Source organism: Hyla sarda, chromosome 1 (assembly GCF_029499605.1).
Source record: "Hyla sarda isolate aHylSar1 chromosome 1, aHylSar1.hap1, whole genome shotgun sequence".
NCBI classification, from domain to species: domain Eukaryota; kingdom Metazoa; phylum Chordata; class Amphibia; order Anura; family Hylidae; genus Hyla; species Hyla sarda.
Window position 1 is genome coordinate 293197215 of NC_079189.1, and position 144179 is coordinate 293341393.

General features: G+C 43.6%; 1 protein-coding gene across 3 annotated transcripts; it reads right to left on the minus strand.

Moving 5' to 3' along the window:
* Positions 1–18012: 18012 nt before the first annotated feature.
* Positions 18013–119666, minus strand: GRIN3B (glutamate ionotropic receptor NMDA type subunit 3B). Of its 3 annotated transcripts, XM_056517725.1 has the most exons (10): positions 75444–75510; positions 73085–73189; positions 64520–65118; positions 41225–42272; positions 38309–38454; positions 33436–33551; positions 32582–32733; positions 31314–31478; positions 22134–22201; positions 18014–19207 (listed from the first exon to the last, which is right to left on the minus strand). In XM_056517725.1, exons 2-10 carry the CDS (start codon positions 73112–73114, stop codon positions 18907–18909), a joined length of 2625 nt encoding a protein of 874 aa, XP_056373700.1. In that variant the 5' UTR covers positions 73115–73189; positions 75444–75510; the 3' UTR covers positions 18014–18906. The 3 variants fall into 3 exon arrangements, with proteins under 3 accessions (XP_056373691.1, XP_056373700.1, XP_056373710.1); XM_056517716.1 differs by lacking the exons at positions 73085–73189; positions 75444–75510 and adding an exon at positions 118878–119666 and having other exon boundaries at positions 18013–19207; XM_056517735.1 differs by lacking the exons at positions 73085–73189; positions 75444–75510 and adding an exon at positions 95807–95917.
* Positions 119667–144179: the final 24513 nt, after the last annotated feature.

Consider the following 144179-nt stretch of genomic DNA (forward strand, 5'->3'; position numbering starts at 1 on the left):
TCCCGAGCATCCCCTTCACCTCTCTCTGCTCCCGGCTGTCCTCCTCTCCTGCTTCGCCGGTGCGGGCGTCCCCTTCCCTTCACCGCGGCGGTCCCGAAAAGCCCGACTGAGCAGCCGGGTCACTTTCACTTTAGAAGCGGCGGTCAGCTTTGACCGCCGCTTCTAAAGGGTTAATACCGCACATCGCCGCGATCGGCAATGTGTGGTATTAGCCGTGGGTCCCGGCCGCTGATGAGCGCCGGGACCGACGCGATATGATGCGGGATCGCGGCGCGATCCCGCTTCATATCGCGGGAGCCGGCGCAGGACGTAAATATACGTCCTGCGTCGTTAAGGGGTTAATAAATACCTGTCTACCCGTAGTCCATTTTAAAATTATTTCTACGTAGTTAATTTCTGGAAAACTTGCTTTTCTCGCTTTCCAGTCAAAATGTTGCACGAAAAATCGCGTAGTCGCAGTTGCGACAATTTTGCGACAATTATAGTAAAGAAAACCTGACTAAACCCGTTGATAAATGTCCATAATAGTTCATAAAGTTGAAAAAAGAGGAGAGTCCATAAAGTTCAACCTTTAACCCTAATGATTCCCTACTGAGTTGATCCAGAGGAAGGCAAAAAACCCTCATACTCGAGGTAAAAATTCATTCCCGACTCCAAATATCAGAATAGATCCCTGGATCAACCTTCTGTCCCTATATATCTAGAATCCATAACCCGTAATGTTATTATTCTCCAAAAATGCATCCAGACCCCTTTTAAATTATTTTACCGAGTTAACCATGACCACCTCCTCAGGCAGAGAATTCCACATTCTCACTGCTCTTACAGCAAAGAATCCCCGTCTGTGCTGGTGTAGAAACCTTCTTTCCTCTAAACGTAGAGGATGCCCCCTTGTTATAGATACAGTCCTGGGTACAAATACATCATAGGAGAGATCTCTGTAAGGTCCCCTGATATATTTATACATAGTTATTAGGTCTCCCCTAAGCCTTCTTTTTCCTAAACTAAATAACCCTAATTCTGCTAATCTTTCTGGGTACTGTAGACCTCCCATTCCCCGTATTACCCTGGTTGCCCATCTTTGAACCCTCTCCTATTCCACTATATCTTTCTTGTACATTGGTGCCCAGTACTGTACACAGTATTCTATGTGTGGTCTGACAAACAATTTACTTACAACGGAGGTTAAACTAACAGGCCTATAATTCCCGGGGTGACCTTTGGACTCCTTTTCAAATACTGGCAGCACATTTGCAATGCGCCAGTCCTAAGGAACATTCCCTGTTACTATAGAGTCCCTGAATATTAAAAATAGGGGTCTGTCTATTACATTACATAATTCCTTTAGAACACGGGGGTGAATGCCATCTGGACCTGGCGATTCGTCTATTCTGATTTTTTGTAGGTGGCACTGTACTTCTTCCTGGGTCAGTGTTACGTTATGCGCTCTGACCGCACACGCTGTCCGTGAGCACATGTTCCCATTACCGTCTGCTGCCGGCGGGGCTGGGACTCGCATCACGGGACACACAGGCATGCGAGCCCTAGTCCGTTACTCACCTGGTGCTTCTCCTGCCCCAGCCTCTGCCTCTCTGTTCTGGCATGCGTGTCCCCATCCCCTAGGGCGCATGTGTGCCGGAGCTTTAGGATTTAAAGGGCCAGTGCACTCATTAATGTAATTCACCTGTGGCTCATTGATAAATTCCTCCACCCTCCTCACTTCCCTGCTGGATCTTTGTTGCCTTGTGCCTGAGAGAAAGGATTCCTGAGAGTTGCCTTACCGTGTATCTGATCCTTTGTTCTGTGTCTTGACAGGCCGCCTGCCTACTAACCTCCTGCTACATCCTGACTACGCTACTTTGTTGCCTGCCTTGACCTTCTGCTATCCTGACTATGAGCTACCTTATCCCTCCTGTGCCTGGCATCTCCTCAGCCGCCTGTGTGGTTGAGCCATGCCAGGGGTAGCACCCTGGGTGCTTCTTGCTGCAGCAAGTCCATCCTGCTGCGCGGCAGGCTCTGGTGAAAACCAGCGGCACCTCAGACTTTGCTCCCTGGTACGGTCCGAGTCATCTGCCACACTGGTCTAGCGGATCCACATCCACCGGAGTTCCTGTCTTCTGAAACGTGAGTGTTACAGTAAAATCCGGCCATGGATCCCGCTGAGGTACCCCTGCTTGAAGTCACGGATCTTCCCTCCGTTGTGGTACGTCAGTCACAGCAGTTGGCCCGACAGGCGCAGCAACGTTCTCAACTTTCAGCTATGATGCAACAGCTTTTGGCCTTGCAACGGCAGCAGGTATCGCAACCTTGGCCACTGCCACCACCAGCTTCTGCAGTATCTTCCGGCTCCCAGCTACGTCTGCCTTTACCTTCCAAGTAAGATGGGGATTCCAACACATGCCGAGGCTTCGTTCCACAGTGCTCCATGCACTTGGAGCTCATGTCTGAACTGTTTCTGACGGAACGTGCGAAGGTGGCCTTTGTCATTAGTCTACTGTCCGGATAAGTCCTGGCCTGTTCTACACCCCTTTCGGACTGTGGGGATCCAGTTGCTTCCAAGTTGACGGCTTTTCTGGCAGAATTTTGCTGTGTCTTTGAGGAACCCGCATGTGCCTCTTCTGCTGAGACGGCTTTGCTGAACCTATGTCAAGGGAATTCTTCTGTTGGTGACTACGCGGTTCAATTCCGCACTCTAGCCTCAGAACAAGCATGGAATGATGAGGCCTTGTGTGCTGTGTGCCACATAAAAAAAAGACTGTCTTGCAGGATTAAAGATGCCTTTGCTGCACGTGATCCTCCTTATTCTTTGACTGAACTTATCCACTTGACCACACGTATTGATGTGAGTTTTTCTGAAAGGCGGGAAGAACTGCGCTTAGAGATTGAACCTGCCCGAACACGGAGATATTCTCGCCTGGCACCTGTGCTTCAACGTCCACCTCTACAGTTTCCTGCTCCTCTTGCCGAAGAGTGGATGGTTCCCATCTTACGCAACAGGAGAGATAAGGACGACGCAGTGAGTGCCCTACTGGACTTAATATTAACCCTCAGACCTGACAGAGTAACTAATGTGCAAGCAGAAGGATACCTAGGAAATAGTGATCATAATACAGTATAATACATTATAACTTGTTCTTCAATAAGGGAATCTCTCGAGGGGCCACAAAAACAATGCACTTTAGGAAGGCAAAGTTTGATGAACTCAGAGAAGCCCTTAACAATATAAAATGGGATAATGTCCTCAAAAAGAACAATACTGACACTAAATGGGAGACTTTTAAAAATATCTTAAATTCTCACTGTAAAATGTATATACCTTATGGGAATAAAAGGGTCAGAAATAAAAGAAAACCAATATGGATGAACAAAAATGTTAAGGGGCAATAAATGACAAAAAGAAAGCATTTAAACTACTAAAACAGGACAGCAGTGAGGAAGCATTAAAAAGCTATAGAGAAAATTTTTAAATATGTAAAAAAACCTGATAAAAACCACAAAAATAGAGACAAAAAAACTCATTGCCAAAAGAGAGTAAAACTAACCCCAAAATGTTCTTTAACTATATAAATAGAAAAGGATCAAAAATGAAAGTGTGGGCCCTTTAAAAAATGATGAGGAAGAAATTATAAACGGGGATCAGGAAAAAGCAAATATATTAAACAAATTCTTCTCCATTGTATTCACTGAGGAAAATGAAATGCCAGGTGAAATACAGCGAGATAAGGTAAACTCCCCAGTACAGGTCACCTGTCTAACCCAGGAAGAAGTACAGTGCCGCCTACAAAAAATCAAAATAGACAAATCACCAGGTCCAGATGGCATTCACCCCTGTGTTCTAAATGAATTAAGTAATGTCATAGACAGACCCCTATTTTTAATATTCAGGGAATCTATAGTAACAGGGACTGTTCCTCAGGACTTGCGCATGGCAAATGTAGTACCAATATTTAAAAAGGGATCAAATGGTGACCCAGGGAATTATAGGTCTGTTAGTTTAACCTCAGTTTTATGTAAATTGTTTGAGGGTTTTCTAAGGGATGCAGTTCTGGAGTATATTAATAAAATAAATGTTTGACCCCATATCAGCATGGCTTTAAGAGGGATCAGTCCTGTCAAACTAACCTGATCAGCTTTTATGAGGAGGTGAGCTCCAGACTGGACCAGGGGCAATCGCTGGATGTCAAATATCTGGATTTTTCCAAAGCATTTTATACGGTGCCACATAAAAGGTTGGTGCATAAAATGAGAAGGATGGGGCTGGGGGAGAATGTGTGCAAGTGGGTAACTAGCTCAATCATAGGAATCAGAGGGTGGTTATTAATGGTACTTATTCTGATTGGGTGACTGTTACTAGTGGGGTACCACAGGGGTCCATCTTGGGTCCTGTTCTATTTAATATATTTATTAATGACCTTGTAGAGGGGTTGAATAGTAAAGTAGCAATCTTTGCAGATGATACTTAACTCTGTAAAGTGGTAAACACTGTAGAGGACAGTGCCCTGTTACAAATGGATCTGGATAGGTTGGAGGTTTGGGCTAGGAAGTGGCAGATGACGTTTAACACTGATAAATGTAAGGTAATGCACATGGGGAAGAAAAAGCCGGGCTGGGATTATGTATTAAATGGGAGCACACTTGGGACGACTGACGTGGAAAAGGATTTAGGATTCTTAGTTAGCGGGCGTTCCCACCTGGCATATACGCAGCCTATTTCCCTCTGCGCAAAATTTACGGCAGCAGCGGGAAATATGCTGCGTATACGCCAGGTGGGAACGTACCCTTAATAGTAAATTTAGCTGTGGTGACCAGTGTCGGGCAGCTGCTGCCAAGGCAAATAAAATCATGGGGTGAATCAATAGGGGCATAGATGCCCACGACAAGGAGATAATTCTACCGCTGTACAAATCATTAGTCAGAACACATAGAATACTGTGTACAGTACTGGGCATCAGTGTACAAGAAAGATATAGTGGAGCTGTAGAGGGTTCAAAGATGGGCAACCAGAGTAATACGGGGAATGGGAGGACTACAGTACCCAGAAAGATTAGCAGAATTGGGGTTATTTAGTTTAGAAAAAAGAAGGCTTAGAGGAGACCTAATAACTAAGTATAAATATATCAGGGGCAGTACAGAGATCTTTCCCATGATCTATTTAAACCCAGGACTGTATCTATAACAAGGGGGCATCCTCTACGTTTAGAGGAAAGAAGCTTTCTACACCAGCACAGATGGGGGTTCTTTACTGGAAGAGCAGTGAGACTGTTAAATTATCTGCCTGAGGAGGTGGTCATGGTGAAATCTGTAAAAGAGTTCAAAAGGGGTCTGGATGCATTTTTGGAGAATAACAACATTGCTGGTTATGGATTCTAAATCTATAGGGACAGAACGTTGATCCAGGGATTTATTCTGACTGCCATATTGAAGTCGGGAAGGAATTTTTACCTCTTGTATGAGCGTTTTTTGCCTTCCTCTGGATCAACTCAGTAGGGACTCATTAGGGTTATAGGTCGAACTTGATGGACTCTGGTCTTTTTTCAACCTTATGAACTATGTTACTATGACTGTTCTGTTCGTCCACAGTATCTGGGAAAACGCTTGCACCTAGGGTACATAGAAGAGGCGACCCTAGGTGTGAATACTACCTCTCCTCCTCTCTTAACTATTTCTGTACAAGTCTTCGCTTCTACCAAGTCTTTCTTCAGTGCTACAGCATTTTTGGATTCCGGATCAACAGGTGACTTTATTGATGCTTCTTTAGTCCACAAGCATCATCTTCCTGTCACTCGGCTTGCCAAGCCCTTGTTCATCTCCTCTGTTAATGGACAAAATCTGGACTATAAGGTTCCCTTCCGTACTGAATCTCTCAACATGCAAGTGGGAGTATCCCATAAAGAAAAGATTGAATTCTATGTTCTGCCACACTGTACTTCAGAGATTCTTCTTGACCTTCCTTGGCTGCAACACCTTTCTCCACACCTGGATTGGAGAACTGGAGAAATTATTCACTGGGGACAATCATGTCAAAATCTTTGCCTCCAATCAGTTCAGTCTAAAATTGTTTTTCGTCCTCCTCCTTTACCTGGTCTGCCACCACCTTACCAAGATTTCTCTGACGTTTTCTACAAGAAACAGGCTGAGTCTCTGCCTCCACATCATCCTTACGACTGTCCTATAAAACATCTTCCTGGTACCACTCCTCCTTGTGGAAGGATATAACCTCTATCGGTTCCTGAGACCAAAGCCATGGCTGAGTATATCCAGGAGAATCTCAAAAAGCGATTTATCCTTAAGTCCTCTTCTCCTGCTGGAGCTGGTTTCTTCTTTGTTGGAAAGAAAGATGGCTCACTCCGTCCATGCATTGACTGCAGGGGACTTAACAAAATCACGGTCAAGAACCGTTACCCTCTACCTCTTATCTCAGAACTTTTTGACCGTCTACATGGTGCCAAGGTCTTCTCCAAGTTGGACTTACGCGGTGCATATAACCTTATTCGTATCCGCAAGGGAGATGAATGGAAAACGGCCTTCAATACTCGTGACCGACATTTTGAGTATCTCATAATGCCATTTGGACTCTGCAATGCTCCAGCCGTTTTTCAAGAGTTTGTCAATTATATCTTCCATGATCTTCTCTACACCTGTGTTGTCGTATACTTAGATGACATCCTGACATCCAACTTAGAGGAGCATCATACTCATGTTCATCTGGTTCTTTAGCGATTACGGACGAATCATCTCTACGCCAAACTGGAGAAATGCCTGTTCGACAAATCTAGTCTTCTGTTTCTTGGCTACACTGTCTCTCATCAGGGCATGCAGATGGATCCAGATAAATTGTCTGCAGTATTGAATTGGCCTCGTCCTTCGGGACTACAAGCTATTCAACACTTCCTGGGATTTGCTAACTATTATCGTCAATTTATCCCACATTTTTTATCCTTGGTTGCTCCAATTGTGGCTCTCACTAAGAAGGCATCTAATCCTAAGTCTTGGCCTCAGGAGGCTGAAGAGGCCTTCTCCTGTTTAAAATCTGCAACTGCCTCTGCTCCCATGCTTACAAGACCTGATCCGCAGAGGCTCTTTGCTTTGGAGGTTGATGCCTCATCTATTGGAACGGGTGCCATTCTTACTCAGAAAAACGCCAAGGAAAAGACTGTTACTTGTGGGTTCTTCTCCAAGACCTTCTCTCCTGCTGAGAGGAATTACTCCATTGGAGGTCACGAACTCCTCGCTATCAAGCTAGCTTTGGAGGAATGGCAACATTTATTGGAAGGTTCTTTTCATCCGGTCAGCATCTACTCCGACCATCAGAATCTTCTATACCTTCAGTCTGCTGAGCGTTTGAACCCCCGCCAGGCAAGATGGTCACTGTTCTTTTCTAGGTTCAACTTCTTCATTCACTTCCATCCAGCAGACAAGAACATCAGGGCTGATGCTCTCTCCAGGTGCTCTGATGTCATTGGTTTGGACTCCACGCCTAGGCATATTTTTCCTCCTGACTGTTTGATTCCTGCAGCTCCTGCTGAGATTCAGCAAGTTCCTCCCGGAAAATCCTTTGTGCCCGCCAGTTTGAGATGCAAGGTCCTGAAATGGGGTCATACTTCCTTGACAGCAGGACATCCTGGAATACGCAAGACTCTACTTCTTATCTCCCGTTACTACTGGTGGCCCCATCTCGAACGTAATGTTTCTGATTTTGTTCGTTCCTGTGAAACTTGTGCCCATGACAAAACTCCTCGACAGAGAGCTGCAGGACTCTTACAGTCTTTACCCATTCCAGAGACTCCCTGGTTCCATATCGCCATGGATTTCATCACCGATTTGCCACCATCCCATAATAACACTGTCATCTGGGTCGTTGTAGATCCAAGATGGCTCATTTCATTCCTCTACCAGGTCTTCCTTCTGCCTGCAGCTGGCGAAGTACTTCTTGTTGCATGTCTTTCGTTTACATGGTCTTCAGCATATAGTTTCGGATCAAGGTGTGCAGTTTGTCTCTAAGTTCTGGCGAGCCCTTTGTAACCGTCTGGACATCAATCTGGACTTCTCCTCAGAATACCACTCAGTCCAACGGTCAGGTGGAGAGGGTTCATCAAATCCTAGAGACTTATCTTTGGCATTTTGTTTCAGCTCGCCAAAATGATTGGGTCAACCTTCTTCCCTGGGTTGAATTCTCATATAATCATAAGGATTCCGAGTCCACGAGGTCATCTCCCTTTTATATTGTCTACAGACTCCATCTCCATCCTCCTCTTCCTCTCCCAGTCTCCTCCGGTGTGCTTGCTGTTGATGAGCTGGTCTGAGACTTTTCTACCATCTGGCAACAGACCCGACAGTCATTATCTCAGGCTTCTTCACGCATGAAGGCGCAAGCGGATAAAAGTAGAAGACCTCCCCCGTCCTTCTCTCCTGGTGACATGGTGTGGCTTTCATCCAAGTACATCCGCTTCAAAATCCCCTGTTACAAGCTCGGTCCTCTGTACCTTGGTCCCTTCCAGATTCTAAAAAAATCAACCCTGTCTCCTACAAACTCTGTCTACCTGCTATGTTACGTATTCCCAATTCCTTCCACGTCTCTCTCCTCAAGCCTCTTGTCATAAACTGGTTTTCTCAGAAGAATCTTGTCCCCACACCTGTCTCCGGCTCCTCTGACATCTTCAAGGTTAAAGAGATTCTTGCTACAAAAACCGTAAAGGTAAACAATTCTTTTTTGGTCGAGTGAGAGGGTTACGGTCCTGAGGAGAGATCTTGGGAGCCTGAGGAGAATATCCTGGACCGTGACCTTCTCAGGAGTTTCCGCTCTCATAAAAGGAGGGGGAGACCAAAGGGGGAGGGTACTGTTACGTTATGCGCTCTGGCCGCACACATGGGTCGTGAGCGCATGGTCCCGTTACCTGCTGCTGCCGGCGGGGCAGGGACTCGCATCGCGGGAGGTGTCTGCATGCGAGCCCCAGTCACTCACCTGGTGCTTCTCCTGCTCCAGCCTCTGCCTCTCTGCTCCGGAGCGCGTGTCCCCAACCCCTAGGGCACGCGCACACTGGAGCTTTAATATTTAAAGGGCCAGTGGGCTCATTAGTGTAATTTACCTGTGGCTCATTGATAAATTCCTCCTCACTTCCCTGCCGGATCTTTGTTGCCTGAGAGAAAGCATTCCTGAGAGTTGCCTTACCATGTAACTGATCCTTTGCTCTGTGACTTGACCTTGCTCCTTTGCCACCTGCCTACTGACCTCCTGCTACGTCCTGACTACGCTACTTTGCCGCCTGCTTGACCTTCTGCTATCTTGACTACGAGCTGCCTTATCCCTCCTGTGTCTCGCTTCTCCTCAGCCGCCTGTGTGGCCGAGCTGTGCCAGGGGTAGCGACCTGGGTGCCGCCTGCTGCATCAAGTTCGTCCCGCTTTGTGGCGGGCTCTGGTGAAAACCAGTGGCACCGCTCCCTGGTACTGTCCGAGTCATCTGCCACACAGGTCCAGCGGGTCCACATCCACCGGAGTTCCTATCTTCTGAAATGTGAGCGTTACACTTGGACAAGGTGACCTGTACTGGGGAGCTTACCTTATTTCGCTGTATTTCACCTGGTATTTCATTTTCCTTGATGAATACAGTGGAAAAGAATTTGTGTAATATATTTGCTGTTTCCTGATCCCCGTTTATAATTTCTTCTTTATCATTTTTTAAAGGGCCAACACTTTCATTATTAACTTTTTTGCTATTTATATAGTTACAGAACATTTTGGGGATAGTTTTACTCTCTTTGGCAAAGAGTCTTTCTTTCTCTATTTTTGTGGCTTTTATCAGTTTTTTTTACACATTTGACATTTTTTCTGTAGCTTTTTAATGCTTCTTCACTGTCGTCCTGTTTTAGTAGTTTAAATGCTTTATTTTTTTCATTTATTGCATATTGGTTTTCTTTTATTTTTGACCCTTTTATTCCCATAAGGTATATACATCTTACAGTGAGAATTTAAGATATTTTCAAATATCTCCCATTTAGTGTCAGTATTCTTGTTTTTGAGGACATTATCCCATTTTATATTGTTAAGGGCTTCACTGAGTTCATCAAACTTTGCCTTCCTAAAGTTCATTGTTTTTGTGGCCCCTCGAGAGATTCCCTTATTGAAAAAAAAGTTATAATGTATTATATTATGATCACTAATAGGGCGCCCCCTCTGGTTGGGCTCTGCACCATTTGGGACAGATAATTGTCTTTAGCCATAGTCAGAAAACTGTTTCCTTTATGAGATTCACAGGTCTCTGCCTCCCAGTTTATATCAGGATAGTTAAAATCCCCCATTATTATCACCTCATTCTGATTTACGGCCTTGTTTATTTGCCTCAGTAATTGATCTTCTGCTCCTTCCATTATGTTTGGCGACTCATAGCAAATGTCAGAATTTTGTTTTATTTTTATCTCCATATATTTCTACCCATAATGAATCCATTATTGTTTCCCTCCCACATATCCTCCCGCAGTGCGGCCTTCAGACTCGATTTCACATAAAGACAAACTCCTCCCCCTTTCCGTTTTTGCCGATCCTTCCTGAATAGACTATAACCCTGTATGTTGACGGCCCAGTCACAGCTATCGTCCAACCAAGTCTATCTATTACCCACTATGTCCTAATTTTCCTCAGACAGCAACCACTCCAGTTCCTCTGTTTTATGGGACAAACTTCTGGCATTAGTCAACATGCAATTCAGAGGTGTATGTTTTTTCTTCCTATGAAGCCTATCCCTATTAACTATTCTAACCCCTCCCTCCTCTCCACCCCCAAGTACTTTAATAAGTCCCCCCTCTCTATCTACACCATCTTCTCCCTCTACATTGTAGGTTCCCTCCCCCCAATCCCTAGTTTAAACACTCCTCCCCCCCTTCTAGCCATCTTCTCCCCAAGCACAGTTGCACCCGTCCCTACGGTAGAGCTGGTATCGGACAGCGAAGTCAGCCCAGTTCTCCATGAACCCAAACCCCTCCTTCCTACACCAGCTTCTGAGCCACTTGTTTACCTCCCTAATCTCCCACTGCCTCTCTGGTGTGGCTCGTGGTACAGGTAATATTTCTGAAAATACTACCTTGGAGGTCTTTGCCTTAAGCTTGCGGCCTAAGTCCCTGAAATCATTTTTAAGGACACTCCACCTACCTCTTACTTTGTCATTGGTGCCAATATGTACCATGACTGCTGGGTCCTCTCTGGCCCCACCCAGCAACCTGTCAACCAAATCCGCGAAGTGCCGAACTCGAGCGCCAGGAAGACAACACACTGTTTGTTGATCCCGGTCTTTGTTACAGATCGCCCTGTCTGTCCCCCTAATAATTGAGTCCCCCACTACAAGTACCTGTCTGGCCTGCCCTGCACTCCACCCTCCCTCCTTACTGGAGCAGACACCACCCTGGTGGTCAGATGCAGAGTCCTGCTGCAGTACTGCTAGGTCTGAAATGGCATCCCCCTCATCTGCGAACTGGGCAAACTTGTTAGGGAGGCTAGTCCTGATCTTGCACACCCCAACACTTTTCCCTCTACCATGCTAACTGCCTGACTGTCCTGCACCTCTGGCCCACTATCCTCCCCCATCTCTACCCCAGAGAGTACTTGCTCACTGAGCAGGAGACTTCTCGTCAGGTTGTCAATGCGTCTCAGTGTTGCCAGTTGCTCCTCTAGATCCTCCCTGAATTTAAAGTCCCTCAATTTTAAGTCCGTCTCACTTTGATACCTACATTCACTTGTATACTTCACACTGTTGTATACAGACATACAATCACTAGCTCAGACAATCGCTCAGTATACTTTTTTTTTTTTTTATAGTTACCAGACACCACCTCTCTCTTTCACTGCCTGGAAGTGAATGCAAAAGGCAAATTTCTTGTTTTGCAAAAATTGGTGACTTTTGAACAATTTACACTGCCTTCACCAAGTTTAAGTGGGCAGGGCATAGAATAAAGGTTACATGGCCTCCCTTATGTGCCAACTTTACTACAACTTACACTAATGAACTATGTGAATCGCCAGTCTTTACTGAAGACATGTGAATCGCAATTCCTCCCATAATGGTAGTCATATTGTCGCATTAAAAATAAAATAAAACTAATATTGTCAGAACCAGACATTGATCACACTAATATATTGTAAGACAGTGACAGGAATGGTAGTCGCTGGAGTCCTGGCGGCTTTTGGTCCCCAGTCCTCTTGGCTTCTTTCTGGTTACTGTGATGTTGAGCATGCACCCTCATCCAATCAGGGGCTGTGGTAGTGTCCCAAATCAGTCAGTGATAGTGGTAGTTTCTGCATGGTCGTGACATCACAGGAACCAGGAAGCCCAGAGGACTGGAAGCTGCTGTGGCTGTCACAGCGGCAGAGGAGCTGAATAGGGGAGTATATCTTGGTTTTTCTTCTTTGACCTAATGGCAGCATCACAGGAAAGTTCAACTCCCTGTCTCCCCAATAGGACCGCCCACCTAGAATTATCACATAATCAATTAAGAACCAAGTATCCCATGCCCTAGGGCATAAAAGGAACTCAGACACTAATAGACACTGTGTTTTTATAGTTCTATACTCCTTCAGGTGTTTTTTCCTACATCTGCTGCCTGGGCCAAATAAGTTCTCCACAGTATAGTGGCAGTTCACATCAAGGGTATCAACAATGTGTCGACACATCGTCTCAGCCGGGAAACCGAGAAACCTTGTTACCAACCGAATTGGTACCCAAATCCCGGGTACTTCAAGATGATCATAGAAAGGTGGGGCTGTCCAACTTGGGATCTCATGGCAACAAAGGAAAAAAAAGCTTAGCAAGTTTTGCTCCATAAGAAGCTCCGACAATCCTCAAGTACTGCATGCCTTAACCCTGAGTTGAGGAGGGAAATTTGTGTATCTATTTCCCCTTGCTTTCCAAGTTGAGAGCAGAGAATCCAAGAACTATCCTGATAGGCCCCGCAGGACCTTGTTTCCTGCATTGTGTCATCTTTTGAGGAACAAATTCTGGAAACTCCCCCCTGTCTCGCGACCTCCTCCAAAAGGGATTTTGTCATCTGCAGATCCACAAACTGCATCTTAGTCATTCCCGAGAGGGAAAGACTAAGACGGAAAGGACATTGTGAGGAAGTAATCTCTACACTACTTTCCTCCAGAAAGGCATCTACCCACTTACTCTACAACAAACTGAAAATTATTTCTGGCTCCAACAGAAGAATTTACAAATATCAGTCAATGCTAATGGTATCAGTTAGGCTTAAAGGCAAATACATTAAAAGTTCACCAGACTGCAAATAATGCTATGTCAGATGGTCAGTTTGCTGGTGTTTCCCTTATTACAAGATTTTTTAAAGCATTGAAGAACCTGAGACCTAAAGTACGTTCACCTATTCCGGTTTGAGACTGTCTAGTCTTGAATAAGCTTACTCAACCTCACTTTCGACCTCTGGCTAAAGTGGATCTAAAATTGTTGTCTTGCAAAGTCCTGTTTCTCATCACTATTACCTGTGCTAAGAGACTGGGAGAGATACAGGCATTATCCTCTCATTAGCCATACTTTAAGGGGTACTCCGGTGGAAATTATTTTTTTAAAATTTACTGTTGGCAGAAAGTTAAAAAGATTTGTAAATTACTTCTATTAAAAAAATCTTAATCATTCCAGTACTTATTAACTGCTGAATACTACAGAGGAAATTCTTTTCTTTTTGGAACACAGAGCTCTCTGCTGAATCATGAGCACAGTGCTCTCTGTTGAATCACGAGCACAATGCTATCTGCTGACACCTCTGTTGCTTTTAAGATCTGTCCAGAGTAGGAGAAAATCCCCATAGCAAACATATGCTGCTCTGCACAGTTCCTAAAATGGACAGAGATGTCAGTAGAGAGCACTGTGCTCGTGATGTCAGCAGAGAGCACTGTGTTCCAAAAAGAAAAGAATTTCCTCTGTAGTATTCAGCAGCTAATAAGTACAGGAAGGATTAAGATTTTTTAATAGAAGTAATTTACAAATCTGTTTAACTTTCTGGCACCAGTTGATTTAAAAAAAAAAAAAAAAAAGTTTTCCAGGGGAGTATCCCTTTAACCCCTTAAGGACCCAGTCATTTTACACCTTAGGACCCAGCCATTTTTTGCACATCTGACCACTGTCACTTTAAACAGTAATAACTCTGGAATGCTTTTAGTTATCATTCTGATTCCGAGATTGTTTTTTCGTGACATTTTCTACTTTAACATAGTGGTAAAATTTTGTGGTAACTTGCATCCTTTCTTGGTGAAAAATCCCCAAATTTGATGAAAAATTTGAAAATTTTGCATTTTTCTAACTTTGAAGCTCTCTGCTTGTAAGGAAAATGGATATGCCAAATAATTTTTTTTTTATTCACATTTGCAATATGTCTACTTTATGTTTGCATCCTAAAATTGATGAGTTTTTACTTTTGGAAGACATCAGAGGGCTTCAAAGTTCAGCAGCAATTTTCAAATTTTTCACAAAATTTTCAAACTCACTATTTTTCAGGGACCAGTTCAAGTTTGAAGTGGATTTGAAGGGTCTTCAGATTAGAAATACCCCATAAACGACCCCATTATAAAAACTGCACCCCCGAAAGTATTCAAAATGACATTGTCAGCATTTTAACCCTTTAGTTGTTTTACAGGAATAGCAGCAAAGTGAAGGAGAAAATTCACAATCTTCATTTTTTACACTTGCATGTTCTTGTAGACCCAATATTTGAATTTTTACAAGGGGTAAAAGGAGAAAATGTATACTTATATCTGTAGCCCAATTTCTCTCGAGTAAGCACATACCTCATATGTCTATGTAAATTGTTCGGCGGGCGCAGTAGAGGGCTCAGAAGCGAAGGAGCGACAAGGGGATTTTGGAGAGTACGTTTTTCTGAAATGGTTTTTGGGGGGCATGTTGCATTTAGGAAGCCCCTATGGTGCCAGAACAGCAAAAAAAAAAAAACACATGCCATACCATTTTGGAAACTAGACCCCTTGAGGAACGTAACAAAGAATTAAGTGAGCCTTAATACCCCGCAGGTGTTTAACTACTTTTGCATATGTAAAAAAAAAAATAATTTCCACTAAAATGTGTGTTTCCCCCCCAAATTTCACATTTTTGCAAGGGTTAATAGCAGAAAATACCCACCCAAAACTTGTAACCCCATCTCTTCTGAGTATGGTGGTACCCCATAAGTTGACCTGAAGTGCACTACAGGCGAACTACAACGCTCAGAAGAGAAGGAGTACCATTTTGGAAACTAGACCCCTCGGGGAACGTATCAAGGGGTAAAGTGAGCCTTAATAACCCTCAGGGGTTTCACGACTTTTGCATATGTAAAAAAAAAAAATTTCACTAAAAAAGTATGTTTTCACCTACATTTTTACAAGGGTTAATAGCAGAAAAGACCCCCCACAATTTGTAAATACATTTCTTTGGAGTAAGGACATACCTTATATTTTGACGATTTTGGCTTGGTGGATGAACAGCGGATCTTCCTGGAGTGGGAGGGCAGTCAGGGGCCTTGAGCTTCATATGGAGCCAGGATGTGGGACCCCCCCTCAAGGACTGTTAATGGGGGGAGCACTGAGCCCTAAAATAGGGGAACACTATGGGGGACAACAGGCCGTAACTGGGGTAGACAGGTGGGGTACAGAGGCCCGTAATATGGGGTACAGTGGGCCAGAAAATAATAAAACATAATAAAACAGGATATGTTCCCAGAATGATGAACCAGAGCATAGCCAAAACTAAAAAAAATATGCCCGCCCCAAACCCTATGCTCTGAGTCAACCATTCTGGGAACGTGATGTGTGTGGCCGCCCCTAACCTTTGCCTCAAATGCGCACCCGCTCAGGTGGAGAGAGAGCGCTGCACATTTGAGGCAACATAAAAAAGTCCCCGATGATAGTGACTCAGTGACCTATGACCCATTTCTGAAAAAACACCCCCAGAGGTCTTATCAGGTTTTTTTCTTTTTTCAGTTTTTTTGGGCAATTTTGTGGTTTATGGGGGTTAAAATTTGGAATGTACTCTGGACTTTGTACATTGGTCAAATTATGGAAAATTAAAATGTAAAGGGAAAATTTAGTGCTCCATGGAAGTGTGATACTCCCTGAAGCAGCCTATGCAGAGGCCCGGATTATCTGGGCATGTGTCACACTGATACGTGGTGTCTTTCCGTCTCCCCTTCTTGTGACACACTCTGCATCTTTTCTGGGATCGTCCCGACTTTCCACTGTGGGGGACCTCACCTGGAAAGTGCTGGCCTGGGACGATCCTGACGCCTACAACTCCAGACCCTTGGGAAGTCCGGCCTGATCTTTCCCGGTCGCCAAAGATCAGGAACCTTAGGACTTCTTCTTGGTACTGGAGGAATGTCCCTGTGTTGCCAGCATACTGGGATAGTACAAAAGCGTTGTACATGGCAACCTGTACCATGTAGACCGCAACTTTTTTGTACCATGCCTGTGTTTTCCGCATAGCGTTGTATGGCTTGAGGACTTGATCTGAGAGATCAACTCCCCCCATATACCGATTGTAGTCCAGAATACAATCGGGCTTGAAGACCGGTCCCACGGTACCTTGCACAAGGACAGGGGTGCTGCCATTCCCATGAATAGTGGTGTGCATAAGGACATCCCTCTTATCCTTATACTTCACCAACAACAAGTTATCATGGGTGAGGGCACGGGACTCACCCTTGGGGATAGGCGTCTTGACCAAATTTAGAGGGAGGCCTCTCTGGTTCCTCCGCACGGTCCCACAAGCTGACGTGGATCTGGCGGAAAGGGATTTGAACAAAGGGATGCTGGTATAAAAGTTGTCCACGTACACGTGGTAACCCTTATCCAGCAATGGGTGCACAAGGTCCCAAACGATTTTCCCGCTAACACCCAGAGTGGGGGAACAATCTGGGGGTTCAATACGGGAATCTTGTCCCTCATACACTCTAAACTTGCAAGTGTACCCGGAGGTACTCTTGCAGAGTTTATAGATCTTCACGCCATACCGCGCCCGCTTCGAGGGAATATACTGGCGGAAGATGAGTCTCCCCTTAAAACTGATGAGAGACTTATCTACCGAGAGGTCCCTGAGCGGTACATAGGCCTCCAAAAATTTGGCCCCAAAGTGATCGATAACCGGCCTCACTTTGTAAAGCCGGTCATAGGTGGGATCACCACAGGGCAGACATGCTGCATTATCTGCATAATGCAGGCATTTCCGAATGGCCTCGAACCGCTTCCGTGTCATCAACATACTGTAAAGCGGGGTCTGGTAGAGGACTTCCCCGCTCCAGTAATGACGAGCACTTGGTTTTTTGTCCAGGCCCATATGCAGCGTGAGGCCCCAAAATGTCCTCATTTCCGCTGCATCAATGGCGCGCCATTCATTGGACCTCGCCAAAAACGAATCTCGGTGGTGGGCAATGAACTGCTGGGCATACAAGTTCGTTTGCTCCACCATTAGATTGACCAGGCTGTCACTGGGGGTGTGTGCGGGGATGGGCGGGGAAGTATGTAGTGTGGTGCTTGGTGTAATACTTTATATAACGGTGTGTGATTATCAATGGACCAGTAAACAAGATAGATAACAGGAAAGTACCCGCTTTATATCCAGGGAATGGTAACGAACTTCCTCTTCCGAAACAGGATCAGGGTAGAAGACTGGCAGTACAGATTCTCAGTAAAAATTTTGAGAAGAAGCCACCTTGGGAAGAAAGTATGGAACTGTTCTGATGCAGACTCCTTCTGGGAGGATCTTTAACCCCTTAAGGACCTATGACGTATGCATACGTCATCACACCCTGGGTCTTAAGGATCCATGACGTATGCATACGTCATGGTCTTTTCCTGGTCTCCGCCGCTCACCCGGCGGAGATCGGAAGCGGATCTCTGCTGAAATCCTACAGCAGGGATCCAGGGCAGATGCCGAGGGGAGTGCCGGGACCCCCACACATAATATGGATAATATGGAAAATGTATTATTGTATTTCTAATCTGTTTTATAGGGATGCCATAACATATGTACTGAGCACTTACACTTTGTTGTCCTTCCACACATGCTGTGAACAAGATTTAGAAGGGTAAAATACTGGCATGTTTAACTATGAATTAAATAGTATTTACTCATGACCAAATCTTTATGTTCTGCTTACAATGGGGCTCTACTAATGGAATCCTAATATTCATTTGTAATTGGAGAGCTGTGCTTTCTGATCCCAGAATTGTTTGGACTGCCTATGCCTATCCGCCGAGCACCCAAGATGTGTATAACCATTTATTACTAACTCTATGATAATGCCTCCTCTGTTACACAAGAATGTCCTTGTATATGTTTAACTACAGCAAAAATCTTCTATGGGACAATATCAATAGATTTTATTGCATTCATAAACTATGAATATGTATGCGGGGTTTGTATGCATTCAAAAATTCTTATATATCTGAGGTCTAAGAAAAGATCCTTAAATTACAAATAGGCAGGATATTCTTTTAGTACCTGGTGGATGGTTAGTGCTGTAAGATGCATTCCCAAGTTTGTGCCATTATACTGCTATGACCTTGTGTCTGCTGTTTAACAATTATAAAAGAGCCAGGAAACATTTTACAGAAAACTAAATAGAAAGAAAAGACACAAATATGGTGTAAGTTATACAGAAACAAGAAACATTTTTCATTCCAGAAACAGAAGATAATATGATTTTTGTAATATATTGCTTGCATGGTGTCCATCTGTTTGCTTGCACCTGTTTACACAATGGTAAGGTGTAAGTATCTTTGAGGATTTAGTTATTGTGCCTTATGCAACAATCCATCAGTAATGAACTGCCTGCAACTCCTCCCTGGAAGAACCGAGTAATAGAATGTAAGCTCTGTGACGGAGCATTCGACTAGACCAAGTACATGAGCCAAGCAGTCTCTGTATCATCTGTTTCCATCTGTCTTTGGCTGCATGTGGTTGCATGGAGGCTGCAGAATGACCATTAGCTCACTTTTTCTCACCAGTGCAGCTCTTAACTGATCCTTCATATCTTCTATTTTCAACTCCAGTTGTTTCAATTCCTGTTCCTTAGGGTTGCACGGTTGACCATTTTCACATGAACAATCCTTGATATTTATAGTCTCTAAATTAAAATGTACCCTTTTCTCTTGGTGTACTGGGGTGCGACGCAGGTTATTCCAGACAGACTGATGTTCTGCAGCTGGTTCCTTTTGGAGGTTGCAGCTAGAGATAAAAAAATATTTTCATTATGATTCGAGGACATGTAGCTAAACTCAAAGATGACATAGAATATAATAATTACAGCACAAGAAACTATATTACCATTTCTCCAGGAAGTGCTACATTTAGGTGCTGTGGTTGGACAGCTATTTTGCATTTTAATAAACCCATCTATATCCTGTAACTACCAGTGATAAATTAAAAGGGTTTTATGAACACCAGAAAAGTGCTCCCCAACATGTTTTGCCATATGCACTGCTTCGTCAGGGGACCAGGACATCATATGAATGGCTATTCTTATTGTTTCCTGTTCCCTGAAGTCATGCATAAGGTTGGGGCCAGGCACTGTTCTGGAACCTTTTTAATTTAATTACATTTTTTAATTACAAGCAGTTGTTATATTATATAGCTGGTTAGTAGTTGTATTACCAACACACTAACAATTATTAGCACCGCAGTCTACACAGATTATACAATCAAGAGATACTTATAAAGTTATAGCTGCAGCTATTCTGTTGGTTTTAAATCATCAGGGCTGGGTCTCTAGAGGGGCAATTGGGCTCCATAGGTTCAATACAATATAGTTTATTTAATTTCCCTTACCATGTGTTAAATTCTCCTGTAGCTATATAATCTGTTTTATGTTCTAGTACAATGTGTATTTATATGTAATGTAGGTTTATTCATTTTAATTTTGCATGCACTGTGCTGTGGGAAGGAGAAAGGACACCGAGGAGAGACAGGGAGGAGGCTACTGTTGTCAGAAGCATCACACTGTTCTGCTTTCTGCTGAGTCTAAACCAATAGCAAGAAATGTAAGGGAAAAAACCATACCATATAAATTCCAAACTGCTTGAGGGTACATGCTAGTGTCAATGCTTAGACCAGTGATTGTCTACAGCATTCACAGGCATGTATATAACATAATAGCTATAATAAAGCTGATAACACATGGTGCAGCAAAGGTAGAGAAGTATTTAACAGGTGAGAAACTTGTATTTCTTTCTTTTTTAAAGGAGATATCCAGTGGTGACTCAGTGGTGAGCAACTTATCCCCTATCCTAAGGATAGGGAATAAGTTGCAGATCGCGGGGGGTCCGACCGCTGGGGCCCCATGCGATCTCCTGTACAGAGCCCAGACAGCCCACGGGAAGGGGGCGTGTCGACCTCCGCACGAGGCGGTGGCCGACACGCCCCCTCAATACAACTCTATGGCAGAGCCGAAGCGCTGCCTTCGGCAATCTCCGGCTCTGCCATTGAGATGTATTGAGGGGGCGTGTCGGCCGCCGCCTCGTGCAGGGGGTCGACACCCGCTATCTCGGCGGAGAGCCGGGGCCCCGTACAGAGAGATCGCAGGGGGCCCCAGCGGTCGGACCCCCCGCGATCTCAAACTTATCCCCTATCCTTAGGATAGGGGATAAGTTTTTCACCACTGGACTACCCCTTTAAGTCCTAGACAAATAAAGCCATACATTCTGTTTCTTATAACACGTAGCACCCTCTGCAGCCTTGCCTTTGTCCCTCTTGGGTGTCCTGTTTCATTGAGCACAGTTAAGTACACTTTAATCAGATCTTATGGCATAGCAGTAAGGACAAGGTGTTGTGCTGTGATTGGCCAGATAAGTGTGGGAAAGAAAGTAAATGTGTGTGTGTGCACTACTGTCAAACTACCTAATTCTGGTTCTGCCCCCTGAAATGGGGGGGGGGGGGGGGAAAGCTGGGCACCGCAGAGGGGACTCTCAGGGGCTCAATAACAGCAGTGAGGGCACTAAAATTAAAGGGTTATTCCGGTGGTAAACTTTTTTTTTAAATGAACTGGTGCCAGAAAGTTAAACAGATTTGTAAATTACTACTATTAAAAAATCTTAATCCTTTCAGTACTTTTAATTTTTTTACTTTTTGAATTTCTTTTTTGTGTTGTTCACAGTGCTCTCTGCTGACACCTGATGCCTGTATCAGGAACTGTCCAGAGTAGGAGAAAATCCCCATAGCAAACCTATGCTGCTCTGGACAGTTCCTGACACGGACAGAGGTGTCAGCAGAGAGCACTGTGGACAACACAAAAAAGAAATTCAAAAGGTAAAGAATTTTCTCTGTAGCATACAGCTGCTATTTTAATAGAAGAAATTTACAAATCTGTTTAACTTTCTGGCACCAGTTCTTTTAAAAAAAATAAGTTTTCCACCGGAGTACCCTTTAATGTTGCCTCTCTGAAGAGTTAATCTAACAAAACCAGACAAGCTTTAAAGAGTACCTGTCATCAAACCATATTTTCTAAACTAACTCAGATTATATTCCCTAACTACTTCTAACATCCCTCCTGACCTTAAAAAAAAAAAAATTCCAAGCTTTACAAATCTCTATCATACCTTTCCCCTTGCTTACATAGTGTGAGCTCCCGGCAGGAGAAAATGGGCGTTCCCCAGCAGGCTTGACATCACTGAAGCCTGCAAGAGCTGTGCCTCTCCATTCCCTGAACGCACTTCCTGAGTTCAGTCTTCTGCCCTGGCTGGGAGGAGTCCAAACTAACTCTTTGACTTGCGCATTGAACAGAACAGAGCCACATAGCCACTATTTTTGGAATCACATTTAAAACATATAAAGGTTGAGAATTTTAATTACATAAGGAACAATGTATTAAAAGTTTATTTTGGTGACAGGTACTCTTTAAAAATGCTTTACAAGGTCAGGTACACTTTAAAATAAGACTAGCTAATGCCGTTTTTGCATCTTGTTTATTTATGCAGGGTTACCCATAGTATTGCTTGGATTTTTAGTCAATTGTAATGTGTCATACTGATCAGATTTGGTGACATTTTAGAAGTCTGTCCTATTGTAGCAGAACCAAGACTTAGAATTACTGTTCTAACACGTATTAGGTGACAGAGATCTGATGTTCTGATCTATCAATTCAATTAGCTATTCCTACCGTTTGTCAGGTTTTGGGAGCTTTACATCTTGATCTTCACTTGCCATGTTCAATGCCCGATGTATTTTCTGTAAATAGGAAAATGAACAGAGACATCACCAAACAGAATGATTCAAGTTAGCATTAAGGAATCTACATTTCTCGTCAAATGCCCATTGGAAGTAAAGTGACATGCCCCCTTTTCTCCCAAAATCTAATCGCCACGCCCATTTCTGGTATTGTGACATCCTCACCCACCTCTCTTTGCTCTCTGACTTCCCTGATTAAATGTCTGACTGACAATGGTCTGCTATGACAGCCTCAAACCCCTATGTCTCACATTAGAGACCCCTAAAAGTAACATAGCTGTGTGTATATGTAGGAAATATACCAATGAATATAGAGGGCACTATAGAAGTAGTCGGGGTATTATTTAAGTGTGGAATCTATTACAGGTCATTTATTTACAGAGTAAGAAAAGGTTACAGAAAGGTTTTCTTTTAAGGCGGAACAGCTGTATATACAAAACTATGGAACGTATGTAAAGCCCTGACATAGTATTGTACATAGCAAGCGTAAATCTCACATTGCCTCATTGTAATGAGTTAACAAAACAATTTTATTTTTGAAAATGAGTGAAACCCCAAAATATCAAGGTAACAGTGTTGGTTTACCATTCTTGCTGCGGTAGTTTTTAACTCCAGAAGTAGAGTTTTATTTCTGAAATGAACATTCACCCATGGCTACAATTGCCGTCATTTAGCAATGATTTTATCATTTTAGGCATTCTCGGTTTTGTTTGCTCTTCAAATGTTTGCTAAAACACTGATCAAAATACCAAGAACGTGCCATATGGGCCATTTTGGAGACTATCTCATAGGAAACAATAGGAGAACAAAATGGAATGAAGGAATTGAAAAATGCACTCAAGGGCCTCTATGGTATTGATGCCTTTATGGTATTTTCACACACTAAATACTTTATTTACTTACAGTTATAGAGAAGGTTCAAAATAACTTTGTTTTTCAGGTACTATATGCATGACGCAGATTCGAGAAAACATTGGGGGTCATTTACTAAGGTGATCCAGGTTTTTGCGTCCAAATTGTGTCCCATGCTGCGTGTGCCAGAATTTGCAACAAAAAAAAATCCAACCAACCCGACCAACTCTCTATTTTACTAAGAAAACCTGAAAAGTGGGCGTGACGGCTGTCAAAAAGGGGTGTTGGCACAAAAATCTGGCATCTTCAAAATAATCCTAGCATATTTACTCATTTTCCCACATAAAACGTGGTGAATTTGAGCTGTGGAAAACTCGACAGCTCAGAATAGTTGTAAACAAAGCAGAGTGTAGGGAAAAGTGCAAAAGTGTAAGAAAAAAATTAATAAACACTATGGAGAAATACCTGTTGGGAAAGAAAACCCACAAAAAACTACATTCCGCTCTTAGTAAATCAGGGCCATTGTGTTACCCAAATAATATACATTGCAAACAGACACTGTTCCTATTGTAATGCTATATGACATTATATAATTATAGCACATAAATAAGGCATTTAACCCCTTAAGGACTCAGCATTTTTCCGTTTTTGCATTTTCATTTTTTCCTCATCACCTTCTAAAAACCATAACGCTTTCAATTTTGCACATAAAATTCCATATGATGGCTTATTTTTTGCACCACCAATTCTACTTTGCAGTGACATTAGTCATTTTACCCAAAAATCCACGGCGAAACGGAAAAAAAATGAATTGTGCGACAAAATTGAAGAAAAAATGTCATTTTCTAACTTTTGGGGGCTTCCGTTTCTATGCAGTGCATTTTTTTGGTTAAAATGACACCTTATCTTTATTCTGTAGGTCCATATGGTGAAAACGATACCCTACTTATATAGGTTTGATTTTGTCGTACTTCTGAATAAAATCATAACTACATGCAGGAAAATTTATACATTAAAAATTCTCATCTTCTGACCCCATAACTTTTTTTTATTTTTCCGCATACGGGCTAGTATGAGGGCTCATGTTTTGCGCCATGTTCTGAAGTTTTTATTGGTACCATTTTTGTATTGATCAGACTTTTTGATCGCTTTTTATTAATTTTTTCATGATATAAAAAGTGACCACAAATTTTGGACACTATTTTGGACTTTGAAATTTTTTTGCCCGTACGCCATTGACCGTGCGGTTTAATTAACAATATATTTTTATAGTTCGGACATTTATGCACGCGGCGATACCACATATGTTTATTTTTATTTCCACAGTTTTTTTTTATGGGAAAAGGGGGGTGATTCAAACTTTTATTAGGGAAGGGGTTAAATGACCTTTATTAACTTTTTTTTCCCCCTTTTTTTTTGCAGTGTTATAGCTCCCATAGGGGGCTATAACACTGCACACACGGATCTTTTACCCTGATCCTTGCAAAGCCATAGCTTTGCATGAATCAGCATAATAGGGGGTTGATTGCTCAAGCCTGTAGCTCAGGCTTGGAGCAATCAAACACCGATCGGACGCGATGGAGCAAGGTTAAGGGGACCTCCGCTCGTGTCCTAGCTGATCGGGACATCGCGATATTATCGCGATAGTCCCGATCAGCCCCACTGAGCTGCCGGGAAGCTTTCACTTTCGTTTTAGATCTTTGATCACCGTGTCTGAAGGGTTAATAGCACGCGGCACAACGATCTGTGCCACATGTTATTAGCCCAGGGTCCCGGCTATCATAAGACGCCGAGACTGACCCGGTATGACGTAGGGTCACGGCGTGACCCCGTTTTAAATACCGGGACTGGGCGCAGGGCGTACAGGTATGCCCTGCGTCCTTAAGAGGTTAATCATTATCAGTGACAGTAGTAAGAATATGACATGTATAAACACATACATATAATATTCTTACTACTGTCACTGATAATGATTGAATAATAGATAAAAAAAGTTGCTGAGTTGCCAATAGCAACCAATTAGATCACTTCTTTTATTTTTGAAAGGCCTCTGAAAAATGAAAGAAGTGATCTGATTGGTTGCTATGGGCAACTCAGCAACTTTTCCTCTGGACAGGTTTTGATAAATCTCCCCCATAACAAATACTAGAGTAATACTTTACTACCTAGCAGTCTAATGGATGAGTTTGGCATTTGCCAAACCCAGACTACATTGTGCCAACTGTAAAATTTAGCGGGGAAGGCCCCATATTTCCAGTGAAATTAAATCTTAAATGGTCACTGTCATTTCAAACATATTTGCAATAAGTTATTTTTATTAAAAAAAAGACTCCTTATCCCAGAAAAGCCCTAAAGTTTAGGCCACTAGGTGTCTCACTTCCCTGTCGTCATCATCTTCAGTAGCACCTTAGTAGCATCTTAACTGCTTAGACCAGAGCTGCTTATATGATGCAACCATGATGCCATGTACTACTAGTACTATTTTTATCATTTTTGACTAAAGAAAGTGCTATTTTACGGAACTGCCAAGGAGGAAACTTCTGTGTTCCTATATGATGTAACACCTTCCTTGTTGTGATCCTCTCTGCTTCTGTTTAGTCATTATAATTAACAGCAGTTTGCTGCTTTGATCAGGGCTGCTTTTGTCATTTAACCCCTTCTTGCTCTGATGTTACTTCTCTTTTTTTCCTTTCTGTTCACACAACGGCTTCGGTCTAAGCAGCATTTTTTCTGGAGGAATGGGCAAAAATTCCCACAAGCACACTTCAAAATCTTGTAAAAGATTGAAAAGGAAGGGTCCATATTTATGCCTATTGATTTAAAATGTGATGTGCTGAAAGCTTGCAGGTCTAACGTAAAGGTGTCCCAATACTTTTGTCCATATATTATATATTTATACAGATAAGCAACAAAATAATTTCACAAACTGTAGGTCTGACAAAAAAATTTTATGCATACATTTTTTCTACTGCACAAAAAACTGATACGGCAACCATGTGTAAAAAAATGAGATGTGAATGTAGCCTAAGGCTGAGTTTCCACTTCCACTGCAGTATTTGAGCCAAAGCCAGAAGTCTATTCAAAAAGAATTGGACATATAAAGGAAGACCTTATACTTTTTTTCCCTTATGGATCCACTTCTGGCCTTGGCAGAACTTTATTCCAACTTAGAGCAAAACAACAGAAGGTGCAGACACGTGGGACGCCAACAGAAGGTTGAATGAATGAATCGAAAGCTTCAAACTACCCTCCATTCATGTCTGTGGGAGGGGGCATGACGGCATGAATGGAGTGGCATGGTGTGACATCACTAGGGGGAGTGGCCGTGACGTAACGTTCCTGGCTCGGAGGCAGCGCCCGGCACAGAATGCCGGAGGCTAAACAGAGATTGTGGAGGTCCCCAGCGGCGGTGAATGTTGCAACCATACATTTTATCCCCTATCCATTGAATAGGGCATAAGATGTATAAAGCCAGAATACCCCTTTAATGGGAGTTTTTGATTGCTTTTATTAATTTTTTATGGTATATGAAGTGACCAAAAATGCACAATTTTGTACTTTGGTATTTTTTTACGTGTACGCCATTGACCATGTGGTTTAGCTAATGTTGTATTTTAATAGTTCGGACATATACGCACGTAGCGATACCACATATGTTTAATATTTTTTATTTCATTATTTTATTTAAAAAATGGGAAATGGGGGTGATTCAAACTCTTATTAGGGGAGGGGCTTATTCAAATTTATAAACTTTTTACTTTCTTTTTTAGCATAGGGGGCTTCACCATGCAATCTTTTGATTGCATACACTGTTTAATGCTTCATAGCATAGAATTGATCAGTGTTATCGGTGCTCTGCTGCTCCTGCCTGTATGGCAGACTTAGAGCAATAGAAGATCGATTGGACGGTGAGGAGACAGGTAAGGGCCCTCCCGCTGTCCTATCAGCTGATCAAGACATCGCAATTTCGTTGCGATAGTTCCGATCAGCTCCGCTGAGCTGCAGGGATGCTTTCAGTTTAATTTTAGATGGCGAGAAACTTTGATTGCATTGTCTAAAGGGTTAATGTTGGGCATCGGCCCGATCTGTGAAGCCCGGCATTAACCCTGGGTCCTGGCTGCTGATAGTAGGCAGGACCCACCGGGTTTAACCCACGCTTAGCCTGTGAGCATGTGTTAAATGCCGGTAACAGGACCAGGGCGTACATGTACTCTTTTCCCTACTTCTTTGGGGGTGCAATGCAGGGTAGATGTTATAAAACAAGGGGCAGATGTTATTATGTTATTCACCCCTTCTTTTCGTGACGCCAGGGCATGGCTTAGCCTTAGCCACCCAAAGGTAATACCGCTGGTCCTGGGCTAGGCACGGGGGCAATGAAGACACCGACACCAAGTTACGGACAAACGGTAGCTTAACTGAGATTAGACAGATAACACAGTTTATGCAGTACAGCCAATATCCCAAGGAGGTGACCAGTGACACAGGGGGACCTCGCAGGCTTGCTGAGACCTGCAGTATGTAGAGACACTTTAGTGCAGGCCACGGTGACTCGACAATTGACTTTACTGTTGACTGACTTGTGACTGGCCATGGAGACATGGAGAGACTCTGCCTGACAGGGCAGGAGAAGTACGGGGACACACCATCCCATACTGGGCCACCACAGTATAATCATATTGACCCACATGTCAGATTTACCATAAAATGCACTACGTATAAGCAAAATCCTCAAAGTTGCAAAATTGCGTTTTTCTTTTCGATTTTTCCCTACTAATAATATTTTCATTGCTACGCAATACAATTTATGTTAAAATGAAATGAGTCATTACGAAGTACAATTGCTTCTGCAAATGACACAAATAAAGCCCTCATATGGGTGTGTGGGTGGAAAAATAAAAGAGTTATGTCTCTTAGAAGGTGAGGAGGAAAAACAAAAAAAACACAAAAATGAAAATTGACTGTGCCCTCAAGGGGTTAACCTTGGGATACAGACCCCAAGTCAATCACCCTGTTCACACACAGCCCCCTTATATACTGTTTCCCCTACCCCCTATATACTGCTTCTCATACCCCCTTATATACTGCTTCCTATACCCCTACCTATTGCCTTTACATACTGCTCCCTATCCCCACTATATACTGCTCCCTATGACCTCCCCCCCACATACAATGTTTTTTATACCTTACCCCCCTCCCTCTATACTTTCCTTATAATCTCCTTCTCCTCTGTGCACTTGTACAGGACTTTTCAGGACCTAATGATGTCATTGCAGGTTCTTAATGGTCCCAAAACAGTGTATGTGCTGCTCTTTGCTTTGTAGAGCCCAAACAGCTATATGACAAAATTCATATTATTGTAATCTGTCACATTTGCACAAAATTGCAGTATTTTTGGGCAAAATCACGGCAAAATGCAATAATATGTCTATCAATAGGGCAACAAAAGGAGGTATAGAAAAAGGGCAAGCGCTCAAGACCTCTTTATTTCTATCTGTGCACATTCCTGTCCCTCACTGTAGGACACTGCCTCCTCTACAGTCCTCTTACTGACTGTCTGATCTCCACAGACCCTTACTGGCTGCCTCCCACTTCTACAGTCCTCTTGTTGACTGCCTCCCTCCTTCACAGTCCTCCTTCTTACTGCCTCCCTCCTTCACAGTCCTTTTACTGCTTGCTTCCCTCCTCTTACTGTTTTTCTCCATCACAGTCCTCTAGCTGTGTGCCTCTCATTCTCACCGCCCTCTTGCTGACTGCTCCCTCTTCCACAGTCCTTCCTTCTGTGGAGTCTGGAATCGGAATAAAGGCAAAAGATATTTCTGCCACGGAAATTCCACCATGTGCACAGTACAGCAGGACTGTAAATGATGGAACTAAGACATTTTTCAGACAAATTCTGCTTGGAAATTCTACCATGTGTACATAGCCTAACTAGCCATTTTCCATTGAAATCTCTGATCTTTCCATGGAGTCCTATGTGTGATCCTAATATTAAGTTTCATAAATCTAAAGAAAACAATAAGCAGCGCTCCTCATAGGACAGTATGTTTTGAATAAGAAGGGATGTAAGTGAGTGAAGGATTCATAAACGTTTCAGTGGTCCTCTCACCTGGTACGGTTGTCTAACTGACACAACTACACAAGTGCATAAGATTAGTGGTGCAGCCTCCCGGTATCGGATCCAGCACTAAGCAAGCCGATTCAGAGCAGGATGTAGATATGGAGAAAAAATCCGGTTCCACGGCGCAGTCCACAGATTCAATCAGATGATGGTGTAAGTAATATAAATATTTATTAAGCCAAGGTGCAACGCGTTTCGGGGCTTAGGATCCCCTTCATCAGGCAAGTAGGCATCATAACATGTATAACAGACTGGTGCCTTTAAATAAGATCAATGGCCTCAATGGGCGGAAATGCCCATAGCAGCAAGGATGTAATGTATAACTTAAAATAACAACATATGAATTTAGTTTACATTAAAATATTTCACAAATAAAATATATATATATACCTTAGAATACATATACTTAGCATAAAACAATAATCAGACTCAAAAAGGCACACATCGCCAGACCTACGGCGCATGTGTCAACTCCCGATGATAATGATGATGACGGCCGGAGGTGACGAAAGCGCAAGCGCCCGCCCGCTCCGTGTGAAGGATACAGCGTCGGCGCGCGCGCACACCAGGGCAAGGAGGAAGCGCTGTGTGCAGACATAGTACGCGCGCGCCCCGAACGCCAAAGGTAAACAAACACACGTGCCGGCGAGGCACGCATGCGCCAGTCATCCGGCAGACCGGACTCAATGCAATATGCATAAAGGATCTGAATCTGTGGACTGCGCCGTGGAACTGGATTTTTTCTCCATATCTACACTCTATTATTAAGTGACACTATTCACAGGAAGTATAGAAAGAGCAAAGATTTTAATCAATAACTTAGATGTTAAACTGAATCTTTTTCTGCCTCTGTTTCTTCTTGATGCCAATAGATTGGATGACAGGTTCCTAGAGAAAGTGCCTCAAAATGAGCATGAAGGAGGCTTTAAAGGTACTCCAGTAATAGAAACATATGCCCTGTACACATGATGGGGAATAAGTGTCTAATTGTGGGGGATGGTGGTCCGCCCTCTAGAACTCCCTACGATCTTCAGAACAGGGCCTGACTTTCTTATCTCCAACCCTTGTGCGAACCTAACCTTAACCACTTAAGGACGCACGGCGTACCCGTATGCCCCCGTTCCTGAGTCCTTAAGGACTTAGGGCGTATAGGTACACCCTGCGGTTTTCTGGTCCCTGCAACAGCTGGAGGCACACGTGGGGAAGCACTGAGCTTGAATCTAACTGCCCAAATCACATAACATCATAATATTGCAAAAGATGAACTGTGCACTTGTAGGGAGATACATCACCGCCAGCCCCGAACGCACGTTTTCGCCCTTCGCCCGTGCGTTCGGGGCTGGATTTGGGCAGTTAGCTTCATACCTTACACCTGCATTATGCTGTTTGTCACTTCATTAGTTTTTCCTTGCATCCATACCTGTGACCTTTGATTGTCCTTAAGGGGTTAAAGTTACTTGTTTTGTTTTGTTTTTAATCTTGAAAGAAATACAAAGAGGGAAATGTATTAGTTGTGTCTATTGTTGGATTGTTTTTCTTTTAGGGTACGTTCCCACACGGCGTATTTGCTGCGTATTCTATTTTCCCTGTTGAAGTCAATGGGTAGGAAAATACGCAGCACCAAATACGCAGCAAATACGCAGCAAAATACGCTGTGTGGGAATGCACCCTTAAACTGTCCTTGTTTTACACATACTTGTTATTCTGGTGCAGGGCACATAAATCTGCCCTATTCTCTGATTAGACCACGTGTGCCAGAAACCTATCCGATTATATTAACTGTTTAGTCTATTTTCATTATGGTCTACTTTGGGACAAAAATATTAAGAATGGATGATTTATCTTATACTTCTTAAACGTGGATGCTAAAATTTAAAAACTAGAGGGGCGTTCTTCATGGCATTACAAAAACATAAATAAGTCTTAAACCTTTTGCATTATATTTTTGCCACCCTTGAATTTTATTTGGTTTTGTGATTGGTTATTCTAATCTGTTCTTGATTCATTGGATACATTAACCTAGGGTTGCGCTATTACCATATCATGTAAAAGTTAAATGTACTGCAACTGTGGTAAAACCACCAAACAGTCCACATTTTAATAAATCATTGTTACATTTTTGTACCAGAAATCTAAATTTACCTGACTAGTATGAAGCCAATATTTGAATCTACGCTTTCTCCTCATGCGAGGCAGAATCAGGTAGTAAACAATCCTTTCTCCTAATGATGTGAGAAGTGACCCACAAAACCCGATACAGAGGAGAACAAATAATCCTGAAAAATGGTAAATTCCCATCTGGAGCGTCTGTAGGACACAAGCACAATAACAATATCAACTCTAAATGGCCATTTATACAACCAATAACACATTATATATAGCTTTGCTTATTTACACACATTTTATTTGTATTTTTTTAAACTTTATTTGTATCAGTTTTGGAATCAAGGATGTATGCACAATATAGGCAGATCATGCTGCAGCTGCTGCAATGGGACCTTTGAAATGAAGAGGCCCAATCTCATCAACTCTACTTCAGGGTAGTAAGAAACTATGCATGGCTCACTACAGGTGGTGGGGTATGGGCCCATGGGTAATGGAAAGTAGGAGGAAACAAACACTAAGCCCTTCTGTCTTGGGTGGCAAAACTAGACATTAAAAGGGGGGTTACTTAATTTTATTTTTGCTATGCAGCCTCTGTTCTTTTATACTGTATACACAACTGGCTAGAGCTAAATGAAATGATGTTTCTTGTAATATGCTTTATATTACACGTATGTAATATTGTGTCTTAGTGGCTTGACTGCTAGGTAAAATGAGGATGTTACTGCAGAAATAGTACTTTTTAATCCAGTTCAAATAAATATTATGTTTGTGAAAAAGTTATATGTGTCAAAATATTATAATTCCAAAAACAGCTGTTTGCTTCTTGTCTTCTATTTTCTTATCATATAGTTAGAGTAACATATAGGTTATTTTTATATTGCACTGCTTCAAGGTTGTCTACTGTGTTAGAACTATCTGAACCCATATTCTGGAATAAAAGGGGTATTCCAGGATTTTTTTTTATTTCACTATGCTACAGGGGCTGTGAAGTTAGTGTAGTTCATAATATAGTGTCTGTACCTGTGTGTGACTGTATTCTCACAATTCTTATGTAATTTTCACTCCAATATTTATTTTTATCAGCATACAAAATGACTGTTGTCTCAGATTTTTCCCAGGTTGCAATGCGGCCGAGACCTGACTCACTAGTCAGCTGATGACAGGGAGCCTGTCTACTACAATATATTCTATTTAAATGTTTTACATTTTCATCAGTTTATCTTAAACTCTTTTAAAAAATAAATAATTGACCAACTGAGAGAAAATAGTGATATGCAAAATGGTGATAATATTATATGCATTACCTCAGTCACAGCAAACACTCGCTTTCCACAGGGCACCATTTTGTACCACTTGTCATGTAAAGTGTCCATGAATCCAGATGATTTATAACGGCTTATAAACTCTGATATATTAGAGGTTAGCGCAGAGTTTTGGGGAAGACCAATTCCATAACCTGAGTAGAAATGGAAACATATGTTCTCAGCCCTTTTCTTATACAATGTATATCTTACTTTAATGAGGACCTGTGGCACCTTCAGAAAACCTTAACTCTTATCATCAATGTGAAGATGACACTCCATATATTCCTATTTTTTTCCTGGATCACCAACAGCTGGATCACCAACAGTTTCTACCCCCCGATGAGTACAGACTGTAAAGTAGATTGTCACCATTGATGTTACCTCAGTGTAGAGACTGTTCAAGCACAGTGTAGAGACTGTTCAAGCACACAACCTGGTAAGAACTGAGCAGAGGTGACCTCCCCCTTGAAATTTTTTGGACATTGTTGTAGTTTATGGGCTGTCCATAGGAAGGTCACCTCTCCTCTGTTTTCAATGGTGCATGATTCTGAGTGCTCCCTTTGGGGGAGATTTATCAAAAATTGTGCAGAGGAAGAGTGGTGCAGTTGCCCATGGCAACCAATCAGATTGCTTCTTTCATTTTTAAAGAGTTTCATGAAAAATGAAAGAAGAAATCTGATTGGTTGCCATGGGCAACTGCACCGCTCTTCCTCTACACAGGTTTGGATAAATCTCCCCCTTCATTGAGAACTGAGAGGTGATGACTGCCACCTATATCAAGGTGATCTTGATATAGATAATAAAAGATACCTGAAGTTTTCTTTGAAGATGTCACACAACCAGAATAAACCTACCTTCAATGGCAAATGGTTTCCCCACGGTCAGCAACTTGCAGTCTGAGTCTATGGATACCTCATAATCTAGCAAAGCTTTATCCATAATAAAAGCATTTAAGGTTGGTGGGTCTGTCCTACGAACAACAGATATGCTTTAGTTGTTGTTTTATATAATCCCCAATATAAATTATTTCCTTTGAAAAAAACATATAGATTTAACAGACCTACAGAATGTGTTGAACTTTGGAATTTTACATGACTAGAAGCAGAAGATATAACATGACATAATATATTATGATAATCTTCTAAATAAAGAACAGTACAATATAAACAGATCGGAAATCAGAATTCATCAATTATGTCCCATACAGGTTTCTTAAATCCTGGATAAAAAGAACTAAATTAGATGGCAGTCCTTATATTAATCCAATGTTGTAATGTATGTTGTTTTAATCAATAAAGTGTGGAATTATACACACATTATTTATGGTTTTGTTATATAAATATATTATAATTAAGTGCTGAAAATATAGATGCCTGCAGCCACCAATAGAAATAGTTTGATTTTATTGCATACTATTTACAGTATACATTGACCATAACCACTTAAGGACGCAGGGCGTACCCATATGCCCCCGTTTCCGAGTCCTTAAGGACTCAGGGTGTACAGGGCGGGGACCGGACCGGGTTGCCTGCAGAAATTGTTCAGCAGGCACCCCGTGCAACCAAATGTAATTTTTAATTTGCACAGCCCACTGTTCCAAAGAGCTGTCAAACGCCAGTGGGGTGTAAATGCTCACTGCATCCCTAATTAAATTCTGTGAAGGGTATAGTTTCTTAAATGGGGTCACATGTGGGGTGTCCACTGTTCTGTCACCACGGGGGGCTTTGTAAACGCACATGGCCCCAGCCTTCTATTCTGACCAAATTCTCTCTCCAAAAGCTCAATGGCACTTCTTCTCATCTGAGCATTGTAGTTCGCCAGCAGAGCACTTGACGTCCACACATGGGGTATTTCCATACTCAGTAGAAAAGGGGTTACAAAATTTGGGGGCATTTTCTCCTATTACTCCTTGCAAAAATTAAAAATTTGGGGAAAAAACAGCATTTTAATGAAAAAAAAATGTTTTTCATTTACACATCCGACTTTTAAGAAAAGTCGTCAAACACCTGTAAGGTGTTAAGGCTTACTGTACCCCTTGTTACGTTCCTTGAGGGGTCTAGTTTCCAAAATAGTATGCCATGTGTTTTTTTTTTTTTTTTGCGGTTCTGGCACCATAGGTGCTTCCTAAATGCGACATGCCCCCCAACAACCATTTCAGCAAAATTTGCTTTCCAAAAGCCAAATGTGACTCCTTCTCTTCTGAGCATTGTAGTGCACCCACAGTGCACTTGACTTCTACAAATGGGGTATTTGCATACTCAGAAGAGATGGGGTTACAAATTTTGGGGGACATTTTCTTCTGCTACCCCTTGTAAAAATGTAAAGATTAGGGAAAAAAATGCATTTTAGTGAAAAAAAAAAATAATTTACACATCCATCTTTAATGAAAAGTCATCAAACACCTGTATGGTGTTAAGGCTCACTGTACCCCTTGTTACATTCCTTGAGGAGTGTCGTTTCCAAAATAGTATGCCATGTTGTTTCTTTTGTTGTTCTGGCACCATATGGGCTTCCTAAATGTGACATGCCCCCAAAAACCATTTCAGAAAAACTCACTCTTCAAAATCCCATTGTCGCTCCTTCCCTTCTGAGCCCTCTAGTGCACCCACAGAGCACTCAACACCCACATATTAGGTATTTCCTTACTCAAGAGAAATTGGGTTACAAATTTTAGGGTGATTTATCTCCTTTTATCCCTTGTAAAAATTCAAGAAATGGGTCTACAAGAACATGTGAGTGTAAAAAATTAAGAAGATTTTGAATTTTCCCCTTCACTTTGCTGCTATTCCTGTGAAACACCTAAAGGGTTAACAAACTTTCTGAATGTCATTATGAATACTTTGAAGAGTGCAGTTTTCATTATGGGGTCATTTGTGGGGTATTTCTAATATGAAGGCCCTTTAAATCCACTTCAAAACTGAACTGGTCCCTGAGAAATTCAGATTTTGAAAATGTTGTGAAAATTGGAAATTGCTGCTAAACTTTGAAGCCCTCTGATTTCTTCCAAAAGTAAAAACATGTCAACTTTATGATGCAAACATAAAGTAGACATATTGTATATGTGAATCAATATATCATTTATTTGGGATGTCCATTTTCCTTAGAAGCAGAGTTTCAAAGTAAAAAAAATGCTAAATTTTCACATTTTTCATTACATTTTGGAATTTTTTTTACCAAGAAAGGATGCAAGTATCGACAAAAATTGAACACTAACAAAAAGTAGAATATGTCACGAAAAACAATCTTGGAATCAGAATGAAAAGTAAAAGCATCCCAGAGTTATTAATGGATAAAGGGACAGTGGTCAGAATTGCAAAAAAAAGGGCTCAGTCCTTAAAGTGAAAAAGTCCTTAAGGGGGTAATAAATAATATGCAGCATGCTTCTAAACCCCCCATAGACAACTATAATTTTACAATTTTGGACTGTGTCTGAGTAGGTGAGTTGGAGCTTTAAAGGGGTTCTCCGCCCCTAGACATTTTATCCCCTATCCAAAGGATGGGGATAAGATGTCTGATCGCAGAGGTCCTGCCGCTGGTCCCGCAATCTCCGTGCAGCACCCTGCATTCTAAACTGTATGATTATAATGCTGGGTTCCCACGGTGGGAGACAAAATGTCACACCACGCCCCATTGTGACTTCACACCACACCCCCTCCATTCATGTCTGTAGGGGCATAGAGTAATGTCATGATGGGGCATTGCGTGATGTAACGTCTCCCACCACAGAACCACCGCAATCAGACATCTTATCTAGGGGCAGAGTACTCCTTTTAATTACTTTCTCTGACATAATTTTTTGGTTAGGTAGAACAACTGGAGAGAATAACTCTGTGCTAGCAATAGTAATTCTTTTTATTTCCTATAAGAAAGGCTTTATTCACACCATGTTTCAATGCTATGTCTGAGGTTTACGTATCAATACTGGCATAAAGCTATTCCAACGTGCACTGTGATAAAACTTTGGCAGACCCAACCAATATAATAGATCACTGAACATAGTCTACATGTGACTATGTTTGGTCCTGAATATATACTTTCTTTTGAAAGTAGGATCCAGGAATAAGCCGAACACAATCACTAGTAGACTCTATTTGATCTAGTAAAGGAAAATGGTATGCTGCGGTATACATCAGAATAATGTTTTGCCATTATCCCCAATCATTGGGGCATATTTCATGATGCAAAGTTCTTGTTTTCATTCTGAATTTCTATTTCATAATACTGATCAACCCCTTTACGACCCATGATGATACTAATTGATCATAGTGCCCCAAAGTGTCTATGGAGCTGGCATTTCAGTAGTTGGGCCCTGAGGCTAAAGCAGATATGTGGCGATCAGCGCGGGCAGCTATAAACACTTTAAATGTCACAGTCAAAGACAAGTTGACAGCAGCATTTAATTGCATGTTAAAGTAATCATTGGTGCAGTGGCTTGGAGCTTCTGGCCCCAGCATTATTGTAGCCAGGAGATGCATGGTGGAGTAAAACGTAAGAAATACCAAACACTAGAATCCTGAAGGGGATAAAAGTAAACATAGTAACTAATGTGCACACAAATCTCCGTTCCAGTTTTAGTGTAATTTTCTAATTTGTATGTAAGGTTTTGTTCCCGCTAGTTTTGTTCATTTCTGTTGCTCTGCTCCATTATAGGAGCAGGGCAATAAGAGTGATGCCAATAAAAGTGATCACATGATAGACATAAATAGTGCCCAATGAACCACATTAAAGGGGTTATCCAGGAATTGAAAAACAGATTTTAAGGGGTACTCCAGTGGAAAACACTTTTTTTTTTATATCAACTGGCTCCAAAAAGTTTAACAGATTTGTATTAAAATAGTGGTAAGACGGGAAAGGAGAGGGCACACAAAAAGGTTACTTCACCTTCATGATACAGCACGGTATCGGCGACCTAAGTAATCGTCTCCTGGGGGGTGCATATACAAAGAATGAAGTATCAAATATAATACACAGAAAAGGGTGCACATGCACTCACTGCTCAACGGAGACAGTTCAGTGTAGGAGTCCGGTGTACAGGTAGCTGGATAACAGCATCAGCGCAGGTGTAATGGTGCTCAGAGGCTACGCCGGCAGTTTCATACGCCAATGCATGCTTCTTCCAGCCTCAAAGGATGCTGTATGCTCTAAAGGAAGTTCTTTTCTTTTTGAATTTCCTTTGTGTCTGACCACAGTGCTCTCTGCTGATACTTCTGTCCATGTCAGGAACTGTCCAGAGCAGTAGCAAATCCTCATAGCAAACCTCTCCTGCTCTGGACAGTTCCCGACATGGACAGAGGCTTTAGCAGAGTGCACTGTGGTCAGACAGAAAAGAAATTAAAAAAGAAAAGAACTTCCTCTGGAGCATACAACAGCTGATAAGTACAGGGTTAAGATTTTTTTTATAGAAGTAATTTACAAATCTGTGAAAGTGTTTTCCACCTAAGTGCCCCTTTAATTTCTTCCAAAAACAGCTCTACACCGTCCTCAGCTGTTTTTCTAATACTGGATAACCCCTTTAAGTTATGGTATGCTCACTCCATGGATGGCCAAATCAGACTACTTGACTAGGTCATGCACAACTATACTATTTGCTTATTACAGGCCAATTCATAACATTTTCCAATGATGTGTATTATGTCTTTACTGTGGAATGTAAAAAACTGATGCCCCAAATGTCATGTTAAATTATCCAACAGTTGTGCCCACCCTGTCACTGAAATGCCTCCTCACTTTAACATGCGGACTCCATCTGATGTGGATGGGACGCTGAACCTTCGCATGTAGTTGTGTATTTCAGGGAAACTTTTTTTAATGTATTGCTCTGCACTGCTCTCCCAAACTGTGCCAAAGCGGAAACCCTGAGAAGGATGATGGAGCTGCAAAGAAAGACAGATTATTAAAATGTTGATAAAATACAACTTCTTCATCACTATACCTCCTTCCTACTTAACAGTAAGATTTACTGTGACTCCCTCTTGGACCAAAATTTAGTGGATTCCAAGTGGCTTGATTTTATCTATTGGAAACTTTTATTGTATAACTTTTGCGTAGATTATTCTTTGGTTTCTCTATATCTGTATCTTGTGGGTATTTAACAGGGTTATCAGGAGAGATTAAAAAAAACTCAAATGCACTTAAAAACTCAAATAAATAAACTCAAATGTACAGTCATACAAATTCAAAAAATACTTTATTTTACTACTCAAAGTGAATGTATCACCTAGATTTATTTTTATCTAAAAAGAAGCAGATACTTTAACCTGATATTTTTAATCTGTTTACATTTTTTTGTTTTAAAATGTGTTTTATTTCATTTTTTTCTACATTATTATGAGGTCAACCATCTTGCCTGACCTGTGTTTAAAAGTATTTAGAGGTAAGCTTTACAGCAAGCCACATGGACATAGGCAACAATAGATGGGAGCTGTTTAATTCACAAGAATGGGAAACATGTCTGGGCACGCTATGTGACCTTTGAAGCGGTCATTCCACAGGAGTAGGAGGCTGAGCTTCGAGCCTCAGCTATTGTAAAGATCTTGTATTAACTCTATACTGGTGTCACCTTTCACTGTAATGCTGTACTGGTCACTTTCCAACAGTCTCCTCCTTATCACAGAACAGGGGGTCTCAGCTTTCGTTTTAGGCCTATCCACCTATCTGTTTGGTGGGGCTTAGTCTACAATTCCCACCATCCTCTACTACTGTCTCCATCCTTCCTTAATCTTCCCTTCTCCTTTATTTACAATTAAATCACTGCAAGTAGCTGTCAGTCTTAGGCTATGTTCACATGGCAGAATTTTTTCTGCTATTCTGCTCAAATTCAGCACAAAAAAGCAGACTGTGGACTCTTTACTTGAATTTAGAAACCCATTAACGTCAATGGGGCTCTAAATGGAATCCCACAAAATTTAAAGACATGTCTTATAATTCTGCAGAATGCGGAATTTCCGTGGTAGAATGTCCGCCGTGGAAATTCTGCTGTGTGAATGGGACAGTGGAATTCCCATAGAAGTTAATGTGCAGTAAATTTTGCGGAATTTCCAAGCAGAATTTTCTGCCGGAATTGTGCACAGAAATCCCACCTTGTGAACATAGCCATGACTTGTGCAATAGCGATTGCTGGCTTATGAACATATATCAGTAAGAGCTTTTTTTTATTTATAATAATAATAATAATAATAATAATACAATATATATATATATATATATATATATATATATATATATAATAAAATGAAATTTTTAGATAACCCCTTTAAGGTCATGATGAAAATAATTGATGTATTCCTCCACCTCTCGTTAAATTTTTAACTCTGACATTTATCATGGAGAAGCGGTAAACTTGTATATGTCAATATTCAATCCAGGTAACCTATAACCTAAAGACTATACAAGTCTTTAATGACAACTTAAAAGAAATGAAAAGGGCCTCTCATACAAATGTCAGCATAGAAGACTTTTTTGAAGACTTTCACGTACAGTATTCTACGCATATCTGATGTGCAGGATTTGGTGCTGCAGATTTCAATGTAAAGTAAATCACTGAACACAGCTTCAAATCCTACACATCATATATGTGCAGAATACTGTACGTGTGAATACACCCTTAGGGTATGTTCAGACGAGCGGATTTACAGCGCGTATTTCACTGTGGATCAGCCACTGAAGGACCTCTGTATGCTGCCTTTACATGTGTCTGCTCAGAGCGGCAAACGCTGCAGACACACGCGCAGACACACTGCGATGTGCGAGTCACCGCACACATGCGCAGTATACTCGCACATCACGGCAGCTCTCGGCCTAGCTCATAGAGCAGGAAGAGCTGCTGCGATGTGTGCGAGTACACCGCGCATGCGCGGCGACTCGCACATCGCTTCAGTGTGTCTGCACGTAGTGGTGTATTTCTGCTCCGAGCAGGCACCTGTAAAGGCAGCATACACAGGTTCTTCATCGGCGGATCTGAAGCGTAAAATCCACTGTAAATCCGCTCATCTGAACATACCCTTAGGGCTCGTTCACACGAGCAAATTTTTTGTGCGGATTTTCCGCAGCTGATCTTCTGCTTTTTATTTTCTGCTATTAATTTATTGCTTCTTATTTTTAGCTACTCATTTTCTGCTGCTTATTTTTTCATTGACTTACCAGCACATATATAAGCAGCAGAAAAAAAACTGTATAAAATAAGCAGCTGAAACTTCGCAGCAAATTCTGCACCAAAATCTACAGCAAAATCCGCTCGTGTGAACGCACCCTTTGGATGTATTCACAGATACAGTATCCTGCACATACTTGATGTGTAGGATTTGAAGCTGCAGATTTTATGCTGCAGATTTCAGTTTGAACTAAATGACTTAACACAGCTTCATAATTGCAGCTTTAAATCCTGTGCATCAAATATGTGCAGGATACTGTACGTGTCAATAGACCCTTAAGGAGTTCAGTAAATTGCATATTTATAAGTTCTAGCAGGTTCACATTAAGCTTTAAATATCTAACTGGGAAAGTATCAATTTGTTCAAGTCTCCCAGAAGCTAGAAGAACTGTAGGTCCTGTAAGTGTTTATTCCTGTCCTGCAGAACTTTATCATTTATAAATAAATTAATCGTTTTGTGACACAAAAGACAAAGTAGTTATTGAGCTACTCACCTTGGGATCATGGATTCCTGACAAAACTTCGTATGTCTTATCTCCTACCATTACTGCAGCAAGGTTTGCAGTGTAGCTGGATAGTACTAGTAAACAGAAAATAGCCCACAGGTTCATGAGAACTCTTCCTGTGCAGCACTTTGGAGTTTTACTTGAAACTGTCCTTCCAAAAAGAATAGCGTAGCAAAGGTTGAGTGCTGAAGAGTATGAGAAGACTTTCATCCGGTTACGTCCATGTGGGGTCATACCAAAAGGACTCTTCCATTCATAGAATGTAAGAAATAATGCAGTGATGTGCAAGGCCACAAATATGCCAACCCACATGGACCAGTGTAGGGGCCACATGAAAGCGCCAAGAGGTGAGGCAGTGTCTCGCATGCGTACTAAAATGCCAAGGCTGGTAGAGTAAAATGGACTAGTAAAGTCTATAACAGTGCTTCGTGCAGAGTTTATGCTAAAGGAGGTAACAGCCATGTGAGCTGCTCCGCTCAACAAGTCTCCAACTAGCCCTGTCCAGCGGTTGCCTTTACGAGCGCCATATTTTCCATCTCCAACAATGTACAGTTCAAAGTCAAATCCAAGATCTTCTGCGAGCTTTTCCAATAAATCAATACAGTAGCCATAACAACAAGTTTTGTATTTAAGTGACACAGAACCATTAGGGGAATTTATCTCTTCAAACAGCATATCTAATAAGGCAGAGTTATTTGTGTGGGGGTCCAAGCACATTTGGCCAGCTGGACAACTGCCATCAGCATCCACCTCTCGAGTGAAAACAAAGGGATGTTCCACAAGGGTTACCACCCTGAGCTTTGTACGTTGGGTCACAACTGGAGCTGGTTCTCTTTTTTGTATGCGATTTTGCCACACGCCTTCTTCCACTTCCATTTTACCTTCATACCAACCACCCACAGTTACCCAAGTGGGGTCTCCTAAAGAGTCACGCACCAGGCTCCATATCTTGTAGTGGTGATCAGTGTGGACAACATTATTATTCATTAGGTATACTTGACCAGTTTGTCCTGAGAATGATGAGTTGGCTATATACCTATTATTGAGAAAGTAATGTTAACTTCTACACACAGACTTAGCACCAGTCCTCTACCATCACTATACAATTTCTAAATATATTTATCACCCAACCCCTTCTGGATGTTGTAAAACAACATTAAAGGGGTACTCCAGTGGAATAATTTTTTTTTCAAATCATCTGGTTCCAGAAATCCTTCCAGTACTCTTAAGTTGCTGTATACTACAGAGGAAGTTCTTTCCGAACTGACCACAGTGCTCTCTACCAGTGGCGTTGCTAGAGTTGGTGTCACCCGGTGCGGTAGAAAATGGTGTCACCCCCATACCTCCCCCCTCCCCCCAGTAAGTTTTTAGCCTGTTGTGACAGACACCACTGTTGTAGCGCATTGTGAGAAATTCCAGTATAATATTCAGATATACCAGTTGCCACAGAATGGGAAAGTGTTTAAGAAGTTTTCACCATTTAAATATACAGCTCCCAGAATTACTTAAAGGGGTACTCCACTGGAAAACATTTACTTTTATATCAACTGGTGCCAGAAAGTTAAACAGATTTTTAAATTACTTCTATTTAAAATCTTAATACTTACAGTACTTATAAGCTGGTGTATGCTCCACAGGAAGTTGCGTAGTTCTTTCCAATTTGACCACAGTGCTATTTGCTGACACCTCTGTCCATGTCAGGAACTGTCCAGAGCAGGATAGGTTTGCTATGGGGATTTGCTCCTACTATGGACAGTTCTTGACATGGACAGAGGTGTTAGCACAGAGCACTGTGGTCAGACAGAAAAGAAATTAAAAAAGAAAATAACTTCCCGTGAATCGCTTATAAAGCAGCTAATAAGTACTGGAAGGATTAAGATTTTTAAATAGAAGTAATTTACAAATCTGTTTAACTTTGTAGCACCAGTTGATTAAAAAAAATGTTTTCCAGTAGAGTACCCCTTTATGCAGTGGTGAGGTTATGCTGGGAGTTGTAGTTTCACTGACCATAACTGTAGAACTGACAAGCGACTACAGCTCTGATGGGACATAGAGAGGAGAATACACAATGATATCAGTGACTACTAGTGTTGCTCGCGAATATTCGCAATTCGAATATTATTCGCGAATATCGCATATTCGCGAATTCGCGAATTTCGCGAATATAGCGCTATATATTCGTAATTACGAATATTCGTTTTTTTTTTTTTTTTCTCTTCACAGTACACATCACAGTGATCACCCCTCTCTGCTTCCAGCTTGTGTGGTGTAAAGAAGGCTGTAATACTACTGTGTGAGACTGGCGCGCGAAAATTCGCATATGCGAAAAGTAGCATATGCAAATTTTCGCATATGCGAATTTTCGCGTATGTTAATTTTTTATATGCTAATATTCACATGTGTTAATTTTCGCATACGCGAATGTTCGCAAATGCGAAAATAAAACGAGAATATAACGAATATGCGAATATTCGCGAATATATGACGAATATTCGTCCATATATTCGCGAATATTCGCGAATTCGAATATGGCCTATGCCGCTCAACACTAGTGACTACAGGTGACGTCTTCTCTATAGTGAGAATACACAATGATATCAGTGACTACAGGTGACGTCTTCTCTATAGTGAGGAGAATACACAATGATATCAGTGACTACAGGTGATGTCTTCTCTATAGTGAGGAGAATACACAATGATATCAGTGACTACAGGTGACGTCTTCTCTATAGTGAGTAGAATACACAATGATATCAGTGACTACAGGTGACGTCTTCTCTATAGTCAGGAGAATGTACAATGATATCAGTGACTACAGGTGACGTCTTCTCTATAGTGAGGAGAATACACAATAATATCAGTGACTACAGGTGACGTCTTCTCTATAATGAGGAGAATCTACAATGATATCAGTGACTACAGGTGACGTCTTCTCTATAGTCTTTCCTTATCTAATTCAGATGGTACATACCGCCTGGTCCAGCTAAAACTTCTGTCTTAGAATGTGACGCCCAGACGTCTCCTCACTATGTCAGCGCATTCTCATCCTCTATATGAAAACAATTATTATTATAAACCTGCCAGACACTGTATCCTCTAAATATAATACTACTATACACTATACTCTTTGATTATAAACCTTCCATACACCATACCCACTGAATATAATACTACCACACACTGTAAATTCTGAATATAATACCATCACATACTGTACCCTCTGAATATAAATCTGCCACATACTGTACCCCTGAATATAATACTATCACATACTGTACCCTCTGAATATAATACTACCATATACTGTACCCTCTGAATATAAATCTGCCACATACTGTACCCCTGAATATAATACTATCACATACTGTACCCTCTGAATATAATACTACCATATACTGTACCCTCTGAATATAAATCTGCCACATACTGTACCCCTGAATATAATACTATCACATACTGTACCCCTGAATATAATACTATCACATACTGTACCCTCTGAATATAATACCAACACATACTGTACACTCTGAATATATTACTACCACCGACTGCGCCCTCTGAATATAATACTTAGAGATGAGCAAACTACAGCAAATTCAACTCGTCACAAACTTCTCGGCTCGGCAGTTGATGGCTTTTCCTGCATAAATTAGTTCAGTTTCAGGTGCTCCCGTGGGCTGGAAAAGGTGGATATTGTCCTAGGAGAATCTTTCCTATGAATGTATCCACCTTTTCCAGCCCACCGGAGCACCTGAAGGCTGAACTAATTTACGCAGTATAAGTCATCAACTGCTGAGCCGACAAGTTCGTGACGAATCGAATTTACTGTAAGTTCGCTCATCTCTAATAATACTACCACAAACTGCGCCCTCTGAATATAATACTACCACCCACTGTGCCCTCTGAATATAATACTACCACAAACTGCGCCCTCTGAATATAACGTTGCCATACAGTGCACCCTCTGAATATAATACCACAAGCGCAGTAACACCCCTCAACATCCGTTAGCTGATGCTATTACCACGGGAGGGGGGTATTGATGGTGTTGCTAGTAGATGATCGGGGTGCTACTACTGGGGGGGGGGGGTGTTGCTGAAGGATGATGAGGGTGCTACTGGCCATCCCCCCTGGCAGTATCACCCCCATCATCCATCGGCAGGATCATCCTCCTGGCAGGAGCACCGCCATCATCCACCATCAGGATCTGCTGATGGAGGTGCTGCTGGGGGGGGGGGGGTAGTTGCTGGCGGATGATGAGGGTGCTACTTCCAGGGGGGGGGAGCATTAGGTAGGCAGCAGTTCCCCCACATTAGGTAGGTAGCAGTTTCCCCACATTAGGTAGCATCTTTTCCCCACATTAGGCAGCATAGATTCCCCACATTTGGTACCAGTTTCCCCACATTAGGTAGGTACCAGTTACCCCACATTAGGTAGCAATTTCCCCATATTAGGTAGCACAGATTCCCCACATTAGGTAGCAGTTTCCCCACATTCGGTAGCACAGATTCCCCACATTAGCTAGCATAGACTCCCCACATTAGGTAGCATAGATTCCGCACATTAGGTATCATAGACTCCGCACATTAGGTAGCATATACTCCGCACATTAGGTAGCATAGACTCCCCACATTAGGTAGCATAGACTCCCCACATTAGGTAGCATAGACTCCCCACATTAGGCCGCAGGTTCCCTTGCAGGTTCCCCACAATGCGTCAAAGTCTCTCCACACACACACACACACATGCACACACACAAAAAAAAAACAACACATACAACACAGAGAGACACACACACACAAACACACACAGTCAGAGAGACACACACTCACAGACAGACACACAGAGTCACACAGTCACACACACACAGAGTCACACACAGAGTCACACACACACACACACAGAGTCACACAAACACACAGTCACACACAGAGTCACACAAATACACAGAGTCACACACACACTCAGAGAGTCACACAAACACACACAGTCACACACACACACAGTCACACACACACACACACACACACACAGTCACACACACAAACATAGATACAGACACACACACTCACCCATCCAGCGTAGCGATCCTTCTCACCGGGCGCAATGCGAGTGACGTAACTGACGTCCCCCTGCGCGGCCATGCGGTGTGACGTCAGGCCGGCGCAGACGTGGGAGCGGAGGCCGGGCACAGTACTGGTGAAGGTGAGGGGGCGTGATGACGGACGGGCGCACTGAAAGGGGGGGGGGGTTGCTAACGGACGGGCGCACCGCACACACAGCACAGGGGGGGTGTGCTGACGGATGGGAGGCCGGTCACATAGAGGGGTGTCAGTGTAGCTGGGGAGGGGGTGTGGGTGCTGCGGAGCGTCTTGGTGTCACCCCATTAGGTTGGTGTCACCCAGTGCGGGCCGCACCCCCCGCACCCGGGTCGCAACGCCACTGCTCTCTACTGCCTCCTCTGTCTGTGTCAGGAACTGTCCATAGAGAGAAGTTTGCTTTGGGGATTTGCTAATGGTCTGGACAGTTCCTGACACGGGCAGAGGCCAGAGCAGAGAGCACTGTGGTCAGACAGAAATTACACAACTTTCTCTGGAGCACACAGCAACTAAAAGAGTTAAGATTTTAAAATAGAAGTCATTTACAAATCTGTTTAACTTTCTGGCACCACCCTTTTAAGTCATTGTGCGTTCAACAAAAAAAAAAAAAAAATAACAATATTAATTTTAGAGTAAAATGTTTTGAATGACAAAATAAACAAATGTACTCATGTAAGTGGACGCAATATGATGGCAGGCTTTGTCCTCTGGGTTATGTGTGCATGTGTGCTATTGGGTTGGGTTGAGTTGAGTTGTGTTGGAGGTTTATGTTTGCTGTATGTTGTTTGCACTTCTGGTCTTGGGGGTTGTGGGCCACTGGTTTAGGAAGTGTTGTTGATTTTTTGTTGGGTGATGGATGCCAGAAGTAAGGCTCATATTTGCCATTTTGATTTTAATGTTATTTTTTTGTTATTGTGTGGGATACCTTTATAGTGGACATTTTGACACATCTTTAGCATAGCACCAAATGTTTACAGGATGGGGTTAGAGAGGCCCATATGTACATCATTGTGGGAATGCAGCTATCTCTGGCAGTCCTGTACACAATGAAATAGTGCACATTCATGAGGGCTGTACTATTCTGACAGGAGATCCCTGTTTTCAAGGTGGCGAGGGGTCCCAGCAATCGAACCCCGATACTATCCCCTATCCTGCATAAGAGATAAGTATTGATAGTAGGACCAGGGCTGGTTTGGGACATTGTGACGCCCTGGGCAAAATTAAAAGTGGGGCCCTAAATGCTAAAATATTGTACCAACAACATGTCACATTCAGTCAATTCAGAAGGCGAGCCTTTAGGCACGATCCCTTAGGTATATATCCCATTTCCTCACAGAAGGAATAAAATGGCTCTGATTTACTAAGAATGGAGTGGAGTTTTCTTTATTGGTTTTAATTCCCTACAGTTTTTTTTTAATGGTATTTACTGGGGTTTCCCATTTTGCACTTTTCCCTACACTTTTCTTTTTTTACATATGCTCTGATCTTTGGGGTTTTCCTCAGCTCAAATCCACCACATTTCTGTGGAAACCTTAGTAAATATGTTGGGTTTTTGTGAAAATGTCGAGGACACGCCACCTTTTCGGCATCCACACCCCTTTCCCCGACAACCATGCCCCTTTTTCGGGTTTTCTGAGTAAAATAGAGAGTTTTTCGGGTTTTTTAAATTCGAAAGCAAATTCGGGAGCAAATTCGGGCGCAGACAGAATTTCTGGCGCAATGCCCCATAATCTGGGGCAACAGTATGAATAGACTGTAACCACAATGGGCTGGTGAAAATGGGCCTAACAGGGGTGGTGCAGCAATTTGCTCTCTCACCCAATCTTATATCAGGCATGGAGGAATTTTAGGACACATGCACGATGGCCACAAGGAGTCAAACAGTTTTCTTCTCTGTTGTCTAATTTATACCTGATGTCAGATACCTCAACTATACTTGACAAAAATAAAAAAATACTAAATCCACAGGGGTGTAGAGGAGTCCCATCAGACCCAAGACAAATATATATATATATATATATATATATGTAATTTAATATGTGCACACTACTAGTTGTGTATGTTACACTCACAAGTGACGTTTTTGTCTGATCAGGGTCATTCACTTTTCCATTTTGTGATAGCCTGGGGGGTGTAGGGCATGGGGAGTGTAGCTTTGCAGTAATCAAAGGATGCTTGTTAACCCTTCCTGTTTGTGATGCCAGGGTGAGGGCTCTTCAATAAAGCTTTTTCTACCGCCGCCCTTCCCAGGAACGATAGGGAGGTAGATGATAATAGGTTTGAGGTAGAGAATAATAGATTGTCCACAACCGGAGAGCTCCTGTAAAGTGTTAACTTTTACTGAAGATTTACTGTACACTTCATTAACAGAACAGTCTCTTGGCATAACAACAGCTTTCCTTTGGAGATTGACAATGGTTGCGACTTTAGCATTCAGAGTCTTTTAGTCTATTGCACTGTTCCTCTGGATTTAGGGGAATTAGTTGCGGTTCAGTAGTCACGCTAGCATTAGCAGGAATTTAGATTTGAACTCACGATTTTGGTTCTGCTGAGGACAGGTGTGGTGGCAGATGCTTTCGGAACACAGCGATGCCTCTGTTAAGTGCCTGCGGCCCCGCGTTTACTTTAAAAACATGGGGTCCGCCGGGAGCTAGCGCACACAGGGACGTCACTCACGTCCCATGCGTGCGCCCATGGCAACGGAGCGCGGAGAAGAAGCAAGAAGGACACGCACTGGCAGTTGGTAAGTGTTTACCAGCAGCGCGTCAGCTTCGGTGTTCCGACCAGTGATCCTCCGGTCCTGCTATGGCCGGTCCCGAGGAGCGGTGGTCGGAACACTGAAGTGGGGCAGAACACAGGCATACAGCCTCCAGCCATACTGTATGGCTGGAGGCTGTATGTCTGTGGATGAACATACTGCACCTAATGTGGGGGGAACTATACTGCCAACGTAATGTGGGGGACTATACTGCCAGCTTAATGTGGGGGGACTATATTGCACCTTATCTGGGGGAACATACTGCCAGCCTAATGGTGCGGACTATATTGCACCTAATGTGGGGGAACATACTGCCAGCCTAATGTGGGGGACTATATTGCACCTAATGTGGGGGAACATACTGCTGGCCTAATGCGTGGGGACTATATTGCCCCTAATGTGGGGGGAACATACTGCCAGCTTAATGTGGGGGGACTATATTGCACCTTATGTGGGGGAACATACTGCCAGCCTAATGGTGCGGACTATATTGCACCTAATGTGGGGGAACATACTGCCAGCTTAATGTGGGGGACTATATTGCACCTAATGTGGGGGGACTATACTGCCGGCCTAATGTGGGCGAACACTGCCGGCCTAATGTGGGCGAACACTGCCATTGTTGCGAAAATGACATGAGAGTGGCACTTGCCAAGGTAAAGCCGCTTATTTCTGAACTGGTCTCTGAAAGACAACAGCAGAAGTCACACTGATTTGCAGTAAATATTCATTATGTTTTTGTGTGAAAATCATGTTTTCATGGTTTTGTTCTTTGTTCTTAATGGTTTTGTTCATTTTGTGCAACTATGTATAAATATATACTTATATATATACCTCCTATGTTTTGAATTTGAAAAAAATCATATTTTATTTTTCCAATTAAGAGGGGTTCTGTGAATGTGCATATGAAGCTGGTGGGGTTCAGTACCTCCAACAAGGTTAAGAACCACTGGTCTATAACATTAAGAAATTGTCCTCATTGAAACCAATAGACCTAGAATGGAAAAGCTGGAAGAAGAAGTAGACTTTTTAAAACTAAAACTAGCAGAAGTTGAGGATCGTTCGAGGAGAAATAATATGAGAGTGAGGGGGATTCCTGAATCGATTAAGCAGGGTGAACTACGAAATTTTCTTATAGAATTTTTTAGACAACTGTCACCCCAACTATCAGACTTGGAACTAACAATGGATAGAATTCATAGACTCCCTAAACCTAAAGATTTGTCTCCGGCCAAACCTAGAGACATAATCTTGAGAGTCCACTTTTATGAAACAAAAGAAAAAATATTGTCAGCATTAAGGAACCCCCCACCTCTGTCTGAAAAATTTTCAAAACTGTCCTTGTTTTCGGATCTTTCAGCGGCTACTTTGATGAGAAGAAGGCAATTCTCAGAGGGGACTCGTATTCTGAGAGACAACGGAGTTAATTATAAATGGGGATTCCCGGTTAAACTGGTGGTAACATTTAAGGGTGACTTTTTTGTGGTGAACTCCCCGGCTAAATTATTGGAACTATGTGCAAGATGGGGTTTTCACCCAACCCAACAGGAACCTCATGATAAAAATTCTTATCTACCTAGAGAATGGTCGGCAGCTAAGCAGAAAATGGGTTAAAACTGGAATTAAGAGAGTATAAACCGATAGATGAAGTATTAGTTAAAAATCTTTCCCCTCCCCCCCCCCCTTTTTTTTTTTTTTTTGGAGTAGATAGGGGAAAAGATTAATGGAATTAAAGCAGAGAGTTATTGCCTATAGATGTTATTTTCTTTTTTTTTTTTTTTTTGGCAGTTCTTTGATTTGCCGCTCGTTCTCTAAGGTGGAAAAACGATAGATAGGTGTAGCTGTTATTAGTTGTCTTTCCCTCCACCACTAAGCCGGTATAGCTGACACAGGAGTATGGCAGAAGGTGTAAGCCATACTCTCCACCAAGCGTTCTTCGGGACGCCATTTGTTAATTTAGTATGTTTTGTGAAATGTCCAGGGAATAAAATTATTTCAAGGGACATAAGGGTTGTTTTGATTTGTATGTTTGTTTATGACTGCCTCTCCTTCCCCCCACCCAGAGTCACCCATGGGGAGTCCACGCCAAAAAAGAAAGATAGAAAAGAAGTACATCAGGTATGGCATTGCGGGTGGTATCTTTGAACTGTAAAGGATTGAATTCCCCGATCAAGAGATCTAAGGTATGGAGCGAGGCGGTAGAACTTAAAGCAGACATAATGTGTTTACAAGAGACACACTTAGCAATAAAAGATACTTTTAGGTTAAACCACAAAATGTTCCCTGTAATTTATCAGGCCCCAGCACCAAGTAAGAAAGGAGGGGTGGCATTAATTATTAGTAAGTTGATACAACTAATAGACCCAGTGGTAGATATCGATAAGGAAGGAAGATATGTATCCCTCAGGTGCAAGATCGGAGGGATCTACTATGTATTTATTGGATTATATGCTCCAAATCGTAACCAAAACCGATTTTTGAATATGGTCCTTCGCAGAACTCCTTTTTTAGTTAGCGACAGAGTTGTGATTATGGGGGACTTTAACCAAACCATTTGGCCCTCAGTAGATTCATCATCTAAAGTAATAGGTAAAGAACCGACACCAGTATCAAAAACCATTTCAAAGTATGAATTATTTGACATTTGGAGGATCCAACATCCTACGGAAAAAGACTTTACATTTTACTCACACGTGCATAAAGTATATACACGTATAGACTTTTTTCTTATTAATAGATCACTCTTAGACTCAGTAGTAGGATCCGAAATAAAAACAATAACATGGTCGGACCACGCCCCAATTATCTTGGAATTAAAAGGCCCTGGCTTAGTTACTCCAGACAGACAATGGCGGGCTAGCTCTTATATTGCCAATAAAGAAGAATGTAAAAAATCCCTGGCTTCTTTTATTGATACATTTTTTGAAATAAATACAGGATCAGTTAACTCTGTCTCTATGCTCTGGTGTGCGTTTAAAGCAGCACTCAGAGGACAAATTATAAGTTTAACAGCTCATTATAAAAAAGAAGATAGAGCTAAGAGAAGAGCGTTAACGACGGAGTTGGCAGATCTCCATAGAAGGAACAAAATTTTATTTAATAATTCTATAGCAACCCGCATATCAAGTATTACCGCCGATTTACATAATATGGATTTATATAAACTAAACAGAGCTCTAATTAACAAGAAAACAGATACATATTACTTAGCTAACAGACCAGGGAGATATTTAGCTAGACAAACAAAAATTAATAAAAAAAGGGGGAAAATTACATATATTACGCAACAAAATAATATTAGAATCTTTGATCCCAAAAGCATAGCCAATGCTTTCGCAGATTACTATGAGCAACTATACAATTTGAATAATAACTTAGAAACTACTCAACCCACCCCTGAAATAATAAAACACTTTTTATCTAAAATACCCTTACCACAACTTTCCGATGATCAAAAGTTGAGTTTAGAAGCTCCATTTCAACTAGAGGAAGTGTCCCAACAAATACATAAATTAAAACTAGCTAAATCCCCAGGGCCGGATGGTTTAATAGGCGAAATTTACAAAACACATGCAATAAGGCTAGCACCAGTGGTTACGGAGCTTTGCAATGAAATTTTTAATAAAGGTATAGTGCTGAAAGAGATGCTGGAGGCCCAGATTATATTAATCCCAAAGGAGGGGAAAGATCCCACGATCACATCCAATTTTAGACCCATATCGCTGCTGAATGAAGATATAAAAATATACGCTAAATTATTAGCAGCGAGACTGAGTCCACTATTACCAGAACTGATTCATGTAGATCAAGTGGGTTTTGTTAAAGGTAGACAATCATCAGATGGGACCCGTCGCATGCTGGATCTCATGGACTGGGTGGGCCGCGGTCGGATGCCTTCTCTCCTGCTGGGTCTGGACGCAGAGAAGGCATTCGACCGCATTCATTGGGGCTGTGTTCGGTAATGGAGAGGTTTGGATTGTCACCAGCGGTTATTGGGGCAATCATGGCCTTGTACACTGTTCCCAGTGCAAGGGTGCGAACAGAGGGGGCAACCTCTAGAACCTTCTTTATTTCTAACGGTACAAGGCAGGGTTGCCCCCTGTCTCCCCTGCTTTTTGTTCTAGCAATAGAACCACTAGCGGAACAAATGAGAAGGTCGGGTGACATACGAGGTATCCCAGTAGGTACAGGCACTGGAGACTATCGAATAAGTCTTTTTGCAGACGATATACTGATTTCATGTGTAGACCCACTGAAATCTTTAAAATCAATAGTAAGGATATTAGAGGAGTTCAGTAAAGTAAGTTTTTATAAACTTAATATAACAAAATCAGTGGCCCTTATGCTTAATATTGATAAAGTAACTAAAAGGTGCTTGGGGGAAAATTATTCATTCATGTGGACAGAGGAAAACATAACTTACTTAGGCATAAAATTAGGGACTACGCTACAGCATACGGGGAAACTAAATGTGGAGTCACTGATACTTCAAATGAAGCTGGATGTGGCAACTTATTCCAGACTGCCGATTTCATGGCTGGGGAGGGTGTCAATAGTTAAAATGATGCTGCTGCCTAAGATTTTATACATCTTTCGCAATATGCCAATTAAAATACCAAATAAGTCAATTAAAATCCTTCAGCAAATAATATTAAATTATATTTGGAAAAACAAGAAACCAAGAACCTCTGCTCAAATATTATACCGTCCAATTAAAGAAGGGGGACTAGGCTGCCCAAACCTTTTAAAATATTATTACGCTTCCCTCTTAACCCAGGTTCAGAGATTATGGCATAATGAAGTGGGGATGCACTGGGTAGGCTTGGAAACTGAGCTGCTGGGGGGAGTGCCCCCTGGGTTAGTATTGTGGATATCAGCTTTATTAAATAAGAAAATGGGAAGGGATGTTGCGACGGTTGTCGCGGGTTTGGAAGCATGGCGGTACGCGTTGCAACATCAAATCCTAAACCCATGCGTATTGGAGAATGTTCCACTGGCGGTAGTCCAGTTCCTTATACCAACAACAGATTTTGCTGCCTGGATGAAAAAGGGTATTTTAACACTAGGAGATATTGTAGGGGATACAGGACTGCTGCCATTTGAACATATCACTAAAAAATTTGAAATCCCTCCAAAAGACTTTTTTAAGTATTTGCAGCTGCGACATTGTGTCTCCTCTTTTGATTGGAGAATTGAAGTAAAGTCAAGATACAATGAGTATTTTTTTAACAATAAGGGGGGTAGAGGTGGGATATCTAGATCATATAAAGCTTTACAACAAACAGAGCCCAAAATAATGAATTTTCAGGTCAAATGGGAAATTGACCTAGGGTTTTCTATCTCTGAAGAAACATGGTCGGGTATCTTTACTATCCCAGTCAAGTTCTCACATTGTCTCTCCCATTTGGAGTCATCACGCAAATTACTATATAGGTGGTACCTGACCCCGGTTAAAATGGCTAAATTCAATATAAAGAACTCTTCGGTTTGTTGGCGGTGTAAGCTAGGGGTGGGTACATTAAAACATATTTGGTGGGATTGCCCACATATAAAAAGGTTTTGGGACGAGATATATGATTTACTGAAGCTATTGTGGGGTGAAATTATGGATATTACCTGGGGGCCAGGAATGGCGTTATTATCATTGGGTTTGAATCACCTTCAACCGAAGTATTCAGTGATAGCCTTCCATGTACTGGTCACAACAAGGGAGGCAATAGCCAGTTGTTGGAATAGCCAAACTCTTCCAAATATAATTTCCATTGTTAGAACATTGAAACAAATATGTATTATGGAGAAATTAAGATTAAATAGGATTATAAAGGATAAGTCAAAAGACAAATGGCAGGTGATCTGGGAAATTTTTGAAACCCAATTAAATAAGTTGGTGTGAACCTCCCTAAATATTAGGGGTGAACTCTGGGTGTGAGTGGAAAAGGGAGGCGGAAGGATGGTTAGGTGAGAGGGGTGAGAGAAAGGGAGAGATTGTAGGATGTTGTTAAGTAGAGGTTTGGTTGTTTTGAGTTTTATCTATGTATATGTGCGATAATTGTATTTTGAAAATAACAATAATAAAATATTATAAAGGGGAAAAAAAAAAAAAAGAACCACTGGTCTATAACATTAAGAAATTGTCCTCATTGAAACCAATAGACCTATTTAGGTCTATGGCAGAGCTGGCTGGCTTCACGTTGAAGTTGAGCAGCTTTAGGTCTGGATAAGTCTTGGATGGGAGAACAGAGGAACATAGGGGGACATTTATCAATGTTTGCTTATGTATTCCTTTTTTTAGTACTTTTTTCCTTACTTTTTTTTTGCTTATGTGTGACTTATTTATCAGCTGGTTTCAGCCTGATGATAATTTTCTTTCACGTAAGCAATTTTTCCTTTTTTACTTTGGTAGTAGCTTTTTCTGCTCCATGTTTGAGCTGGAGTAAATTTAGTCAATTTTTAACCTTGTTGCAACTTTTTTTTGCGCAGTTGCGCCTGTCGCAGTTAATGAATACCAGACTACCCGTAGTCCATTTTAAAATTATTACTACGTAGTTACGTTTTGGAAAACTTGCTTTTCTTGCTTTCCAGTCAAATTGTCGTAGGACAAAATCGCGTAGGCGCAGGTGTGACATTTGTGCGACATTTTTAGTAAAATTTTTTTAACTAAATCGCTTGATAAATGTCTGTCATAGTGTTTGAATGGGGTTGCGAGTGTATATTTAACTCTGAGTGACAGCAAAGGTCAATAGGTTAACTAGATAATGGTTGAGATGGAAGTGGTTGCATTAGAACATTCAGTTAACTGTGATTGACAGATGTAGGAAGTTATTCATAGACTTGTGGTAACAGTAGATTAAAATAATGCGGGCAGGTTTAGAAGTGATGGAGTTGTAGTGATTGTATTTGACCAGTAGGGGCCGTTGTTGTATAAGTGAAATGGTGTGTTTAACCCCTTAAGGACCAGGCATTTTTTGTTTTTTGCACTTTCGTTTTTTCCTCCTTACCTGTAAAAAATCATAACTCTTTAAATTTTGCACCTAAAAATCTATATGATGGCTTATTTTTTGCGCCACCAATTCTACTTTGTAATGACATCAGTCATTGTACCAAAAAATCTAAGGCGAAACGGAAAAAAAAAATCATTGTGCGACAAAATTGAAAAAACAATGCCATTTTGTAACTTTTGGGGGCTTCCGTTTCTACGTAGTAAATTTTTCGTTATAAATGACACCTTTTCTTTATTCTCTAGGTCCATACAGTTAAAATGATACCTTGCTTATATAGGTTTGATTTTGTATTACTACTGAAAAAAATCATAAATACATGCAGGAAAATTTATATGTTTAAAATTGTCATATTCTGAGCCCTATAACTTTTTTATTTTTCCATGTTCAGGGGGCTATGAGGGCTAATTTTTTTCGCCGTAATCTGAAGTTTTTGTATGTACCATTTTAGCATTGATCGGACTTTTTGATCGCTTTTTATTAATCTTTTCATGATATAAAAAGTGACCTAAAATGCGCTATTTTGGACTTTGGATTTTTTTTGCGCGTACGCCATTGAACATGCGGTTTAAAAAGCGGTATATTTTTATAATATACCACATGTTTATTTTTATTTACACTGTTTTTTTTTATTCTTGGAAATGCCGGGGAAGGGATAATTGAAAGGGTTAATGATTTTTTTTTACACTTTTCTTATGCAATATTATAGCTCCTATAGGGGGCTATAACATTGCATGTACTGATCTTTACCACTGATTGATGCATCTCCATAGGGATGCATCAATCAGTGTTTTCAGCGATTGATTACTCAAGCCTGGATCTCAGGCTTGAAGCATTCATTCGCCGATTGGACTGCAGGAAGGAAGGTAAGAGACCTTCCTTCTGAAGTACAGCTGTTCGGAATGCCGCGATTATACCGTGGCGATCTCGAACAGCTCCCTGAGCTAACCGGCACATTTTACTTTCACTTTTAGCCGCACGGCTCAGCTTTGGCGGGTCCCGCTTTCACTATGACGCCGGGTCCGCCCTGATATGATGCGGGGTTACTGTGTAACCCCACGTTATATCACGGGAGCGGGACTAGGGGCGTAAGTTTACGCCCTTGGTCCCTAACAGGTTAAATGGGTTTGTGTTGTATTGTGATGGGTATAGGAGGTGGAATGTATATTGATGTTTTCTGTTTTTGTTCTTGGGACGGGAATTTTAGAACTACTACTTCCATCATGGACAGACTATGCCCATGATGGGAGTTATAGTCCATGGGCTTAGGTGCAGATCGCAGCAGGTCAATATCCAGAGACCCGCTGCGATCTGCATTTATTAAGTTAACAAGCCGGCGGTACATACGGCTCCACTGCTCTGCCCGTCGGCTCCTGTATACACTGTCATAATTCATAATCCCTGCTTCCGGGAGAGGGGAGTTCTGATTGGTGAAAAGCATTTCACCAAGCAGACCTCCCATGTTCTGGCGGCGGGGATTATGAATAATGATAATGTGTACAGTATTCCCTGCCGGGAGCGCAATGGAGCCGCATGTGTCACTGGCTTTTAGTGTTAATAAATGCAGATCGCAGTGGGCCTCTGGATAATGACCTGCTGCGATCTGTACCCAAGCCCATGGACTATAACTCCCATCATGGACAGAGTCTGTCCATGATGGAAGTAGTAGTGCTAAAACGTGTGTTGGTCCCCCATGGTCCCCCATCTGTGAAGTATACTATCAGCAGCGCATCTGCTGGCCGGGAAGCGGGCGGCATTGTTCTGCCTTCCCTGGCCAGCAACATGATACGCTGTTGAAAGTATACTTTACAGATAGCACTGCAAGGGACACATGTATGCACTCGCTGGGGGGGGGGGGGGGGGACACATATAAGCACTGCTGGGGGCAATATATATAGGTAGCGTAGCAGGGGGGGGGGCAATATATATAGGTAGCACAGTTCAAGTGGGTGTTAATGTCCTTATCTGCAGATGTATGCACTTTCTGTAAGCCAGGTTGGACCTGGAATTCATATGCGACTTTTAAACGGAGATGCCACTTTTTTTCCTTCATAAATAGCGACTTTCGCATTTGATAAATACATGACCACTGCAAAGTACAAAAAAAAAATTTACTTCATGAGCAGATTTCAGAAATGTGCATTGGGATAAGCAAAAATCAAAAAGTTGCAGCATATATAGAAAATCTCCTTTTTTTTTGTAGTTGTGTTAAAGGGGTACTCCGGTGGAAAACACATTTTTTTAAATGCCAGAAAGTTAAACAAATTTGTAAATTACTTCTATTTAAAAATCTTAAAGGGGTACTCCAGGGAAGTTAAGTAACATAAAAATGCCCCAAAGCCACCACAATACCTATTCTGTGTCCTTTGTAGTTATCCATTTTTGTTTTTGCAGCTCCTTTGGCCCCTGATGTCTCCTAAATATGTTTTCCTTGTTTGCAGAAGTCAGTGCAGCTCTGTGTAATGGCTGCCAACCAACTGCTTTCATCATCTGTGTGCATGTTCACACTGCAACTCACACATTGTACATGTCTTTTCATTCAGACTATCCTTCCTCCAGCAATAAATCATGCTGTGTTCTGAATAGCAGTGATTAGATTGTCAGCAGAAAAACAGCAGCTATGTGCTCAGTTGTGACTGAGAGTCTTCACTGCTCTTCTCTCACAGCTCAGAAGCTCCTCACACAAGGAGGGGAGGGGGAGGGGAGGTGTGGCTGTACAGCCATAGCTCTAGACCAAACAGAAATCAGACTGAAATCAGGTGGTGTTTTCTTGAAGGGAGGGGGCTAGGTCTCACTGAGGAGACAAAGTGGATCTAAAAATAATGTTTTTCTCTCACTTGCTGCATGTAAGTGACAGCTGATATAGCTAATGAATGATATTCAGACAAATACATAGGTTGATGAGAGGGAAAGGATGGGCTGTGGGTTTAATTACCCGGAGTACCCCTTTAATCCTTTCAGTACTTATCAGTTGCTGTATGCTCCACAGGAAGTTGTATTTCTTTCTGGAATTCTTTTTAATCTGACCACAGTGATCTCTGCTGACACCTCTGTCCATGTCAGGAACTGTCAAGAGCAGGAGTGGTTTGCTATAGGGATTTGCTCCTGCTCTGGACAGTTCCTAATACAGACAGAAGTGTCAGCATAGAGCACTCTGGTCAGACTGAAAAGAATTCCAGAAAGAAATATAACTTACTGTGGAGCATACAGCAGCTGATAAGTACTGGAAGGATAAGTTTTTTTAAATAGTAGTAATTTACAAATCTGTTTAACTTTCTGGTACAAGTTGATTTAAAAAAAATTGTTTTCCACCGGAGTACTCCTTTAAAGGTGTTTCTGCTATTTAAAAAAGGGCTATTTTCATAAAATTTCCACTGCCTTGTCACTGCCTTTGTGTTTCAAAAACTTAAAGGTAATTTGTCTGCTATATTTACTGCTAAGAGCTTCAGACACCATTAACTCTGGGTCATGGGTCAGGTGAGGGTACTATGGCACAGGCCTGCGAGTCGGATCTGCATCATAACCATCAGAAGCTGACATCTGCCGGTAATGATGGCCCGTCTGACAAGAGTCCGCAGAAAGAATAGACATGTCTATTCTTTTTGCGGAGTCCGCATGGAAATGCATTGCCATCTATGTGACAGCGCATTTCCGAAAGGTCCTTGTGCCAGCATGTTCAGGTGTCGGAGCAATGTCCGCATGGAAATTTTCTATGTGGACATCGCCTGTGTGAACATAGCCTTATACAACTTTGTCAGTGTAAAAAAAAAAAAAATAAAGTGTTAGAAGGAGAGGAGGGGCTATGGGCTATGAAGGGGGTTAAAAAGCTGTTAGGGCATAAAATAAAACTTTATCTTTCCTAGAGATGATGGTGGCTGCCAAATTTATAAAATTGCCTTTTTATTTCTCAGCCAAGTGTCAAGGAGGCAGGGCTGATCTTTTCAAGTGCCACAGCCTGGCATACCTCCTCCCTTTTTCTCACCTCCCAGTCCTTTCCTGATTGAAGTACATAGTCCTGTTTGCCACTCATAAAGAGGCTGAAATGAGGAGGTATGCCAGGCTGTGACACTTGAGCAGCTTGGTCCCCCCTCTTTGTCAGTTAGCTGAGATATTAAAAGGCAATTTTATAGGTTAGGCAATCACTATCAGCTCCAGGAGAGGGGCTGTTTGCTTTAATACCCTAACAGCGATCCAATGGTGTCTGTATCCCTGTAGACAATTCCCTTTAAAAGCTTCTGTTATGCCATTGATTACTTTTATGTTACCATATTTGTTTTCTTTTACCTCTAATGATTTCTACTTCCATAACTTATGTATTTTTCTCAACAGCTATTGAAGATGTCTTTAAAAATGTCTCATTTAAAATTAGCACTCTTATGTTTGAGGACATTGTAGTGGTATATGAGCCTTAGGTTTCTCATCTAAGCTGATTAAGTCTTCCTTACGATTGTGCTTTAAACAGCTTATTAAAAAGTCATAACTGTTATGTTTTGTTAACTGCTACTTTGCTGCTTTCTGGCCTACAAATTTGATATCCTGATTGCGTGCGGAAATTGCTGTCTCCATAGACGGCAATGTCTGGAGAGCAGATTCCGCCTGAAGAATGGAGCTTTTAGGGAAGCTGTACAAGAACCCCAGACCATTACCCTAGCACCCCAGTGAGAGACCACATAGTTGCCAGGCTTCAGATCATCTGCACCTGAACGTTGCAGTGGAAAACTGCAGCACCTACTGAGAGATTAGTTAAATCAGCTAGGAGCCAATTAGAGCCAAACTACCCTAGGGGGAGAGTCACAACAGGGGCTAGAACAATGACTGAAAGCTTTAGGTCATTAAAGCGTACCTATCATATTACAGAAAAAAAAAAGTGATATGTTACTCAGTACCTCGTCCTGATCATGTACATATATACTTTTATGTGTCTAGCTTCTGTATTTCTTTTAAAATCAGCTTATATCAGATCATAGTGAATTTCCATCTTCTCTCAGGCAGGGGGCGTGTCCCTCTCTTGCCCTCACTGTACGTGACTGAACTTCCTCCCTCACTGTGTGTCACTGAGCTGTCAGCCAATCACTGCACTCTGCTCTGTAACCCTTTCCTCTTTGCTGCACATGTTACACAAAGAGGAAGAAGGATACCTGTAGTTTGCCTGCTGTTCTCCTTATACACTATGTAATAGAACCCTGCACGGGACTGGTTTTTCAATCCTGTTCCAGCCCGCTCCCGATGATTTTTTGTCCAATCCCATCCGCTAACATAGGAGTGTACAGACATTAAGGTGCAATGCTCTGCATATACTCCCCATGTATAACAGTGTGTGTAGTGCACACACTGCTATACTACATGGGGGTATGTGCAGAGCATTGCACTCTAGTGTATGTACAGATGTGAATAGCAGTGACTGTGAAGACTCAGAGGCCCTAGGTCACTGATCGATGCAATGCTCTGCACATAACCCCACCTGTATAGGAATGTACACTAAACACACTGCTATACACATGGTGGGTATGTGCAGACTGCAGAGCATTGCACCCTAGGGTCTGTAAAAGACACTAGGATGCAATGCTCTGCAGGGCACTTACCCCCATGTGAATAGCAGTGCTGACAGAGGCTCTGGCTTGGGAGGATCACCGACAGATCCAGTCACTTACATACCTAGCCAGGGCCGCAGCACAGCGCACTGTGTGTGTGAATTGTGAGTAACATTGGTGGCAGCTCTGACCTACCAGGCCGGCGGGAGAAGATGGAGTACAGAGTAAACAATCCTCCAGGGCAGGCTGAGCGCGCCACAAAATGGCAGTGCGATGACAGCAGGGGGAGCAGACAGGACTGGGAGGAGCACTGTGAGATAGTCACTGAGTTGGACTTATATTAAGGCTGCCATGGTGATCTCATTACTACTGGGGTGATACACTGTAACAAACCTCCTCCTCATGTAATCTCCTTACTAATGGGGTGACACACTGTAACAAACCTCCTCCTCATGACATCTGTTTCACTACTGAGGTGCACATTGTGACAAACCCCCTACCCTTGCTATCTCCTTACTACTGGGCTGGCACACTGTAACACCCCCCCCCCCCCCTCCCCATCTCCTTACTACTGGGGTACTAAGGCTGTATAAGGCTGAACATGCTGTCACACTTCTGCTCCTTCTCCTCTATGCTATGGACAGAGCTGTGCACTGAACCAATCTCTTTCTATCAATCAATGCTGCAGAGAGCTGTAGAGGGGGTGTGGCCTCCTCTCAGCCAATCACAGCAGCTCGCTCACTGCCCGCTCTCCTCTGCTCTCTGTGTGGGAGATCTTCATACAGGGAGCACACACAGGCTTATAAAGCCTCCCCCTCACCTCCTGTATTCCGACTGAGACGCTGATGGTTGGAAAGACCATAGTAAAAGACATTTTATGGGGACCTCTAGTGGCCACTTTTATAGGAGCAGTTTTCTAAGGGAAACAGTGGTAAAAAAAATAATGAAATAGTATTAGAGATATACTTTTTTTCTATGGCTCTATTGTTTTTAAAAATATAGTTTTGGTGATAGTGGCCATTTAACTTATGCCTCATCTCTGTGACCTACACCTGCCATACCAATTGTTTACCCTGTTTAAGTGATTGTGCCTCCTATTGTAGGAGAAATTGGTTATGCAGTAAAATGTGTCTGCAACCATAGTGTTTTGCTTTCTGTTCTGCTCTTCAACATCATGGCTACTCCAGAACACCACCATGGGTTGTTCAAGACTACCAACATCTACAGTGCAGCCCTCTTGTTACTGTGCAAGTACATGACGCATAGGACAAGCCTGTTAAAGCCCCTGTGACTGACAAAGGACCACAGCCATCAATAGGTGTCCTTACCTTCAGTAATATCTGGGTTGCTGCACTAGAGTCTCAAAATATTATGAGCACAAGCTCCAAGGCACTCCCCCCCCCCCCAAAAAAAAATAAAAAAAATAATATATATATATATATATATATATATATCTAGTTATCCATGTTTCTGCTATACCAGGAGCAAATATTACCCCATAAAGTGATTAAATATTACTTTTGTACTGTTACTGTACAAAATGAACTATACAAAGACAAAAGTGCCAATGATACCACTATACAAGACACTGATAACACCACCATACTTTAACCAGTGTATCAAGATTTAATAATGTTACCATACTGTTACTGAAAACATACTACACACAGACCAATATAAATCCCATACAGAAACTATAAAGTGGTAGATGTCAGTTCTACACAGGTGTTCTGCAGACCATATAAGTGATTACAGTGCAGTTACATCCTGTGACACACATGTAATGTCTTTTCTAACTGGAGTCCATCACTTTTACTGTATTTTTCATCTGGCCCAGACCACCAGGAAGACTTGCAACTTGTCTGTAGAGCTTGCAGTCCAGACACATTTGGTTCCTCACTTTTCCAGCACCCTACTTATCCTATGCATTGACAATATTAGTTGAATGACAGGTGACTATATACGACAGGAAGGGTGTGCGTGTGTGTAATTGTTCCAGTCTGTGCAGGTTGGTAGAACTGTTCACCTGGTGTCCAGAGACTATAATACAAAGGGAAGTAATCCATGAGCGGACTAATATTATATTAACTTTACTGTAGTTGAAAGAGACAGCACTGTTACAGGAAAGCACTTCTACATGCATTGCAGAATTCTGGTTGTCATCACTACATACCAGTAATAAACTGACCAGATACACTATGTATGTGTGTGTGTGTGTGTGTGTGTGTGTGTATATATATATATATATATATATATATACACATATAGGTAGCGTGAACCTCCTGTCAAAGTCTGCACCACCTATATACCAATATGCCTATTAAAGGGGAACTCCGGTGCAAACAAGTGAAAAACAAATTTTTATTTAATTTCGTTTTCAAATCAACTGGTGACAGAAAGTTGAACATATTTGTAAATTACTTTTATTTCAAAATCTGAAGCCTTCCAGTACTTATCAGCTGCTGCATACTACAGAGAAAATTTCAGTTTGACAACAGTGCTCTCCGCAGACACCTCTGTCAGGAACTGTCCAGATTAGAAGCAAATCCCCATAGCAAACATCTCCTTCTCTGGACAGTTCCTGACAAGGCCAGAGGTGTCAGCGGAGAGCACTGTGGTCAGACTGGAAAGAACTTCACAAACTTCTCTGTAGTATACAGCAGCTGATAAGTACTGAAAGGATTAGGATTTTTAAATGGAAGAAATTTACAAATCTGTTTAACTTTCTGTCACCAGTTGATTTGAAAACATTTTTTTCCACCAGAGTACCCCTTTAACTATAAAAAAAATTTGACCAAATATTCACATATTGTATCTAAAAGAATGCATGAATCAATGCCATAGGCTTTGCATCATTTTTAAAAAATACTTCTTTTATAATAAAGATAGTAACTCACCTAGACAGGTACATACCCGAAGATTCAGTTTGTGAGGTCTGTTTGTCATTGCAGTTCACCATGGACTGAATGAGAGCAAGATCTGGTCTCACCTGCACTGCTTTCGTGATTGCCTGAGTTATCAACCCCACAGCATCTCTTATATACTTTTCTAAACTTGGTCGGCTGACCTCTCCATAAGCTAGTAACCCAGGTGGCATCCCATCTGTCTGCATCTCTTCAACGTTGAGCGGCTGGCCAACCATCCAGTGAAACTCTTGAGGTTCCAACCCACTGTCACGTGCAGCCTTGAAAACTAGAGAAGATCGATGTGCGTCACATCCATGCAGAAGCAAGGGAAGCTCAAGATCTTTTATCACCTTAAAGTGATGATGCAGGTAAGTTCCCACAGCAGAATCATTAAGTGATCGAATGTTGAGGATGTCACGTGTCATCATATTAGTATTAGTCGCCAGATAATCAAGTATGGTGGTGGTTTCCCATGGGTGGCAGGTAATAACCAGAAGTTGCTCCCAGCTGCTGTTCTGTAAGACACTGCTTAAAATTTCCATAAGGGAAATCACTGAGCTTCGAGTATCCATTCGCAGGTGGAAGGGATTCTAGTAAGAAACAAAAATGATACTTTACATGATAAATATTTAAACTTTACAAAGCACATATAGAGCATTACAAATATATACAAATACAATAGCTACAAAAAGCAATGGCTATTAACCTGAACATTCATAAATCGACCCTCTTTAAAACTATGCATAAAAGATTCTAATGAAATGCTTAATATTACGTTACAATTTCTGGTGCTCATTTAAATCTTTCTCCTGAGTTTTTGTTGCCAATCTATCTTCCCTGTTCATTTAGATAAAATGGCTGCATGTTTCATACACTACCCTTTGCACAGTGTGCTTTGTTATGCTGAGAATTGCTACCCTTCTCTAGAATGGTCTATTAACAGCCCCCCTGGGTGTGGTAGCAGCCACCCTGTATGTAGTAGCAGCAGCAGCAGCCACCCTGTATGTAGTAGCAGCAGCCACCCTGTATGTAGTAGCAGCAGCCACCCTGTATGTAGTAGCAGCAGCCTCCCTGTATGTAGTAGCAGCAGCCACCCTGTATGTAGTAGCAGCAGCAGCCACCCTGTATGTAGTAGCAGCAGCAGCCACCCTGTGTGTGGTAGCAGCAGCCACCCTGTATGTAGTAGCAGCAGCAGCAGCCCCCTTGTATGTAGTAGCAGCAGCAGCAGCAGCCACCCTGTATGTAGTAGCAGCAGCCCCCTTGCATGTAGTAGCAGCAGCCACCCTGTATGTAGTAGCAGCAGCCCCCTTGTATGTAGTAGCAGCAGCTACCCTGTATGTAGTAGCAGCAGCCACCCTGTATGTAGTAGCAGCAGCCACCCTGTATGTAGTAGCAGCAGCCACCCTGTATGTAGTAGCAGCAGCCACCCTGTATGTAGTAGCAGCAGCCTCCCAGTATGTAGTAGCAGCAGCCACCCTGTATGTAGTAGCAGCAGCAGCCACCCTGTATGTAGTAGCAGCAGCCACCCTGTATTTAGTAGCAGCAGCAGCCACCCTGTATGTAGTAGCAGCAGCCACCCTGTATGTAGTAGCAGCAGCAGCCACCCTGTATGTAGTAGCAGCAGCCACCCTGTATGTAGTAGCAGCAGCCTCCCTGTATGTAGTAGCAGCAGCAGCAGCCCCCTTGTATGTAGTAGCAGCAGCAGCCACCCTGTATGTAGTAGCAGCAGCCCCCTTGCATGTAGTAGCAGCAGACACCCTGTATGTAGTAGCAGCAGCAGCAGCCCCCTTGTATGTAGTAGCAGCAGCTACCCTGTATGTAGTAGCAGCAGCCACCCTGTATGTAGTAGCAGCAGCCACCCTGTATGTAGTAGCAGCAGCCACCCTGTATGTAGTAGCAGCAGCAGCAGCCCCCTTGTATGTAGTAGCAGCAGCCCCCCCTGTATGTTGTAGCAGCAGCAGCCCCCTTGTATGTAGTAGCAGCAGCCAGCCTGTATGTAGTAGCAGCAGCACCCCCCTTGAATGTAGTAGCAGCAGCCCCCCTGTATGTTGTAGTAGCAGCAGCCCCCCTGTATGTTGTAGCAGCAGCAGCAGCCCCCTTGTATGTAGTAGCAGCAGCCCCCTTGTATGTAGTAGCAGCAGCCCCCCTGTATGTAGTAGCGGCAGCCACCCTGTATGTAGTAGCAGCAGCCACCCTGTATGTAGTAGCAGCAGCCCCCTGTATGTAGTAGCAGCAGCCCCCTTATATGTAGTAGCAGCAGCCACCCTGTATGTAGTAGCAGCAGCCACCCTGTATGTAGTAGCAGCAGCCCCCTTGTATGTAGTAGCAGCAGCCCCCTTGTATGTAGTAGCAGCAGCCACCCTGTATGTAGTAGAAGCAGCCCCCTTGTATATCCCCCACCGGAGTTACACCTAGCTGCTGTTTTTCTCCTTCACCTCTTCGGCAGGCTTAAAGAGGGATATTGCCATTGGCCAACATGACTAGCCAGCGTATTCAAACAGAGGTGCCTGTGCGCGTGCTCTGTTAAAGTGACATAGTAGAGAGCTGCTGCATTTGAGTAGCAGCATGGGCCTTATGTGGCTTGTGAGCTGCAGTTTGGCCACCCCTGCTTTATACCTTTTTAAATGTAGATTCTAATGTATCAGCTTTTGATGCTGAAGCTTAGATCAAATGTACAAGCTCCTCTAAACCAGGCCTCATAAGTACTTAGGCCCGGGAGACCCTCCCCCATCTGTCATCCCATGCAGAGTCCTAAACAGCTGGAGCTCTGAATGGGTTAAAGGGTTATTCCAGGCAAAAACTTATATATATATATATATATATATATATATATATATATATATATATCAACTGGCTCCAGAAAGTTAAACAGATTTGTAAATTACTTCTATTAAAAAATCTTAATCCTTTCAGTACTTATGACCTTCTGAAGTTAAGGTTGTTCTTTTTTGTCTAAGTCCTCTCTGATGACACCTGTCTTGGGAAACGCCCAGTTTAGAAGCAAATCCCATAGCAAATCTCTTCTAAACTTTCCCGAGACAGGTGTCCTCAGAGAGCACTTAGACAGAAAAGAACAACCTCAACTTCAGAAGCTCATTAGTACTGAAAGGATTAAGATTTTTTAATAGAAGTAATTTACAAATCTGTTTAACTTTCTGAAGCCAGTTGATATATATATATATATATATATATATATATATATATAAGTTTTTTTTACTTTAGAGTCAGCAGTGTTTTCAGCCTTTGGTACATATTTAGCATTAAACCATATGTTTAGTTGGAAACACACTTAAAAACCAAATAGCATTGAATTAGGCATTCCATTTGATTCAGATTTGGAGACCAGTTTGGATTTGGAAATACCCCAATTGCCCCGAATTTATGTATATTCCAACACCTTTTAAGCTCTTTTGCGCCAAGAAATCATTAGTAATGTCAAAGTTACAGCAACCTAAAGGCAGTTAGATTTTTTATGCTTTATAAAGTGAAAATGATGCTAACAGAAGAAGACTTTTATAGTTTTGTTTTAAAGAAAATATATATAGCTTTTTACAAAATCCTTTTTTTGGAGCAGGTATAGGTTTGTTATACTTTCTTTATGTAGCCAGGATAAGGTTTGCAGAAGAAGCAGTGTTGTATGGGACACCATAGACAGCACAGGAGACATGCAGGTATGCAGGGCTAGCAGTAGTAGAAGCAGCAGTACAGTGTGGAAAATGAGGACATGGAACTAAGGGGAAAGGCTAGAAATGGCCGAGTTACTAACCCTACGGCATCTCTCTAGAGATGAGTGAATTTACAGTAAATTCGATTCGTCACAAACTTCTCGGCTCGGCAGTTGATGACTTATCCTGCATAAATTAGTTCAGCTTTCAGGTGCTCCGGTGGGCTGGAAAAGGTGGATACAGTCCTAGGAAAGAGTCTCCCAGGACTGTATCCACCTTTTCCATCCCACGGGATCACCTGAAAGCTGAACTAATTTATGCAGGAAAAGTCATCAACTGCCGAGCTGAGAAGTTCGTGACGAATCGAATTTACTGTAAATTCGCTCATCTCTACATCTCTCATATACTTTTCTAAACTTGGTCAGCTGACCTCTCCATAAGCTGATTCAGGAGGCATCCCATCTGTCTACATCTCTTCTGATTTGGTGTTTTTTTGCATAATGTAATCATTGACCACTCACACAGACTATCCAGCAAATGTAAGGTGGTCCAGCAGATTGCAATATGGGAGATGGTTCTGTCACTGCAAGTTCAGGAGGGAATTCCTGGCCATATAAGAATAGTTGAAATGTGCACACGCTATCCTACTGAAGTATAAAGGCACTGTTTAGATGATTGACACAAATCAATACAACAATTTTTGTTGGTATTTAACAATTTAATGGCAAAAAATCATCTACAACAAGACTTACATTGTTATTTGGAAAGAGTCTATATGTAAAAGGAGAATATAATATGTTTTGCTGACATTACAAGTTGGAAAATGATCAATTAATTTAGCTCAAGTCATGACTTGAAGAATGAATAAAGTATAATGGTGCTTTATAAATGCTTTCTTGACACTAAAGTATACAACAATGTTTGGTGCCATTTACCAATTTTACAGAAAACAATGCCTTTGTGTTTCTATAGGTAACAGGATTTACACTGTCATTTGGATCAAGGCTAAAGTATAATGTTTAAAAAGTTCAGAAACAGGGCTTAAATTGTCACTTGGAGACAGGTTGAAGTATAATGGTGCTTTAGGAATACTATTCAATGTTTGGTGGCACTACATTTGATGTAAAACAGGTGCTACTAGAAAGAGTTTGTCCCTTGAACAAAATCTGATATATAATAACACTGACTAAACTAGTGCAGGTGTAATTACTGGTTCTGTTCGCACCCGTAGGGTTAATTCTGGTTATCTCTGTTGTTTATGTTGGTTACTGGGACAACAACCTAAGCTGCTTGGGTGTGGTTGGAATTTCTTTCCAGCCGATCTGTACTCTGGTTTCTTCAATCAATCAGGATTCTCCTTTCATCTACACTGTCATTTATAAGGAAGTCCCTTTCACTTGTGCTTTGCTTGTGAAAGTTACCTGTTGACTGAAGCTAGCACTCCCTGTATTTCTATTGTCTATTGTGGTACTCTGGAGGAGATTCATCAAGACCTGTGCTGAAGAAAAGTTGACCAGTTGCCCATAGCAACTAATCAGAGGCCTTTTCAAAAATGAAAGAAGCAATCTGATTGGTTGTTATGAGCAACTGGTCAACTTTTCCTCAGCACATGTCTTGATGAATTTCCCTCTCTGATCTTTTGGCTTTGTTCTTGACTTCTCTTCTGGTATTTGCATTGTTACTCCCCTTTCTCCTGTACCGACCTTGGCTAGTTTTGGCTACGATTTGTCTGTGTGTGTCTTAGTGTATCTCTTGTTAGTTTGTGTGCCTCCAGCTGTTCTCCGACTCTTGACTGTTTTGCAGTTTTCTCACCATTCTTCTGTGATTTTCACTCCAATATTTATTTTTAACAGCATACAAAATGACTGTTGTCTCAGATTTTTCCCAGCTTGCAATGCGCCTGAGACCTGACTCACTAGTCAGCTGATGACAGGGAGCCTGTCTGCTTCAATGGGTAGATCGATCGCTTGGTGGGAGAGAGATCAAACTGCAACTAATGCAACAGCTGCTGATTGAAAACCAGAGGTCTTTGAATGGATGCTGCTCATTTATGTTTAAATGGGTGGGGTGGCTGATGTGTGGGAGGGAGGAAAATGGAATTGTGGAAATTGTAGTCAAAGAAAAAAAAGTCAAACAGGAAATACCAGTTCACAAACAGCTAGCCACAGTGTTATGGTAATCTCACAACATAGACAAGCACAAATCCTTCCTAAACATGTCCATTACTGTCTGCCAGGTATGTACTAAAATCACCTTATGGTGGATAACCCCTTTAATTGAAAAAAAAAAATCACTATACTTTGCTATCCATGCAATTATATTGACACATGGACACCTGCCAATGTGTAAAACCATTGGCTAAACACAGGCTTTACACACAATACAATTTTTTGATGGACTAAATCTTATCCAGAACACTAAGTGCACCATGCTAACAGGAAAAGTAAAATTTTCCCTTGGACACAAGCTGACATATACATTAACTAGACAATAAACATTCCTAACTGCTTGGTACCACACTGAATGTGTGGAGGAGCCCCCCCAATCACTTGTGAATGCTATCAGCGTTTTTTCTTACTCTGGCCTCTGATGGCAGGTGTCAGCTGTAGTAAACTGCCTGCACCCACTATATATGGTGCACACTTAGCTCCTGAGTCCATGCCATACTTCCTTCCCAACCCCATGATGTACAAGTTTGTCAAATATCAGGGTTTAGTCCACCTCTTGTTACTCAAGACCAAGCCTCATGTGTTTCTAGTTCCTCCATAAGAAAAAACTTAAGTCCTTGGCCCCATTGTTAATCATTTCAGGCCTTTTAGACACTTTACAGCATGGAAATATTAAAATGGGTAAGGCTGCATACACATCTACTAGCTAATCTACTCTAGGTAGAGATGTCAGCCTGCTGGCAGAACAGTATGTTGGTGTATACCACAGCATGCCCTTCCTATGTCCATTGAGGTTAATGGACCAAATAGTCTACCAGTGACTACTTTTTTTTAGTCCATTTCCAACCATATTAGTTTTTTTTGCGGGACTCAAAAACATGGCCAACATGAATACTAGTGGGCTAAATTTCATCCACTGAACCAATTTAAACCTACTTACTATTTTGCCAGTATGCAGACTTATGCCCCACATGAAGGCTTACAGGTAGCCAAAACTGCAGTTTCATCATACAGAAGCTGTTCTGGCACTATACAGCATACACAGAATAAGACCGCCTGGGACTTTCATTGTTCTAGTGAGAATGTATTAAGTATGTTATCATAGGCTGACTCAAAACTATATATACTGCAATGCAGACGCACGGTTAAACTATAACTGGGCTGGTAGAAAGGTAGAAGGCCAAGATGGTATATGCCAGCATAAATACCTGGTTGTTAATAAATGCCAAGTCCATATAGTTGCCTCTTCAGAATCATAAAATATTTATGTTGGCAAACGGAGCTTTGTGCATTTCATTGCCAAGGAGGCATCCCAAACTTTGAAGATGTCTATCATTGAGCTTTATTTTGTCATATTCACCAGCAGCCTCATAAAAGTCATCTTCACTGCTGCGTTGGACATTAAGCCGCTGACACACAAGAAATCAACAATGCTTCTTATCTGTAAAAGGCTGCCTGTCTGCAACAGATCAGCCTGAGGGACTTTATTAAAGTTTATAGAGTGCAATGCAGCATACAAAAGAGGTGATAACAGTTATGAGGCTTATATCTGTAGTGGACATTACAATGATGTACAGTAAATTGTAAATAACTGAAATATCCAAATGCATTATTGAGAGCATTTCATATAGCAATGTGGCTACTCTGCTCTGCCCCTTCAGCTACATTCAGTACCCAGCATCAAAATCCCTAGCACAATGCCTTATATCTTCCTATGGCTTTGGAGAAACTGCAGGACATAGCGGGGGGTTCATCATTGTCTTTAGAGCTGTTTTTGTGTATATTTGTCTCACAGTTGGTGCTTCACAGTATCTCAGGCTTAACTTTTTAAGTGTGTACAGACCAGCTGTTAAGGTTTGTCTTTTGCAGTAGTAATGAATCAACTGAGTCTTTTTAAAAAAGTCAAAAAATTTTAAGCAAACACCTCCAAAAAGTAGCAAAAATACATCAGCCCTGACAGACCATGCATGCTGGGAGTTGTAGTTTTGCAAACGCTGGAGGCATATGACATTGGTGCGGAAACATTGCAGTAGTCTGTTACCTAACTCAGTGTTTCCCAATCCCAACCAGTGTGCCTCCAGCTGTTGTATAACTACAACTCCCAGCATGCATGGTCTGCCAGTGCAAGCTGGGAGTTGTAGTTTTGTCCCCCCAATGTGAATGTACAGGGTACATTCCCACGGGCGGGGGTTTACAGCAAGTTTCCCGCTTCAAGTTTGAAATGTGGCAAATTTTCCACTGCATCGGGAAACACACTGTAAACCTTTATGTACCCTAAAAACACTACGCTACACTAACCCTAAATAAAGAGTAAAACACTACATATACACCCCCTTACACTGTCGCTGCCCCCCCTCCCCCAATAAAAATTTAAAACGTCTTGTACGTCAGGTTTTCCAAAACGGAGCCTCCAGCTGTTGCAGAATAACAACTCCCAGTATTGCCGGACAGCCATTGACTGTCCGGGCATGTTCGGAGTTTTGCAACAGCTGGAGGCACCCTGTTTGGGGAAAACTGAGGTACAGTATTTTTGGTGGAGGAGGTGTGGTGTCCCGGTACCGTATTTCATACTGTACCTTTGTAGAGGTCCCCATAGTCAGAGTCCCTAGAAACGTCGGGGTTCCTCTTCTGTAGTTATCCCCTTGTCACCCTTTAGTTAGTTCATATTTGTATAGGATTTCACATAAATATAAGTATAAATATGTATAAATTCAAATGCCTACCTGTTCAGCGTAGCAGGAGCTGCGGGTCATGTGATTAGCTTCAGAACTCTATGGTTTTGCTAAAGGACCGTTGGTGGTTCTCATGATGTGTTCACCCACAATGCACTGTAACAGTGAGTGACAGTTGTTATGGACCAATCCAAAACGGCCAGCCCCTGCCCATATAAGGGAGCTGCGCCATCTTGATCCGTCTCTTGGGTTGCTGATTCTGGAAGAGGTAGGACCTCTGCAGCTTACAAGACAATTTACTAGGCCAAAGCCTTGCGGCCTCGGCCTCTAACATAGCCGAAATACTAAGCAATTCCCCGCTACTCACCGCAAGATCACTGGACCTAAACGCACGCTCAAATCCAGCGGATCTATGCTACAAAATCTCTGAGAAGCTAAATTGAGCTTATCTGATCCCAACCAACTGTCAATCGCTGCTAAGCTATATCTATAGAGACTCTGTTATCTGGACTGTTACTATTGCTGCATGAACAGAAATTCTTCAGTAAACGTTCCTGCAAGTTTTCAGTTGACAGTGGTTGTGGACAATCCTCATTTCTGCATCACCTCTGGGGAAGGGTGGCAATAGGCCTATCAAGATTACCGTATTTAACCCTCACCCTGGCGTCACGAGTGACAAGGGTTAACAGCGCCCTTTATTATTCTGAACAGCAACACCCTAACTACCCTACACCCCACAAGGCTTTATCCCCCAAGGTTACCACAGAGGCAAGTGTGACGCTTGCATCCAGGTACACCCCTATAAAAATTCCTAATTTAAGCCTCAAATACGCATGGCGCTCTCTCACTTCGGAGCCCTGTGGTATTTCAAGGCAACAGTTTAGGGCCACACATGGGGTATCTCCGAACTCGGGAGGAATTGCGCTACAAAATGTAGGTGGCTTTTTCTCCTTTTATCCCTTTTAAAAAGGTAAAGTTGGGGTCTACACCATCATGTTAGTGTAAAAAAAATTTTTTTTACTCTAACATTCTGGTGTTGCCCCATTCTTTTCATTTTCATAAAAGGTAAAAGGAAATAAAAAACCCCAAAATTTGTAACACAATTTCTTCTGAGTACGGAAATACTATATATGGGGATGTAAAGTGCTCTGCGGGCACACAACAAGGCTCAGGAGTGAGAGCGCACTATGTACATTTGAGGCCTAGACTGGTGATTTGCACAGGGGTGGCTGCTGGTTACAGCAGTTCTGACTAGAGATGAGCGAACTTACAGTAAATTCGATTTGTCACGAACTTCTCGGCTCGGCACTTGATGACTTTTCCTGCATAAATGAGTTCAGCTTTCAGGTGCTCCCGTGGGCTGGAAAAGGTGGATACAGTCCTAGGAGACTCTTTCCTAGGACTGTATCCACCTTTTCCAGCCCACCGGAGCACTTGTAAGCTGAACTCATTTATGCAGGAAAAGTCATCAACTGCCGAGCCGAGAAGTTCGTGCCAAATCGAATTTACTGTAAGTTCGCTCATCTCTAGTTCTGACATAAATGCTAAATAAATAAATACCCACATGTGACCTCATTTTGGAAACTACACCCCTCACTGAAGAAAACAAGGGGTATAGTGAGCCTTAACACCCCCACAAATGTCTGACAGATTTTTGGAACAGTGGTCCATGAAAATGAAGAATGTAATTTTTCATTTGCACAGCCCACTGTTCCAAAGATCTGTCAAACGTCACAAAGATCTGTACCGCTTGTTACGTTCCTTGAGGGGTGTAGTTTCCCAAATAGTGTGCCATGTGGAGTGTTTTTCACTGTTCTGGTACCATGGGGGCAGGGCTGCCATCAGAAATTTCGGGGCCCCTTACACAGCTCAAGGCCTGCCCCCCCCCCCCCCCACCCGTGGCCTGCCCCCCCCCCCCCCACCCGTGGCCTGCCCCCAATTTTATTCTATCTTCTGGATATAACTTATCCCCTATCCTTGGATAGAGGAAAAGTTGTTTTTCACCAGACTACTCCTTTAACAGAGGTGCCTACCCAAACTATATGGAAGCAGCTATTAACAAAGGGGCCCCAATGCTAGAGACCACAGAGCCCTGATGCAAAAAATTACCTCATTCCCCCCCCCCCCCCCCCCCTCCAAGGCCCGGGAATTTTTGCATAAGCAGCCTATTTTTTGGTGGGGGTCTGACTGCTGAGACCACCACCGATTACCTCGGTTGAAGTGTTTCTCCATCTGTTGGAAAGCTAAAACTCCCATCATGTCTGGAGAGCCTCTGGCAATGGGAGTTGTAGTTTTGTAACAGCTGGAGAGACACAGATTGGACACAGTTTTACCCATCATCACTGCAGAATTTACAAGTGACTACAGCTCTGATGGGACAGTCATGAGAATACACAATGTTATCAGTGACCTGAGTGATGTCTTCTGACTTGAGTGATATCTACTCTGTTATCTTTTCTTCTTCATCTGGTCCAGAGACCAGGTCTTCCTCCAGCTCCATCTTCTCTGCAGAGTCTGACATCCAGAAATCATTGGCTCCTCACTATGTCAGCAGATCCTCATCCTCTGCATGAAGAAAGTAATCATTATAACCTTGCCAGAGAGTGTACCCTAAATAAAATACTGCCCCACACTGTACCCTGAATATAATACTGCTATACACTGTACCCTAAATAAAATACTGCCACACACTGTACCCTGAATATAATGCTGCCCCACACTGTATCCACTGAATATAATCCTGCCCCACACTCTACCCTGAATATAATACTGTCACACACTGTACCCTGAATATAATGCTGCCCCACACTGTATCCACTGAATATAATCATGCCCCACACTGTACCCTGAATATAATACTGCCACACATTGTGCACTGAATATAATACTGCTATACACTATACCCACTAAATATAATACTGCCACACACTGTACCCTGAATATAATACTGCTATACACTGTACTCACTAAATATAATCCTGCCACACACTGTACCCTATGTAAAATACTGTCCCACACTGTACCCACTAAATATAATACTGCCGTACACTGTACCCACTAAATATAATACTGCCACACACTGTACCCTGAATATAATACTGCAATACACTGTACCCACTAAATATAATCCTGCCACACACTGCACCCTGAATATAATCCTGCCACACACAGTAACCTGAATATAATGCTGCCCCACACTGTACCCTGAATATAATACTGCCCCACACTGTACCCTGAATATAATACTGTCCCACACTGTACCCTGAATATAATACTGCCCCACACTGTACCCTGAATATAATACTGCCATACACTGTACCCTGAATATAATACTGCCCCACACTGTACCCTAAATAAAATACTGCCCCACACTTTACTCTGAATATAATACTGCTATACACTGTACCCACTAAATATAATCCTGCCACACACTGTAACCTGAATATAATACTGCCACACACTGTACCCTGAATATAACACTGCCACACACTGTACCCTGAATATAATACTGCCATACACTGTACCCTGAATATAATACTGCCATACACTGTACCCTGAATATAATACTGCCACACACTGTACCCTGAATATAATACTGCTATACACTGGGCCCACTAAATATAATCCTGCCACACACCGTACCCTGAATATAATGCTGCTATACATTGTACCCACTAAATATAATCCTGCCACACACTGTACCCTGAATATAATACTGCTATACACTGTGCCCACTAAATATAATCCTGCCACACCGTACCCTGAATATAATACTGCTCTACACTGTACCCTGAATATAATACTGCCACACACTGTACCCTGAATATAATACTGCTATACACTGTACCCACTAAATATAATCCTGCCACACACACTATACCCACTAAATATAATACCTCTTATTCTCTGTGTTCTCATCATTCCTCATCACCCCCATAACCCCCGCCAAACCTCTCCTCATCACTACTATAACCCCCCCTCTCCTCATCACTACTATAACCCCCCCGCACCTCTCCTCATCACTACTATAACCCCCCTGCACCCCTCCTCATCACTACTATAACCCCCCCGCACCTCTCCTCATCACTACTATAACCCCCCCGCACCTCTCCTCATCATTACTGCATCTCTCACCACACCCATAACACCCCCCTGCACCTCTCTTCACCCCCTTAACACCTCCTGCACCTCTCATCACCCCCATAACCCCCCCTCTCATCACCCCCATAACACCCCCTGCACCTCTCATCACCCCCATAACACCCCCTGCACCTCTCATCACCCCCATTACCCCCCCTCTCATCACCCCCATAACCCCCCCTCTCATCACCCCCATAATCCCCCTGCATCTCTCATCACCCCATAACCCCCCCTCTCATCACCCCCCATAACCCCCCTCTGTACCTCTCATCACCCCCATATCCCCCCATTACCCCCATAAACCCCCATCTCATCACCCCCATAACCCCCCTCCTGCACCTCTCTTCACCCCCATAACCCCCCTCTCTTCACCCCATAACCCCCCTCTCATCACCCCCATAACCCCCCTGCATCTCTCATCACCCCATAACCCCCCTCATCTACCCCGTAACCCTCCTCTCATCACCCCCATAACCCCCCCTCTCATCACCCCCATAACCCCCCTCTGCACCTCTCATCACCCCCATATCCCCCCATCACCCCCCTCTCATCACCCCCATAACCCCCCCTCCTGCACCTCTCATCACCCCCATAATCCCCCTCTCATCACTCCCATAACCCCCTCCTGCACCTCTCATCACCCCCATATCCCCCATCACCCCCATAACCCCGCCTCTCATCACCCCCATAACCCCCCCTCCTGTACCTCTCATCACCCCCATAACCCCCCCTCTCATCACCCCCATAACACCCCCTCTCATCACCCCCATAACCTCCCCATGCACCTCTCATCACCCCTATAACACCCCAAGCACCTCTTCCCCTGCACCTCTCATCACCATTGTCATCTGCAAACAACACCCCCCCCCCCGCGCCCGCCTCCGCCCGTTCACTTACCCTGCCGGGGATGGGTGTAGCTGCTGCTCCAGTCGCTGTGTCACTGCAAGGGGAAGATCCGTCGGGAGGATGCTGCTGGACTGGAGATCGCGCTGGGACAGGTCAGGTGACTGGAGAAGACGTGCGTGCCTGCGCGGGGCACGTCGACTCCCATCAGCACCTGGCCTGTCCGCCATCTGTACTTCTTAAAGGGCCCGCGCCCTATAAAGAGCGGGCCATAGTCCTGCCGGCCCCCCCGGACTATGAGGCCCGGTTATAGTTCTGGCGGGCACCCAGCCAGGGGTCAGTGAGTGACAGTCGCAGTCACTCACTGACAAGCCGGAAAAAAAAAAAGGTACAGGGACGTCCGGGTCCCCCTGAAGCTCCAGGCCCCATACAAGTGTATGGGTTGTACCCCCCTGATGGCGGCCCTGCATGGGGGCTTCCTAAATGTGATATGCCCCCCAAAAACCATTTCAGCAAAATTCACTTTTCAAAAGCCCAATGTCGCTCCTTCCCTTCTGAATCCTCTAGTGCACCCGCAGAGCACTTTACATCTACATATGATATATATCCTTACTCGAGGGAAATGGTGTTTCAAATTTCTGGGGACATTTTCACCTATTACTCCTTGTGAAAATGAAACATTTGGGGTAACCTCAGCATTTTAGTAAAAATTTTTTTTTAATTCTCACGTCCAAATTCAACGCAAAGTCGTCAAACACCTCTGGGGTGTTAAGACTCACTGGACCCCTTGTTACATTCCTTGAGGGGTGTAGTTTCCCAATTAGTATGCCATTTGGGGTGTTTTTCACTGTTCTGGCACCATGGGGACTTCCTAAATGAGACATGCCCCCCTAAAACCATTTCAGCAAAATTCGCTCTCCAAAAGCCCAATGTTGCTCCTTCCCTTCTGAGCCCTCTAGTGCACCCACAAAGCACTTTACATCCACATATGAGGTATTTCCTTACTCGAGAGAAATTAGGTTACAAATTTTGGGGGGCTTTTTCTCCTTTTACCCCTTGTAAAAGTAAAAAATATGGGTCTACAAGAACATGTTAGTGTAAAAAAATTAAGATTTTTAATTTTCGCCTCCACTCAGCTGCTATTCCTGTGAAACAACTAGGGTTAACAAACTTTCTGACTGTCATTTTGAATACATTGAGGGGTGCAGTTTTCATAATGTGGTCCATTATGGGGTATTTCTAACATAAAGACCCTCAAATTCACTTTAAAACTGAACTGGTCCCTTAAAAATTCCAATTTTCAAGTTTACTTGAATCCCAGAGTTATTAATACTTAAAGTGGCAGTGGTCAGAATTGCAAAAAAGGGCTGTGTCCTTAAGGCAAAAATGGGCTCGGTCCCCAAGGGGTTAAAAGTCTTGATATTTAGTACAATTAAAGGGGTATTCCAGGATTTTTTTTTATTTGGCTATGCTACAGGGGCTGTAAAGTTAGTGTAGTTCATAATATAGTGTACCTGTGTGTGAGGGTTTTCTCACAATTCTTCTGTGATACTCACCCCAATATTTATTTTTAACAACATACAAAATGACTGTTGTCTCAGATTTTTCCCAGGTTGCAATGCGGCTGAGACCTGACTCACTAGTCAGCTGATGACAGGGAGCCTATCTGCTTCAATGGGTGGAGCGAACGCTTGGTGGGAGAGAGATCAATCTGAAACTAATGCAACAGCTGTAGGCACCCTGATTGAAAACTGCAGGTCTTTTGAATGGATGCAGCTCACTTTTGTTTCAATGGGTGGGGTGGCTGATGTGTGGGAGGGAGGAAAATGGAATTATGCGATTTGTAGTAAAAAAAATAAAAATAAAACAGGAAATACCAGTTCACAAAAAGCTAGCCACAGTGTTATGGTAATCTCACAAAATAGCCATTTAGCTCTGAGACAAGCGCAGATCCTTCCTAAGCATGTCCATTACTGTCTGACAGATACATACTAAATTCATCTTATGGTGGATAACCCCTTTAAGTTTAACACTTAAAGAGCTTCCCGTAACACTCACGGAAAATCCGCTTGGAAATTTCCACCTGAAGAATGGCGTTGCTAATTCTTCAGGCAGAAATGCTCACGGAACACATTGCAGTCTATTGGATACTGCAGTGTCCGCACAGTCCTAGCGCCGACTGATTCAGTCAGCGCTAGCTGCACTCGGAATCTCTGGGCGGAAACTTTCTGCCTGAAGATTCTGCAGTGTGAACCTAGCCTTAAACTGAACTAGGCAGAGTGTTCTTTAAATCCAGAGGTCTTACAATTGATCAAGGCAAAACGGGGCCGAACGATAATAGATCTGTTTGGTATCAGATAGTATTGGAAGGTTTAGAGGTTCTGTTCCATTAACCCTCTAGATGCCTTTGCTCCAATCTCCTTGAAACCATGGTTCCTATGCTGTAGGACACTTGTAAACAGACAGGGGCATTATATGTGAGCGGAACATGACAGGTGGCATAATATGTGAGGGGCAGGACGGGGCATTAAATGTGAGTTATGTGGCGGGGGAGGACAGAGCATTATTATATTTTATATGTGGGGGCACAGAGTGTTTTTCATTTCAGAGGTATGGTGTATATTATAAGGAATTTCTGGGGTGGTATAGTTTTTATGGGCCACAATATGTTTCAGTATTCTATTCAGAGGGTGCACTCTACGGCAGTATTATATTCAGAGAATGCAGTGTGTGGTAGTATTCTATTCAGAGAGTGCAGTATGTAGCAGTATTATATTCAGAGGGCACAGTGTGTGGCAGTATTATATTAATGCGCACAGTGTGTCATACTATTATATTCAGAGGAGACAGTGTCTGGCAGGGATATAATGATTATTGTTTTCATGAGTGAGGAGCCAATACCATCTGGGCGTCAAGTTCAGCAGAGAGAAGATTTAGCTGGAACACATCATGGCGGTATGTTCCATCTGAATTAGATAAGGAGAGACTATAGAGAAGACGTCAGCTATAGTCACTGAAATCATTGTGTATTCTTCCCACTATGTCCTATCAGAGCTGGAGTCACTTGTAACTTCTACAGTTATGATGGGTGAAACTATAACTCACAGCATAACCTCACTACTGCTAAGGTCATACTGGGAGCTTTAGTTTTAAATGGTATAAACTTCTGTAGCACTGTCCCATTATCACATTCTGTGGCAATTGGTATATTTGATTGTCATACTGAAAAAAAGATTTCCACAACGTGTCACACCACTGGCGTCTGTCACAACAGGCTCAAAAATTACTTGGGGAGGTGTTATGGGGTGACACCATTTTCTACCGCACCAGGTGACACCAACCCTAGCATTGCCACTGCTCTGGGTTCTATAAGCAATGCCTTATTTTCTGCAAAATTTAAGCATTAATAATTCTGGGATGCTTTTACTTTTTATTCTGATTCCGAGATAATTTTTTCGTGACATATTCTACTTTATATCCGATGTAAATTTTTGTTGAAACTTGCATCATTTCTTGGTGAAAAATTCCAAAATTTGCTGAAAAATTTGAAAATTTAGCATTTTCTTTTTTACTTTGAAAGTCTCTGCTTATAAGGAAAATAGACATACCAAATACATTATATATTGATTGACATATACAATATGTCTACTTTATATTTGCATCATAAAGTTGACATGTTTTTACTTTTGGAAAACATCAGAGGGCTTCAAAGTTCAGCAGCAATTTTCCAATTTTTCACTAAATTTTCTAAATCGGAATTTTTCAGGGACCAATTCAGTTTGAAGTGGATTTGAAGGGCCTTCATATTAGAATTACCCCATAAATGACCCCATTATAAAAACTGCACCCCTCAAATTATTCAAAATGACATTCATAAAGTGTATTAACCCTTTAGGTGTTTCACAGGAATAGTAGCAAAGTGAAGGAGAAAATTCAAAATCTTCATTTTTTTACACTCGCATGTTCTTGTAGACCCAGTTTTTGAAATTTTACAAGGGGTAAAAGGAGAAAAAAAAATTATAATTTGTAACCCAATTTCTCTCGAGTAAGGAAATACCTCATATGTGTTTGTAAAGTGTTCAGCGGGTATAGTAGAGGGAAGGAGCAACAATTTTGTAGAGAGTTTTTCTGAAATGGTTTTTGGGGGACATGTCACATTTAGGAAGCCCCTATGGTGCCAGAACCGAAAAAAACACACCACAGGTGTTTGACGACTTTTTTGTTAAAGTCGGATGTGTAAATACATGGTTTTCCCCAAAATTTTACATTTTTACAAGGGATTATAGGAGAAAATGCCCCCCAAAATTTGTAACCCCATCTCTTCTGAGTATGGAAATACCCGATGTGTTGACGTCAAGTGCACTGTGGGCAAACTACAATGCTCAGAAGAGAAGTCACATTTGGCTTTTGGAAAGCAAATTTAGCTGAAATGATTTTTCGGGGGCATGTCACATTTAGGAAGCAACTATGGTGCCAGAACAGCAAAAAACAAACACATGGCATACTATTTTGGAAACTAAACCCCTCAAGGAACATAGCAAGGGGTACAGTGAGCCTTAACACCCCACAGGTGTTTGACACATTTCTGTTAAAGTTGGACGTGGAAATGAAAAATTAGATTTTTTTCACAAAAATGCTGGTGTTACCCCAAATGTTTCATTTTCACAAGGGGTAACAGGAGAAAAAGCCTCCCATAATTTGTAACCCCATTTCTTCTGAGTATGGAAATAGCCCCATATGTGGATGTAAAGTGCTCTGCAGGGGAACTACAGGGCTCAGAAGAGAAGGAGCACCATTGAGCTTTTGGAGAGAGAATTTGGTTGGAATAGAAGTCAGGGGCTGTAACGCCGAGCGCTCAGGGTCCCGCGGCTTCCCCGGAGCGCTCGCGGCGTTATACTAACAGCAGTGCTCCAGTCTCTGTCTCTGACCGCGAGCGCTGCTGAGTTCATGCCGGCGGGGACGCGATCCGCATGGCGGGTCAGACCCGTTCACGGATCGTGCCCCGTTCTACTCACCCTCCTCCTGTGGCTGTCTCGTCCCGGCGCGTGCGGCCCCGCTCCCTAGGGCACGTGTGCGCCGATGTTCTAAGATTTAAAGGGCCAGTGCACCGCTAATTGGTTCCTGGCCCAATTAGTTCAATCACCTCCCTACACATAACTACACACTTCCCCTTCCCTTCCTTGCCGAATCTTGTTACCTTGTGCCCTGAGAAAGCGTTATAGTGTGTTCCCAAGCCTGTGTACCCAGACCTGCTGTTGCCCCTGACTGCGAAACTCGCTGCCTGCCCTGACCTTCTGCTACGTCTGACCTCACCTCTGTCTAGTCCTTGTGTACCTCGCCAGTCTCAGCTGCCCGAGAGGTCGAGTCGCTACTGGGGAACACGACCTGGTAGTTACCGCCACAGCAAGTCCATCCCGCTTTGCGGCGGGCTCTGGTGAACACCAGTAACTGCTTAGAACCGATTCCCCAGTACGACCCGCGTCATCGCCTCTCTGGCATAGAGGATCCACCTCCAGCCGCTAGTCCGGACCCTGACAGGGGCCATGTGCTTTTACAAATCCCCCCGTGGTGCCATAACAGTGGATCCCCCCACATGTGACCACAATTTGGAAACTACACCCCTCACAGAATTTAATAAGGGGTGCAGTGAACATTTACACCCCACTGTCGTTTGACATATCTTTAAAGCAGTGGGCTGTGCAAATGAAAAATTAAATTTTTCATTTCACGGGGCACTGTTCCAAAAATCTGTCAGACACCTGTGGGGTTTAAATGCTCACTGTACCCCTTAATACATTATGTGGGGGATGTAGTTTCCAAAATGGGGTCACATGTGGGCGGGGTCCACTGTTCTGGCACTATGGGGGCTTTGTAAACACACATGGCCTTCAATTTCGGACACATTCTCTCTCCACAAGCCCAATGGCGCTCCTTCTCTTCTGAGCATTGTAGTTCCCCAACAGAGCACTTTACATCCACATATGGGGTATGTTCTACAAATTTTGGGGGGCTTTTTTCCTATTCTCCCTTGAGAAAATGAAAAATGTAGGGTAACACCAGCATTTTAGTGAAAATTCTTTTTTTTTTCACTTTCACATCCAACTTTAATGAAAATTAGTCAAACACCTGAGGGGTGTTAAGGCTCACTATACCCCTTGTTACGTTCCGTGAGCCATATTGTGCGCCCGCAGATCACTTTACACCCCCATATGGGGTATTTCCGTACTCTGGAGAAATTGCCTTACAAATTTGGGGGCCTTTGTTTCCTTTTACCGCTTGTAAAAATTAAAAGTATGGGGCAACACCAGCATGTTAGTGTAAAAAATTAAAAAAACATTATGGTGTAGACCCAAACTTTACCTTTTCATAAGGGGTAAAAAAAGAAAATGCCTCCCAAAATTTGTAATGCAATTTCTCTCGAGTACGGAAATACCTCATATGTGGCACTGAAATGTTGCTTTGAAATACCACAGGGCTCCAAAGCGAGAGATCGCAATGCGCATTTGAGGCCCAAATTGGGGATTTGCATCCGCCACAAAAATACGGTACAGCAGTGTTTCCCAAACAGGGTGTCTCCAGCTGTTGCAAAACTTCCAGCATGCCTTGACAGTCAGTGGCTGTCCGGCAATACTGGGAGTTGTTGTTTTTCAACAGCTGGAGGCTCGGTTTTGGAAACAGCGCCGTACAAGAATTTTTTATATTTTTTATTGAGTGGGGGGGGGGGGGGACAACAACTGTGTAAGGGTATATGTATATGTAGTGTTTTACTTTTTATTTTGTGTAGGTGTAGTGTAGTGTTTTTAGGGTACATTCGCACAGGAGGGGGTTTACAGTGAGTTTCTAGCTGGAAATTTGAGCTGCGGTGGAAAATTTGCCGGTTTTCAAACTTGCTGCAGAAAACTTGCTGTAAATCCCCCGCCCGTGTGAATGTACCCTGTACAGACCACTGACAGACCATACATGCTGGGAGTTGTAGTTATGCAACAGCTGGAGGCACATTGGTTATGCAACACTGAGAGTTTATTACTTAACTCAGTGTTTCGCAATCAGTGTGCCTCCAGCTGTTGAAGAACTAGAACTCCCAGCATGTACAGTCTCTCAGTGCATGCTGGGAGTTGTATTTTTGCAACAGCTGGAGGCACACTGGTTGCAAAACACTGAGTTAGGGAACAAACTCTGTTTCACAACCAAAACTGCAACACTCAGCATACATTTACAGTCGAAGGGCATGCTGAGAGTTGTAGTTTTGCAATAGCTGGAGATAAGGGGATAGTGGATAAGATCTTTTTCAGCGGAGTACCCCTTTAACCTCTTAAGGACATAGGACGTTCTCTAACGTCTCCACTACCTGGGCTTTAATGCCCAAGGACGTTAGAGAACGTCCTGTTGTATTTCCGGTCTCTGCCGCTCGTCGGGCAGAGATCGGAACCGGATGCCTGCTGAAATCCTTCCGCAGGCATCCAGGGCAAACGCCGAGGGGGGCCATGTCGGCGATCGTCGCAAATCGCAAGGGAAATAGCCCTTGCGATCTGCGGCGATACCGGGCTGATCGGGTCTCTAAGACCCGACCGCCCAGTAATTTTGCATGATCCCGGCTGTCACAGACAGCCAGGACCATGCTGCAGACTAGGAGCGAGGTGGCAAGCCTGCCACCTCCTCCGATCCCCTGCGATGCGTCAGTTAACTAACCGACCAATCGCAAGGGGGGGGGGCGGTTACTTCCTCCCGTCCTGCCCGGCCCCTTGAAGTCCGGAGAGGATGGGAGGAAGACCGGAGGACGCGGCAGGGGACGGGGGAGTGCTGGGGACCGGCCCCGGTACTTACCTCGTCCCTGAAGACCCGGATCCCGGCGATGAAGACGGCGGCGGCGGCGAAGACAGGTGAGTTGATCTTCAGCCGCGGTCGGGCCCTTTACAGCAATGCACGTCGCCGTAAAGCGACATGCATTGCTCTAATGGGACCCTGTAAACTACAACTCCCAGCATGCCCAGACAGCCCTTGGCGTCTGGGCATGCTGGGTGTTGCAGTTTTGCAACATCTGGAGGTCCACAGTTTTGAGACCACTGTGCCCTTCCAGATGTTGCAAAACTGCACATCCTCAGCATGCCCTTACTGTCCAGGCATGCTGGGAGTTGTAGTGCTGTAACATCTGGCCCTTCAGATGTTGCAGAACTACAACTCCCAGCATGCCTGGACAGTTTTGGCATACTGGGAGTTGTAGTTTTGCAACATCTGGAAGGGCACAGATTGGGAACCACTGTATTAGTGGTCTGCAAACTGTAGTCCTCCAGATGTTGCAAGACTACAACTCCAAGCATGCTGGGAGTTGTAGTTCGGCAACATCTGGCTCTAAAGATGTTGCCGAACTACTACTCCCTACTGCCTGAGAATGCTGGGAGTTGTGGTTTTGCAACAACTGGAGGCCCACTGGTTGGGAAACATTGTCTGTTTCCTAACTCAGTGTTTCCCAACCCGTGTGCCTCCAGCTGTTGCAAAACTATAACTACCAGCATGCACTGATAAACTGTGCATGCTGGGAGTTGTAGTTTTGCAACAGCTGGAGGTGTCCCCCCCCCCCCTGTGAATGTACAGGGTACATGGGCAGGGGGCTTACAGTGAGTATCAGGCTGCAAGTTTGCGATGCAGCAAATTTTGCGCGGCAGCTCAAACTCGAAGCGGGAAACTCGCTGTAATCCCCCGCCCGTACCCTAAAAACACTACACTACATTACACTAACACAAAATAAAATAAAAAGTTAAAAAACACTACATATACACATACCCCTACACAGCCCCCCTCCCAATAAAAATGAAAAACGTCTGGTACGCCACTGTTTCCAAAATGGAGCCTCCAGCTGTTGCAAAACAACAACTCCCAGTATTGCCGGACAGCCGTTGACTGTCCAAGCATGCTGGGAGGCACCCTGTTTGGGAATCACTGGCGTAGAATACCCCTAATTCAGTCCTCAAATGCGCATGGCGCTCTCTCACTTTGGAGCCCTGTCGTATTTCAAGGCAACAGTTTAGGGTCACATATGGGGTATCGCCGTACTCGGGAGAAATCGCCTAACAAATTTTGGGGGGCTTTTTCTCCTTTAACCCCTTATGAAAAGGTGAAGTTGGGGTCTACAACAGCATGTTAGTGTAAAAAAAAAATGTTTACACTAACACGCTGGTGTTGCCCTATACTGTTCATTTTGACAAGAGGTAAAAGGGAAAAAAGCCCCCCAAAATTTGTAATGCAACTTCTCCCGACTACGGAGATACCCCATAAGTGGGCGCAAAGTTCTCTGGGGGCGCACAACAAGGCCCAGAAAGGAGGGTGCACCATTTACATTTGAGGTGATTTGCACAGGGGTGGCTGATTGTTACAGCGGTTTTGACAAACGCAAAAAAAAAAAAAAACACATGTGACCCCATTTTGGAAACTACACCCCTCACGGAATGTAATGAGGGGTGCAGTGAGAATTTACACCCCACTGGTGTCTGACAGATCTTTGGAACAGTGAGCTGTGCAAATTAAACATTTTGTACAGCCCACTGTTCCAAAGATCTGACAGACACCAGTGGGGGGTAAATGCTCACTGTACCCCTTGTTACGTTCCTCAAGGGGTCTAGTTTCCAAAATGGTATGCCATGTTGGGGTTATTTTGCTGTCCTGGCACCATAGGGGCTTCCTAAATGCAACATGCCCCCCGAGCAAAATTTGCTCTCCAAAAGCCAAATATGACTCCTTCTCTTCTGAGCATTGTAGTTCGCCCGTAGTGCACTTCAGGTCCACTTATGGCATACCTTTATACTCAGAAGAGATGGGGTTACAAATTTTGGGGGGTCTTTTCTGCTATTAACCCTTGCAAAAATGTGAAATTTGGGGGGAAACACACATTTTAGTGAAAATATATATTTATGTTTTTACATATGCAAAAGTCGTGAAACACCTGTGGGGTATTAAGGCTCACTTTATTCCTTGTTACACTCCTCAAGGGGTCTAGTTTCCAAAATGGTATGCCATGTGAGGGTTTTTTGCTGTTGTGGCACCATAGGGGCTTCCTAAATGCAACATGCCCCCCGACCAAAATTTGCTCTCCAAAAGCCAAATATGACACCTTCTCTTCTGAGCATTGTAGTTCGCCCGTAGTGCACTTCAGGTCCACTTATGGGGTACCTTCATACTCAGAAGAGATGGGGTTACAAATTTTGGGGGGTATTTTCTGCTATTAACCCTTGCAAAAATGTGAAATTTGGGGGGAAACACACATTTTAGTGAAAATATATATTTATGTTTTTACATATGCAAAAGTCGTGAAACACCTGTGGGGTATTAAGGTTCACTTTACCCCTTGTTACATTCCCCAAGGGGTCTAGTTTCTAAAATGGTATGCCATGTGGGGATGTTTTGCTGTTCTGGTACCATAGGGGTTTCCTAAATGCAACATGCCCCCCAAAAACCATTTCAGAAAAACGTACTCTCCAAAATCACCTTGTCGCTCCTTCCCTTCTGAGCCCTCTACTGCGCCCGCCGAACACTTTACATGGACATATGAGGTATGTGCTTACTCGAGAGAAATTGGGCTACAAATATAAGTATGAATTTTCTCCTTCTACCCCTTGTAAAAATAAAAAAATTGGGTCTACAAGAACATGCGAGTGTAAAAAATGAAGATTGTGAATTTTCTCCTTCACTTTACTGCTATTCCTGTGAAACACCTAAAGGGTTAAAACGCTGACTGAATACTTTGAATACTTTGGGGGCTGTAGTTTTTATAATGGGGTCATTTGTGGTGTATTTCTAATATGAAGACCATACAAATCCACTTCAAACCTGAACTGGTCCCTGAAAAATAGTGAGTTTGAAAATTTTGTGAAAAATTGGAAGATTGCTGCTGAACTTTGAAGCCCTCTGGTGTCTTCCAAAAGTAAAATCACGTAAATTTTATGATGCAAACATAAAGTAGACATATTGTATTTGTGAATAAAAATGTTTTTTATTTGGAATATCCATTTTCCTTACAAGAAGAGAGCTTCAAAGTTAGAAAAATGCTAAATTTTCAATTTTTTAATCAAATTTTAGAATTTTTCACTAAGAAACAATGCAACTATCGACAAAATTTTACCAATAACATAAAGTAGAATATGTCACAAAAAATAATCTCGTAATCAGAATGATAGGTAAAAGCATCCCAGAGTTATTAATGTTTAAAGTGACAGTGGTCAGATGTTCAAAAAACGCTCCGGTCCTAAGGTGTAAAATGGCCTGGTCCTTAAGGGGTTAAAGCGTACCTGTCAGATCCCACAAAAAAAACACAACTGTTATATGTTACTCAGTACCACATCCTGATCATGTACATGTAATTTTATGTCTCTATCACCCATATTTCACAAATAAATAGCATATTACAGCTGTTCAATTTCTTTTCCATCTTGTCAAAGGGAGGGGGGTGTGTCCTTCTCTTGCCTGCACTGTGATGACTCCTTCCCCTCCCTCACTCTGCTGACTTACTGTTCTTGGAGGAGCATGGCAGCCCTGTTCTGTAACCCTTTCCTCTCTGGATTTATGCTGTATATACACATACACACACATAATGATTATTGGAGATTGCCTGTACTTTACCACCAAAGACAATATGGTGAGTGTATAACTTATATCTTCCTATGGCATTCATGCTTAGGCAGTCCTGTGTCATCCTTAGGCAGTCCAGTAATGCTGGGACTTGTATTTATGGAGTAGTTGGAGGTACAGTGTTTTGATAACTCTTTTTTTTACAGAAGTGTTACCTTCAGCTGTGTCTCTTGTTACTAGTGGGGTATCCCAGGAGTCAGTTTTGGGTCCTATTCTTTAAGTATACCTATTAATGACCTTGTAGAGGGACTATATAGTAAAGTATCAATCTTTGCAGTTGATACTAAGATTGGCAAAGTGGCTAACACAACAGAGGACAGTGTACTGTTACAAATGGATCTGGATAGCTTAGAGATTTGGTCTGAAAAGTGACAGATGAAGTTTAACACTAATAAATGTAAGCTAATGCACATGGGGAGGAAAAATACAGGCTGGGATAATGTATTAATAGTCAATTCAGTATTCTGTGCAGATTTGATACGCAGGAATTTCTGCTGCAGAGTTCAATGTAAACTAAATGACTGAATACATCTTCACCTCCTGCACATCAAATTCTGTGCATGAAAACGGTGCAGGATACTGTATGTTTGAATATACCCTAAATGGCAAATCACTGGGGACTACTGACATGAAAAAGGACTTAGGAGTTTTAATTGACAGTAAATTTAACTGTAGCAACCAGTGTCAGGCAGCTGCTGCCAGGGCAAATGAAATCATGGGATGTATCAAAAGGGGCATAGATGCCCACGACAAGGAAATAATTCTACCACTGTACAAATCACTAGTCAGACCACACATAGAATACTGTGTACAGTACTGTGCAACAGTGTACAAGAAAGATATAGTGGAGCTGGAGAGGGTTCAAAGACAGGCAACAAGGGTAATACGGGGAATGGGAGGACTACAGTACTCAGAAAGATTATCAGAATTAGGGTTATTTCGTTTCGAAAATAGACCGCTCAGGGGCGACCTAATAAAGGGGGAAGTACAGAGATCTTTCCCATGATCTGTTCATACCCAGGACTACATTTATAACAAGGGGGCATCCTCTACCTCTAGAGGAAAGAAGGTTTCTACACCAGCACAGACAGGTGTTATTTACTGTAAGAGCAGCGAGACTGTGGAACTCTCTTCCAGAGGAAACGGTCATGGGGAACACAATAAAAATCTTTGAAAACGGCCTGGACACCTTTCTGGAGAGTAATAACATTACAGGTAATGAATACTAGATTTATAGGGACAGCACATTGATCCAGGGATTTATTCTGATTGTAATATTGGAGTCAGAAAATAAGTTCTCTCCCTGGTATGGGGCAATTGGTATCAGCCTTCTAAGGGTTTTTGCCTCCCTCTGCATATACTCAGTAGGAATATAGGTTGACCCTTAATGGACGTTTTTTTTTTTCCAACCTTATGAACTTTGTTACCGTGTTACTCTGAGTCGTGTTAAAGAAGGATCGTAAATGCAATGTTGCCAGGTAAGGGCCACCAAGCACCCTTCTTCTACACAACTCCTTTGGACTGTTCCCATGGCTGGTAATTTGTACACCACCCCATTATTGGATTTCGGTTCCGATGCAGGCAGCTTCCAGGCTTACAGTGCTATAGAACACATATTGGTGTCTATTTATTTATTTTTTTACACTATTCGGTGACAGTGACTTGTGGTCTCAGAATTGTTTTGAAACTAAATATCATGTGAAGCATTTCTTGTACTGTTCCTTGGCTTTTAATTCTAGTTGTTATAATAGATAAAACCAAACACTTGTATTCTATTTTCAAAGTAGATAGAGTAGATTAAACTATTATGGATCTAACATTATTTAAGAAATGGACAGAACATAGCAATGGTGTGCTGCCACAATATGCATTACCTTAATGTAGTAGGAACTGCTTAAGTAAACTTCTTACACTCTGAAGAGTGATTATTGATTGTCTCTACTGGCTCCTTTGTTGCTGATAGGTCTTAAAGAAATATGCAATGCTTAATGCTGATTGTAAAATGCAGGATACCCCTCCTCACCTGCTGCAGAAATACACATTTTATCATAAAAGCACTGTTTTTTTTTAAAACAAATTTTGCATAAATCAATAGATGTAACTTAGACTGCTCAGTAATGCTTTTTAATGTCATCCATGAAGCTGCTGCTTCTTAGAGTTTCCTATGAAAACTTAGAAGAGCAGAATCCCATACTTTGTGTATGTGGTATATTTAGGCCAACATAAAGGCTAGGCTCCACTCACCAGCTCAGGGAAAGCTGAAAATGTGAGATCAATCCGATTAAAGGGGAACTCCTCTGGAATTTTTTTTTTTAAATCAACTGGTGCCAGAAAGTTAAACAGATTTGTAAATGTACTTAGCTGCTGTATGCTCCACAGGAAGTTCTTTACTTTTTAAATTTCCTTTCTGTCTGATCACAGTGCTCTCTACTGACACCTCTGTCCATTTCAGGAACTATCCAGAGTAGGAGTAAATCCCCATTGCAAACCTATGCTGATCTGGAAAGTTCCTAAAATGGACAGGTGTCAGCAGAGAGCACTGTGGCCAGACAGAGAGGAAATTCAAAAGGAAAATAACATCCATTGAAGCATACAGAAGATTATAGACTAGTTATAGATAAGTACTAGAAGGATTAAGATTTGTTTTATAGAATTTACAAATCTGTTTTACTTTCTGTCATCAGTTAATTCAAAATTTTTTTTTTCCAGTGGAGTACCCCATTGAATCCTGCGCAGATTTGATGCGCAGGATTTGATATACAGTATTTTCTGCTGCAGATTTCAATGTAAACTAAATGACTGAGCACAGGTTCTGGGTAGTCAGCCAGGTTTACGTAACTCCGGGAATTACATGCACAATGTAGCTTGTGCGGCTTGGCACAGCTGCCATTAAAGTCAGTAAAAGTTACGCAAATTGTGCAACATCCCTGATTTAGCTGCTTTTGGCTTTTCCGACCTCCTCTGCATGCAGCAAACAGACAGAAGCTGGCTGAAAAACCTGGAAGGAGCTACTTGGGACAACCCCTTCAAGTCTTTAAAGGGTTACTCCGCTCCCCAGCGTCCGGAACATTGAGTTCCTGAATGCTGTGTGCGGGCTTCCGTGTTCACGCCCGCCCCCTCGTGACGTCACACCCCATCATGTGACGTCACATCCCGCCCCCTCAATGCAAGTCTATGGGAGGGGGCGTGACTGCCATCGAACCCCCTTCTCAAAGACTTTCATTGAGGGGGCAAGCCATGACGTCATGAGGGGGCAGGCATGAACACAGAAGCCCACACACAGCGTTAAGGAACTCAATGTTCCAGACGCTGGGGAGGGGAGTAACCTTGTCAGTGCTGGTTAACCCTTTTGAGACTTTGCGCACACTACTCTACACTAAATAGTAGTCAAATTGAGCTTTAATTATTAGCAGTACCCCTAATTAACACCATACAAAGGACCTATATATGGTGGGTAAATTAATCTTACATACCTATAGATCACCAAAGTGATCCACAAAAACCCCTATTTACCATATATAAAATATGATGAACATTATTATTGATTATTCCTCACACTAAACAGTGCCCGTTTTCCTCTTGACAAAGCTGCGTTGCAGCGAAACATGTCGAGGGGGGCTGAGTGTTGATTTTAAATACAGTGCCGTCTCCATGCCGCATAGTACACTGCAGGTGCATGCGGTGATCATTTAGTCAGTAATAGATAGCCAGACTGGCATCAGCTACAGACAAAGAACACTGTATGGAGAGAAAGACACTGCAATTTTAATCTGTTTGTCTTTAGTTTGATGAATAATCAATAATAAAGTTTATCATATTTTATATATGGGAAATAGGGGTTTTTGTGGATCACTTTGGTGATCTATAGGTATGCAAGATTAACGTACCCCTAATTAAGCTCCCTGTGTGAACATAGACTAAAATAGGGTTAAAGAAGGATTCATCTACAACTTGTGTAGTCTACAACTGTAATATGTGAGTTTGATAATATGTTGTCACTGGTTGGAGTCATTGGTACTGTAGTGGTTTCCAAAGTTGAGCCTGGAGCTTCAATGCCTTTCTCAGTTACTAAAGCCTCCTTCCTATAGTCACATAGGCAAATTACAATGCCAATTTTGCTTGATTTTCACCCATAGCTCTCTACTTGGCAAGTGTAACATGCCCACCAGGTGTATAGTTTTGTACACCAAACGGTAATATAATGTTGCATTTTACAATTATCTGGAATTTAGGCCTATCACTCATAGTAACCTCTGGCCAGCTGAAATATGTGCAGAATACCAAAACACTGCAGATAATACATTTCCCTGATTATGTCTAATTTACCTTTAGACTTTCATTATCAAGGCATATGCTAAAGAAACATGCTTTATGAATGTATAGGTATGTTGTTACCACAACTGTATTAACTGCCTAAAAACACAGCCCATTTTGGCCTTGGTTTTCCCATCACCTCAGAAAACATAACTTTTATTAGTAGGCCAATAAAATATTAGTGTATAATATTATTGTACCTCTTCCAATCTTGGCTCCATAGTTCTGATTAAACTATGAATAAATATTCAAATAAAAGATACATGCATCTAATCCTGTCCAAATCACCCTCCATCCTAAATTATTCCCAAGACACATTAAGTGGATCTAACATGATCCTACAGAAATCTTAAGGAGGATAATTGTAAATAGTTCTGGTCCCTCGCTGTAATAAGAGGAATTCTTATGTGAACGACACTAAGGGTACAAAAAGGCTAACACAGTGGCTCACATAGTTATCCTGGCCAAAATTTACTAACCAGTGAAATAATAAAACTGACCTTGGTTTTATTTTTGCATTTTTTTCTCCTCGCTTTCTAATAGCTATAATAACTCTTTAATATTTCCATCTAGAGACCCATATGAGGGCTTGTTTTTGCGCAACCAATTGTACTTTGTAATGACATCACTTATTTTGCCATAAAATGTACTGCAAAACCAAAAAAATATTATTTGTGTGGGGAAGTTGAAAAGAAAACATAAATTTAACAAATTTTGAAAGGGTTTAATTTTCACACTGTATACTTCTGTGGGTCAATACGATTAAAATGATAGCCATGTCTTACATGTTTTCTATTATTGAACATGAATGTGTGTTTTTTGTAAGGTGAGGTGACCAAAAAGCAGCAATTTTGGACTTTTCTTTTTCTTTTTTTCATTTATGCTGTTCACCATATGGGATTATTAACATTATATTTTGATAGTTTGGACATTTATGCAAGTGCTGACACCAAATATGCTTATTCATTTCATTTTTATATATACGCGGTCGTGCCATGGGTGATCTGATCAGCCATCAGAACGGCTGCTTTGCCGCAGATGCCGTGATCACCATTGATCATGGCACCAAAAAGGTAAATGGTAGACAGGGGCGGACAGGGGCGGACACAGACAGCAGAGGGCCCCTGTGCAAAGAATGTGCTGCCCCCCTCATATGTCAATTGTTCAGGAACCCCCCCCCTGCTCCCATTTACCCCACCCCACTTCCATGAATCCCCCTGCTCCCATTAACCCCCCTGCTCCCATTAACCGCCCCTGCTCCTCCTTCTTCCATTCACCCCTCCTGCCCCTGCTTCCATTCACCCCCCCCCCCCCCTTTGCTTCCATTAACCCCCTGCTTCCATTAATTGCCTGTTTGCATTAAAATTCCCCGCTCCCCACACTCACCTGTGTGCTGTTCTGTACGCAGGCTGCCAGGAAGCATCCCACATCGTTGCTGCAGTGACGTGGGAGCTTCTCCGCCCGGACGCAGGATCCTCTCTGGTGGCAGAAGCATTCAGGGCATGACGCTGACGCTTCCGCCAGGAGGGAATTTCAAATATTGTCCTAAAGTGGATGCTGTGCTATTATGCACCGTGGCCACTTTAGAACAGTGAGCAGTGGCAGCGCAGCGCTGCTGCTCACGTGTGTGTCGTGTGCCCGCCACCCTTTGAGGCCCCCCTCACACGCTGGGTCCCTGTGCAGCTGAACCGGCTGCACAGGTGATATGTCCACCCTGACATCAGCGTGATTGTCTGTAATATGTCTGTATGTAATTGATAACCTTCAGATTAATTACTTAAAGTGGTATTCCCATCTCCACAATAAATTTTTAACTTTGTAGGGCATGTAAAATGATACACTTTTGTAAATATATACCATTTTCACAATCTCCTTTTGATGTTACAGCTGCTTTTCTCTTCCTCTTGTTTACTGCTGGTTGTCTAGGCTACAGACCACCTCTCCTCATGGTGTGTTCACACTACGGAATCTCTGAGTGGAATTCCAATCAGGTATTCTGCTCAGAGATTGTGTCTGGACGGCAATTACCAAAATTCTTCATTGCTAGTAGTACGCAGACCTGCAACGTCACCATTGATGGCAATTCAGTCAACGAGTAACTCCACTTACAAAATTAACATTTATTCTTTCAGTGGATCAATTTTTGCAGCTTAATTTTCAATAATGTTTCTGAGGTTTCTGAACACAATTCTGCGTGTGGAAATCCTGTAGTGTGAACATACATACTTTGAAGCAGTGGGCGGGCTGCTGCTGATGTCATGTCACACAATCTCTTGAGCTGAAGAGTGATCAGAGAACCTTATCTTTATGTAAACAAATCACTGACACAGGCTCTTCTGCTTATGTGCAAGCTGTACTGTGCCAGTGAGTCATGCAAAGTGCTAGTAGCTTGCACACAGACAGTATGTCTGAACTGTCAATCACATAGCAAGAACATCCAAAAAATTGTGCACGAAAGGCACTATTACCCATATTTTCCCATCATCTCAGAAAATATAACTTTTATTAGTAGGCCAATAAAATATTAGTGTATAATATTATTGTACCTCTTCCAATCTTGGCTCCATAGTTCTGATTAAGCTATGAATAAATATTCAAATAAAAGATACATGCATCTAATCCTGTCCAAATCACCCTCCATCCTAAATTATTCCCAATACACATTAAGTGGATCTAACATGATCCTACAGAAATCTTAGGGAGGATAATTGTAAATAGTTCTGGTCCCTCGCTGGAATAAGAGGAATTCTTATGTGAACGACACTAAGGGTAAAAAAAGGCTAACACAGTGGCTCACACAGTTCTCCTTGCCAAAATTTACTAACCAGTGAAATAATAAGAGGAACACTGACCTCAAGGTCTAATAGGGGCAACTAGAATATAAGCACACCTAATGACAATGACTCCCACTTGTACATAGGAGTGATAAAATCTCCTCTATGAGACAGGCTTATTGATGCCCACACATATTGGAAAGTGCAGATGCACCTGAAATGCTCTGCCATTTTATGAATAATATTGGAGAGGGGTATTAGACAATAACACACTGGCAGCTGCTAAGTAAAAACAGTACCACATCGCTAATTCTTCATCCTGGACTAAAGAATCATAGTGTGGTAACTAATATTTGTGACTTTACTGTTTATTTACAAACATTTACTTAAATGAGCACTGTCAGATATAAAATGTTTATGTTGTACATCTTGGCAAAACAATAGTTTTTCTAATATACTTTAAAAAAATGTCAAATTTTATTAAAGAAGACTGCCTTTAAAATTATACCACTAGGGGTCCCCATACCTCCTGGGACACTGATGAGTCCCACAGAAGCATGAGGGTGTCCAAGGGTCATGGACACGAGATGGCTGATCAACAAGGCTGAAGGAGGAACACAGTATGCAGCAACACTGCTGTAACCTCCAGCTGTTGCAAAACTACAACTCCAAGCATGCCCTAGGTATGGCACTAGGTATGCCTCTAAATTTACAAATGTACTTGTGCTATAATATACATAGTAATTGGTAAGCCAACTTTTTATCATAATAAAATGACCTTATATTCTCTATTGTTTAATTTAAAAGATTGCCCTTTCTATGTTTTATTTTATGTGTTATTTGGAAAATGATTAATATTGTGTTTTTATGCAAATCTAGAGCTATTTTAATGCCCTGCCAGCAGCTACCTGACACTGGTGGCTTCAGTTCAGCTTTTTATGCTTTAAAGTGGTTGCCCTATGATTAACTATTAATTTACTCTCTTAGATCATGCAAACATATGTTTTCAATTGGAAACATTGGAAAAAATGATCCTGCATTTGCTTATTACTGTTATCTACTTGTTATGGTGCCCTCTGTTCTTTTGTTACCCTTTTAGAACTTCCACCCAGTAGGGGAGATTTATTAAAACCTGGGTAAAGAAAAGTTAACCAGTTGCCCATAGCAACCAATCAGATCGCTTATTTTATTTTAAAAAAATGACTCTTTTCCTCTACATGTTTTTTGATAAATTTCCCCTATTAGGCCAGAGGGAGCTGCTCTAGTGCCGCTGGAGGCTCCCTATTTGGGAAGCATTGATTAATATTATGAGCGAGAATCAAAAGAACACCAGGGGGTGCTATAACAAATATGTAACAGCAATAGCTAGGCACAGAAGAATTTAAATAAAAGAAATTGCTCCAATTGAAAAAATATTGTTCTGCATGATCTAACAGAGTAAATAAATATTTACAAAACTTTAAAGTGAAACACTAGTTTCAACTATCTTCTAACATGACTCTGAAAGTCTGACTCCAAGGTTTTAAGCTTCTGGATGTAAATAATTAGGGATGAGCTAATCGAATCTGACAAATCCGAATTCGTTACGAATTTCAGGAAATGTTTGATTTGCAACGAATGCGAATATTGTCGCGATTCGATTGTGTGAATCGCTTCATGAAACTCCATTTAGTGCGGTCCAGGCTCCAGGGCATCTAAAATGGCAGATCCACGTGTGAGGGCATGGGGCAAGGAATCCTGGGAAGGTGGAAACAAGGGTAGGCGGGATGACCCTGAATCACATGCAGCATGCAGCCTATCAGCAGCTAGTCACCCCTGTGATGTCACAGCCCTATATAATCGGCAGCCATATTGCGGCTAATCACTTCAGCCTTTTATTGCAGAGAGAGAGAGAGGGACAGACAGCGCTGTGTGTTACACAGAAAAGCTTTTTTATAGCAGCGATTCATCTCCCAGTCATATCAACATTCTATTACAGTGTGTGTTGCACAGAAAAGCATTTTTATAGCAGCGATTCACCTCAAGCCCAAATCCAGCCTAGAACCACTGATTGGGAAGGGAGAGAGATTGAGACAGAAAGTGCAATTTTGGGTGTAGTACACAGCGACTGTGTGCTGCAGAAATGGTGTGTACTGCTGGTGTTGTACACAAATACAGTTTTAAGCGTACTGGAGCGCATTGTCATCCCCTCATAAGTGCATACCACATATGTACATCTAAATGGTGTACTATTTTGTTACTGTTAACTCCTTATCGACCACTAGCGTATATTCATTCTCATGGCCGGTTCCCGTTATGTGAAGATTCATACCTGGCAGGTCCCGGTTGCTATCAGCAGCCAGGAACCACGGCTAATACTGGACATCGCTGATCGGGCTGATGTCTGGTATTATCCCTTTAGACGCCACGATCAAAGTTTACCGTGGCGTCTAAAACGGGAGAAAAGCGTTGCCGGTTAGCTCAGTAGGCTGTTCAGGACCACCGTGGTGAAATCAGCATCCCGAACAGCTGAAAGGACAGTGGGAGGCTTCTTACCTTGTCTCCCATTGTCCGATTGTCGCTCTGCAGCTCCATGCCTGAGATCCAGCCTGGAGCAGCAGAGCACTGATAACACTGATCAATGCAATGCTATGGCATAGCATTGATCAGTGTCTGCAATAAAGGTATTTCATGTTATAGTCCCCTATGGGGGCTATAACACTGCAAAAAATAAAGTGTAATAAAATAGTTAATAAATGTGATTTAACTCCTTCCCTAATAAAAGTTTGAATAACCCCCCTTTTTGCGTAGTGCAAAATTGCGTATTTTTGGTCACATTGTATGCCATAAAAAAATTACAAAAATGGTACTGATAAAAACTTCAGATCACGGCGCAAAAAATGAGCCCTCACATATCCCCTTATATGGTGAAATGAAAATGTTATAGGGGTCAGAAGATGACAATTTTACACATACTAATATTGGTGCACGTAGTTATAATTTTTTTAAAATAATAGAATAAAATAAAACCTATATATATTATGTATCAATGTAACTATGGATCTACAGAATAAATATATGGTGTCATTTGTACCGAAAAGTGTACTGTATAGAATCAGAAGCCCCCAAAAGTTACAAAATGGCTTTTTTCTTTCAATTTTGCCCCACAAATATTTTTTTTTCTGGTTTAGCCGTAAATTTTGTGGTGAAATAATATATGTAATTAAAAACGTACAATTGGTGGAGCAAAAAATAAGCCCTCAAATGGGTCTGTAGTTGCAAAATTGAAAGTGTTATGATTTTTAGAAGGTGATGAGGAAAAAAATTAAAATGCAAAAGCAAAAAAACCAAGCGTCCTTAAGGGGTTAAAGTCTTACGGGCCTAGAAACTGTGAAAGGCCAGGCAAAAGTACACACTGGCTGGTGTTGTACACATACTGTTTTAAGCGAACTGGAGCGCATTGTCCTCCCCTCATAAGTGCATACCACATACGTACTATTTTGTTCCCGTTAAAGTCTTAAAGGGGTACTCCCGTGGAAACCTTTTTTTTTTTTTTTTTTTTTAAATCAACTGGTGCCAGAAAGTTAAACAGATTTGTAAATAACTTCAATTAAAAAATCTTAATCCTTCCTGTACTTTTTAGGGGCTGTATACTAAAGAGAAATCAAAAAAAGAAATGCATTTCCTGTGATGTCTGACCACGGTGCTCTTTGCTGACCTCTGCTGTCCATTTTAGGAACTGTCCAGAACAGAAGAAAATCCCCATAGCAAACATATGCTGCTCTTGACAGTTCCTAAAATGGACAGCAGAGGTCAGCAGAGAGCACTATGGTCAGGACATCACAGGAAATGCATTTCCTTTTTGTATTTCTCTTTAGTATACAGCCCCTAAAAAGTACTGAAAGGATTAAGATTTTTTTAATAGAAGTGATTTACAAATCTGTTTAACTTTCTTTCACCAGTTGATTTAAAATAAAAAGTTTTCCACAGGAGTACCCCTTTAAGGTCCCAGATACTGTGAAAGGCCAGCCAAAAGTACACACCTGCTGGTGTTGTAGACAAATACTGTTTTAAGCGTAGTCGAGCGCATTGTCCTCCCCTCATATACGCACTAAGTATGACAGGAAGAGAAGTGCCAGGACGTGCACAGAGGAGTGGCAGAGGCCTAAATTCATCAGGCAGAGGTCGCAGCAGGAGTCGCAGCGAGAGGCCTGAGCTCCCGGTGTCAGCTAGTGGTCGTGTCTTGACCCGCAACCCATCTGCCATCATTGATTGGTTAACACGGTCATCCACTTCACCACAAGTGACATCTTACATCGACAGTCAATAGTGATGAGCGACAGGGGCCATATTCAAATTCACGATGTTTTGTATATATTGACAATTATTCATCCTATGTTCGTGAAATTTGCATATTTGCTATGTTCATTCACTTTTTTTTCCATGCATAAATTTGCATAAAAATTTGCATGCGAAAAAATTACAGAATAGTCGTCATTACAAACATATAGCACTATATTCTAAATATTCACAAAATCACAAAGTGCCGACATTCGCGATAAAAATTGGTATTACGAATATTAGTTCTCAACACTGCAGTCAACAGTCAGTGGGTTCCTCAGACACAACCTTCAGTTGGCATGGCCTGGGAGCAGTTCCTGTCCTCCCATTGCCTCTGTCCTATGCTGTTCCCTCTCCTACAGAAGTATCTTATGCTGTGGGTTCAGCTCCACTATTTAGTGAGGAACATCTACTAGAGGACAGTCAACAGCTATTGCCCAGCCAAGAAGTGGAGGAGACATCCGCCGCTTCCTCGCTAGGCGGGCAAGTAGTGATGAGGAGAGTGGCGTGGGAGGTGGTTGAGAGCATTCAGGCTTCTAAAGCAGACACTGTTGAGGAACCTGAGGAGGACATCAGTGACGTGCAGACACAACTCAATGATGATGAAGTCGATCGCACTTGGGAGCCGGGCTTCATCATCATCAGAAGAGGGTTGCAGGTTGCCCATGAGGTCAGTCAGCATGGTGGCAGAAGTGGTAAATCTGGAGCCAAACGTGTCCGGGGTAGACCACCTGCTTTGCAGCAGCCTACCTTCCCGGGAGGTCGTGGAACAAGGGTTCCTGGAGTCGGCGGCAGTAGCAGTTCATCAGTGCGGACTGTTGGTGGGAAAATCAGCTACTCGGCGGTGTGGTAGTTTTTCATCAAGCATCCGGAGGAGGTTAACCTGGCCACATGCAAGTTGTGTCGCCAGAAGGTGAAGCAAGGCCAGGGTCCCAATGTTGGCACCACGGCCCTGCATCAACATATGCAGCATCACCATAAAGTGGCCTGGGAGAACCGTGGCTCCAATGTGGTGGTCCAGCCTGCTGCATCACCCAGTGGCACACCGCTCCCTGTTTCAGCCAGCCAAGGCTCCACCACCTCAGCCGAAGGGAGCTGTGTGTCATACCAATCTTCTGTCTCTCCAGATGCTCCTGCTCCTCCTACTTCGAATCAGTCATTCCGCCAACAATCCATCGGTTAAGCCATATGCAAGAGACAACAGTATGCGCCCACTCATCCAACGGCACAGAAGCTGAATGTGCTCCTGTCTAAGTTGCTGGTACTGCAGTTCCTCCATTTTCAAGTCGTGGACTCTGCACCTTTCAGCGAACTGAGGACTTGTGCCGAGCCGAGGTGGAGAGTCCCAAGCTGTCATTTCTTTGCGAAAAAGGCAGTACTGGCCTTGCAAAATTTAGTGGAACAGAAGGTGGGCAAGTCCTTGAGCCTGTCAGTGTGTACCAAAGCGCACGGCAGCGCCAAAGTGTGGAACTGTAATTATGGTCAGGGACAATACTTGTATAGAGGCAGACTTCAGACAAAGGTGCCGGCTTTGAAATGGCGCAGGTCACAGAAGAAGCATGGATAGGTAAAAGCAAGGGTAGTTTATTCTCCCAGCATGCAACGCGTTTCACTGCAACAGCAGCTTCATCAGGCTCCTAGTGGTTCCTAGGCAGTACAGGAAAGAGCTGCTAAGGTTAGCCCATGAGACCCCCCCTGGCAGGACATTTGGGAGTGGCCAAGACAAAGTCCAGGTTGGCACACAATTTCTATTGGCCAGGTATGGGTACTGCTGTTGCAAATTACTGTAGATCCTGTCATGTTTGCTAAAGGATGGGTAAGTCTGGGGATGTAACTCATGTTCCCCTAGTGCCCCTACCAGTCATATCTGTACCTTTTGAACGAGTGGCAGTGGATATTGTGGGGCCTCTAGCTATACCCAGCAGCACAGGGAAACAATTTATTCTTACTGTTGTAGATTATGCAACCAGGTACCCTGAGGCTGTTGCCTTATCCTCTGTCCGAGCAGATAAGGTGGCAGATGCACTGATCAGTATTTTCTGCAGGGTAGGGTTTCCCAGAGAAATGCTCACTGATCAGGGCACACAGTTCATGTCCAATCTCATGCAAAGTCTCTGTAAGAAGGTGAATGTGCCGCATTTGGTAGCTTCTGTGGGGGAGTATGTTCTGAGATTCAGGGACAGGATGCAGGCATTGACTGGGCTGGTACAGGACAACCACATAGCAGCACAGTCCAGGCAGAAGTACTGGTATGATCACAATGCAAGGGAACGGGTCTATGAAGTGGGACAGAAGGTAATGGTTCTGAGCCCCATCAGCCAGAATAAGTTGCAGGCTGCCTGGGAGGGTCCCTTCCCCATTTTGCAGCACCTAGAACCCACCACATATGTAGTTGCCCTTGATGAGAAAGGTCAGAGGCAGAGACAGTACCACATTAATATGGCATACTATGACCCTGAGGAGGTGGTATTCAGTGTATGTAGTGCACCAGAGGAAGGGCTGGGTAGTGATCCCCTACTAGACCTAGTGGAGGAAGCTAAGAACCAGGGATCCCTTCAGGATGTAGAGATCAATCCACAGCTCTTAGCTGCAAAGAAAAGGCAGCTAAATGAGGAAATAGGCCCCTTCAGTGCCATCTTTGCCTGGGAATGCAGAGCCTGTGGTGTCAAGAAAAGAAATAGACGGTTAATGTAGACAGATCTATCAGCCTGGAGAGGCCAGATCTCTCTGTCTCCATCTTAAGGGGTAGGTGTCAGGCTCAAGGCCTGATTATTGAATCCTACATCTGTATTATAATTGTATCTGTGTGTAATGTATTATCCAAGACATGGGTGAGGGGTCATTTAGACGGTATATCCTTTGTTTTTGTGTATTTTATTGGTGGTCTGGCTGTTTGGTGTCTCCTTTGAAGTTGTGCACCCTGGTTCCATCATATAATCAAACAGATAAGGGGTCAGGAAGAGAGATGCCCCACCTGGTGGGATCAGAGGGGAGGGGGGGGGATGCAGTTTCCCTCCAAAGAAGCAGAGATAAGATTTAAAATGCTGGACTCAACTGTTGTTCAAGGCTGTGCTGACAAGACCATCCTAAGAACAGCTGGAACCTCACTCTCATGGACTGCAATATCATCATGCTGTAAGAACTTCATCTTTTGTTTTCTGAACTTGCCTTGCCAAACTCTTTTATATATTTTTGTACCTGTATGTCATTTGTTTCTGTATTTTTATATATTTAGCAATGTGATACCTTTTATCAGATTAAATGTTTAATTACTCAGCTCTTGTTACGCCGAGCGCTCCGGGTCCCCGCTCCTCCCCGGAGCGCTCGCTACACTCTCGCTACTGCAGCGCTCCGGTCAGATCCACTGACCCGGTGCGCTGCGATTCCGCCTCCAGCCGGGATGCGATTCGCGATGCGGGTGGCGCCCGCTCGCGATGCGCACCCCGGCTCCCGTACCTGACTCGCTCTCCGTCGGTCCTGTCCCGGCGCGCGCGGCCCCGCTCCCTAGGGCGCGCGCGCGCCGGGTCTCTGCGATTTAAAGGGCCACTGCGCCGCTGATTGGCGCAAGTGGTTCTAATTAGTGTGTTCACCTGTGCACTCCCTATGTATACCTCACTTCCCCTGCACTCCCTCGCTGGATCTTGTTGCCATTGTGCCAGTGAAAGCGTTTCCTTGTGTGTTCCTAGCCTGTGTTCCAGACCTCCTGCCGTTGCCCCTGACTACGATCCTTGCTGCCTGCCCCGACCTTCTGCTACGTCCGACCTTGCTTCTGTCTACTCCCTTGTACCGCGCCTATCTTCAGCAGTCAGAGAGGTTGAGCCGTTGCTAGTGGATACGACCTGGTCACTACCGCCGCAGCAAGACCATCCCGCTTTGCGGCGGGCTCTGGTGAATACCAGTAGTGACTTAGAACCGGTCCACTAGCACGGTCCACGCCAATCCCTCCAGAGGATCCACCTCCTGCCAGCCGGCATCGTGACAGTAGATCCGGCCATGGATCCCGCTGAAGTTCCTCTGCCAGTTGTCGCCGACCTCACCACGGTGGTCGCCCAGCAGTCACAACAGATAGCGCAACAAGGCCACCAGCTGTCTCAACTGACCGTGATGCTACAGCAGCTACTACCACAGCTTCAGCAATCATCTCCTCCGCCAGCTCCTGCACCTCCTCCGCAGCGAGTGGCCGCTTCAGGCCTACGACTATCCTTGCCGGATAAATTTGATGGGGACTCTAAATTTTGCCGTGGCTTTCTTTCTCAATGTTCCCTGCACTTGGAGATGATGTCGGACCAGTTTCCTACTGAAAGGTCTAAGGTGGCTTTCGTAGTCAGCCTTCTGTCTGGAAAAGCTCTGTCATGGGCCACACCGCTCTGGGACCGCAATGACCCCGTCACTGCCTCTGTACACTCCTTCTTCTCGGAAATTCGAAGTGTCTTTGAGGAACCTGCCCGAGCCTCTTCTGCTGAGACTGCCCTGTTGAACCTGGTCCAGGGTAATTCTTCCGTTGGCGAGTACGCCGTACAATTCCGTACTCTTGCCTCAGAACTATCCTGGAATAATGAGGCCCTCTGCGCGACCTTTAAAAAAGGCCTATCCAGCAACATTAAAGATGTTCTGGCCGCACGAGAAATCCCTGCTAACCTACATGAACTCATTCATCTAGCCACTCGCATTGACATGCGTTTTTCCGAAAGGCGTCAGGAGCTCCGCCAGGATATGGACTTTGTTCGCACGAGGCGTTTTTCCTCCCCGGCTCCTCTCTCCTCTGGTCCCCTGCAATCCGTTCCTGTGCCTTCCGCCGTGGAGGCTATGCAGGTCGACCGGTCTCGCCTGACACCTCAAGAGAGGACACGACGCCGCATGGAGAATCTCTGCCTGTACTGTGCCGGTACCGAACACTTCCTGAAGGATTGTCCTATCCGTCCTCCCCGCCTGGAAAGACGTACGCTGACTCCGCACAAAGGTGAGACAGTCCTTGATGTCAACTCTGCTTCTCCACGTCTTACTGTGCCTGTGCGGATATCTGCCTCTACCTTCTCCTTCTCTACTATGGCCTTCTTGGATTCCGGATCTGCAGGAAATTTTATTTTGGCCTCTCTCATCAACAGGTTCAACATCCCGGTGACCAGTCTCGCCAGACCCCTCTACATCAATTGTGTTAACAATGAAAGATTGGACTGTACCATACGTTTCCGCACGGAGCCTCTCCTAATGTGCATCGGACCTCATCACGAAAAAATTGAGTTTTTGGTCCTCCCCAATTGTACTTCCGAAATTCTCCTTGGACTACCCTGGCTTCAACACCATTCCCCAACCCTGGATTGGTCCACTGGGGAGATCAAGAGTTGGGGTACCTCTTGTTTCAAGGACTGCCTTAAACCGGTTCCCAGTACTCCTTGCCGTGACCCTGTGGTTTCCCCTGTAACCGGTCTCCCTAAGGCCTATATGGACTTTGGGGATGTATTTTGCAAAAAACAAGCTGAGACTCTACCTCCTCACAGGCCTTATGACTGTCCTATTGACCTCCTCCCGGGCACTACTCCACCCCGGGGCAGAATTTATCCTCTCTCCGCCCCAGAGACTCTTGCTATGTCTGAGTACATCCAGGAAAATTTAAAAAAGGGCTTTATCCGCAAATCCTCCTCTCCTGCCGGAGCCGGATTTTTCTTTGTGTCCAAAAAAGATGGCTCCCTACGTCCTTGCATTGACTACCGCGGTCTTAATAAAATCACGGTAAAGAACCGCTACCCTCTACCTCTTATCTCTGAACTCTTTGATCGCCTCCAAGGTGCCCACATCTTTACCAAACTGGACTTAAGAGGTGCTTATAATCTCATCCGCATCAGAGAGGGGGATGAATGGAAAACGGCATTTAACACTAGAGATGGACACTTTGAGTATCTGGTCATGCCCTTTGGCCTGTGCAACGCCCCTGCCGTCTTCCAAGACTTTGTTAATGAAATTTTTCGTGATCTCTTATATTCCTGTGTTGTTGTGTATCTGGACGATATCTTGATTTTTTCTGCCAACCTAGAAGAACACCGCCAGCATGTCCGCATGGTTCTTCAGAGACTTCGTGACAATCAACTTTATGCCAAGATGGAGAAATGTCTATTTGAATGTCAATCTCTTCCTTTCCTAGGATACTTGGTCTCTGGCCAGGGACTACAAATGGATCCAGACAAACTCTCTGCCGTCTTAGATTGGCCACGCCCCTCCGGACTCCGTGCTATCCAACGTTTTTTGGGGTTCGCCAATTATTACAGACAATTTATTCCACATTTTTCCACCATTGTGGCTCCTATCGTGGCTTTAACCAAAAAGAAAGCCAATCCTAAGTCATGGCCTCCTCAAGCGGAAGACGCCTTTAAACAGCTCAAGTCTGCCTTTTCTTCTGCTCCCGTGCTCTCCAGACCTGACCCATCTAAACCCTTCCTATTGGAGGTAGATGCCTCCTCAGTAGGATCGGGAGCGGTCCTTCTACAAAAAAATTCTTCCGGGCATGCTGTTACTTGTGGTTTTTTTTTCTAGGACCTTCTCTCCGGCGGAGAGGAACTACTTCATCGGGGATCGAGAGCTACTAGCCATTAAATTAGCACTTGAGGAATGGAGGCATCTGCTGGAGGGATCAAGATTTCCAGTTATTATTTACACCGATCACAAGAATCTCTCCTATCTCCAGTCTGCCCAACGGCTGAATCCTCGCCAGGCCAGGTGGTCTCTGTTCTTTGCCCGATTTAATTTTGAAATTCACTTTCGGCCTGCCGATAAGAACATTAGGGCCGATGCTCTCTCTCGTTCCTCGGATGCCTCGGAAGTAGAGCTCTCTCCGCAACACATCATTCCTCCTGACTGCCTGATCTCCACTTCTCCAGCCTCCATCAGGCAAACTCCTCCAGGGAAGACCTTCGTCACTCCACGCCAACGCCTCAGAATCCTCAAATGGGGTCACTCCTCCCATCTCGCAGGCCATGCGGGCATCAAGAAATCCGTGCAACTCATCTCTCGTTTCTATTGGTGGCCGACTCTGGAGACGGATGTTGTTGATTTTGTGCGGGCCTGCACTGTCTGTGCCCGGGATAAGACTCCTCGCCAGAAGCCCGCTGGTCTTCTTCATCCTCTGCCTGTCCCCGAACAGCCTTGGTCTCTGATTGGTATGGACTTTATTACAGACTTACCCCCATCCCGTGGCAACACTGTTGTTTGGGTGGTCGTTGATCGATTCTCCAAGATGGCACATTTCATCCCTCTTCCTGGTCTTCCTTCTGCGCCTCAGTTGGCAAAAAAATTTTTGTACACATTTTTCGTCTTCACGGGTTGCCCACGCAGATCGTCTCGGATAGAGGCGTCCAATTCGTGTCAAAATTCTGGAGGGCTCTCTGTAAACAACTCAAGATTAAATTAAACTTTTCTTCTGCTTATCATCCTCAATCCAATGGGCAAGTAGAAAGAATTAACCAGGTCCTGGGTGATTATTTACGGCATTTTGATTCCTCCCGCCAGGATGACTGGGCAGATCTTCTACCATGGGCCGAATTCTCGTATAACTTCAGAGTTTCTGAATCTTCTTCCAAATCCCCATTTTTCGTGGTGTACGGCCGTCACCCTCTTCCCCCCCTCCCTACTCCCTTGCCCTCTGGTTTGCCCGCTGTGGATGAAATAACTCGTGATCTTTCCACCATATGGAAAGAGACCCAAAATTCTCTCTTACAGGCTTCATCACGCATTAAGAAGTTTGCTGATAAGAAAAGAAGAGCTCCCCCCATTTTTTCTCCAGGAGACAAGGTATGGCTCTCCGCTAAATATGTCCGCTTCCGTGTTCCTAGCTACAAATTGGGACCACGCTATCTTGGTCCTTTCAAAATTTTGTGCCAGATTAATCCTGTCTCTTACAAACTTCTTCTTCCTCCTTCTCTTCGTATTCCTAATGCCTTTCACGTTTCTCTTCTTAAACCACTCATCATCAACCGTTTCTCTCCCAAACTTGTTTCTCCCACTCCTGTTTCCGGCTCCTCGGACATCTTCTCAGTAAAGGAGATACTGGCCTCCAAGAAGGTCAGAGGGAAAACCTTTTTTTTGGTCGATTGGGAGGGCTGTGGTCCTGAAGAGAGATCCTGGGAACCTGAGGACAATATCCTAGACAAAAGTCTGCTCCTCAGGTTCTCAGGCTCTAAGAAGAGGGGGAGACCCAAGGGGGGGGGGTACTGTTACGCCGAGCGCTCCGGGTCCCCGCTCCTCCCCGGAGCGCTCGCTACACTCTCGCTACTGCAGCGCTCCGGTCAGATCCACTGACTCGGTGCGCTGCGATTCCGCCTCCAGCCGGGATGCGATTCGCGATGCGGGTGGCGCCCGCTCGCGATGCGCACCCCGGCTCCCGTACCTGACTCGCTCTCCGTCGGTCCTGTCCCGGCGCGCGCGGCCCCGCTCCCTAGGGCGCGCGCGCGCCGGGTCTCTGCGATTTAAAGGGCCACTGCGCCGCTGATTGGCGCAAGTGGTTCTAATTAGTGTGTTCACCTGTGCACTCCCTATGTATACCTCACTTCCCCTGCACTCCCTCGCCGGATCTTGTTGCCATTGTGCCAGTGAAAGCGTTTCCTTGTGTGTTCCTAGCCTGTGTTCCAGACCTCCTGCCGTTGCCCCTGACTACGATCCTTGCTGCCTGCCCCGACCTTCTGCTACGTCCGACCTTGCTTCTGTCTACTCCCTTGTACCGCGCCTATCTTCAGCAGTCAGAGAGGTTGAGCCGTTGCTAGTGGATACGACCTGGTCCCGCTTTGCGGCGGGCTCTGGTGAATACCAGTAGTGACTTAGAACCGGTCCACTAGCACGGTCCACGCCAATCCCTCTCTGGCACAGAGGATCCACCTCCTGCCAGCCGGCATCGTGACAGCTCTGGTCTTTGATCTCTAAATATATGAGCTCTGGTGGAAACACGTTTATCTAAGGGTTAATTTGGTGACTTGCTGGGACTAGTAGTGGATACCCAGAGGTCTGGTGGCCTTAACCCTTGCACCATCACACTCTCTCTAGCGTCTTAGCTGGACCGATAGGGTGTGATCGCGACAGGAACTCTAGGCTGATATCTTCTGTGATTGTAGATGTTCTCTTTTCCTCATGTTTCCTGATAACTGAAAAGTTTACTGGCAGACGTCTGTGACCCTTTACATCTGCAGTAATCCCATGCTTTACGACAACACAACCCCTATCTAGTAATACTACCTACCTTCTGCCACCACTAATACTATGACTGCTGCCCCCTGTGCACTCAATACTGTAATTTTAGTGCTGTTCAATTCTCTGAAATAGAATAGAGCCTGAGGACAGCGCTAAAGATCACACAGCACAAAATAATGGTCCGCAGACCAAACCCCAATATTAATTCAGACACCAGATCAAACCAAAATACACCTCCCATGGAGTGCTCCTCATGTCCTCCTCTCAGACTGCAGCTAATGGCCCCCTTACAGGTTGCCACTTATGGGCCCCCTTTTGCATTGACTGTTGCTCATGGCCACCCATTTTAGACAACCACTCATGGCCTCTCTTATATATTGCCGCTAATAGGCCCCCCTCTAATGTAGGCTGCCATTCGATGGCCCCTTTTTTCATATATATTCCTCATTCACACTTTTCTAGTACCTGTTACCAGGGGCGTAGCTATAGAGGTAGCAGAGTTAGCAGGCGCACCAGGGCTCTGGTGCCTAAGGGAGTCCCAAAGCACATCTGCCCCATTAGAGACCAGTATTAGAATTGGCATATGGGTACCTGTTGCAGATTTTGCATCAGGGTCCAGAAGCTACAAGTTACGCCACTGCCAGCACCAGTACCTGCACTACAGCAGTTTCTTGCACTTACACTTGCAGGACTTTTCATGACATGAAATATAGCCAGTAAAGGCATTGTGCAAATCACAGTAAATTATTAGCGATTAGCTAAAAGCAGTGGAAGATGGGTGGTGGCAGTGACACTTTTGGTCCAGGCCCCTGACAAAAGTACCACCATTACTGCGCTGATGGCGCCCTTGGTTTTCAGCCTCAGACTGTAGCATCTGTGGAGCTCTAGAATAGTGTTGGGCGCGAATATTCACATTTCCAATTTTTTGCGTGAATATTACAAATTCGCGAATTTGGGAATATTTCGAATATATTCACTATATATTTGAAATTATGAATATTCACTTTTTTCTGTATATGCGCATAATCGCATATGCGCATGTTCGCATATGCGAATATTCGCATATATGAATATTCACATATTCCTTCTTTTCACTTGTGGGCCAATTAGAATGAAGCAAATACACTTGTCAGAGGTTATCAAAGTTGCCCACCCTCTCACTGTTTTCTTCCTTGAATATGCGAATATGCAAATATTCACATATGCAAATATGCGAATATTCGCATATGCGAATATAACGAATATGCAAAATTTGCGAATATAGGACAAATATCTGTCTATATATTGGCGAAATCTGGCGAATTAGAATATGGCCAATGCTGCTCATCACTACTCTAGAACACAATGTTGGTTAGAAATGGCTGTTTTTACCTTCAGTATTGATGTAGTTAACTCCTTGGGGACGGAGGGCATATGCATACATCCTCGCGTCCCGTCACTTAAGGACCGAGGGCGTATCCATACGCCCTCGGCATTTCCGATCACTGCCGCTTGCCGGGCGGTGATCGGACCGGGATGACTGCTGATATCTATCAGCAGGCATCCCGTGGCAATGCCTAGGGGGGTTCTGAGTCAATTCAGACCAGCGATTTGCCCGCGATCTGGGCCATTCGGGTCACTGGTGACCCGATCGCCCGGAAAATAAGAATGATCGGAGCTATCAGAGACAGCTCCGACCATCCTAAAGGATAGGAGCGAGTTGGCAGTGTTGCCACGCCCTCCTATCCTCTGCCATTGGTCAGTCAGGATGACCATCAATGGCAGGAGGGGGGTGGGGGTGTTAGAGTTCATTTCCCCTTCTCTGGCCACCGATCGAAGTCGGGGCAGAGCGGGGGGGGGGGGGGGGGGGGGGTTGACACGGGACATGGCCTGCTTACCCGGACCGGCGGAGGCGGCGGAGTTGGCATCCCGGATCAGCGGCGGCAGCAGGAGGAGCGGCGGAGAAGGCTGCAGCGAAGATCACGGTAAGTGATCTTCTCTGTGGCCTTCTAAAAGCTGCAAAACTACAACTCCCAGCATGCCCACACAGCCAAAGGCTGTGTGGGCATGCTGGGAGTTGTAGTTTTGCAACATCTAGAGGATCACAGTTTGGAGACCACTGTGTAGTGGTCTCTAAACTGTGGTCCTCCAGATGTTGCAAAACTACAACTTTCAGCATGCACTGACTGTCTGGGCATGCTGGGAGTTGTAGTTTTGCAACATCTGAAGTGGCACAGTTTGGAGACCACTATACGGTGGTCTCTAAACTGTAGACCTCCAGATGTTGCAAAACTACAATTCACAGCATGGCCAGACAGCCAGGGATGCTGGGCATGCAGTTCTGTAATATCTGGCCCTTCATATGTTGCAGAACTACAACTCCCAGCATGCCTGGACAGTCTGGGCATGCTTGGAGTTGTAGTTTTGCAACATCTGGAGGGCTGCAGTTTGGAGACCACTACTTAGCTGTCTCCAAACTGTTCTTCCCCAGTTGTTGCATAACTACAACTCCTAGCATGCCCAGACTGTCCAGGCATGCTGGAAGTTGTAGTTCTGCAACATCTGAAGGGCCAGATATTGCAGAACTACACGCCCAGCATCCCTGACTGTCTGACCATGCTGGGAATTGTAGTTTTGAAACAGCTGTAGGCACACTGGTTGGGAAACACTAAGCTAGAGTCTGTTTCCTAACTCAGTGATTCCAACCCGTGTACATCCAGCTGTTGCAAAACTACAACTCTCAGAATGCACTGACAGACCATACATGCTGGGAGTTGTAGTTTTGCAACAACTGGAGGCACATTGGTTGAAATCACTGAGCTAGAGTCTGTTTTCTAACTCAGTGGTTCCCCACCAGTGTGCCTCCAGCTGTTGTAAAACTACAACTCCCAGGATGTACGGTCTGTCAGTGCATTCTGGGAGTGGTAGTTTTGTAACTGCTGAAGGTTTGGGGTGCCCCCACCATGTGAATGTTCATTCACACGGGCAGATTTACAGTGGGTTTCCTTCTACAAGTTTGAGCTGCGGCAAATTTTCCGCCGCAGCTCAAACTCCCAGCGGAAAACTTACTGTGAAGCCCCGCCTGAGTAAATGTACCCTAAAAACACTACACTACACTACCAAATAATAAAACACGTCCCCCCCCCCCAATAAAAATAAAAAAAAGTCACATATGGCAGTGTTTCCTAAAGGGAGCCTCTAGCTGTTGCAAAACCACAACTCCCAGTATTGCCGGACAGCCATAGACTGTCCTGGCAGGCTGGGAGTCTTGCAACAGCTGGAGGCACCCTGTTTGGGAAACACTGCTGTAAGGTTTTACTGTAGGTAACCGGGTCCGCCCCTATTGCAAATTCCTCATTTAGGCCTCAAATGCACATGGTGCTCTCTCACTTCAGAGCCCTGTCGTATTTCAAGGCAACAGTTTAGGGCCACATATGGGGTATTTCCGTACACGGGAGAAATTGCACTACAAATTTTGGGGTGATTTTTCTCCTTATATACCCCTTATGAAAAGATAAAGTTGGGGGCTACACCAGCATGTTAGTGTAAAAAAAATCAAAAATAAATTTACACTAACAGAACGGAAATACCCCATATGTGTACGTAAAATGCTCTGCGGACGAACTACATGGCTCAGAAGTGAGAGCGTCATGTACATTTGAGGCCTAAATTGGTGATTTGCACAGGGGTGGCTGATCGTTACAGTGGTTCTGACATGAACGGAAAAAAAAACACCCATATGTGACCTTATTTTGGAAACTACACCCCTCACGGAACGTAACAAGGGGTATAGTGAGCCTTAACACCCTTCAGGTCTTTGACAAATTTTCGTTAAAGTTGGACATGAAAATTAAAGAAAATTTTTTTTCCCTGAAATGCTGGCGTTACCGCAAATTTTTCATTTTCGCAAGGGGTAATAGGAAAAAAGCCCCCCAAAATTTGTAACCTCATTTCTTCTGAGTATATAAATACCCCATATGCGGAGGTAAAGTGCTCTGCGGGGAACTACAATGCTCAGAAGAGAAGGAGTGCCATTGAACTTTTTGAGAGAGAATTAGGCTGGAATTGAAGGCTGTGTGTGTTTACAAAGCCCCCATGGTGCTAGAACAGTGGACCTCCTCCACATGTGACCCCATTTTGGAAACTACACCCCTCACGAAATGTAACAAGGGGTACAATGAGCATTTACGCCCCACAGGTGTCTGACAGATTTTTTGAACAGTCATCCGTAAAAATGAAAAATGTAACTGTTCCAAAGATCTGTCAAATGCCAGTGGGGTATAAATGCTCACTGGGTGTAGTTTCCAAAATAGTATGCCATGTGTTTTTTTTTTTTTTTTACTGTTCTGGCATCATGGGGGCTTCCTAAATGCGACATGCCCCCAAAAACCATTTCAGCAAAATTCGCTCTTCAAAAGCCCAATGTTGCTCCTTCCCTTCTGAGCCCTCTAGTGCACCCACAGAGCACTTTATATACACATATGAGGTATTTCCTTACTCGAAAGTAATGGGGTTACAAATTTTGTGGGGCATTTTCTCCTATTACTCCTTGTGAAAATGAAAAGTTTTGGGTAACACCAGCATTTCAGTGTTAAAAATCAAATTTTTCATTTTTACGTCCCACTTTAACGAAAGTTCGTCAATCACCTGTGGGGTGTTAAGGCTCACTATACCCCTTGTTACGTTCCTTGAGGGGTGTAGTTTCCAAAATAGTATGCCATGTGGGTATTTTGTGCTGTTCTGGCACCATAGGGGCTTCCTAAATGCCACATGCCCCCTAAAAAACCATTTCAGCTAAATTTGCTTTCCTAAAGCCAAATGTGACTCCTTCTCTTCTGAGCATTGTAGTTTGCCCGCAGAGCATTTTACGCCCTAACATTGGGTATTTCCTTACTCAGAAGAGATGGGATTACAAATTTTGGGGGGCGTTTTGTCCCATTACCCTTTGTAAATATGGTAAATTTAGGGGAAAAAATGCACTTTAGTGAAAATTTTTTTTTTTTCATTTACAAATCCGACTTTAACAAAAAGTCGTCAAACACTTGTGGGGTGTTAAGGCTCACTGGACCCCTTGTTACGTGCCTTGAGGGGTGTAGTTTCCAAAATTGTATGCCATTTAGGTTTTCTTTTGCTGTTCTGGCACATAGGGGCTTCCTAAATGTGACATGCCACTCAAAAACCATTTCAGAAAAATTCACTCTCCAAAATCCCATTGCTGCTCCTTTACTTCTGTGCCCTCTACTGCGCCCTCCGAACACTTGACATACACATATGAGGTATTTCCTTACTCGAGAGAAATTGGGTTACAAATTTTTTTTCTCCTATTACCCCTTGAAAAAATTCAAAAACTGAGTATACAAGAACATGCGAGTGTAAAAAATGAAGATTTTGAATTTTCTCCTTCACTTTGCTGCTATTCCTGTGAAACACTTAAAGGGTTAACAAACTTTCTGAATGTCATTTTGGATACTTTGAGGGGTGCAGTTTTTATAATGGGGTAATTTATGGGGTATCACTAATATGAAGGCCCTTCAAATCCACTTCAAAACTTAACTGGCCCCTGAAAAATTCCGATTTAGAAAATTTTGTGAAAAATTGGAAAATTGCTGCTGAACTTTGAAGCCCTCTGATGTCTTCCAAAAGTAAAAACATGTCAACTTTATGATGCAAACATAAAGTAGACATATTGTATTTGTGAATCAATATATCATTTATTTGGAATGTCTGTTTTCCTTACAAGCAGAGAGCTTCAAAGTTCGAATAAATGCAAAATTTTCTATTTTTTCATCAAATTTTGGAATTTTTCACCAAGAAATGATGCAAGTATCGACAAAAATTTACCACTAACATGAAGTAGAATATGTCACGAAAAAACGTTCTCGGAATCAGAATGAAAAGTAAAAGCATCCCAGAGTTATTAATGCTTAAAGTGACAGAATTGCAAAAAAAAATCCCATCCCTAGGGTTATAATGGGCTCCGTCCCCAAGGAGTTAAAGGGGTACTCCAGTGGAAAACTTTTTTTTTTAAATGAACTGGTGCCAGAAAGTTAAAAAGATTTGTAAATTACTTATATTAAAAAAATCTTAATCCTTTTGGTACTTTTAAGCAGCTGTATGCTAAAGAGGAAAATCTTCAATTTTTGAATTTCTTTTTTGTGTTGTCCACAGTGCTCTCTGCTGACACCTCTGTCCGTGTCAGGTACTGTCCAGAGTAACATAGGGGGATTTTCTCCTGCTCTGGACAGTTCCTGATACGGGCATCAGGTGTCAGCAGAGAACAGTGTGGACAACACAAAAAAAGAAATGAAAAAAATAAAGATTTTCCTCTGTAGCAAACAGCTGCTAAAAAGTACTGAAAGGATTAAGATTTTTTTTATAGAAGTAATTTACAAATCTGTTTAACTTTCTGGCACCAGTTCATAAAAAAAATAAGAAAAAAGTATACTACAGAAGAAGCTCTTTTCTTTTTGAATTTCTTTTCTGTCTGACCACAGTGCTCTCTGCTGACACCTCTGTCCATGTCAGGAACTGTCCAGAGCAGGATAGGTTTGCTATGGGGATTTGTTCCTACTCTGGACAGTTCCTGAAATGGACAGAGGTGTCAGCTGAAAGCACTGTGGTCAGACAGAAAGGAAATTCAAAAGCAGCTTGTTCCGTTATGCGCTCCGTCCATGGTCCCCTTACCTTCTGCTGCCGACAGGGCTGGGACTCGCATCGTGGTACGCGCCCGCATGCGAGCCCCAGTCCGTCACTTTCCGGATGTTTCTCCTGCCTCTCTGCTCCGGCGCGCGTGTCCCCGTCCCCTAGGGCGCGCGTGCCGGTGCTTTAAGATTTAAAGGGCCAGTATGCTCATTAGTGTAATCCACCTATGGCTCATTTATAAATTCCTCCACCCTCCTCAGTTCCATGCCGGATCTTTGTTGCCTTGTGCCTTTGAGAAAGCGTTCCTCTAGATCGCCTTGCCGTGTATCTGATCTCTTGCTCTTGTTACTTGACCTTGCTCCTCTGCTGCCTGCCTACTGAACTCCTGCTTCGCTTTGACTACGCTACTGTGCCGCCTGCCCTGACCTTCTGCTATCCAGACTGCAAGTTGCCTTATCCCTCCTGTGCCTCGCATCTCCTCAGCCGCCTGTGTGGTCGAACTGTGCCAGGGGTAGCGACCTGGGTGCCGCCTGCAGCAGCAGCAAGTCCATCCCGCTTTGCGGAGGGCTCTGATGAAAACCAGCGGCACCTTAGACTCCACTCCCTGGTACAGTCCGAGTCATCTGCCACACAGGTCCAGTGGATCCACCGGGGTTCCTGTCTTCAGAAACGTTAGTGTTACACAGATGGTAAGTACTAGAAGGATTAAGATTTTTTAAGAGAAGTCATTTACAAATCTATATAACTTTCTGGCACCAGTTGATTTAAAAAATGTTTTCCAGTGGAGTACCTCTTTAATGCAGATCAAGCAGTAATAGTATAGCCAAGAGCTAATAAAAGTGCAACATATAATAGTGACATATACTGTATATATATAAATGTGTCTTGTGGTTCTTGTAACTGGGAGCATGTTATATAAAGTACAAATTATTATTTTTTATTTAGAGAGAGAGATTATTCCTCTAAGTAATCCAATCGAAAACTTCTACAAAGCCTCTTCCCAGTCTTATATGGCTGCTCACAGACACCAGTCATCTGCTCAGGAAATATAGGATACTTTATTTACTTAAGCACAATGCTGTTTTCCACACACAGACTTCCCATTCATTTTCAGGACAAGTGACAACATATGCATGGCTACCTCTCCATCAAGAGCAGGGAACAGGACTCAGTCAATACTGATCACTCAGGAACTACCAGGGAATGTGTAATGCACAAAAAGGGATTTTCTATGATTGATAATATTGATTTATTGTCTTGCATACGTCCTTGAGCATTTTGAAGGAAATACACTATTTTTTTCCTTGCTATGTAGTGTACATCTAGAGAGTTAACAAGCAATTATTATGAAGATGTAAATCATCTTTATTCCTAAATTCATGACAAAAAACATTCACAACCTCAACAACCAATAAAATTGGATCACTGGTAAAAGATAGAATATGTTATAACTGAGAAAGTATATATCTTTAACAAACCAGAAGGTAAAACATTATTATTATAACAACAATATAAATACAAATACAATATGAATACATATAAAGTCTAAAATGATTGGGTGGCCATTATCACAAATATGAGCGATTATATATGTTGCATGGACAGATCTGTCTTTTCAGGACACACCAATAATACTGGGTATGGCTCTTGATTCACTATGATTGGTTCGAGTTCAGTAGATTGGTTGTCCAATGACCAGGGCATGGAACAAACAGGAATCAACAGATAAATTACATTGAGAAGAAGGAGTTCCCAAATTGAGCTGGCAGTGAAAAGTTTAGAAGATGTGTGTTGTGATAGCCGTCAGATGAATGACTAGAGTAGACGGCATGCTGGTATACATATATATAGTTAGATTGTATTAGAATGAGGTATGATAGAGAGAACATTAAAAAAGAACATTAACTTTGGTGCAAACACTTAGTGAACAAGTTAACATTTAAATTTTTTCATGCATAACAAGCTGTTATTGACTAAGGCTTTCTCGTTCATGATCTTTTAAACTTGTGGCAGTATTTTGACAAAGGGTTTTACTGTGTTACCTTAGTGGTCAGTGGCATGATCTGTTCTTGCTCCAGAATACTGAGGAATGGTATCTCCAAGAAACTGGACAAAAATTCCAATTGTAGCAGCTCCTCCTGTGACTGGGGAAATGCCAGCACTGCAGCCACTCCTTGGGCAACTATCACCTGGCATAACCATCGTGCCAACGAGACAGGATCCCTTTCCTTTGGAGCTCCCGAAACCACTTCTAAACTTAGATTGTATGGGAGCAAACTGCTGCGACTGATCCGGGACAGAACATTCTGGATTTTGGTCTGCGAGTGTCCAGCCAAGGGTAAGAGGGCACCAAGACGAACTGTGTGCCCAATACGGGCAAGAATACGACATGGCTGTGGGTGACTACAGCAAGGCACCAAGCCGCAGAATACACCAAGGTATACGGAAAGCCAGTGCAAAATATCCATGAGGTAAAGCTAAAGGGGGAGGGGGGAAGAAAAGGTGGACGAAGCAAAGACAGAGGCAGAAATATGAAAAATGATATAGAAGATGTATGAGCAGGGATAGTGAACGAAAGATGAGAAATCAAACAGGCAATTGGGAAGTCATGAGAGGAGTCAGGGAAAAGTGGTGAGGGAGGATAAAGTGCATGAGAAAGGAGGTCAATGGGAATATACAAGGAGAGAGGTGATGATCATCCGTAAAGGTAAAATGGTGCGGAGTATGAAGAGAGAGGAGGGCAGGGTGTCAACATAAAGGATGAGAAGTCGAGGATGGTAATATATGGAAAGAAGTCTGTCCAGGATGAATCAGACTGGATGCTGAGTTGAGCTCAGCTCTGTCACTGTTTGCTGGAGTCTGGTGATACTGACAGAACAGAGAGAGAGAGAGAGAGAGAGAGAGAGAGAGGGGAGGGAGAGAGACCAGGAGGGAGAGAGGGACCAGAGGAGAGGAGGTCAAAAATATTGATGAACAGGGGAAGGAAAGCAAACAGAAGAGGATGAGATAAGGAATGCTGAGAGGAGATTCTGGAAAATTAAGCAACGAAATGTGACAACAAATTAAGCTGCCTGTCACAGAAAAAGTGCGAAACTTATGAGAAAAAAGGCAGGACAGGCAAGGAGATTTTGGAATGTAGAAATATGAGACTTTAAAGGGTTAAGTGGAAAGGCAAAAACTGCAGACAGACCTAGGATGCTGTAGGTAGGCTATAAAGTTGTGACTGGTGTGAGTTATTGTTTTCCAGGATCACAGATTATAAGGCCAGTCTATAGAGAGGTTGGTCCTGAAGCATCTCCGAGACTGTCTGGGGCACTGACTACAAGACAAGGGCAAATGAAGAGAAATGGGCAGTAAGGACACGAGCGTGACAATGAAATGCATTCTCCTCAGTTTACGTTATTAGTGTAATGCAAACTGAGAATCACAGAGGAGCAAAGTAGACAACATTACATATTCACACAAGGGATCATCAGTGGGCATAGATATTTTAGCCATTTTAAGGTCTGTGCAGACTGCAGTGGTGTATTGGTCATCATATGCCCTGTCACTGCCAGGCACTGCCATCAATTCTTAACTCTTTATATTCCATCATGTAAGGAATGGATGTCGTGTGCAAAGTAAGGGTTTTTGGCTATAAATACTGGGGCTATTTGGGGTCGCAATATGATTGTCTGTTGCCTTGTAGTTTGCTAAACCTGGATGGTGTCCAAAGAAAGGCAATTGTATCAGTGGAAAACTGCCAACAGGAAATGGAAGAGGAGAAATACTGCCAAAATGGAAAGAGTTAAAAGATGACAGAAAAATTCTGGACTGGAAGGAGACAGGTAGAATTATGATGCTGGAGAGAAGTGAGCAAGGAAACAGTTGGTGAAATGATGCAAGGATTGACAATGACAATACATGGTAATGATGAGGGGAGGGGGGGGGGAGACTAGATTCAATGTCCTGTGCAACAGGAGGGTGGTGAAGACTAGTTTTATGAGGCAGTGTTCATGCTGCATTAGGCACACACTGTGGTACAACTGAGAAGAGGAGCAGAGGTTTGGAAAGATGGCGGGAAATGTAAGGAAATATGAGCAATAGTCCTCAGACGCACATAATCACGGATGATCTAAGGCAAATATATAATCTAGACAAAATAGAAGAGAAAAAGGAATGGAGATGCACCAGATGGTTGCCTTGATCAGGCAATCCCTAACAGGTGACTGAACAGGGGAGACCCTGAAGCATCTATGAAATACTGACATAAGAGAAAAGAGGCATGCCACCGATTGGCTGCTCAGAGCTTGTGTGACTGTATTTGTATGCAAGCAGGTAGTCAATCTCCTGCCCGGGTGACTGTCACAGACAGAGAAAGCCCCTTTGCTGTGTATGTGACCAACATTCTAATGAAGCTCAAGCATTTTTGCTGTCAGTCAGCATGACGTATTTTCTCTCCAGGCTTCCATGGAAAACACACTCCACACTTATAGACTTGTAGACTGTGAAGGTGTAAAATAGAAACCGTGGAGGTTATAAGTTGGAAAAACAATTTAATTACTAATATGAACGTCTAGATGTTATTACATTACTGGAATATCAATTGTCTACATAATGTCTGGAGGATCATCAGCAGATATGCTAACCTGCAGAAAATGATCATGGATGACAATAGAATTTTTTGTTTATTTCTCCAGAATTTGTAAGATATGATGGAATATTGATATAGTGCATTGCGCTGAATAAACTGCTTGGCATACGGCAGGAGAATTATAGGAGACAAATGACTTCATGAGATCCCACTATTTATTTTTTTAAGAAAGTACAAGGTTAGATAAATAATTTCCAATTTCCCATTCAGGCTTACGCCCTCATGGGACTGATTTCCCAAAACTAGGGAACCCTATAAGTGTTGAAATGTATAACTTTATTGTTTCTTTATTAAAATTACTATTCAGATGTGAGAAAAACAAAACAATATCATGATGTGCATTAAAAGCACAGTCTATGGTTCAGATTTCCATGGAGTGTAAACTCCTGCTATTGTCTATAGTATGATTGTATTGGATGGCCTCCCAGCCGGGATGCCGTCATTAATGTGCTCCATTCGGGAGTCCTGCCAGTCCTCTAATACACTAATATAAGTATATCTGGTCCATAGACTGCTTAATTGAAACGCCATATAGTGCCCCCCCCCCCCCCCCCGACGTTTCGCTGGCGTAATCTGCTTTATCAAGGGTCGAGGTACTAAGGGCATAAGCCTGAAAGGGAAATTGGAAATTAATTGCTTAACTCTGGGAAACCCCTTGGATAAATTGGATTTGTGTAAAATAGGGATTCACACCCCTTTCTAAATTCACTCTGACTTTTCAGGAAAAAGTACAGACAGTCAACCAAATAATAAAATCCCTATATCTCAGGAGAGGAGGGATGTTGCAACAAAATAAAAATAAAAACAACATCATTTTAAGCAGAACACCCAGGGCTACAAAATGATATAACAATTCATTTTTTAAAAATACTGATCACTAGTTATCTTTCCAGATTCCAACACCTAGTGCAGTGCTTTTCAAACTAGGTGTCGCGGCACATTAGTGTGTCAGCAGCAGTCTCCATGTGTGTCACCGGACTGTCCTTTCCAGCAGAAGCAGCTGCTGCTGGTCATAGTTCTTAAGTGGCCATGGTTTGTGGTGCCTGGTCTTTAACTGGCAGCCGACACTGTGGCCACTTTAAATCAAAGGACAGTAGTGATGAGTGACGCCCGTGACGTCGTGCCCGAGGAGCAGAGCAGGAGGACGTCAGTTGTGAGACACCTGGAGACAACTGGAGCCATCAAACCTGCACCTAGACCTGCCGTGGAACCAGACATATGGTCAGGTATGTGATTATTAAATGAAATGGCACAGGGTGTGACAGGGGAGAATAGAATTGCACAGGGGGTGATGGGGGGGATGAAGTGAAACAGGGAGGAATCAAGGGGGAGGGAATGAAATGGCAATATGTGATGAAGGGGGTAGGAAATAACAGAGGGTGATGGAGAGGGGAGAAGTGGCACAGGGGGTGATGAAATGGCACATGGAAGAATCAAGGGGGAAGGGAATGAAATGGCAATGGGGGATGAAGGTGTAGGAAATGACACAGAGGGGGATGAAAGGGGGGGAGTGGTACAGGGGGTAATGAAATGACACAGGGGGGTAAATGTGGGGGTAATAAAATGGCACAGGGGTTATGAAGGCTGGATGAAATGGCACAAGGGGTTATGAAGGGGGGATGAAATTGCACAGAAGGTGATGAAAAGGTACAGGGGGTGATGAATGGGTTAATAAAATGGCACTGGGGAAGATAAAGGGGTGATTAAATGGCACAGGGGGTTATGAATGTAGATGATGAAGTGGCACAGGGGATTTTAAAATATTATATATGTAGTCTGCTGCCGTGGTACTGTGTAACTAGGGCAACGTGGGATGCATGACGTGATATGTGCAATTGGTATCGCAAAGAGTGTGGGACAAAACTATGGGAGTCTAAACAGGGTGTCACCAACATGACAAGTTTACTGCATTCTACTTGCTGATGTGTGTTACTGGGCATGCTATGGTTTTGTGCATGCTGCAGCACACCCTGTCCCTTGCATTTTTAAACCATTTTTGTACGAGTTATTTGAAAGTATACAGACATCAGACCTACTTGTGGTAGGCTGTCCTGTGGCTTCGGACTGCTTCGGGTAGACCAGCAGCATAGGTGTTGTCCCCACTGAAAAACTCACTATTCTATTAATTACGTTTTGCGCTTTATCAAGGATTAATATATTTTGATATTTATTTTGTTGTTGTTATCTGCACTCTGCTCAGTAAAGACAGTTATACATAACCTGATGTCAGTGTGTTCCTTTACTCTCCGTGTCTGGCCCAGGAGAAGCTGTCTCCAACCTCAAACTCATAGGAGAATATATTATAAAACAAGTAACATCATAATGTGCAGATGTTAATATATTTACCAACATCAGCCAGCAGTAGGCAGCATCACTATCCTGCATAGTGTAGGACATGTTATTTATGTGATGGTGAACCAAGAGGAAGAAATAAGTGGTGTCTACTAGAGATGAGCAAACTTTTTAAAAATTCAATTCGGCCTATTTGCCGAATTTCCGAAAAAATTTGGTTCAGACCGAATTTATTTGCGGCGAGTCGTTATTAAAAACTGCTATTTCTGGCCTACAGAGAGCCTCAATAGGGGTGTATAGCACTTTGCCTTGTCCAAACACGCATAGGGAGTTAGAATCACTATTAGAATCACTGCTGCAGAGCGTCGATGTGGCAGCAGGGAGACCATATGGTATAAAAATTTAAGAGAATAAAGAGATTTTTTATGTAATTTTAATTTAATTTGAATTTATTAAAATTTTTTGAGTACCCATTCTGGTGAGTATCGAGCTGGCGGTCCTCCACCTGGCGAGATACCACCTGTTCCAGCGCCCCCCTGACTATGAAAGTGCGAATGTTTCATTTAATCAGTTTTGGTTCAGTGTTATCGCTCCAAGCTGTTTAATTGGATTCTTGTGATAATTCCACAGGTAATATGACTTAGATGACCATAGGGCCTCAGTCTTGAAAAGATTACATCAATTTTTTTAAATTTAAGATTTATAAGTAGATTCCCAAGTTTAATGTCCCGGTGTTTACTTTGAACTAATACTGCATGACCACAAAACCCAATCTAACAAGGAGTCACATGGCGGCACAATGACAGAGCCTAGAGGTGGCAGCAGCATGAGGAGACCATAATCTGGCAGAATGACACAGCCTGGAATTGGCAGCAGCATGAGGAGACCATATAGTGGCAGAACGACCCAGTCTGGAGGTGGCAACAGCCTGACAAGACCATAGTGCCTCACAATAGAGAGGATTAAAGATATTTTTGAAATTTTAAATTGAAGATTTTAGATATATTAAAATTTTAAAAGTGTAATTTAAGGTGCCAACAGCATAAGGAGACCATATGGTGGCACAATGACACAGTCTGGAGCTGGCGGCAGCATGAGTAGACAATAGGGCTTCACAATCCCTAAAATTAAAAGATGAATATTAAAATTTTAATTAAAGATTTATAGTAGCTAGTACTACCATAAATATTTTTAGGTAATGTCCCAGACCCAGCAGCATCAGTAAACCATATAGTGGCTGAATGGCACAGCCTGGAGCTGGCGGCAGCATGAGTAGACAATAGTGAATCCAGGTAGAAAAAACAGACATGGTGCACATCTACAATCTTGCACAATGATCCAATTGCTTCTCAGCATAATTTCAAAAACAACAGGTTGTTAGTATATACGTTTTGATCAAAAAGTACAAAGCCCACTCGCCACGTCAAGGCCACCTATTTAGAGTGGGTCCCCACACAGGGGCCATTTCTTTCCTAGCAGCCTCCCAGTCTGAGTGGGAGAGCATGGTAAGTGTGCTATTACACCTTGTTCACACTGGTGTGATGCTGTGCGGCGTTCGTTGCTGCCGTGGCGCCGTGTCTGTGGTGGTGGGGGGGGGGGGGGTGCGGCCCATATACTGGTTTGAGTGCCAGTGGGTCGTTCCCCCCCGTGGGCACTGGTGTCGCGGTGGTGGTGGTCGCCGCCCAGTGCTACGCCATTAAATGCTAGGGACGTTAGGGACCCACTCTAAATAGGTGGTCTTGACGTGGCGAGTGGGCTTGTACTTTTTGATCAAAAATGTATACTAACAACCTGTTAGTTTTTGATATCATGGTGAGAAGCAATTAGATCATTATACAAGATTGTAGATGTGCGACCATGCCTGTTTCTTCTACCTGAATTCACATTGAGTAGACAATAGGGCTTTTAAAATTGAAAATGAAGATATTGAAATTTAAGATTACACTCCCAAGTTTTAATGTCCGGGGCCCTGGCGTGTGGTTACAAAGGAACAAATCTAACAAGGAGTCACATGTCACATGGTGGCACAATGACAGAGCCTGGAGGTGAGGAGCCATATGGTGGCTGAATAATCGCCTGGAGTTTGTGGCAGCATGAGGAGACCATAAAGTGTCTGAATGGTACAGCCTGGAGTTGGCTGAAACATGAGGATACCATATAGTGGCTGAATGACAAATTGTGCAGGTGGCGGCAGCATGAAGAGAACACATAGTGGCTGAATGACACAGCCTGGAGTTTGCTGAAGCATGAGGATACCATATAGTGGCTTAATGGCACAGCCTGGAGTTGGCTGAAGCATGAGGAGACCATATAGTGTCTGACTGGCACAGCCTGGAGGTGGCTGAAGCATGAGGAGACCATATAGTGGCTGAATGGCACAGCCTGGAGTTGGCAGATGCATGAGGATACCATATAGTGTCTGAATGGCACAGCCTGGAAGTGGCTGAAGCATAAGGATACCATATAGTGGCTGAATGGCACAGCCTGGAGTTGGCTGAAGCATGAGAAGACCATATAGTTTCTGAATGGCACAGCCTGGAGGTGGCTGAAGCATAAGGAGAGCATATAGTGTCTGACTGGCACAGCCTGGAGGTGGCTGAAGCATGAGGAGACCATATAGTGGCTGAATGCCACAGCCTGGAGTTGGCTGAAGCATGATGATACCATATAGTGGCTGAATGGCACAGCCTGGAGTTGGCAGATGCAGGAGGATACCATATAGTGTCTGAATGGCACAGCCTGGAAGTGGCTGAAGCATAAGGATACCATATAGTGGCTGAATGGCACAGCCTGGAGTTGGCTGAAGCATGAGAAGACCATATAGTGGCTGAATGGCACAGCCTGGAGGTGGCAGTAGCAGCATCAGGAGTCCTGAAAGTTACCCGGTGATGAGTGGTACGGTGGGTGGCAATTCCAGTACCCGGCGACGAAGGTGGGTAAAAAAAGGTCTGATGAGAAGGGAATGTTTGGAACTGGGAAGCAGCGCCTTAAATATGTTTGGCACTATCCATATTTGTGAAGTGTTGGTATAGCACCATGGTCAATCTACTCTCATGCATCAGGCATTGGTGTTTGGAAATCCTGGCTGATCAATGCCTGATTCATCTTCATAAAGGTCAGATCCAGAAGTCATCCTGCTTTCGAAAGGTGACAATTCGGCTGTCACTATGCAAGCAAGTGAGCATGCATCGTGCCATTTGTGCAAGTGACTCGGAGGGACTCCCTGCCTCCATCTCCACTGCATACTGCCACGGTGTGTCTGGGTCCTCTCGCCTTCCTCAAAACCCTCTAGCTCCTCTGGCTGCTCCTACTCATCCTCTGCTGTCAGATTACTAGAAAAACTGCCCATTTGGCGAAACCTAATCTGTGCTCCACTGTGCCCCTCCCCCTCCTCCTCCAGTTCAGCCCCTACAGGGCTCATGTGGCTGTGAGATGTAGGCACTACGTCTCCAGTGCCCTGACCAGCCATAATTTTCAACACACGTTGTAAGAGATTAAGCAGTGGAGTGGTGTTGTTCATCCCGTAATCCTGGCGACTTACTTATAATGTGGCTTCCTCAAAGGGCCTGAGCAAACGGCAAGTGTCACGTATGAGCTGCCACTGGTTCACATTGAAGTTACACAGGGGAGTACCCCTATCCGCTTGGATCATCAAGAAATCGGTGACGGCTTTTCTCTCTTCGTACAGCCAGTCCAACATATGGATGGTGGAATTCCAACGTGTGGCAACGTCACAAATCAGACTATGTTGGGGGATACCGTTCTGATGCTGCAGCTCAAGGAGGGTGTGCTTTGCGGTGTACAAGTGGCTGAAGTGCATGCAAAGTTTCCTTCCCATTGTTAGGATGTCTTGCAAATGGGGGGAACACTTCAGGAACTGCTTCACAACCAGATTGAACAAGTGTGCCATGCAGGGCGCATGGCTCAGCCTTCCCAGTCGCAACGCAGACAAGATGTTCTTCCCGATGACCATGGTTCCCATTTCCAGTTTTCGTGGAGTAAGCCATGCTCCAATTTCTTTACAAATGACTTTTAGCAGTTCCTCCCCTGTGTGACTCCGTTCGCCAAGGCAAACCATATGAAGAACAGTGTGCCCTGCACAAATGGTCTGCTGAAGGGGCACTGAAACTTGTCCAGGCAGTGGAGGCTGAGGACACGGTGGAGGATGAGGAGGCGGAGTCGCACACTGTCACAGGACAAATGGCCTGAGAGCGTGGAGGAGGAAGCGGCTTGACCTGTTCAAGTTGGTGTTGTGGCTGTGCAGGAACCACATTCGCCCAGTGAGCCATAAAGGACATGTATTGTCCCTGTTAATAGTTACAGTGTCACGATTCGGCTTACAGGTAGTGGATCCTCTGTGTCAGCGAGGGATTGGCGTGGACCGTGCTGGTGGACCGGTTCTAAGAGGCTACTGGTGTTCACCAGAGCCCGCCGCAAAGCGGGATGGTCTTGCTGCGGCAGTAGCAACCAGGTCGTATCCACTAGCAACGGCTCAACCTCGCTGACTGCTGAGAAGGCGTGGGACAGAAGGACTAGGCAGAGGCAAGGTCAGACGTAGCAGAAGGTCGGGGCAGGCGGCAAGGTTCGTAGTCAAGATGGATAGCAGGAGTTCAGGTAACACAGGCTTTGGACAACACTAAACGCTTTCACTGGCACAAGGCAACAAGATCCGGCAAGGGAGTGCAGGGGAAGTGATGTGATATAGCCAGGGAGCAGGTGGAAGCCAATTAAGCTAATTGAGCCAGGCACCAATCATTGGTGCACTGGCCCTTTAAGTCTCAGAGAGCTGGCGCGCGCCCTAGAGAGCGGAGCCGCGCGCGCCAGCACATGACAGCAGAGGACCGGGACGGGTAAGTGACTTGGGATGCGATTCGCGAGCGGGCGCGTCCCGCTGTGCGAATCGCATCCCCGACGGCCATGTCAGTGCAGCGCTCCCGGTCAGCGGGACTGACCGGGGCGCTGCAGGGAGAGAGACGCCGTGAGCGCTCCGGGGATGAGCGGGGACCCGGAGCGCTCGGCGTAACAGTACCCCCCCCCTTAGGTCTCCCCCTTTCTTTGTCCGGTAACTGCTTCCCATGGGATGAGGACACCGGGAGTGATTGAAGGGTTTCCTCAAAGGCAGGCCGTACAGCAGGAGTGGGAATGGGGAGGGAGGGCAGAGGGTGAAGCTTGGCACGGGGCAGGGTGACACCAGGACGGGGGCCATGAGGAGGCACTGAGGCTTGCCTGACGGGACTGGGAGGGGGGGAGAGGCACTTCCTATGGCAAGCAGAGTCCCAGTTCTTGATCTCCCCGGTGGTCCAGTCAAGGGTGGGAGAATGAAGCCGGAGCCATGGCAGACCGAGGAGGACCTCAGAGGTACAGTTGGGAAGGACGAAGAACTCAATCACTTCGTGATGGGGTCCAATACACATCAAGAGGGGTTCTGTGCGGTAACGCACGGTGCAATCCATCTGACTCCGTTGACCGCGGAAATGTAGAGCGGCTTGACGAGACGGGTCACCGGGATGCAGAATTTATTCACCAAAGACTCCAAAATGAAATTCCCAGAGGCACCAGAGTCCAAGCAGGCCACGGCAGAGAGGGAGGAGTTGGCTGAAGGAGAAATCCGCACGGGCACCGTGAGACGTGGAGAAGCAGACTTTGAACCAAGAGACGTCACACCCACGTGAGCTGGGTGCGTGCGTGCGTTTCCCAGACGTGGAGGACGAATAGGGCAATCCACCAAGAAATGCTCGGTACTGGCACAGTACAGACAAAGATTTTCTTCCCTACGGCGATTCCTCTCTTCCTGGGTCAGGCGAGACCGATCCACTTGCATGGCCTCCTCGGCGGGAGGCCCAGGCGTAGACTGCAAAGGATGCTGTGGGAGAGGTGCCCAGAGATCTAAGTCTTTTTCCTGGCGGAGCTCCTGATGTCTCTCAGAAAAACGCATGTCAATGCGGGTGGCCAAATGGATAAGTTCTTGCAGGTTGGCAGGAATCTCTCGTGCGGCCAGCACATCCTTGATGCTACTGGATAGGCCTTTTTTAAAGGTCGCGCAGAGAGCCTCGTTATTCCATGATAATTCGGAAGCAAGAGTACGAAATTGGATGGCGTACTCGCCCACTGAAGAATTACCCTGGACCAGGTTCAGCAGGGCAGTCTCGGCAGAAGAAGCTTGGGCTGGTTCCTCGAAGACACTACGGACTTCAGCGAAGAAGGACTGGACTGTGGCTGTGGCAGGATCATTGCGGTCCCAGAGCGGTGTGGCCCAAGACAAGGCCTTTCCTGAAAGACGGCTCACTACGAACGCCACCTTAGACCGTTCTGTAGGAAACAAGTCCGACAACATCTCCATATGCAGGGAACATTGAGACAGAAATCCACGGCAGAGTCTAGAGTCCCCATCAAATTTGTCCGGCAGGGACAAGCGGAGGCTAGGAGCGGCCACTCGCTGCGGAGGAGGTGCAGGAGCTGGCGGAGGAGATGGTTGCTGCTGTAGCAGAGGCAGAAGTTGCTGTAACGTGGCGGTCAACTGCGACAGCTGCTGTCCTTGTTGGGCAATCTGCTGCGATTACTGAGCGACCACCGTGGTAAGGTCAGCGAGACTTGGCAGCGGCACCTCAGCGGGATCCATGGCCGGATCTACTGTCACGATTCGGCTTACAGGTAGTGGATCCTCTGTGTCAGCGAGGGATTGGCGTGGACCGTGCTGGTGGACCGGTTCTAAGAGGCTACTGGTGTTCACCAGAGCCCGCCGCAAAGCGGGATGGTCTTGCTGCGGCAGTAGCAACCAGGTCGTATCCACTAGCAACGGCTCAACCTCGCTGACTGCTGAGAAGGCGTGGGACAGAAGGACTAGGCAGAGGCAAGGTCAGACGTAGCAGAAGGTCGGGGCAGGCGGCAAGGTTCGTAGTCAAGATGGATAGCAGGAGTTCAGGTAACACAGGCTTTGGACAACACTAAACGCTTTCACTGGCACAAGGCAACAAGATCCGGCAAGGGAGTGCAGGGGAAGTGATGTGATATAGCCAGGGAGCAGGTGGAAGCCAATTAAGCTAATTGGTCCAGGCACCAATCATTGGTGCACTGGCCCTTTAAGTCTCAGAGAGCTGGCGCGCGCGCGCCCTAGAGAGCGGAGCCGCGCACGCCAGCACATGACAGCAGAGGACCGGGACGGGTAAGTGACTTGGGATGCGATTCGCGAGCGGGCGCGTCCCGCTGTGCGAATCGCATCCCCGCCGGCAATGTCAGTGCAGCGCTCCCGGTCAGCGGGACTGACCGGGGCGCTGCAGGGAGAGAGACGCCGTGAGCGCTCCGGGGAGGAGCGGGGACCCGGAGCGCTCGGCGTAACATACAGCTTCTCACATCGGCGCTGTCGTGCACTTTGGTACACACCGACAGGCTCAAGGACTGACCCACCTTCTCTTCAACAAAATTGTGCAGGGCTGGTACTGCCTTCTTGGCAAAGAAATGACGGGTTGGCACTCTTCACCTCGGCTCGGCACAGAGGAAGGATTCATATTTGTTATTAGAAGTAATTTAAAAATCTGTTTAACTTTCTGGCACTGGTTGATAAAAAAAAAAGTTTTCCACCGGAGTACCCCTTTAAGAGAATTGAATTCAAACGTGGAAGTTTCATATTGCAGTATCTAGAAGCATACTTTTCATCCAAAACTAAGGACAGCACCCCTTATTGTGTTACAAAATCTATCAGGAGCCAATTTGTATTGCCACCATTCACATACAATTCATACCTATGCCATATCAGCCTTTGTTAAGGCTTTGCAAACTAAAGTAAGACCATGTGGCAGGATCCTTATTACTGCAGAATAACTTCTCTCTCTGGGTGAGGACAAAAAACGCCTATGTGAAAAGAAACACACGACTGACAATCCTAAACCTTCCAGTTCTGCAATTTGAGACCTCCTTATGATATGAAACATGGAGATCATCTGCAGTGGGTATTAGAACAATAAAATATAGCTTTCTTGGGACATGTCCATACTATGGACATTTTACTAGGAATTCCCATTAGTCAACGGAACTTTAAATTAAAGGGATTAATCTCATAGGCAAATTCCACCTAAAATTAGTAGTGTTTCCGTGCGGTGTGAATCTGATGAAGAAATTCCTTTCTAGGTTTTAAAATGACCTAAATGATTGTGAACTCCTGGGGCTAACCAATTGGACAATAGTTATCAATGTATGTATTAGGGATCGACCGATATTGATTTTTTAGGGCCGATACCGATAATCTGTGAACTTTGAGGCCGATAGCCAATACCTTATACCGAAATTATGGGCGCTTTAAATCAATGAACTGCAGCGGCTTTTGCGGAGCCAGAGACCGCCACCGCTTCTATCCCCCTGCCTGTCCTGGGGTCTTCCTGAGTCCAACCACCACCGCCGCTGCCCCCCGCCTATCCTCTGGCCAGAGATTGCCGCCGCCCGCTTCTCTCCCCCTGCCTGTCCTGGGGTCCTCCTGAGTCCAACCACCGCCGCTGCCCCCCCTGCCTATCCTCTGGCCAGAGACCGCCACCTCCCGCTTCTCTCCCCCTGCCGGTCCTGAGTCCAACCACCGCCGCTGCCCCATTGCCTCCCCCATCCCCGGTCTTATAATTACCTGTCCCTCGGGTCCGCGCTACTTCTGGCTCCGGTGGTGTTCTGAGCTGTCACTGTGCGCACTGACGGTAATGTCACATTTAGGACTTCACTTGTCATTGCGCAGCGCACAGCAACAGCGCAGGACGCCGCAGGAGCCAGAAGTAGCGCGGACCCTGGGAACAGGTAATTATAAAACCAGGGATGAGGGAGGCAATGGGGTAGCGGCGGAGACAGTCGTCTCTGGCCGGGGGTGGGGCATTATCGGCATATCGGCAAGGTAATTGCCGATACCGATAATGATGATGTCCAAAACCGAAAATGCCCTCAACTACCATTTTCTTCATAAAATAACAAACAATATTTAGATAAAATGATTTAATTTGCTAGATTTCTATACCCACTACAGATTATTTCTACCCAATGCACCACAGTAATTTCAATGCATTTAAAGGGGTATTCCAGGCCAAAACTTTTTTTTTTATATATATCAACTGGCTCTGGAAAGTTAAACAGATTTGTAAATTACTTCTATTAAAAAAATCTTAATCCTTCCAATAGTTATTAGCTTCTGAAGTTGAGTTGTTATTTTCTGTCTAACTGCTCTCTGATGACTCACGTCCCGGGAACTGTGCAGTTCTTATGGGGATATTCTCCCATCATGCACAGCTCCCGGGACGTGACATCATCATTGAGCAGTTAGACAGAAAACTTCAGAAGCTAATAACTATTGAAAGGATTAAGATTTTTTAATAGAAGTAATTTACAAATCTGGTTAACTTTCCGGAGCCAGTTGATATATATAAAAAAAGGTTTTTCCCTGAATACCCCTTTAATGCTGTTGGTACTAGATTCTTGTGGTCAGATAAAAGGCCTATAGAATGTCATTAACTAAACTTTGCACATATAACAAAAAAGAGGGAAGGGGAGACAAACAGGAGGCGCAACCTGTGCCGTTATTCCAATAGGAATCAGTATTATGTCAACCACGTGTCACCCACTAATAGGGTATAGAGCCGGGAGCTGCCCGGGGTAATCCCGTGTCAGAGGCAAGTTCTGGCCGGTGGAGGATAGCTGAAGATGTCCCCACTGGTGGGGAAGTCGGCTTCCGGGAGAGCTAGGGAGAAGAGCAGAAGATGAGCCATTTATAAGGTTATACATACCTCTCCTGACTACCGCTAGCTAACTCCGAGTGAGCGCCGCAACGAGGACTTTTTCTCCCGGAGCCACGGGACATCTTCAGCATTAACTAAACTTTAATTCACATCAACTCACTAAAAGTAATGCACTAGAATTCACATTAGCGATAAAAGCTCTTTACACACTAAGGGGAAATTTGGTAAAGACTGTCTTTTTTCATAATGGTCTTAATGAGGTATTCCAGAATTTTTGGTTCTTTGAATGTGAAAGAGAGGCAGAAAAGTTTGTCTAATTACTAATATACAGTATTTCACTTACCTTTGTTTTATGGTTGATATTGAATTTCTGTGTCTTTCATTTCCCCGGAAGTTCATTTCTTGCAGCCTACAAAATGAATGTTTTCTTGGACCTTTCCCAGCTTGCTGTGTGGCCCAAGACCATACATCACAGGTCAGGAGCTGAAAAGTCTTGGCTGCTTCATCTCTTGTGTATGAAGGCAGCCCTCCAAAGACATTACCAGCGCTTATGTGCGTGCAGTCGTCATCACACAGATCCACAGCTTGTATGCCAGGTGATGTCGGGCAGCATGGCTCTGCAGCAATGGGTGGGATGATCGATGTGTGGGAGGAAAATAAGTCACTTCCTATCTTGTAACAAAGGATCCTGGGGATTGTAGTCTGAGGGAGGAAATGCAAAATGGAAATAACCAGTTCCCAAAAACAAGCCAGCAGTATGATGGGGACACAGGACATGGGCATTTACCACTAACACAAGCACAGATCATTGGTAAGCATGTCCATTCCTGTATGACACTTAATTACTAAAGTCACCTTATGTTGGATAACCCCTCTAAAGAGAATTTTCCACATGCACAAAAGATGGCTTCCTGGCCATCTTCAGCCAGTTTGAGGTTCCCGGCAGATGGTCATAAAGCGGAAAACAGCTGAGTCAGCTGTTTCATGCAGTTTGCATACCTCCTATTGACATTAATGAGCCGCATAAAAATGGTGCAGCATAAGGAGCCATACTGTTTACATAAGTATAGGAGTTGTATACTCAGTGTAGCTTACGAGAGACTATGTTGTTTACACAACTCCTATTAATGCAAATGGCATTACATAAGTTGCACAAGATGATAACAGAGGACCAAAAAAACATATTTTTTGGTACATGAAAAAAAAAAGAACGCTTTAAATGGGCACTGTCATTAAAACACATTTTTGCTATTGCACTCTAATGTACTTTGTTTTAAAAAAAATTAAGTTTCCTATGTTTTATTTGTGTTTAAAAAAGCTACCACTAGGTGTCTCCCTACTTGTCCAGAGAACATTTCCCCCCATTTTTGCACAGACTTTGGACTCCTGCTGGCCTGTAAGAAGTCCAAAATCAGGAAATGCAGTCTGGGGGGGAGGGGGGGTGCAGCCTTAACTAATCATAGCTCATCTCACACACTGGATCTGACTGAGACTGAGCAGAAAATACAGAGCAATATTAAGGTAGAAAGCTGAAAAATTATAAGAATAAAGACAGAGGGTAATATCATGATGGGGGCAGTGAGCTGGGAGGATTATAACATTTACCAAGATCATGAGAGGTACTCTTTAAGAGACAAGTGTGCTGGAGCAAGCTGCACCAGTAGACCTCTTAATAAATTTCATGCGTCAGTGACTGTGAGCCACACACTGAAATCTATGCCAGTTATGAGGCAACTTAGAGTGCAACTACAGTTCATGTCAGTATAGTATATAGTTAATTTGCTGGTCAGTGAGAGATCGCTTTCCACAAGCCCTGTTGACCCAGTCTGCTCAATAATCTGAATCCTATCAATAGTCCCTGGTCCTATTTTATATGAAGGATAGCCTTATGCCTATCCCATACATGCTTAAACTCCTTCACTGTATTTGCAGCGACCACTTCGGCAGGAAGGCTATTCCATGCATCCACTACTCTCTCAGTAAAGGAATACTTCCTCATATTACTGTAGAAACCTTTGCCCCTCTAATATAAAACTATGTCCTCTTATGATAGGACACACAAAAGTTGCAAATTTAGCATGATTTTGTAATGAAATGTACAATTGGTGACGCAAAAAAACAAGCCCTTAAAAAAATCTTAATCCTTCCAGCACTTATCAGCTGCTGTATACTATAGAGGAAGTTGAGTTGTTCTTTTCTGTCTGACCACGGTGCTCTCTGCTGACACCTCTGTTTGTGTCAGGAACTGTCCAGAGCAGGAGAGTATTGTTATGGGGATTTGCTCCTACTGTGTACAGTTCCTGACATGGACAGAGGTGTCAGCAGAGAGCACTGTGCATTGTATTCAACAAGATTCTGCTGCGCTGTGCACATGGCGGAATTCTTATTTTCGTGTCCGCAAAATATTTAACCTGTCCATTCTTTCTGCGGAATCCATGCGGAATGCACTGCCATCTATAAGACGGTGCATTCCCATTTGGTCCTTGTGCCAGCAGTCTGCGGAATGTCTGTACTGAGATTTCCCGTGCGGACATTCTGGACATGTAAACATAGCCTAACTCTCCTGACAGGCTCATATTTTTCTGAAATTCCCTATTCCATACTCTGACTTAAATGGTATGAATGTGGAATGTGGTTATGTAATGAGACCCAACAATTTTGTTAAAGGGGTACTCCGATGGAAAAAAAAAATTCTAAATCAGCTGGTCCCAGAAAGTGAAACCGATTGGTAAATTACTTCTATTTAAAAATCTTCTGCCTTCCTGTACTTATCTACAGAGGAATTATACTATAGAGGAAGTTCTTTTCTATTTGAATTTCTTTTTTGTCTGACCACAGTGCTCTCTGCTGACACTGACATGTCAGGAACTGTCCAGAGTAGGAGTAAATCCCTATAGCAAACCTATCTTGCTCTGGACAGATCCTGACAGCAAAGAGCACTGTGGTCAAACAGAAAAGAACTTCATGTGGAGCATACAGCAGCTGATAAGTACTGGAAGGGTTAAGATTTTTAAACAGAAGTAATTGAAAAATCTTTAACTTTCTGGCACTAGTTGATTTAAAATAAAATAAAATAAAATAAAATAAAATGTTTTCCACTGGAGTACATCTTTAGGCTAAGTTTCTACTTGTTTTTTTCTCCTGCATTTTTTCGTTTGAAAAAAACGTAAGAAAAAACGGCAGTGCAATTTCCTACAGATGAAGAAATGGCATATCTGCTGCTATTTATACACATTGGCCCTCATTTACTATTCTAAACCCGACTTGTTTTGTCAGGTTTTTCTGGCGCATCTTTGTCTGCGACATGTTGCAGACATCGTGCGCCAGTCTGTGACACGATGCGACATTTTTTCCCGACGGACCCGATGTGGATTCTCCCAAACCCGAAAAAGGGGCGTAACCCGACATTTCTGAGCTTTCCCACGTATTTATACCCGAATTTGTTGAATTGTTGTGGATTTTTTCCCGACAACTCAGAGGAGTTGGAAACCAAAACCTACAAAACCCACGTGCGACAAACAGGATGCGACATAATAATAAATACCAGGGGAAAAATGCAGTCGGGTAAGAAAGCAACATAGACTTACAACCCGATTTCCTAAGTAAATGAGGGCCAGTATATTAGTTGTGGTGAAAAGATGCATGGAACCTGAAAGGAGCAGGTATTGTGCTGGCAGAATAAGTATGGATGTATTGCAAAAGAGATGAACCAAAGATGTGGCAATCTGCTCCACTCAATGAAAACATCGACCTTAAGTCATTAGACTTAATTGATGTTTATTGTTCTTTTGACTGTGTCTAATCAGTACATTAATTCTGTCTGCAGCACAATGATGCCCTGCAGACTAATCATGTGCACTATAACTACTGGGCTACTATTATTTTAGAACTGTATGATACTTTCATATTGAGCAACTGTATCGTTCTACTATTCACTGTATGGCATCATTAATTAATTGCAGTATGTGACTGGATTAGGAAGACACTATTTTATGTGGTGCAAGAAATTTTCACATGATGATTCTAGCACTACCCTTATATCTACTACATCGTGGTGTTGTCTCGGCTCAATAGGGGAAGAGAAGGACCGTGAGACGACAACTTGTCTGCAGTTCAGGACATATCAGTAGATGCGCAGGACATTAATATATTTTACAATCACAAATCAAGATATACAACTCTTATCTAAGAAGGAGAGGAACACGGTAAATTAGGGGCATCTCTTGCTTTCCAAATTTTTTTCTTTTAGGTTCTGGGTTGAGAGGTGGTTGGGTGTCGCACACTGGGGGCCAGGACAAAAGTATGGAGCAATTTAGCCTATAAAGCAGCTGTCTCCAAAATTTACATCTCCAAGCATGCCTAAACTCCCTCTCCCACACACACCAAGATAGCCCAGTTACCTGTGTGGTCGAGCCGTATTGGGGGTAGCGACCTGGGTATCGCCTGCCGCAGCAAGCCCATCCTGCCTTGTGGCGGGCTCTGGTGAAGACAAGCGGCACCTTAGACTCCGCTCCCCAATACGGCCTGAGGCATCAGCCACACAGGTTAGAGGATCCACATCCAGTTCTGTTACACTATGTAATGGTATTTTAGCAGCTGCTCTCTTGATCCGATCTGATGGATCTGGTAGAAATCTTTGTCAATGTGACTTTATCTGCACTAAACCATCTGTGCTCTGAATCAGCCAGGAATCTCTTAATAGTGCGATAATCATGCTTACGTTTTTGTGAAACATCTAATGTTTTCCTACCTCGTCCAAGGCATTGAACTGTTTCACTCTTTTCAGCAGCAGAGAGATCCTTTTTCTTCCCCATATTGCTTGAAAACGGTGTCTGCTTAATAATGTGGAACACCCACCTTTAGTAGTTTTTCCTTAAATTGGGCTCACCTGGCAATCTAATTATCGCAGGTGTCCGAGATTGTTTTCAGTCATCAAAAGAGCCCTGAGACACAATGTCATTCATGAGTTAAACTGAAAACCAAAATATTTAATCTTTGTGACACTTAAATAGAATTTGCATAATAATTTGGAACAGGGTACCATCATACCGTTACTGACCAAACTTTATACTGAGACCAATATTACCAATAATACCAGTATACAAGGAGAAATTCTATCACTATGCATATACCCACCATACTGTTACTGATCAAATCCTGTATACTGACCAATATTACCAATAATACCAGTATACAGGGAGGAATATTATCACTATACAAATTACCATCATACTTTTACTGACCAAATCCTGTATATTTAGACCAATATTACCAATAATACCAGTATACAAAGAGGAATATTATCACCATACATTTTACCATCATACTGTTACTGACCAAATCATGTATACTGCGACCAATATTACCAATAATACTAATAATAGAAGTATACAAGGAGGAAATATTACTTACATACAGTGACCATGTAGTGGTAGAAATAAGCTCTACAGACCATGTAAGTGATTACATACAGTAAAATCAGGTGACTCAATGGTGACGTCTTCTCTGATGGGAGTCGTTCACTCCTCCCATTGTATGTGTGCCCAGCCACAATGGAGGTAACTTGGAGCAGGCTGTGAGTCGGGCCTAATGCTGCTGTAATTGCCCACTGGCCCCTGGTTTTTGCTTATCATGCACAGGTAGGTTAGCGTTAGGTCCCGTGCCATCTGAGAAACCTTGGCGCTGGTGTGCGGGCTCAGGTATGTCCTTCATATGAGGATATACTGGCTAATGTCTCAATTTTAACATCAGTGTTGAGGGATAGCCAATGTCATTGTATACATCTACCACAGTAGTGCACCTAATTTCCTGTATTGTATTATTCTAACTGTTACACATCGACACCGTTTATCTGGTGTAGGATTCTATTGTGGCACTTGTAGTCTGTTGCAGGCATCCCCCATTGTATGCATTTTTATTCTGGGGATCGCCCTTAGCAACAGACCACAAGGGCAGGATCTGCTCCCCCAGCATATATGCGCAACCGCATTTGGGGTTGAGCACTTCCTGCCATTTGAGACCACATCTTTGTTGTTGTTTAACACTCACCTAGGGGCCTTGCTCATGTGTAGCATGTCCTCTCTTTTCTTCTCCTCTGGCCTGCACTCTGGTGCGTGATGACATCAATCATGCGCCGGAACGCAGAGGGAAAGACGCTCAGGCCTCTCGTGGAGGCCACAAGGGTGATTGACAGGGCGGGTAGCCAATGGCTTCTTGTCAATCAGCGGAGCACTGCATTTAACTATAGGCACCTCTGTAAGACGTACTTATAGTTAAATGAGTCCCGGATCGGCCGATGCTTGAAAAAGACCTCTTTAAGCAGGTTGAAATGTCGCAGTTCACACTTGGGTGAAAAAAATCACTTTTTGTATTGGATCGCTGGAGTGCCGTCTTGTCTTTTTGGAGAACTATATATATATATATATATTGTGAGACAGTGACAGGCAGAGTTATTGAGAGAATGTATATTTCTCCTAGGATGCTCTCCTATGCTGATTTAGGCAGCTTGTGGACAGATATGTGTCACCGAAATGCCTGGGTTTCGGTGAAGGAAAACCGAAGTTATGTGTGTCAGTGATACTATGTTACTGGCACATTCTAGTTGTAGTATAGCGGATCCAACCCGCTTAATCCGGGTCGGTTTTCCTGGAGTGACCAAGTGCCGGGTGGGAGGTCACTCCCACCTACCAGGTGAGGCTGATTGCAGGCTCCATAAACCTGGGTCTGCAGGCCTGTGTGCGGCTGCTGGAATGCAAAGAACTATGATGTAAGTGGCCGTGTTCTACTGTTTTGTTTCACGTTCGGGGGCACCTAGTGTGTCTCTAGTATAGTTAGGGTCTTACCTTGTTTAGTCAGAGCTCAGCCAAGCAGGTGTTTATTTTGTATGTTTGGCCTGATGTTAAGGCTGTATTGTTGTGTTAACACTTAAAATAAACCCAGGTACAGCCTGGACTTGGGCTTTACCTACAGTGTCCCTGTCTCTACTTGTGAAGCCCAGGCTGCCAAGCGACATTTGATGCTGTCCCTCTCACATATGGTGTCGGATGCGGGCAAAGAGATTCTTAAAGAGACATACACGTGTTAATGGACATTTGTAGCAACCGTTGCTAAGGACAACGGCCGCTTGGAAAAAGTGTTGAAAATCTATGTCCTGGATAAAAGCTGCAACTGCGCAGAAATCAGAGACAGCCAGGATGGATGAACTTTTGAAACAGCTTATCCAAGCTAACAGTAACCTCCAGCTGATGACCGCAAACCAGCAGAAGGTACATGAGGAGGCCATGCGTGCCCAGGCGGAAACCAATGCCCTGCTGATAGAGGCTAACCAGCTTGCATTAAGGGAGCAGCAGCACATTAACAAGCAACTCCAAGAGCAAGTCCTGGCTGTGGCGCAAAGTGTGCAGAGGCTGCCAAGCTCGCTTCCCACCACTCGTGCTGCTGTACAGTCGTCCATGCAGAAAATGACGCTCACCGATGATGTTGAGGCTTATCTCATGGTCTTCGAAAGAGTGGCAGAGCGAGAGAAATTACCCGTGGCACAGTGGGCTGAGGTAGTGGCACCTTTCCTGACCGGCGAACCACAGAAAGCCTATTTTGACCTCGGCAAGCAAGATGCCCAGGACTACGCAAAATTAAGGGGTGAGATCCTGGCTCGTTTGGGGGTGAACACCAATGTCCGGGCCCGACGTGTGCATAATTGGACCTTCTTTGATCACCTACCAGCATGCTTCCAGATGTACGACCTAGTCCACCTGGTTAAAAAGTGGCTACAGCCAGAGGAGTCTACACCAGCACAGATAGTGGAAAAAGTGGTTTTGGACAAGTTTGTCCGCTCTTTGCCCCCGGAGATCCAGCGCTGGGTTGGACAAGGCGACCCCAAAGATGCGGAGCACCTTGTAAACCTCGTTGAGAGATATAAAGCAACCGAGGATTTACTCCAGACCACACCTCCTGGACGGTCCAACTCCGGGAACAGCAAATCGTCCGGAACCTCCGGTAAGACTGTTCCATGCATAAGGGGGGTGAAAAATGTCCCAAAGGGAGGTGGTTCACAAGGGGAGTGCACAGAGGAGAAAATGGGAACTAAGTGGACAGTACGGACCAGGCCAGAGTCACAAGGGGATCGGGGCCACATAATATGTTGGCGGTGTCGTGGACCTGGGCATATTGCAGCAAACTGTCCCCTTACCGTTGAGCCAATGGAGTGTGACTCAGCAAGGCGGAGGTCTTTGTTCGCACGGCCGGTTTGCTCGGCAGGGACTGTATTAGAAACTGAACAACAAATGTGTCATATCAAAGTGAATGACCATCCTGTAGAGGCTCTACTGGACTCTGGGAGCTTGGTCACACTGGTGCACGCCAGCCTGGTGAACCCTACATCATTCACCGGACATGTTATAGGGGTTCTGTGCATTCATGGGGACACCAAGGCGTACCCCACTGACCTAGTAAAGCTAGAGACTCCATGTGGACTCGCCTCTCATGAGGTGTGTGTTGTGAGGTCCCTAGTGCATACAGTAATCCTGGGAAGAGACTTTCCCCTGTTTTGGGACTTGTGGCAAACCAAGGCTTCATGTATTATGAAAAAAAATAATGTTGGTAATGCACGCCCTGTTGTTGATCCAGAACCGTTTGACCCCGATGCTATGGTTCAGACTGTAGGGGTGACTCAGGAAAATAGTGATAATTTTCCCCTAGCAGTTCTTGCAGGTGAAACTGAGGAACAGGAAGAGGTGGCTGCAATGCCTGAACTGGGGGTCTCACGGGATAATTTTGGGACTGCCCAGCTCAGAGATCCCACCTTAGTGAAAGCTAGGGAAAATGTTAAGGTTGTGAATGGAGAACCTCAATATCCCGGGGCTGATACAGTGTTTCCTCACATGGCAGTAAACCAGGAGTTATTGTATCAGGTTGACAAGGTCCGTGGGGAGATAGTGGAACAGCTAGTAGTGCCACAGCCTTTTCGTAGAATGGTCTTAGACCTTGCCCACAACCATGTGTTAGGAGGTCACTTAGGGACCGAAAGGACAAAGGAGCGCATCCTTCAAAGGTTTTTCTGGCCAGGTGTACATGTTGATGTAAAGCGGTATTGTGAGTCCTGCCCCAAGTGTCAGCTAACAGCTCCTATGCCCCATTACAGAAGTCCCCTGATACCATTGCCCATCATAGAGGTACCGTTTGAGAGGATCGCAATGGACCTCGTTGGCCCAATAGTGAAGTCTGCCAGGGGCCATCAGTATATATTGGTGGTGGTAGACTATGCCACACGTTACCCTGAGGCCGCACCTTTACGAAATACCTCCTCCAAGCTTATTGCCAAAGAGCTGTTCTATATGTTTTCCCGTAATGGCATACCAAAAGAGATCCTTACTGATCAAGGGACTCCCTTTATGTCCAAGGTCACAAGGGAGTTATGTAAGTTGCTTAACATCAAACATTTGCGTACATCAGTATATCACCCCCAAACTGACGGTCTTGTGGAGAGATTTAATAAGACGCTAAAGAGTATGTTAAAAAAGGTGGTTGGGAAGGATGGGAAGGACTGGGACTGTCTTTTGCCTTATTTAATGTTTTCAGTCCGCGATGTTCCCCAGGCATCCACAGGTTTTTCTCCCTTTGAGCTAGTTTATGGTAGACGTCCACGGGGTCTCCTTGATATTGCCAAAGAAACCTGGGAGCAAGAGTCCACACCCCATAGGAGTGTGATCGAACACATTTCTCAGATGCAAGATAGGATTTCTGCAGTTATGCCCATAGTCAGGGAGCACCTACAGCAAGCCCAGGAAGCTCAAAGCAGAGTGTATAATAGGTCAGCCAAAATAAGAAGCTTCAACCCAGGCGATTGGGTATTAGTTTTGGTACCTACTGTAGAAAGTAAATTCCTGGCCAAGTGGCAAGGGCCTTATGAAATCATTGAAAAGGTGGGAAATGTGAATTACAAGGTGTACCAACCAGATAAAAGTAAGCCGGAACAGTTGTACCACGTTAACTTAATTAAGCCGTGGAAGGACAGGGAGACCCTGACTGCAGTGAGCATACCCCATAGTAAGGCCCCAGATGTGTATGTGTCTGAGTCCCTGCCAAAAGTCTCAGAAACAGGAGACCCTGGAGTTCATACAGAGAAATACTGATGTGTTCTCTGAATTGCCAGGGCGTACCAACGTCATAAAGCATGACATTTTGACTGAGCCAGGGGTAAAGGTCAATTTGAAACCTTACCGGGTCCCAGAAGCTCGTAGACTAGCTATATCAGAGGAAGTTAAGAAAATGTTGGACCTCGGAGTGATTGAAGAGTCAAAGAGTGAATGGTCAAGTCCTATAGTGCTCATCCCAAAACCGGATGGCTCATTAGGCTTCTGTAATTATTTCCGGAAGCTAAATGAGGTATCAAAGTTTGACGCATACCCAATGCCGAGGGTAGACGAACTAATTGAGAGACTCGGTCATGCCAGATATTTCTCTACCCTCGACCTGACTAAAGGCTAATGGCAGGTTCCCCTAACCGATAGGGCCAAAGAAAAGACAGCTTTTGCTACGCCAGAAGGACTGTTCCAATTTATCTGCCTACCATTTGGTTTGCATGGGGCTCCTGCCACCTTTCAAAGGTTGATGGATATTATCCTCAAGCCCCATCGTCACTATGCATCAGCGTACCTAGATGACATCATTATCTTTAGTGAGGACTGGGATAGCCATCTAGCGAAGGTACAAGCTGTACT

Excerpts from the sequence above, each read along its gene's own strand:
- GRIN3B (XM_056517716.1), bottom strand. The coding sequence starts at position 119,303 with ATGGATATTTTGCACTGGCTTTCCGTATACCTTGGTGTATTCTGCGGC. Across the intron at positions 33,552-38,308 it reads GATGGAGTCCGCATGTTAAA|GACAGACCCACCAACCTTAA; the intron begins GTGAGGAGGCAT and ends TGTTGTTCGTAG. Across the intron at positions 32,734-33,435 it reads GAAACCATTTGCCATTGAAG|GTTATGGAATTGGTCTTCCC; the intron begins GTAGGTTTATTC and ends ATTTCTACTCAG.